Here is a 144,179-nt window from a genome sequence, read left to right as displayed (position 1 = left end):
ATTTCAGTATGATGAACAGCCAGCATCCTAAAATGATGGAAAACACTATTGCACACTTTTCTAGATAGACAAGCAAGAGAATGACCCTGCAAACCAGTATTCTCTCTCACTCTGCATGGATCCAGACTTTGAAGCACCTTAATCTTTTGTTTTACACTTTTTTTACTATATTCTCTTAGAAACTCTCGAAATCTGTCAATAGATTCCTGACGCACAGTGCAAATACTACTACAATTCCAAGTGTACACTGGGGCTTTAGGACGTCTCCCCATTGCCTCATCTGCCATCACTTGTACCTCATCTCTTGGAACCATTATCTCCTTCTCCATTATGCAACCATTTTTTACTTCGTATGAACGACCTCTGGTGTCAACTGCATGCATCAAACTATTACTTTGAAAATAGCTCTCTTCATTAAAAAAGGTTCACTACTTGAACTATGCATCCACTTTCCTAAAAACACTTTACAAAAGTTTGTTCTGTTCACTACTCTTTTGCTTTTGCTTTGTGATTTCAGTACATTAACCATTTTATCTAATGTACGCATCCTATTCAAAATTAATATGAATAGTTTCCTTTTTAATTCTAATGCTTTTGCTGCAATGGCTTCAATTTCTTTTTTTCTCTTGTAATATTTTGCCTTTTGCTTATATTTCTTTACATCCTTTATCAAATTGGACATAACTCTTCTCTGAAACATTTTTCTACGTATCTCTTTAAACGCTGTTTTTCTGTTTATGTTAAACTTTTCAATTGCAGAAGGTATATTTGCATTAACTAAATTCTCAATTTTTTGCTGTTCTCTATGTTTTGTTACATTTTTCCGAGGACAGACATTTTGTACATTTTTCTTTGTTTTGAATATTTTGTTAAGAAATTGTTTTTTCTGCTTACCAGAAGATTTTTTCTTTTTCCCAACATGAGCATCTTCTACTAACTTTGGTCCTCCAGTTGTCTTCAAATATAGTTTTTTTTTTAGCGTTTTTTGAGCTCGAGATTTTGTAGGCATCTTAAATTTTGTTCACTGTTCTTCAGCAATACCTGAAAAAAACTAGAAAAAAAATCCTTTATTGTATTTAAATATATTACTACATTTCACAATAGTCATAAAACAAAATTTCTTTGCCAATTTGAATGCACACAAACTGCTCTTTTTTTTGGGCAAGTGAAAATCTCTTTTACAAACTGTCACATTATGAAACCACTTTTCAGATTTTTTAAAAAGCCCATGTCCACAGTGCTACACTCCACCAAGGGCAACCAGCCTTAGTGAAGCTCAATGTATTTGCATTACAGACTGAAACCTGAAAACCCCACTGGCTTCTAAATACTGTGCATGACTATACACGGCAAGCACATGGGTGTGTGCTAAGCCTCTGCTTCTTCCCCCAAAAATTCGCTCCCCCTTTCCATCTAATGCAACTGTGAAATCACCAGAGCAAGACGCAATAAATCTCTGCCTATAATTCCTCTATGCACACAGAGTCATGTTTTCACATTAGTCCCAAAACGAAATTTCTTTGCCATTTTGAAAGCACACTTACTGCTCTTTTTTTTTCGGGCCGAGTGAAAATCACTTTTACAGACTGACACATTATGAAACCACTATTTTTGATTTATTTAATTGCACGTGTACAAACTGTTTTTTTTTCAGACCACCACCATGTGCATTCTCTGTGACTGCCTACACTCCACCAAGGGCAACCAGCCTTAGTGATGCTGAATGTATTTGCATTACAGACTTAAACCTGAAAACCCCACTGGCTTCTAAATACTGTGCATGACTATACATGGCAAGCACATGGGTGTGTGCTAAGCCTCTGCTTCTTCCCCAAAAAATTCGCTCCCCCTTTCCATCTAATGCAACTGTGAAATCACCAGAGCATGACGCAATAAATCTCTGCCTATAATTCCTCTATGCACACAGAGTCATGTTTTCACATTAGTCCTAAAACGAAATTTCTTTGCCAATTTGAAAGCACACTTACTGCTCTTTTTTTTTAGGGCCAAGTGAAAATCTCTTTTTACAATTTGAAATCACTTTTACAGACTGACACATTATGAAACCACTATTTTTGATTTATTTAATTGCACGTGTCCAAGCTGTTTTTTTTTCAGACCAACACCATGTGTATTCTCTGTGTCTGCCTACACTCCAGCAAGGGCAACCAGTCTTAGTGATGCTGAATGTATTTGCATTACAGACTTAAACCTGAAAACCCCACTGGCTTCTAAATACTGTGCATGACTATACATGGCAAGCACATGGGTGTGTGCTAAGCCTCTGCTTCTTCCCCAAAAAATTCGCTCCCCCTTTCCATCTAATGCAACTGTGAAATCACCAGAGCAAGATGCAATAAATCTCTGCCTATAATTCCTCTATGCACACAGAGTCATGTTTTCACATTAGTCCTAAAACGAAATTTCTTTGCCAATTTGAAAGCACACTTACAGCTCTTTTTTTTTAGGGCCAAGTGAAAATCTCTTTTTACAATTTGAAATCACTTTTACAGACTGACACATTATGAAACCACTATTTTTGATTTATTTAATTGCACGTGTACAAACTGTTTTTTTTTCAGACCACCACCATGTGCATTCTCTGTGACTGCCTACACTCCACCAAGGGCAACCAGCCTTAGTGATGCTGAATGTATTTGCATTACAGACTTAAACCTGAAAACCCCAGTGGCTTCTAAATACTGTGCATGACTATACATGGCAAGCACATGGGTGTGTGCTAAGCCTCTGCTTCTTCCCCCAAAAATTCGCTCCCCCTTTTTCCATCTAATGCAACTGTGAAATCACCAGAGCAAGACGCAATAAATCTCTGCCTATAATTCCTCTATGCACACAGAGTCATGTTTTCACATTAGACCTAAAACGAAATTTCTTTGCCAATTTGAAAGCACACTTACTGCTCTTTTTTTTTCGGGCCAAGTGAAAATCTCTTTTTACAATTTGAAATCACTTTTACAGACTGACACATTATGAAACCACTATTTTTGATTTATTTAATTGCACGTGTACAAACTGTTTTTTTTTCAGACCACCACCATGTGCATTCTCTGTGACTGCCTACACTCCACCAAGGGCAACCAGCCTTAGTGATGCTGAATGTATTTGCATTACAGACTTAAACCTGAAAACCCCAGTGGCTTCTAAATACTGTGCATGACTATACACGGCAAGCACATGGGTGTGTGCTAAGCCTCTGCTTCTTCCCCCAAAAATTCGCTCCCCCTTTCCATCTAATGCAACTGTGAAATCACCAGAGCAAGACGCAATAAATCTCTGCCTATAATTCCTCTATGCACACAGAGTCATGTTTTCACATTAGTCCTAAAACGAAATTTCTTTGCCAATTTGAAAGCACACTTACTGCTCTTTTTTTTTCGGGCCAAGTGAAAATCTCTTTTTACAATTTGAAATCACTTTTACAGACTGACACATTATGAAACCACTATTTTTGATTTATTTAATTGCACGTGTCCAAGCTGTTTTTTTTTCAGACCACCACCATGTGCATTCTCTGTGTCTGCCTACACTCCAGCAAGGGCAACCAGCCTTAGTGATGCTGAATGTATTTGCATTACAGACTTAAACCTGAAAACCCCACTGGCTTCTAAATACTGTGCATGACTATACATGGCAAGCACATGGGTGTGTGCTAAGCCTCTGCTTCTTCCCCAAAAAATTCGCTCCCCCTTTCCATCTAATGCAACTGTGAAATCACCAGAGCAAGACGCAATAAATCTCTGCCTATAATTCCTCTATGCACACAGAGTCATGTTTTCACATTAGTCCTAAAACGAAATTTCTTTGCCAATTTGAAAGCACACTTACTGCTCTTTTTTTTTAGGGCCAAGTGAAAATCTCTTTTTACAATTTGAAATCACTTTTACAGACTGACACATTATGAAACCACTATTTTTGATTTATTTAATTGCACGTGTACAAACTGTTTTTTTTTCAGACCACCACCATGTGCATTCTCTGTGACTGCCTACACTCCACCAAGGGCAACCAGCCTTAGTGATGCTGAATGTATTTGCATTACAGACTTAAACCTGAAAACCCCAGTGGCTTCTAAATACTGTGCATGACTATACATGGCAAGCACATGGGTGTGTGCTAAGCCTCTGCTTCTTCCCCCAAAAATTCGCTCCCCCTTTCCATCTAATGCAACTGTGAAATCACCAGAGCAAGACGCAATAAATCTCTGCCTATAATTCCTCTATGCACACAGAGTCATGTTTTCACATTAGACCCAAAACGAAATTTCTTTGCCAATTTGAAAGCACACTTACTGCTCTTTTTTTTCGGGCCAAGTGAAAATCTCTTTTTACAATTTGAAATCACTTTTACAGACTGACACATTATGAAACCACTATTTTTGATTTATTTAATTGCACGTGTCCAAGCTGTTTTTTTTTCAGACCACCACCATGTGCATTCTCTGTGACTGCCTACACTCCACCAAGGGCAACCAGCCTTAGTGATGCTGAATGTATTTGCATTACAGACTTAAACCTGAAAACCCCACTGGCTTCTAAATACTGTGCATGACTATACACGGCAAGCACATGGGTGTGTGATAAGCCTCTGCTTCTTCCCCAAAAAATTCGCTCCCCCTTTCCATCTAATGCAACTGTGAAATCACCAGAGCAAGACGCAATAAATCTCTGCCTATAATTCTTCTATGCACACAGAGTCATGTTTTCACATTAGTCCCAAAACGAAATTTCTTTGCCAATTTGAAAGCACACTTACTGCTCTTTTTTTTTCGGGCCAAGTGAAAATCTCTTTTTACAATTTGAAATCACTTTTACAGACTGACACATTATGAAACCACTATTTTTGATTTATTTAATTGCACGTGTCCAAGCTGTTTTTTTTTCAGACCACCACCATGTGCATTCTCTGTGACTGCCTACACTCCACCAAGGGCAACCAGCCTTAGTGATGCTGAATGTATTTGCATTACAGACTTAAAGCTGAAAACCCCACTGGCTTCTAAATACTGTGCATGACTATACATGGCAAGCACATGGGTGTGTGCTAAGCCTCTGCTTCTTCCCCAAAAAATTCGCTCCCCCTTTCCATCTAATGCAACTGTGAAATCACCAGAGCAAGACGCAATAAATCTCTGCCTATAATTCTTCTATGCACACAGAGTCATGTTTTCGCATTAGTCCCAAAACGAAATTTCTTTGCCAATTTGAAAGCACACTTACTGCTCTTTTTTTTTTCGGGGCAAGTGTAAATCACTTTTACACACTGTCACATTATGAAACCACCATGTGTAACTACAACAAAAACAATTCCCATTTCTATTATTCATTTCTTAAGTTACCACATACATCCCCTCTCAAACTCTAAACTCACCTTTAAAATTAGTTAGTTGTGAAAGAAATGTGACACTCAAACAGCAGATTATCAGAGCCAGGATCTCTGTTGTGTTCACCTCTCTCCTCTCAGCAGAACCAGATAATGGCAAACTTTCCCTCTATTTTTCCACACATATACATGTAAGTTTCAAATCTCAGTGCTTCCCCCTTTTTTTCAAATGTAATCACACATTTCTATTGGTTGAAAACCAACCCTTTTCCAAAAGTACCCTGCCCCCAGCTTGACTTCTGCCTAGTACCCTTCCCCCAACTTGACTTCTGCCTGCTACCATAGCAACAGCTCATGGAACACTGCTGTGTGCAGTTAGGTCAGAAGTTCGACACACAATGTTTCAATTCCACAGAGCAAGAGAGCTTGACTTTTCAAACCTTACAGCAAATCCATAGTACTGTTCTTTGGTTACACATTTTTTTGTACCAATACAAAACATGCTTCTATTAATTTTCACATACAGCCTAGTTTTTATTCTAGAATGGTATGAAACAGCCAATCAGTTCTTTTTGTTTTAAAAAAATATGTATGCCTCCATTTCCAAACTGTCTTTCTTTTCATATTGCCATTCTACTGAAAGACACCTCCTGAGTGCATCCAGTTCTCCTTTGAAGATGTTCACAGTGTGGATTGTAGGGCACAGCTATGTCTTCTGGAGTGAAAAGTTTGCAGAGAAAACAGATATGGTGAGAGACCTTGCTTTGCCAAATGTAGACATTAAATGGATTGGTCAGAGAGGGTTAAAGTGGCACCAATTGATGCCATTGGTGAAATCCTTCATTCAAATCCAACACCCTGACCTCATAATAGTGCACTGTGGTGGCAATGACCTAGGCACTTTGACTGGGGTAGGTCTGGAAATGCTTATGAAGGACACCTTTGCACAACTGTTTACACTTTTCCCTAAAACTGCCTTTGTGTTTTCCAACATATGCCAAAGGCAAAAATGGAACTGGTCCAATCATTTCTGTCCACAGATTGACAAAGCAAGAAAGCACGTCAACAAATCTGTTTCTGCTTTCCTCCGTGACTATGGTATGGGTGCCATTTACCACAACAACTTGCGTTATGACATGCAAGACATTTATAGAGGAGATGGTGTGCACTTCAATGATGAAGGGAACAGAGTCTTCCTCTTGAACCTTAGACTCTGCATCGGTACTTACTTGTAGGTACCACTAAAAAAATGACTTCATAAACACAACAGCTCTTTTTAGAGCTCCCTAATTTCTAAACTCTTAAATCTGCTTTTCATTTATCTATTTTTATTTTTTTACCGTACGCTTACCGTAAGCTTACCGTACGCGTACCCCGTGATTTTTTTTAAAATCAATAAATGTTTTTTTTGTACTTTTCTGTCCTTCTTTGACCCCCTTACAAATGTTAGGGGGTCTGTAACTCTCCTCATTGCCCCCTTTCCTTGTTTTCACTCTTTTTTTTCAGAGTGAAATACACAAAATGGCGGCCGCCGCTTCCTGGTTTCGGCCGATTCGAATGTTTACTAAGATCTAACAGCCAATCAGAATCGCGCTCGCGCACGCCGCCGTACGCTTACCGTAAGCGTACGGTAAGCGTACCGTAAGCGGGCTCAGATATATATATTGATTTAAAGGCTATTTTCTCAGAATCTACTGAACAGATTTACACCAAAACTACAAAAGGCACTTCCTTGACCTAGGGACTACCTCTCTGCCAAATTTTGAGTAATTCTGTTCAGCCGTTCGGGCTGTAGCTCGTTCTAAAGGTCCTATGGAAAAATGCATGGGAAAAACGCGTTTTGGGACCCCCCTTTTATCTCAGCCCCCGCTTGACGGATCCCCCCGAGACTTTCAGGGTAGGAGCGGAGCGTAGCGCCCCACCTATTTTGAGAAATTCACGAGGATTCGTCGACCGGCGCCAAAGTTATTCAAAATAGAATGTTGAGGTTTTCCTATGGAAACGTGGTCCTAACTATAACTACCTACTGGCGACCGCCAGTAGGTAATATATATATATATATATATATATATATATATATATATATATATATATATATATATATATATATATATATATATTACCTACTGGCGGTCGCCAGTAGGTAGTTATAGTTAGGACCCTGTTTCCATAGGAAAACCGCAACATTCTATTTTGAATAACTTTGGCGCCGGTTGACGAATCCTCGCGAATTTTTCAAAATAGGTGGGGCGCTACGCTCCGCTCCTACCCTAAAAGTCTCAGGGGGATTCGTCAAGCGACGGGCTGAGATAAAAGGGGGGTCCCAAAACGCATTTTTCCCATGCATTTTTCCATAGGACCTTTAGACACAGCTACAGCCCGAACGGCTGAACAGAGTTACTTGAAATTTGGCAGAGAGGTTGTCCTCAGGTCAAGGAAGTGCCTTTTGTAGGTCTGGTGTAAATCTGTTCAGTAGTTCCTGAGAAAATAGCTTTTAAATCAATATATATATCTGTGGCAGCTTACGGTGCGCTTACCGTGCGCTTACGGTAAGCTTACCGTACGCGTACGGTGACGTGCGCGAGCGCGATTATGATTGGCTGTTAGATCTTAGTAAACATTCGAATCGGTCGAAACCAGGAAGCGGCGGCCGCCATTTTGTGTGTTTAACACAGAAAAAAAAAGGGTGATAACTTGAAAAGGGGGCAAGGAGGAGAGTTACAGACCCCCTAACATTTGAAAGGGGGTCAAAGAAGGACAGAAAAGTACAAAAAAAACATTTATTAATTTTAAAAAAAAAATCGCGGGGTACGCGTACGGTAAGCTTACGGTAAGCTTACTGTACGCGTACGGTAGAAAAAATAAATAAAAAAAGAAATAAAATTCAGATTTAAGTGTTTAGATATTAGGGGGCTCTAAAAAGAGCCGTTGTGTTTATGAAGTGATTTTTTAGTGGTATCTACAAGTAAGTACCGATGCAGAGTCTAAGGTTCAAGAGGAAGACTCTGTTCCCTTCATCATTGAAGTGCACACCATCTCCTCTATAAATGTCTTGCATGTCGTAACGCAAGTTGTTGTGGTAAATGGAACCCATACCATAGTCACGGAGGAAAGCAGAAACAGATTTGTTGACGTGCTTTCTTGCTTTGTCAATCTGTGCACAGAAATGATTGGACCAGTTCCATTTTTGCCTTTGGCATATGTTAGAAAACACAAAGGCAGTTTTAGGGAAAAGTGAAAACAGTTGTGCAAAGGTCTCCTTCATAAGCATTTCCAGACCTACCCCAGTCAAAGTGCCTAGGTCATTGCCACCACAGTGCACTATTATGAGGTCAGGGTGTTGGATTTGCATGAAGGATTTCACCAATGGCATCAATTGGTGCCACTTTAACCCTCTCTGACCAATCCATTTAATGTCTACATTTGGTAAAGCAAGGTCTCTCACCATATCTGTTTTCTCTGCATACTTTTCACTCCAGAAGACATAGCTGTGCCCTACAATCCACACTGTGAACATCTTCAAAGGAGAACTGGATGCACTCAGGAGGTGTAATTCAGTAGAATGGTAAAAAGAAATGAAAGACAGTTTGGAAATGGAGGCATACATATTTAAAAAAAAAAAAAAAAATGATTGGCTGTTTCATACCATTCTAGAATAAAAACTAGGCTGTATGTGTAAATTTATAGAAGCATGTTTTGTATTGGCACAGAAAAATGTGTTACCAAAGAACAGTACAATGGATTTGCTGTTAGGTTTGAAAAGTCAAGCACTCCTGCTCTTTGGAAATGAAACATTGTTTGGTGAACTTCTGACCTGACTCTACACAGCAGTGTTTCAAGAGCTGTTGCTATGGTAGCAGGCAGAAGTCAAGTTGGGGGAAGGGTACTTTTGGAAAAGGGTTGGTTTTCAACCAATAGAAATGTGTGATCACATTTGAAAAAAAGGGGGAAGCACTGAGATTTGAAATTAACATGTATATGTGTGGAAAAAGAGAGGGAAAGTTTGCCATTATCTGGTTCTGCTTAGAGGAGAGAGGTGTACAGAAGAGAGATCCTGGCTCTGATAATCTGCTGTTTGAGTGCCACATTTCTTTCACAACTAACTAATTTTAAAGGTGAGTTTAGAGTTTGAGAGGGGATGTATATGGTAAATTAAGAAATGAATAATAGAATTGGAATTCCTTTTGTTGAAGTTGTGTTTATTATTTTCTGTTTTGGGAGAAATTTAAATGTGAGGAACATGTAAAATAATATGGACTATGTTTTCACGAAAATTTAAGGTGTACTGGTAAAAATAAGGAATACTTTAAGGGTTTGAGGTTGCACTCAGTAATGCAAATACATTCAGCATCACTGAGGCTGGTTGCCCTTGCTGGAGTGTAGTGAGTCACCCAGGTTACACATGTTGCTGGTCTCAGAAAGCTGTTTGGTATGGCTCTGGTGATTTTACATTTGCATTAGATGGAAAGGGGGAGGTTTTTTTATGCAGAAGCAGACTCTTAGCACACAGCCAGCTGGTTATACTGTGGAATCATGGATAGTATTCACAACCGAGTGGGGTTTGAGGTTTCAGTTAGTAATGCAAATACATTCAGCATTACTAAGGCTGGTTGCCCTTGCTGGAGTGTAGTCAGTCACCCAGGTTACACATGGTGCTGGTTTCAAAAAGCAGTTTGGACATGTGCTGTTTTCAGAATCTGAAAAGTGGATTCAAAATGTGTCAGTCTGTAAAAGTGTTTATCACTTGCCAAAAAAAAGAGTAGTAAGTGTGCTTTCAAATTGGCAAAGAAATTTTGTTTTGTGACTAATATGAAAACATGACTCTGTGTGCAAATAGGAATTACAGGCAGAGATTTATTGCGTATTGCTCTGGTGATTTTACATTTGCATTAGATGGAAAGGGGGAGCCATTTTTTTGTATGCAGAAGCAGACTCTTAGCACACAGCCAGCTGCTTATCCTGTGGAATCATGCATAGTATTCACAACCGAGTGGGGTTTGAGGTTTCAGTCAGTAATGCAAATACATTCAGCATCACTAAGGCTGGTTGCCCTTGCTGGAGTGTAGTCAGTCACCCAGGTTACACATGGTGCTGGTCTAAAAAAGCAGTTTGGACATGTGCTTTTATCAGAATCTGAAAAGTGGATTCATAATGTGTCAGTCTGTAAAAGTGTTTATCACTTGCCAAAAAAAAGAGTAGTAAGTCTGCTTTCAAATTGGCAAAGAAATTTCGTTTTGTGACTATTGTGAAAACATGACTCTGTGTGCAAATAGGAATTACAGGCAGAGATTTATTGCGTATTGCTCTGGTGATTTTACATTTGCATTAGATGTAAAGGGGGAGCTATTTTTTTATGCAGAATCAGACTCTTAGCACACACCCAGCTGCTTATCCTGTGGAATCATGCACAGTATTAACAACCGAGTTGGGTTTGAGGTTGCAGTCAGTAATGCAAATACATTCAGCATCACTAAGGCTGGTTGCCCTTGCTGGAGTGTAGTCAGTCACCCAGGTTACACATGGTGCTGGTCTGAAAAAAGCAGTTTGGACGTGTGCTTTTATCAGAATCTGAAAAGTGGATTCATAATGTGTCAGTCTGTAAAAGTGTTTATCACTTGCCAAAAAAAAGAGTAGTAAGTGTGCTTTCAAATTGGCAAAGAAATTTCGTTTTGTGACTAATGTGAAAACATGACTCTGTGTGTAAATAGGAATTACAGGCAGAGATTTATTGCGTATTGCTCTGGTGATTTTACATTTGTATTAGATGGAAAGGGGGAGCCATTTTTTTGTGCAGAAGCAGACTCTTAGCACACAGCCAGCTGGTTATCCTGTGGAATCATGGATAGTATTCACAACCGAGTGGGGTTTGAGGTTTCAGTCAGTAATGCAAATACATTCAGCATCACTAAGGCTGGTTGCCCTTGCTGGAGTGTAGTCAGTCACCCAGGTTACACATGGTGCTGGTCTGAAAAAGCAGTTTGGACATGTGCTTTTATCAGAATCTGAAAAGTGGATTCATAATGTGTCAGTCTGTAAAAGTGTTTATCACTTGCCAAAAAAAAGAGTAGTAAGTGTGTTTTCAAATTGGCAAAGAAATTTCGTTTTGTGACTATTGTGAAAACATGACTCTGTGTGTAAATAGGAATTACAGGCAGAGATTTATTGCGTATTGCTCTGGTGATTTTACATTTGTATTAGATGTAAAGGGGGAGCCATTTTTTTGTATGCAGAAGCAGACTCTTAGCACACAGCCAGCTGGTTATCCTGTGGAATCATGCACAGTATTCACAACCGAGTGGGGTTTGAGGTTTCAGTCAGTAATGCAAATACATTCAGCATCACTAAGGCTGGTTGCCCTTGCTGGAGTGTAGTCAGTCACCCAGGTTACACATGGTGCTGGTCTTAAAAAGCAGTTTGGGCATGTGCTTTTATCAGAATCTGAAAAGTGGATTCATAATGTGTCAGTCTGTAAAAGTGTTTATCACTTGCCAAAAAAAAAGAGTAGTAAGTGTGCTTTCAAATTGGCAAAGAAATTTCGTTTTGTGACTAATGTGAAAACATGACTCTGTGTGTAAATAGGAATTACAGGCAGAGATTTATTGCGTATTGCTCAGGTGATTTTACATTTGCATTAGATGGAAAGGGGGAGCCATTTTTTTGTGCAGAAGCAGACTCTTAGCACACACCCAGCTGCTTATCCTGTGGAATCATGCACAGTATTCACAACCGAGTGGGGTTTGAGGTTTCAGTCAGTAATGCAAATACATTCAGCATCACTAAGGCTGGTTGCCCTTGCTGGAGTGTAGTCAGTCACCCAGGTTACACATGGTGCTGGTCTGAAAAAGCAGTTTGGACATGTGCTTTTATCAGAATCTGAAAAGTGGATTCATAATGTGTCAGTCTGTAAAAGTGTTTATCACTTGCCAAAAAAAAGAGTAGTAAGTGTGCTTTCAAATTGGCAAAGAAATTTCGTTTTGTGACTAATGTGAAAACATGACTCTGTGTGCAAATAGGAATTACAGGCAGAGATTTATTGCGTATTGCTCTGGTGATTTTACATTTGCATTAGATGGAAAGGGGGAGCCATTTTTTTGTATGCAGAAGCAGACTCTTAGCACACACCCAGCTGCCTATCCTGTGGAATCATGCACAGTATTCACAACCAAGTGGGGTTTGAGGTTTCAGTCAGTAATGCAAATACATTCAGCATCACTAAGGCTGGTTGCCCTTGCTGGAGTGTAGTCAGTCACCCAGGTTACACATGGTGCTGGTCTAAAAAAGCAGTTTGGACATGTGCTTTTATCAGAATCTGAAAAGTGGATTCAAAATGTGTCAGTCTGTAAAAGTGTTTATCACTTGCCCAAAAAAAGAGTAGTAAGTGTGCTTTCAAATTGGCAAAGAAATTTAGTTTTGTGACTAATATGAAAACATGACTCTGTGTGCAAATAGGAATTACAGGCAGAGATTTATTGCGTATTGTTTTGGTGAATTTACATTTGCATTAGATGTAAAGGGGGAGCCATTTTTTTGTGCAGAAGCAGACTCTTAGCACACAGCCAGCTGCTTATCCTGTGGAATCATGCATAGTAATGACAACCGAGTGGGGTTTGAGATTTCAGTCAGTAATGCAAATACATTTAGCATCAGTAAGGCTGGTTGCCCTTGCTGGAGTGTAGTCAGTCACCCAGGTTACACATGTTGCTGGTCTCAAAAAGGTGTTTGGTATTGCTCTGGTGATTTTACATTTGCAATAGATGGAAAGGGGGTGTTATTTTTTTATGCAGAAGCAGACTCTTAGCACACAACCAGCTGCTTATCCTGTGGAATCAAGCACAGTATTCACAACCGAGTGGGGTTTGAAGTTTTAATCAGTAATGCAAATACATTCAGCATCACTAAGGCTGGTCCCCCTTGCTGGAGTGTAGTCAGTCACCCAGGTTACACATGTTGCTGGTCTGAAAAAGCTGTTTGGACATGTGCTGTTTTCAGAATCTGAAAAGTGGATTCAAAATGTGTCAGACTGTAAAAGTACTTATCACTTGCCAAAAAAGTAGTAGAAAGTATGCTTTGCAATTGGCAAAGACATTTCGTTTTCTGCCTAATTTCAAACCATGACTCTGTGTGCACACAGGAATTGTTTTTAGATATTTAATTTGTGATGGTGTTATTGTGATTTTCACTTGTAGGAAAGGGGTACATAGTATTTTAAGATTTGAAAAGATCATAAAAAATGTAGTAATATATTTAAATAAAATAAAGGAATTTTTTTTTAGTTTTTTTCAGGTATTGCTGAAGAGCAGTGAACAAAATTTAAGATGCCTACAAAATCCAGACTAAAGAAAGACCACAAAAAAAACCTATATTTGAAGACAACTGGAGGACCTAAGTTAGTTGGAGATGCTCATGTTGGGAAAAAGAACAAATCTTCTGGTAAGCAGACAAAAGATTTTTTACAGAACATCTTCAAAAAAAGGAAAAATGTACAAAATGTCTGTACTGGAAAGAATGTTTTCAATAGAAAAAAACAGGAAAAAATTGAGAATTTAGTTAATGCAAATATACCTTCTGCAACAACAAAGATTAACTTAAACAGAAAAACAGCGTTTAAAGAGATACGTAGAAAAATGTTTCAGAGAAGAGTTATGTCCAATTTGATAAAGGATGTGAAGAAATATAAGCAAAAGGCAAAATATTACAAGAGAAAAAAAGAAATTGAAGCCATTGCAGCAAAGGCATTAGAATTTAAAAGGAAACTATTCATTTTAATTTTGAATAGGATGCGTACATTAGATAAAATGGTTAATGTACTGAAATCACAAAGCAAAAGGAAAAGAGTAGTGAACAGAACAAACTTTTGTAAAGTGTTTTTAGGAAAATGGATGCATAGTTCAAGTTGTGAACCTTTTTTTAATGAAGAGAGTTATTTTCAAAGTAATAGTTTGCTGCATGCAGTTGACACCAGAGGTCGTGCTTATGAAGTGAAAAATGGTTGCATAATGGAGAAGGAGATAATGGTTCCAAGAGATGAGGTACAAGTGATGGCGGATGAGGCTATGGGGAGATGTCCTAAAGCCCCAGTGTACACTTGGAATTGTAGTAGTATTTGCACTGTGCGTCAGGAATCTATTGATACATTTCGTGAGTTTCTAAGAGAATATAGTAAAAAAAGTGTAAAACAGAAGATTAAGGTGCTTCAAAGTCTAGATCCATGCAGAGTGAGAGAGAATACTGGTTTGCAGGGTCATTCTCTGGCTTGTCTATCTAGAAAAGTGTGTAATAGTGTTTTCCATCATTTTAGGATGCTGGCTGTTCATCATACTGAAATGAGAAAGTTTGTGAGACGGTTGTATTTTGCTAAAAGTCCAGCAATAAAGTTAGATGAATTGAATAGGGCTCTGTTCCGTGGATCGGTATCAGATGTAGAGAAGGTTGTTGATGAAATTCAGTTTTGTTACTTTGGTCCTGAACAAAACAGTGCAGAAAAGGACACAGTAAATGAGGAAGAAGTGGAAGAGAATGTAGAACCCTCTGTAAGTAAGACATTTAATGATCACATAACAAAATTTGAAAAAATCTCTAATGAAAGCCCAAATATTACTTGTATTTGTTGCCGCAGAACTCATTATAGAAAACAAACTAGGAATGTTGATCTCTACAGAAAGAGTGAAAATGAAGATAATTATAAGTGGAAAGATTTTGCCACATATATATTTCTAGAAAATTGTTTTGAATTGGGTGAAGATCAGCGTATTTGTAAATACTGTTACAACAAGTTAGAGGAAAATAGAATGCCGACCAGAGCTGTACATAATAATTTAGAATTGGATGCTATTCCTGCTGAACTTTCTGAATTAAATACATATGAGTCTATACTTATTCAATGTGTTCATCCGTTCCAGACCATAGTGCGTATGGAGCCAAAAACTGGTAAATTACCTCCTTCAGATTTACTGAGAGGTTTAAAAGGAAGAGTGGTGTATTTGCCCTTGGTTTTGAAAAAAAATATGGAAACTATTGATACAGATACTTTGGAAACTGAACCATTAGTTATTCTGGTTAATGGTGTACCTACAAAGAATAAGAAGATTTGGCAGGAGCTGGTAGATGTACGGAAAGTACAAAGAGCAAATTTGTATTTGAAAAGGAATAACAAATGGTATGAATCAATTTATATAGAAGAAGAAGAAGAAGATTTACAAGAAGACACAGAAACATCAACTGGACAAATTGAAAAAGTGGACAAGTCAAAGGAAGAAGAAATTTATGAACATTTTAGCATACATCCTCTTCATTCAAAAGAAGTTATGGGAGACAATATTGATCTGTTTCAGATGAAGAAAGCAAAAGGAACTCCCGTGAGTGTATTGGAGGAGAGCTTGGAAGCTCGATGTTTTCCTCAGCTGTTTCCTAAAGGAAAAGGAGGACGATACGATGAACGTCCAGAACAGATTCCAGCTTCTGAGTATCGGACTACAAGACTATATGCTGAAGATCCCAGATTTCGACAAAGTATTCCTTATTTGTTCCATCTTTTATTTGAAAGCGACTTGTCTGCACTGTCTTATGCAGTAAATCACATTTTAAAAAGTGGAGTACATTTACAAAATGTGTCTGCTAAGGATTTTATGGAGAAAGTGCAGCACCGAGATGATCATTTGGAAACACAACTGATCAATCTGATGGCTTGTCAGCGTGGGACAAATGAATATTGGTACCGACGCCATGGTGAATTAAAATGCATGTTACGGAATTTAGGAACACCAACATGGTTCCTTACCCTAAGCTGTGCTGAGTACGCTTGGGATGATTTACTGGATTTTCTACGAGAGGCAAATTCAAACATTAAAAACATTGAATACAAGACAGCAGGAGAACTGTGCTCATTGGATCCGGTTAATGTTTGCAGATATTTCAATCATAGATTTGAGGCTATGATGTCATTCATCTGCATATTCATATGCTGTTGTGGATCAAGGATGCCCCAAAGTTTGGAACAGATGCTGATGAAGCAGTGTTATCTTACATTGAAGAATATGCAACATGTGCTATACCAAAAAGCACAGAAGAGAAAAAGTTAAAGGAGCAAGTTTTACGTTTCCAAAGTCATCGGTGTGGAAAATACTGTCGACGGAAATACAAGAGCAAAGAAAAATACTACACTAAATGTCGATTTGGATTTCCTAGACCTGTTCTTTCAAATGGAAGAGTAAACAGTGTTATGTCATCTGTGAGACATACTATCACAAGAAAATCACCTAAGAATACCTACAACCTAAAAAGAAAAGAAGAATCAAAAAATATAAATGACTAAAACCCAGTCATTTTATCCATGTGGAATGCTAACATGGATATACAGTATGTAGCTGACAATTCCATTGCTGTTGCTCGATATGTAACGTCTTACATTACTAAATCTGAAAAAACTGAATTGAAAGAAATGTGGGAAGAGATTTCTCACGAGAAGACTGTCAGTAAGAAGCTGTACAGTTTCAGTTTAAAGATGTTATCGCATCGAGAAATTGGATCCTACGAATGTTTAGATAGGTTATCTTCTGCAAGTCTCTACTCGAAATCAAGAAGAATAATTTGGGCAAGTTTAGGCCTTGCAGCAATGAGAAATCGGGTACTGAAATCTGTTGGAGAAATTGAATATTTGGCCGAGAATGACCCAGAAAGTACAGATATTTTGAAATCAAACATGTTGGACACATATTATCCAAAAAGAAGTCATCATCTGGAGAACATGTGTCTCTATGAAGTGCTGCAGAACTACATTTATTCACGGAAAGCCGCAGAAGACATCAACAATGGAAAATATAAAGTCATTGGTGAGGAAGGATGTTTGGTGAAGCAAACAAAAGGAAGTTTGATAAATCACAGGAAGCTGAGTTGCGACACTACTGACAAAAAGGAATTTTACTACTTGGCTCTTTTACAGCTGTTTAAACCATGGCGTACAGAGGATGAACTACTGGGAGAATTTCAAAGCTATGAAGATTCATTTAATGCTTGCAAAGACAGCATACAATGCAGTACATTCACAACTTATCTGCAAATGTTAAATGAAGAAATTGAACAGGAAACTACAATTGCAGCAGAAGTAGCTAGAGACAGTTCTCAAGACAGCCAAAGTTCAGGAACACTCAGTCAAGATCCCCTAGGACAACCAATCGTTGAAAATGAAGCATCAATAGCCATGAATGAAGTGGAAACGGCTATGAATCAAGCTCAAGAAGAATTTATAGACTTACAAAATTTGGAAAGACAACTGAATGAAGAGCAGCAACAAATTTATGAAGAGATCAGAAACAAAATTGATCACGGATTTCTACATGAAAAAAAAGAGTGCTCATGCACATCATTTCATCCAATCAGGATGTATGTAAGCGGACAAGCTGGAACTGGAAAAAGTTTCCTAATAAAAGTCATCAGAAGCTACCTACAGCAAAAAACGGATTCTACTTTGTCTTGTGTGGTTACTGCTCCAACTGGGTTAGCAGCCTCTAACATAAAAGGAATTACCTTACATCGCTTGCTAATGTTACCAGTGGAGCATGAGAACAAAATACAATACAACAAGCTAACTGGAGAAGCATGCTTGGAAGTTTCAAGAGTATTGAAGAAGATGCAAGTTCTCATTATTGATGAGGTGAGCATGGTATCAAACTTAATGCTTGCCTTTGTGCATTTAAGAATGCAGCAAATTCTAAGGACAGACTATGACGTGTTATTTGGTGGAAAACATGTCATAGTTTTTGGGGATCTTCTACAACTTACTCCAGTTAAAGGACAACCAGTTTTAATACTGTGACACATGAAGACACAAAGAAGTCATTGGGAAGCATCGGTAATGCAAATATTTGGTCCTTCTTTGAGTACAAGGAACTAACTACTAATATGAGGCAAGCAAACGATGAAGAATATGGAAGTATTCTGAAAGATATCAGAATTGGACTACTCACAGAAGTTGGAAAAAAAGCATTACAGAGTCGGCTGCTACATAATTTATTTCCAAAGGAAGAAATAGTTGCAGAGAAGATATACAAGAACATTGCAGAAAAGAAAAGTGTCATCTGCTTAATGCCAACTCTACGTGAATGCTCAATATTCAATGAGGAGCTTTTAAAATTGGAAAAGGAAGATATCAGGAAATTGGAAGCAGTGGACAAAATTGAGGATGGAAGAATTACTATCACATTAACAGGCACACTGAAAAATAAATTGGATTCACTAGAGAAGAACATTTCCAAAACAGCTGGATTAGAAAAAAATCTATATGTTTGCATGAACTGTAGAGTATTTTTAAGGAGAAATTTGGATGTTGAAAAAGGTTTAGTTAATGGAGCTATGGGAAGAGTTGTGGGTTTTATTAATTATCAGAAAAAAGATGGAATTGAATGTTTAAAAATAAAATTTGATCAGATAGAAGAAGTTAAAGACATTTTTCGTTGTTCAGTTCGTTTCATGCTTGTGAAAGACTTATATGAACGTAGGAAGCAGTTTCCGTTTTCGCTAGCATATGCTGTAACTATTCACAAGTCTCAAGGATTGACTGTAGATTGTGCTTTTGTGAACATTGGTTCAACTGTGTTCAAAGAAGGTATGGCTTATGTAGCTTTGTTACGAGTGAAAACATTATCTGGTTTATTCATGATAGACTTTGATGACTCAAAAGTTAGTGCTGATACAAATTGTGTAAAGGAGTATAATAGATTAAGAAGAACCTATGCTCCTCATCTAGGTCAGTATCCTGTGTTGGAGAAACGTGTAGTTTCTCGTAAAAGGAGAAATGAGAATATCTGTAATGAAGATGTAGAGAGGAGGAAAAAAAAGAGGAGTGATGTAATTGCAAGCAAAAAGAAAAAGGAAAATGAAGAACAGGGTGTAGGATGTCATTTTGAAAATAGCTCTGGTGTCAACTGCTACGCTAATGTAGTGCTGAATGTTGCATTTTATCTGGAAAGTGTGCAAGAGCAGATAATAGTAAATCAGGGAAAAAGATTCTGTTCTGAGTTGAGTCTCCTTTTTCAAAAGCTGAGTAATGATAAAACTCAAATAGAAAGTGCTACTGAAATTAGAAAACTTTTAGATGTATGTTCAGGACGAACACAGTTTTCTCAAAATGTACAGCAAGACGCACATGAATTCTTGATGTTTTTTCTTCAGGTACTGGAAGAAGAAGGGGTTCCTATTGAAAATTTGTTTGGTCTCTCTTATAAATGGGAACATAGTTGTGAAAACTGTTACAATATATGTGGCTCTAATTTTGATTCTGAAAGGTTTATTTATTTAACATTGCCAGAAAGTAAAACAGTCACTTTTGCTAAATTAGTTAAAGATGCTAATCATAGCATGGAATGCAGTGAGTGTAAATCTGAAATGTTTTCAACGTTAATTTTAAAGGAATACGGACAATATGTAATTTTAATGATGCAACGATGTAAAGCTGATGGTTCAAAATTAGATACTTTAATAAAGAAGTTTACAGGACAGCAATTATCAATTTCAGGAAAAACTTTTGTAACAGTTGCAATAATTTTCCATGAAGGACCTACTGTTACTTCTGGACATTACACAGTTTATCTTAAATGTGAAAAAGGCTGGACACTGTGTAATGATTCCCAATTGATTTTCAAGCAACGTTTGCCTTTTGATTTAGCAAATTCCTATCTAATCTTCCTGAAACCTAAATTTTAGAGAGACTTGGCAAGATGTGTACAAAACAATTTTACCATTTTATTGGATTACCATTGGAATTTTCAAAAAAAACGATTTTTCAAATTATCATTTGGCCTAATGGAAAGGTAACCAATTGTAATGTGGACTTTTTAAATTTTTAATGAAACTTTGGAAAACCAAAAATTTAGTCAAAATCGGTAACATCTGCACAATTTAAATTTTGGAATGTTATTGGATTGCCATTGGAAATTTATTCAAAAAAGATTTTTAAAATTACTATTTGGCCATGAGGAAAGGTAAACAATTGTATTGTGGACTTATTTAAATATTAATTGATCTTTCGGAAACCAAAATGTTACAGAGAATCGGTGAGATCTGTACAATTTAAACTTTTGAATTTTATTGGATTACCATTGGAAATTTAATCAAAAAAGAATTTTAAAATTACTATTTGGCCTAAAGGAAATGGAACCAGATGTATTGTGGAGTTATTTGAGATATATTTTTGTGATTATACTTCTGAAACAAAAATGTCAGACGGTATTTTAAAGAAATAAGTATTGATATTAGTTGATATTGTTTTAGAATATTATGCATTTCTATAATGTTATGTTTAAGTTAAAAGAGATTCTGGGCTTTTTTTATACAATCTTTGAGATTGTTATTTTTTTTTTGCCCGCTGTTAAATGATGAATGCAATTGCTTTCACAATTTATAGTGAAATGCAATATATTCTGAAAACAGCAAAGAAAAGGCAAAACTTTTTCTGGGAAAAACATGTAAATACGTGTACTGTGTAATATATTGATTTATTAAATATTAATACTTTTTTCTTTTTTTTCAGATTGTGAAAGAAAATTTTCAAAAAAAACCAACCATTTTTTCAAGTAATTTCAATTACATTTTAATTAAAAATTAAATTGTTGGGTGGGACAGGTAACTGAGAAATTAGAAGGTCTCTTTCTTCCACTTTATCTCAAAAAGATTTTTAGTATTTAGTTATTAATTCCTCAAGGATCTTGAGAGGTGGTAATTGATTTTTAGTGTTTTTTTAAAAAAAAAACCCAAAAAAATACGCTTACCGTACGCGTACGGTAAAAAAAAAAAAAAAAAGTTTTAAAGAAAAAATTAAAAAAAGTTGAGAGGTAAGGTTGGCTCTTAAAAGAGCCGTTGTGTTCATGCAGAGACAGAGGAAAGGAAGTATGGGAACATTAGCTGGTTGGACATTTGTGCTGATCTATTTTGTTGTTAATGAGGGAAACACTGGTCTCCCTATGAACAATTAGATCATTGTAAAATGAACACCGCATAGTAACCCTACCAAACCGAGGGTTCATTTCCAGAGGTTCAGAAAAAGGTGAATCTGCCCCCACAGATGAAGGGCTCTGCTGAGCTTCCGAAGAAGGACTCGGCTGAGCTGCTGTGGATGTGCTTGCTCGACTTACTGAAGGGTTGCCCCTAGTATGTCGTGCATGTGTCCTAGGATGCACATCCTCAAGGTGTCTCAACATAGTGTGATTCCCAAAGGAATACTTCTTGTTGGGATTACCTCGCGAAAGTACACGCTGGCACAGCTTGCAAGTCACCAAGGCAGCATTGACTTTTTTCTCACCCTCTGGAAAACTGAAATACTCCCATATGAAAGAGCTCTTCTGTTTCCTCTTTCTCTGCCTCAAGGTAGTGCTGCTAGCCTCACTCTCAGAAGAGTTCTGCTGTTCTGCCATCGTATCACAAAGACAACTCAGCTCCTTCTCCTAAGGGATCACAAGCAGAAATGAGGGGAATGGGTGTGGTGTAGGAGAGTTCTAGAACTGAAAGTAGTTTCAACCAATCAAAAGTTGTGTTTCATGATCACATGACCCACCGTGCGCATACGTTACGCTTACGTTACGCTTACAGTGCGCTTACGGTAAAAGTGCGCATGCGCGTAAAAAATACATGCGCTCGCGCGCATGCGCAAAACAGTCACTCTACAACACTTCCGCGTAACGTGCGCGTGTAGCGTACACGCCTACGCGCCCCACGCACAGTACGTGCGGCTACGCAAATTGCGTAACTATACGCAAACAGAGTAGATAAATTACGGACATTGCGTAAACCGTACGCTTACCGTACGCTTACCGTACGCGCAATAAAAAAAAATATATATATATTTTCTATGTTATACTAATATATCTTTTTTTTCACTAAAGGCAACTGTTGCCTGCGACTGTGTTCCCCTCAGGGGCTACAGTTTCTTCTTCGAGACGGTCCTACGGTATTTTGGTCAGATGGAATATCAAAGATATTGACGGAAACGCCTCACTCACTTAATAGTGACATGCTTCATCATAGGCGTTACCTCCACACCCAGATAAGATGGTACTATCTGGGCGGACTCAACCACTGATATACTGGGAGTTCTTATAAGTAGGTCACTGGTTAAGCAGGCGAACCAGATTTTTGATACATACACTAAAAATACCTACAAGTGTACCTCCTCTTGATTCTTTTTTCTGAGGCACTTGTGATATCGTTAAAAGCCTTGCGTTGGGGTTTTTTTGAACCTTAGTGTGTTCAAATTTACCCTCTACTAGATGCCAACATGTTTCGGCCCTCCCTAAATAGCCCAATCGGGTCTGGGGCCTTCGTCAGGGCGTGGTGTTTATAAAGCCTACTTATGAGTCCCTGTTGGGGCTTAACACATGTATTTCATGCACACCAAAAGTGAGGCCTAGTGCACTCACCTGTACTTCTTGTATTCAAACTCCAGTAGTATTTCTATAAGAAGTAAAAAGATTCTTTAATATACACTCTAATATCTAGTTATCTGCTACATATCTTTTGTGCATATAACGTGCTCATAATCGTTACAATGATATTGAGTGACTCAATGCCACCTGACTCAGTGCTCACTGTTAACTCGCATGTGAGACAATTTTTGTATTTTAATATATACACATGCCATCTCAATTGTGCTGGCCCACTCAAAAATGACTTCCACCACCTTCAGTGATATTTAAATCCATGTCTATAGTGTTTAAAAGGGGCTTCTTGGTTGTTTGGGAATCATGGTGATTGTACACTCTTTCAGTAAAAAATTGATGTACAATAAACTCAATTGGACTTCATATAGAACCAAATGCACCCATCATCTGAATGTTTTGTGCTCTTATCCAAAAACTATAGCGTCGATTTGTGTGCTCGTTTTACTTTTTCTGTGATTCAGCTTGTTCTTGAGTACACACTAGTTGGTAAATTGCTCACCTACTGGTGGATGCTAATAAGCATCATGCAGGAGACGTGTGTCAAAGGTGGCGTCCTGTAGTCACACACTACACGAAACAAAAGGTGTTTAGTTACTAACAGCGTTGTGTCTCATACACCCTGTTTGTATGTGTGTCAAAGAACTTGAATTTTATCTAATTTCGTTTAGTTGAAAACCCGATCCGATTCTGTTATGTTGCCACATACCCTTCTACAGTAAAAACCGGTGGGGTGAGAGGTTCATATTTGTTTTACCGACTATCTGCTCTTTTCTGCTCAATTATGTAATGTTTACAAACCCATTTTCACGTTTGAACGCAGGATGATTGTGTACTCTAAACATCCAATAATTCCGCCATTGATTCTATATATATTAAAGGGTTTTTTGGAAACTTCAATATTCTCCCATCTGTCACACCCCTGTATGTTGTTCGAGGCTGATGGGGCCACCCCGACGCTGTTGCTCCGGTGAAATAACCAACTCGTTATGAACCCAATTGTTTGTGCTCACATGGAAAGCCCATATTACAAACCCTTATTCAATCTTTGTGGGTCTGTTACTTCTGCAATTCTTGTACCTAACTTGGATCTACGTTAAAAACGCCAATCAAGCAAGCGGTTGTGACTTACTTCGTCAAGGTACCGCCACCGCCGATCCGCCTAGTACACACCTCGCCTGCCGTCGAATGATGAAGGCATTTACTCGGCTTGTTTAATACTGGGCTCCCGATTGGTTGTTCGGGCGCTCTCTCCCGTCGCGTCTTTTCTCTATCGTTTCTCGGAGGACTACGGGGCTGACGGGATGTATTGGCTTTGCATTTTGGGTGATCATGGGTATTGTAGTTTATTACAGTTTTTAGGCTCATTTTTTTAGAGGAATCCAACTTTATTACCAAACGGGGGCAAGCAGCGATTTGTGTTTTCCCCTCATATGTATTAACGCTCAATGTATTGTTTTATGCAAAACCGCTTCATTCTAACGCGGCATTCTCGGTTCGTTCTGATGTTTCTTGACGTGTTTTGACACGTATACACTGATTAATTAAATCAACCAGAATTTTTTAAGAGTGTTGCCAGAGAAAGCTAGAGACAGTGTGTTATCGAGTTTTATACTTGAAACCCCATTGGTCTGGACCATGTTGTATTCCATATTCAGCTGGTTGTGTTGTTATAGATTATACTCCATTCCGTTTGTCTCGCTCAAAGCTCCCCACGTTCGTTGCTCTCATGGTGTTCGGGAGCAGGCCCACAGTTTGTAATGCGTTGTTGTATTTGCAATTCTATGTTTGTGAATTTCCACTTGACCACAAGCGTCTGCCTTTGGATGATGATCATTTGAAGCTACGTCAAGGTAATCCAAGGTATCTCTTCGTTCAACCCTTGTGTTGTGCTAGAAAGGCGATAGATCCATCGCTGTTCCAATTTGAATAGTTGTTTCTCAGTACTATTATTTGGTAGTTTTTCGATCACTGTCCATGTGAAATCATTTTCACTGTGCTTATTGATTTGGAAATGACGCATCATTTTCGTGATCGTTTTTCCGCACCTGAATGTGCTCCGATGTTCATTAATTCGGACTTTGACCTTCCTGGTGGTCATTCCTACATACTTCTGATTACAGATGCAGGTCATCAAATACACCACATTCTTGCTGTTACAGTTGCTGAAGGTGCGTTGCTCCCAAGGGGTTTGTAAACCCACGTCGATCGTCTTACTGGTTTTTGTTAGCCGACACACATTACACGATCCACATGGGAAATGTCCTACCACCTCTGGTAGGTTCCATAGTGTATTTTGTTGTCCTCGCTTTGTTAGTTGCTTGGGGCGAGTATGGACGACAGAATCTTTTATCGATTTCCCCCTTCTAAAAGCAAACAACGGTTTTTCCAACTTTAGACCCCCTGAGTTCAAGGTTTTCCAATGCCGTAAGACAATTCTCTTTATTTTGTTTGATTCTGTTCCAAACGTGGTGACGCACACAATTCTTTTTTGTTCAGATCTTTCTGAAGGTTCCAAAAGTCCTTCTCGATTGTTGTTTTTTGCCCTTTTGTAGGCTTGTTTTATGAGTCTCGTAGGGTACGTTTTAGTCTTCAACTTCTCAGATAGTTGTTTTGCATGAATTTCATATCTGGCTTTGTCTGAGCAGTTTCTCCTTAGTCGCAAGAACAGCCCCACCGGCAGATTGTCTTTTAGGGTCTTGGGGTGGAAACTGTCATATCTTAGTAAATTATTTACATCCGTTGGTTTGTAAAAAACTTCAGTTTCCAAAACCCCTTCGCTTGCCCAGATTTTTAAGTCCAAGAATGTTATTGAGTCTTTTTTCAGGGTCATGGTAAATTTCAGATATTCATCCCTTGTGTTCAGCCATGTTAGGAAATTTTGTGCTTCATTTTCATCTCCTCTCCAAATTATAAAGATGTCATATATGAATCTTTTCCAAACATTCAGATTCATCTGATATGGATTCGTCTCGTTGAAAATGAACGTGGTCTCAAAATCATGGACATAAAGGCAGGCAATGCTGGGGGCACAGGTCATGCCCATGGAAGTTCCGTGGGTTTGTAGGAAATATTCACCCTCAAATTCAAAATAGTTTTTAGTTAGGGCTAGTCTTGCACAGTCCACCACGAACTGAATCGGTGTTATAGCAGACCAAGTTTCTTGTCTTAGTAATTTTTCAATCACTCTCAGGGAAGCCTCTTGTGGAATGCTGGTATACAGCGCTTCCACGTCTAGTGTGATTAAGAGGTCTGTTGCTGGTTCGAACCTTAGAGACTGAAGTTTTCGTAGGATGTCCTGAGTGTCTTTTAAATAGGATGGCATTTTTTGTACCAACGGTCTCAAAAAGTAATCTGTGAACTTGGAGAGTGGTTCTAGAATAGAACCAATGCCAGAGACGATTGGTCTTCCTGGTGGTGGATTTTTGTTTTTATGAACCTTTGGGAGGATATAAAAATAGGGAATCTTTGGATCAATTTCTTTTAAGAAGTTTTCCTCTGTTTTAGTGATCCATCCCTCCTCTCCTGCTTTTGTTACCATCTCGTGTATTTCTTTTTTCAGGTTTTCAGTAGGGTCTCTTTGTAACCTTAAGTAGTTACGAGGTTCGTTCAAGAGTTTCAGACATTCATCTCTATAAACTTCAATGGGTAGAATCACCGTTGCTCCACCTTTGTCCGCGGGTTTTATAATCACGTCCTGCATCTTATCAAATTCCGACAGGGTTTTCCGTTCCGTGGAAGAGAGGTTGTTAAACACTCTTGTCTCGTTATTTCTTAGCAGGTCGATTTCCCGTGTCACTGCTGTTTCGAATGCTAGTAAGGCGGGTGGCATCGTGTGATTTGGTGGAGTAAATCTCGATTTTTTCTTCAGACCCGTATTTTTCTCCTCTTCCTCTTTTTCAGTTCGTTCTTCCGTGTGTTCAAAGAAGACCGATAATCGTAGTCTTCGGAAAAATTCCGCCACTTCAATCCTAACATTAAAGATGTTTGATCCATTGGTTGGAACAAAGCCAAGTCCTTTGTTTAACACATCCTCTTGGGTTTTTGTGAGCACTCTGGTACTGAGATTTAATATTCCCGAGTGGTCTTGCTCGTGCTGGGTCTGGGTTCCTGTGATGTCGAGTCGTCCCTGTTTGTTTCCCATTGTACCCTTGGTCCTCTCCGGTTGTTGCCGCCTCGTCCGCGGCCTCTCCCTAAAAAAGGTTGTTGGTAGGGTTGCCAATTGTATCCAAATTGCGGAGGTTGAAAAGGTTGTTGCATGAATGCAAAAAAAGTAAAACGAGCACACAAATCGACGCTATAGTTTTTGGATAAGAGCACAAAACATTCAGATGATGGGTGCATTTGGTTCTATATGAAGTCCAATTGAGTTTATTGTACATCGATTTTTTACTGAAAGGGTGTACAATCACCATGATTCCCAAACAACCAAGAAGCCCCTTTTAAACACTATAGACATGGATTTAAATATCACTGAAGGTGGTGGAAGTCATTTTTGAGTGGGCCAGCACAATTGAGATGGCATGTGTATATATTAAAATACAAAAATTGTCTCACATGCGAGTTAACAGTGAGCACTGAGTCAGGTGGCATTGAGTCACTCAATATCATTGTAACGATTATGAGCACGTTATATGCACAAAAGATATGTAGCAGATAACTAGATATTAGAGTGTATATTAAAGAATCTTTTTACTTCTTATAGAAATACTACTGGAGTTCGAATACAAGAAGTACAGGTGAGTGCACTAGGCCTCACTTTTGGTGTGCATGAAATACATGTGTTAAGCCCCAACAGGGACTCATAAGTAGGCTTTATAAACACCACGCCCTGACGAAGGCCCCAGACCCGATTGGGCTATTTAGGGAGGGCCGAAACATGTTGGCATCTAGTAGAGGGTAAATTTGAACACACTAAGGTTCAAAAAAACCCCAACGCAAGGCTTTTAACGATATCACAAGTGCCTCAGAATAAAGAATCAAGAGGAGGTACACTTGTAGGTATTTTTAGTGTATGTATCAAAAATCTGGTTCACCTGCTTAACCAGTGACCTACTTATAAGAACTCCCAGTATATCAGTGGTTGAGTCCGCCCAGATAGTACCATCTTATCTGGGTGTGGAGGTAACGCCTATGATGAAGCATGTCACTATTATGTGAGTGAGGTGTTTCCGTCAATATCTTTGATATTCCATCTGACCAAAATACCGTAGGACCATCTCGAAGAAGAAACTGTAGCCCCTGAGGGGAACACAGTCGCAGGCAACAGTTGCCTTTAGTGAAAAAAAAGTTGATTTGGGAGAACGCAACTGTCCGATTCATTCTCTCACTCTCCTTACGTGAAAAAAAGGATACTAATATATCTTACCTGTTTGGTAAAAAAAAAAGAGAAAACTTGATATATTGCATATTTTTTTTAAAAAAAATATAGTGTTTTAAGAGAATAAAAAGATTTTAAAAAACTTGTTTTTTAAAAAAAAAAACACATTTAAGATAAGAATTTATAATAAAAAAATCATACAAAATCAATAAAAAAAAATATGGGAATCACATATGTTATAGGTAAGAATTAGCATTTAAAAAACCATACAAATTCACTGAAAAAACCATGGGTTTCACACACGTTATAGTTAGAAATTAGCATTTAAAAAACCTTGCAAATTCACTGAAAAAACCATAGGTTTCACACATGTTATATTTAGGAATTAGCATTTAAAAAACCTTGCAAATTCAGTGAAAAAACCATGGGTTTCACACACGTTATAGTTAGAAATTAGCATTTAAAAAACCTTGCAAATTCACTGAAAAAACCATAGGTTTCACACATGTTATAGTTAGGGATTAGCATTTAAAAACCTTGCAAATTCACTGAAAAAACCATAGGTTTCACACATGTTATAGTTAGGAATTAGCATTTAAAAAACCTTGCAAATTCAGTGAAAAAACCATAGGTTTCACACACGTTATAGTTAGCTGGACATTTCACTCGTAAAAAACCAATGAAATTTCCCCGTTATAGTTAGTTAAGCTAACTATAACTCGCGCGCCCGCAATGCACTGCTGATGACGTCACATATTACATCACTCATGACATGGTCAGTGACATCACTGATGACATCACTGATGACATCTCAAATGACATCACTGATGACATCACTGATGACTTCATCCATGTGATGGAGTGGCAGATCTCCTCTCACCCTAAACATCCACTCATTCACCAACAGTCCTGTACAGTCACTCATTCGTGTACTCACACATCATATGTACTCATACACCAATACATCCTGTTACACAATGCCACTCATCCACAGAGTTACTGACACATATAGTCACTCATGAAAAAAAGAAAGAAACATACATTTACTTGCATATACAGTTATACACACACCACCACACTTACTTCTACAGAAACTTACACATACTTAGTCTTTTAAACAATCACTTATAGAAACACATACTTATTCATACAGGAACTCTTTCAATCTCTCACTCTCACATATACTCACTTATATACACCAATAGTCACATATACTAGTTTAAAACATATGTAGTTACTCATAAAGACACTATTGAGACAGCCATTCACTCACTAACACACCCATACACACACTCTTCCACCCATACAGTCCTGCACATATGCTGTCTTCAACACATACAAACAGTGAGTCACTCATTCATGCACCTATGCACTACGTAATACCCCCCACCGAACCATATAGACACTGATACTCAAAAAAACCAACTAATAACCTATATAGACACTCATGTAGCTACTCACCAACCCATGCAGCCACTTATACACAAAGTGAGAGACTGATACAGATATTTACATATTTAAACATTACTCACTAAGCCATGTATTCACTATGATACACTTAATCAGTCAGTTACACAATCAATTTTTCAAAAACAAATCATCCATTTAGACACTTATATACCCATTTATTCTTCCATCGACCTTGAGATATACATATATAAAACATATTTAATTTTCAGAAAAACACACATTCACTGGATGATGTCATCAGTGATGTCATCAGTGATGTCATTTGAGATGTCATCAGTGATGTCATCAGTGATGTCACTGACCATGTCATGAGTGATGTAATATGTGACGTCATCAGCAGTGCATTGCGGGCGCGCGAGTTATAGTTAGCTTAACTAACTATAACAGGGAAATTTCATTGGTTTTTTATGAGTGAAATGTCCAGCTAACTATAACGTGTGTGAAACCTATGGTTTTTTCACTGAATATATATATATATATATGAATTTCTGGCATTTTTTATTGGTGTGCTCATGGCACGGACTCCATGTCCCAGCATGCATGAAGTGAACTTGTACTAAACAAACACGCCCACTGGGGGCCAGCACACCAATAAAAAATGCCAGGAATTCAATGCTGTGAGCCGTTGATGTGCCGTTTATGCAAGCCCAGGAAGAAGAGGAGAATTCCTCGAAACGCGTCGGCTTTGATAAAATTGAGTCGGAGCGAGATGACATGCTGCATTTGAATACCAAAGGGGAGAACACAGTCGATTGACCTCTTGAATGCTTCAGGGCATCTTTGTTTCAAAAATAATTCCACGGCAGCCCGGCTGTGAAGAGGAGCACCATCGCTAATGGCTGAGGCTGCGGCGCTACACTGTTTGGCACCACTGCAGCACTGTGTTCTATGCTAATTAAGCAAGTCTAAAGTTACCGACACCTACGAAGGTTTAAAATTGGATTTTAATGCAAGACTGCTCATCGAAATTACTTAAGAAAATATTTTTACTCACGGCACGGACTCCATGTCCCAGCATGCATGAAGTGAACTTGTACTAAACAAACACGCCCACTGGGGGCCAGCACGTCAATAAAAAATGCCAGAAATTCAATGCTGTGAGCCGTTGATGTGCCGTTTATGCAAGCCCAGGAAGAAGAGGAGAATTCCTCGAAACGCGTCGGCTTTGATAAAATTGAGTCGGAGCGAGATGACATGCTGCATTTGAATACCAAAGGGGAGAACACAGTCGAGTGACCTCTTGAATGCTTCAGGGCATCTTTGTTTCAAAAATAATTCCACGGCAGCCCGGCCGTGAAGAGGAGCACCATCGCTAATGGCTGAGGCTGCGGGGCTACACTGTTTGGCACCACTGCAGCACTGTGTTCTATGCTAATTAAGCAAGTCTAAAGTTACCGACACCTACGAAGGTTTAAAATTGGATTTTAATGCAAGACTGCTCATCGAACTTACTTAAGAAAATATTTTTACTCACGGCACGGACTCCATGTCCCAGCATGCATGAAGTGAACTTGTACTAAACAAACACGCCCACTGGGGGCCAGCACGCCAATAAAAAATGCCAGAAATTCAATGCTGTGAGCCGTTGATGTGCCGTTTATGCAAGCCCAGGAAGAAGAGGAGAATTCCTCGAAACGCGTCGGCTTTGATAAAATTGAGTCGGAGCGAGATGACATGCTGCATTTGAATACCAAAGGGGAGAACACAGTCGAGTGACCTCTTGAATGCTTCAGGGCATCTTTGTTTCGAAAATAATTCCACGGCAGCCCGGCCGTGAAGAGGAGCACCATCGCTAATGGCTGAGGCTTCGGTGCTACACTGTTTGGCACCACTGCAGCACTGTGTTCTATGCTAATTAAGCAAGTCTAAAGTTACCGACACCTACGAAGGTTTAAAATTGGATTTTAATGCAAGACTGCTCATGGAACTTACTTAAGAAAATATTTTTACTCACGGCACAGACTCCATGTCCCAGCTTGCATGAAGTGAACTTGTACTAAACAAACACGCCCACTGGGGGCCAGCACGCCAATAAAAAATGGCAGAAATTCAATGCTGTGAGCCGTTGATGTGCCGTTTATGCAAGCCCAGGAAGAAGAGGAGAATTCCTCGAAACGCGTCGGCTTTGATAAAATTGAGTCGGAGCGAGATGACATGCTGCATTTGAATACCAAAGGGGAGAACACAGTCGAGTGACCTCTTGAATGCTTCAGGGCATCTTTGTTTCAAAAATAATTCCACGGCAGCCCGGCCGTGAAGAGGAGCACCATCGCTAATGGCTGAGGCTGCGGTGCTACACTGTTTGGCACCACTGCAGCACTGTGTTCTATGCTAATTAAGCAAGTCTAAAGTTACCGACACCTACGAAGGTTTAAAATTGGATTTTAATGCAAGACTGCTCATCGAACTTACTTAAGAAAATATTTTTACTCACGGCACGGACTCCATGTCCCAGCATGCATGAAGTGAACTTGTACTAAACAAACACGCCCACTGGGGGCCAGCACGCCAATAAAAAATGCCAGAAATTCAATGCTGTGAGCCGTTGATGTGCCGTTTATGCAAGCCCAGGAAGAAGAGGAGAATTCCTCGAAACGCATCGGCTTTGATAAAAATGAGTCGGAGCGAGATGACATGCTGCATTTGAATACCAAAGGGGAGAACACAGTCGAGTGACCTCTTGAATGCTTCAGGGCATCTTTGTTTCAAAAATAATTCCACGGCAGCCCGGCCGTGAAGAGGAGCACCATCGCTAATGGCTGAGGCTGCGGCGCTACACTGTTTGGCACCACTGCAGCACTGTGTTCTATGCTAATTAAGCAAGTCTAAAGTTACCGACACCTACGAAGGTTTAAAATTGGATTTTAATGCAAGACTGCTCATCGAACTTACTTAAGAAAATATTTTTACTCACGGCACGGACTCCATGTCCCAGCATGCATGAAGTGAACTTGTACTAAACAAACACGCCCACTGGGGGCCAGCACGCCAATAAAAAATGCCAGAAATTGAATGCTGTGAGCCGTTGATGTGCCGTTTATGCAAGCCCAGGAAGAAGAGGAGAATTCCTCGAAACGCGTCGGCTTTGATAAAATTGAGTTGGAGCGAGATGACATGCTGCATTTGAATACCAAAGGGGAGAACACAGTCGAGTGACCTCTTGAATGCTTCAGGGCATCTTTGTTTCAAAAATAATTCCACGGCAGCCCGGCCGTGAAGAGGAGCACCATCGCTAATGGCTGAGGCTGCGGCGCTACACTGTTTGGCACCACTGCAGCACTGTGTTCTATGCTAATTAAGCAAGTCTAAAGTTACCGACACCTACGAAGGTTTAAAATTGGATTTTAAGGCAAGACTGCTCATCGAACTTACTTAAGAAAATATTTTTACTCACGGCACGGACTCCATGTCCCAGCATGCATGAAGTGAACTTGTACTAAACAAACACGCCCACTGGGGGCCAGCACGCCAATAAAAAAATGCCAGAAATTCAATGCTGTGAGCCGTTGATGTGCCGTTTATGCAAGCCCAGGAAGAAGAGGAGAATTCCTCGAAACGCGTCGGCTTTGATCAAATTGAGTCGGAGCGAGATGACATGCTGCATTTGAATACCAAAGGGGAGAACACAGTCGAGTGACCTCTTGAATGCTTCAGGGCATCTTCGTTTCAAAAATAATTCCACGGCAGCCCGGCCGTGAAGAGGAGCACCATCGCTAATGGCTGAGGCTGCGGCGCTACACTGTTTGGCACCACTGCAGCACTGTGTTCTATGCTAATTAAGCAAGTCTAAAGTTACCGACACCTACGAAGGTTTAAAATTGGATTTCAATGCAAGACTGCTCATCGAACTTACTTAAGAAAATATTTTTACTCACGGCACGGACTCCATGTCCCAGCATGCATGAAGTGAACTTGTACTAAACAAACACGCCCACTGGGGGCCAGCACGCCAATAAAAAATGCCAGAAATTCAATGCTGTGAGCCGTTGATGTGCCGTTTATGCAAGCCCAGGAAGAAGAGGAGAATTCCTCGAAACGCGTCGGCTTTGATAAAATTGAGTCGGAGCGAGATGACATGCTGCATTTGAATACCAAAGGGGAGAACACAGTCGAGTGACCTCTTGAATGCTTCAGGGCATCTTTGTTTCAAAAATAATTCCACGGCAGCCCGGCCGTGAAGAGGAGCACCATCGCTAATGGCTGAGGCTGCGGCGCTACACTGTTTGGCACCACTGCAGCACTGTGTTCTATGCTAATTAAGCAAGTCTAAAGTTACCGACACCTACGAAGGTTTAAAATTGGATTTTAATGCAAGACTGCTCATCGAACTTACTTAAGAAAATATTTTTACTCACGGCACGGACTCCATGTCCCAGCATGCATGAAGTGAACTTGTACTAAACAAACACGCCCACTGGGGGCCAGCACGCCAATAAAAAATGCCAGAAATTCAATGCTGTGAGCCGTTGATGTGCCGTTTATGCAAGCCCAGGAAGAAGAGGAGAATTCCTCGAAACGCGTCGGCTTTGATAAAATTGAGTCGGAGCGAGATGACATGCTGCATTTGAATACCAAAGGGGAGAACACAGTCAAGTGACCTCTTGAATGCTTCAGGGCATCTTTGTTTCAAAAATAATTCCACGGCAGCCCGGCTGTGAAGAGGAGCACCATCGCTAATGGCTGAGGCTGCGGCGCTACACTGTTTGGCACCACTGCAGCACTGTGTTCTATGCTAATTAAGCAAGTCTAAAGTTACCGACACCTACGAAGGTTTAAAATTGGATTTTAATGCAAGACTGCTCATCGAACTTACTTAAGAAAATATTTTTACTCACGGCACGGACTCCATGTCCCAGCATGCATGAAGTGAACTTGTACTAAACAAACACGCCCACTGGGGGCCAGCACGCCAATAAAAAATGCCAGAAATTCAATGCTGTGAGCCGTTGATGTGCCGTTTATGCAAGCCCAGGAAGAAGAGGAGAATTCCTCGAAACGCGTCGGCTTTGATAAAATTGAGTCGGAGCGAGATGACATGCTGCATTTGAATACCAAAGGGGAGAACACAGTCGAGTGACCTCTTGAATGCTTCAGGGCATCTTTGTTTCAAATATATATATATATATATACATATATATGTACATATATATACATTTATATATATATTATCTACTGGCGGTCGCCAGTAGATAGTTATAGTTAGGACCGTGTTTCCATAGGAAATCCGCAACATTCTATTTGGAACAACTTTGGCGCCGGTTGACAAATCCTCGCAAAATTTTCAAAATAGGTGGGGCGCTCCGCTCCTACCCTGAAAGTCTCGGGGTGATTTGTCAAGCGGGGGCTGAGAAAAAAGGGGGGTCCCAAAACGCGTTTTCCCCATGCAATTTTCCATAGGGACCTTTAGTCCAAGGTACAGCCCGAACGGCTGAACAGAATTACTTGAAATTTGGCAGAGAGGTAGTCCTCAGGTCAGGGATGTGCCTTTTGCAGGTCTGGTGTCAATCTGTTCAGTAGTTCCTGAGAAAATCAAAAGTAAAATCATATATATATGTGAGCGTAGCCTAACCACACATCTCATCCTGAGATCTGATTGGCTGTCAGCACTTCATCCAAGAAGTGTTGGCAGCCATCTTGGGACCAATATACATTATAGCACCTCATTAAAAAGCATTGCAGTTAATAGAAGGTTTTAAGACTTTAGTTACATTATAAATCATTTGTTGATGGTACCTTTTAATGAATATCACGCAAATCGTCATTGTGATAGGTACGTACGGTTTGTCCAGCATGTCCTAGGTGTGTCTATAAATATATATATTTTAAAAACAATAAAAAACAGTGGCCGGCCCTGGGGATTGGGGTCAAAAAAATATAATTAGGAGACAGGCCCTGGAGGATGGGGTCATCAGGGCCAATAAATTAGAATAAGAAGGGGAACCACACAGCCCCCCTTCTTAAAAAATTAAAATAAATAACAGACTGGCATCGTGCCGGAGGCCACGCCCCCTCCTTGCAGCACTCTGCAAACGCGCCCCCTGGCGAGTTGTAAGTTGGGGAATTAATTCTTCTTCAATACTGAGGGTCCCTGAGGGCCAACTAGCCCAAAAGGCATCTCCAGTATGCACCAGGGAGCTGCGCTGCAGAAAGGTGTTCTGATGCCAAGCCCCTTTTTACACCTCCTGCAACGCAGCTCTGTGGCGCTTACTGGAGGTACCTAGTGGTCTAGTTTGACCCTAGGGACCCTTAGGATTCAAGGGGACTTAATCTCTCAACTTAGAACAGCCACAGGGCGCGTTTACACAGTGGTGAAGGGAGGGGACGGGGCCTGAGGTGACGTGTGCAAACACGCACTATGGCACGTTTTAAATTGGGGATATAATTTTCCTTCAATACTGAGGGCCCCTGGGGGCTAACTAGCCCACCAAGTGCTTCCAGTAAGCGCCACTGAGCTGCATTGCAGAGAGGTGGTCCAGGCCGTGCCACTTTTTACACCTCTCTGCAACGCAGCTCTGTGGCACTTACTGGAGGTACCTAGTGGGCTAGTTGGACCCTAGGGACCCTCAGGATTCAAATGAACTTAATCTCCCAACTAAAAACGGACACAGGGCGTGTTTACACAGTGGTGAAGGGAGGGGACGGAGCCTGAGTTAACGTGTGCAAAAACGCCCTGTGGCCTGTTTTAAGAGGTAGTTTTAATCCCCCTGCCCTATTATATACTAGGGGCTTACAGAGGAGGTCATGCTAATCACAGGGGGACCCCAATGCATAATGTTCCCTAGTGTATGTAGGTGTTTTCACTGTATTCTAAGTGTCTTTTAACATAGCACTGGCTCTAGGACTGGTTAGTCAGACTCAGTTACCACCAGTATCCGTCTGAAAAAGTTGAGGGTACAGGATGATTTTGCAACAAGGCTTCTTTCTGCTCTTCTTTTTGTTCTTTCTGCACGTTATCCTTCTTCCTGCACTTTTCTTCATCTTTGAGGACTTCTGTTGCTTCTTTCTGCACTTCTTTTTTTTTCTTTCTGTGCATTTTTTCTTCTTTCTTCACATGTCCTATCTCTGTAGGCATAGTTAGAAATTAGCATTTAAAAAACCTTTGAAATTCACAGAAAAAAACATAGGTTTCAGGCACGTTATAGTTAGGAATTAGCATTTAAAAAACCTCAGAAATTCACTGAAAAAACCATAGGTTTCAGGGGTGTTATAGTTAGCTGGACTTTTCACTTGTACAAAACCATTGAAATTCCCCCGTTATAGTTAGTTCAGCTAACTATAACTCGCGCGCCCGCAATCCACTGCTGATGACGTCACATATAACATCACTCATGACATGGTCACTGACATACTCAAAAAACCAACTAATAACCTATATAGACACCCATGTAGCTACTCACCAACCCATGCAGCCACTTATACACAAAGTGAGAGACTGATACAGATATTTACATATTAAAACATTACTCACTAAGCCATGTATTCACTTTCATACACTTTATCAGTCAGTTACAAAATATATTTTTCTTAAAAAATCATCCATTTAGACACTTATATACCCATTTATTCTTCCATCGACCTTGAGATATACTTATATAAAACATATTTAATTTTCAAAAAAACACACATTCACTGGATGATGTCATCAGTGATGTCATCAGTGATGTCATTTGAGATGTCATCAGTGATGTCATGAGTGATGTCAGTGACCATGTCATGAGTGATGTTATATGTGACGTCATCAGCAGTGGATTGCGGGCGCGCGAGTTATAGTTAGCTGAACTAACTATAACGGGGGAATTTCAATGGTTTTTTACGAGTGAAATGTCCACCTAACTATAACGTCTGTGAAACCTATGGTTTTTTCACTGAATTTGCAAGGTTTTTTAAATGCTAATTCCTAACTATAACGTGTGTGAAACCCATGTTTTTTTCAGTGAATTTGTATGCTTTTTAAATGCTAATTCCTAACTATAATGTGCGTGAAACCCATGGTTTTTTCAGTGAATTTGTATGGTTTTTTAAATGCTAATTCTTATATTTAACGTGTTTTTTTTTTGCAAGGTTTTTTACATCTTTTTATTTTTACTTTATATTCTCTTTAAACACTATGGTAAAATTTTAAAAATTCTGCAATATATATTTTTTTCACCTTTTTTTTTAACCAATCAAGTAAGATTTATTAGTGTAACATAGTGATTCTTTCTTTCCTTTTTTTTTTTTTTTTTTTCCGCGTGCGCGTACGGTAAGCTTACCGTAAGCGCACGTTTTGCTTTATGTACGTAATATTTCTACGCTGTTTGCGTATGGTTACGCAATTTACGTAGACGTGCGTACTGTGTACGCGGCGCGTAAGCGCATACGTTAGACGCGCACGTTACGCGGAAGTGTTGGGGCGTGCCTGTTATGCATATGCGCGCGTGCGCGTGTCTTTTATACGCGCATGCGTACTTTTACCGTAAGCGTTCCGTAAGCGCTCCGTAAGCGTAACGTACGCGCACGGTGGGTCATGTGATCAAGAAACAACACTTTTGATTGGTTTAAACTACTTTCAGTTCTAGAACTCTCCTACACCACACCCATTCCCCTCATTTCTGCTTGTGATCCCTTAGGAGAAGGAGCTGAGTTGTCTTTGGGATAAGATTGCAGACCAGCACTCCTCTTCTGAGAGTGAGGCTAGCAGCACCACCATCAGGCAGAGAAGGAGGAAACAAAAGAGCTCTTTTATATGGGAGTATTTTACGTTTCCTGAGGGCCAGAAAAAAGTAAATGCTGCTTTAGTGACTTGCAAGCTTTGCCAGCATGTACTTTCTAGAGGTAATCCTAACAAGAAGTATTCCTTCGGGAATCACACTATGTTAAGACACCTTGAGGATGTACACCCTAGGACAAATGCTCGACATACTGGAGCAAACCCTTCAGTAAGTCGACCAAGCACATCCACAGCAGCTCAGCCGAGTCCATCTTCGGCAGCTCAGCTGAGCCCTTCATCTGTGGGGGGAGAATCACCTTTTTCTGGTCCTCTCGAAACTAACCATCGATTTGCGAGGGTTACAATGCGGTGCTCAAATTGCCATGGTCTAATTGTTCGTGGGGAGACCAGTGTTCCCCTAATTAACAACAGAATAGACCAGCACATTTGTCCTACCAGCTAATATTCCCATTCTTTCTTTCCTCTGTCCCTGTATGAACACAACGGATCTTTTAAGAGCCAACCTTACCTTTCAACTTTTTAAAAAAAATTTCTTAAAAACTTTTTTTTTTTTTTTTACCGTACGGTAAGCGTATATATATATTTTTTTTAAAAAAACACTAAAAAACAATTACCACATTACAAGGTCCTTGAGGGATTAATAACGAAAAAGTGAAAATCTGATTAAGGAGAAGTGGAAAAAAAGGACCTTAAAATTTCTGACTTACCTGACCCACCCAAAAAATTAAATATCAATTTAAATTTTATTTAAATTGCTAGAAAAATGGTTTTATTTTTCGAAAATTTTCTTTCTCAATCTGAAAAAAAAAGAAAAAAGTATTAATATTTAATAAAACATTTTATAATACAGTACACGTATTTACATATTTTCAAAAAACAATATTTTGCCATTTTTTTGCTGTTTTCAGAATATATTGCATTTCACTATTAATCGTGAAAGCAATTGCATTCATCACTTAACAGCGGGCAAAAAAAAAATAACAATCTCAAAGATTGTTTTAAAAAAGCCCAGAATCTCTTCTCACTTAAACATAACATTATAGAAATGCTAAATATTCAAAAAAAAATTCATCTAATAACAATAACTATTTCTAAAAAATACCGTCTGACAATTTTGTTACAGAAGCATAATCACAAAAATAATATATCTCAAATAACTCCACAAAACATCTGGTTACCTTTCCTTTAGGCCAAATGGTAATTTTTACATTCTTTTTTGATTAAATTTCCAATGGTAATCCAATAAAATTCCAAAATTTGATTTGTACAGATGTTACCAATTCTCTCTAAAATTTTGGTTTCCGAAAGATTAATTAGGATTTAAATTAGTCCACAATACAATTGGTTACCTTTCCTTTAGGCCAAATGGTAATTTTAAAAATCTTTTTATTAGAAAATTCCAATGGTAATCCAATCAAATGGTAAAATTGATTTGTACAGATGTTGCCAATTCTCTCTAAAATTTTGGTTTCAGGAAGATTAGATAGGAATTTGCTAAATCAAAAGGCAAACGTTGCTTAAAAACCAATTGACAATCATTACACATTGTCCAGCCTTTTTTACATTTTAGATAAACTGTGTAATGACCAGAAGTTACAGTAGGTCCATCACGGAAAATTATTGCAACTGTTACAAAAGTTTTTCCTGAAATTGATAATTGCTGTCCTGTAAACTTCTTTATTAAAGTATCCAATTTTGAACCATCAGCTCTACATCGTTGCATCATTAAAATTACATACTGTCCATATTCCTTTAAAATTAACGTTGAAAACATGTCAGATTTACACTCACCGCATTCCATGCTATGATTAGCATCTTTAACTAATTTAGCAAAAGTGACTGATTTATTCTCTGGCAATGTTAAATAAATAAACCTTTCAGAATCAACATTAGAGCCACATGTATTGAAACAGTTTTCACAACTATGTTCCCATTTATAAGAGAGACCAAACATATTTTGTATTTGTACCCCTTCTTCTTCCAGTACCTGAAGAAAATACATCAAGAATTCCTGTGCATCTTGCTGTACATTTTGAGAAAACTGTGTACATCCTGAACATACATCTAAAAGTTTTCTAATTTCAGTAGCACTTTCTATTTTAGTTTTATCAATACTCAGCTTTTCAAAAAGGAGACTCAGCACAGAACAGAATCTTTTTCCCTGATTTACTATTATCTGCTCTTGCAAACTTTCAAGATAAAATACAACATTCAGCACTACATTAGCGTAGCAGTTGACACCAGAGCTATTTTCAAAATGACAACCAACAACCTCCTCAACATTGTCCTTTTTCTTTTTGCTTGCAATTACATCACTCTTCTTTTGTTTTCTCTTCTCTACATCCTCATTACAGACATTCTCAATTCTCCTTTTCCGAGAAACAACACGTTTTTCCAACACAGGATACTGACCTAAATGAGGATCATAGGTTCTTCTTAATCTATTATACTCCTGTACACAATTTGCATCAGCACTAACTTTTGAGTCATCAAAGTCTATCATGAATAAACCAGATAATGTTTTCACTCGTGACAAAGCAACATAAGCCATACCTTCTTTGAACACAGTTGAATCAATGTTCACAAAAGCACAATCTACAGTTAATCTTTGAGACTTGTGAATAGTTACAGCATATGCTAGAGAAAACGGAAACTGCTTCCTACGTACATATAAGTCTTTCACAAGCAAAAAATGGACTGAACAACGACAAATGTGTTTAACCTCTTCAATCTGATCAAACTTTATTTTTAAAAATTCAATCCCATCTTTTTTCTGGTAGTTCACAAAACCCACAACTTTACCCATAGCTCCATTCACTAAGCCTTTTTCAACATCCAAATTTCTCCTTAAAAATACTCTACAGTTCATGCAAACATATAGATTTTTTTCTAATCCATCTGTTTTCGTAATTTTCTTCTCTAGAGAATCCAATTTTTTTCTCAGTTCGCCTGTTAATGTAATTGTAATTCTTTCATGCTGAATTTTGTCCACTGCTTCCAATTTCTTAATCTCTTCCTTTTCCAATTTCAACAGTTCCTCATTGAATACTGAGCACTCACGTAGTGTTGGCATTAAGCAGATTACAGAATTTTTTTCTGCAATGTTCTGGTATATTTTCTCTCTAACTATTTCTTCACTTGGGAATAAATTATGTAGCAACCGACTCTGTAATGCTTTCCTGCCAACTTCAGTGAGTAGTCCAATTCTGATATCTTTCAGAATACTTGCATAATCTTCATCGTTTGCTTGCCTCATATTAGTAGTAAGTTCCTTGTACTCAAAGAAGGACCAAATATTTGCATTACCAATGCTTCCCAATGACTTCTTCGTGTCCTCATGTGTCACAGTATTAAACACTGGTTGTCCTTTAACTGGAGTAAGCTGTAGAAGATCCCCCAAAACTATGACATGTTTTCCACCAGATAACACGTCATAGTCTCTCCTTAGAATTTGCTGCATTCTTAAATGCACAAAGACAAGCATTAAGTTTGATACCATGCTCACCTCATCAATAATGAGAACTTGCATCTTCTTCAACACTCTTGACACTTCAAAGCATGCTTCTCCTGTTAGCTTGTGGTATTCTATTTTGTTCTCATGCTCCACTGGTAACATTAGCAAACGATGTAAGGTAATTCCTTTAATGTTATATGCTGCTAACCCAGTTGGAGCAGTTACCACACAAGACAAAGTTGAATCCGTTTTTTGCTGTAGGTAGCTTCTGAGGACTTTTATTAAGAAACTTTTTCCAGTTCCAGCTTGTCCGCTCACATACATCCTGATTGGTTCAAATGATGTGCATGAGCACTCTTTTTTTTCATGTAGTAATCCGTGATCAATTTTGTTTCTGATCTCTTCATAAATTTGTTGCTGTTCTTCATTCAGTTGTTCTTCCAAATTTGGTAAGTCTATTAATTCTTCTTGAGCTTGATTCATAGCCGTTTCCACTTCAGTCATGGCTATTGCAGCTTCATTTTCTAAGATTTGCTGTCCAAGTGGATCTTGACTGAGTGTTCCTGAACTTTGGCTGTCTTGAGAACTGTCTCTGGCTACTTCAGCTGCAATTGTAGCTTCCTGTTCAATTCCTTTATTTAACATTTGGACATAATTTGTGAAAGTACTGCATTCAATCGTATCTTTACATGCATTAAATGAGTCCTCATAGCTCTGGAATTCTCCAAGTAGTTCATCCTCTGAACGCCATGGTTTGAACAGCTGTAAAAGTGCCAAGTAGTAAAATTCCTTTTTGTCAGTAGTGTCGCAAGTCAGCTTCCGGTGATTTATCAAACTTCCTTTTGTTTGCTTCACCAAACATCCTTCCTCACCACTGACTTTATATTTTCCATTGTTGATGTCTTCTGTGGCATTCCGTTTAAAAATGAAGTTCTGCAGCACTTCATAGAGACACATGTTTTCAAGGTGATGACTTCTTTTTGGGTAATATGTGTCCAACATCTTTGTTTTTAAAATGTCTGTACTTTCAGGTTCGAACTGTGCTAAATATTCAATTTCTCCAACAGATTTCAGTACCCGATTTCTCATTGCTGCAAGGCCTAAACTTGCCCAAATTATTCTTCTTGATTTCGAGTAGAGACTTGCAGAAGATAACCTATCTGAACATTCGTAGGATCCAATTTCTCGATGCGATAACATCTTTAAACTGAAACTGTATAGCTTCTTACTGACAGTCTTCTCGTGAGAAATCTCTTCCCACATTTCTTTCAATTCAGTCTTTTCTGATTTAGTAATATAAGACGTTACATATCGAGCAACAGCAATGGAATTGTCAGCTACATACTGTATATCCATGTTAGCATTCCACATGGATAAAATGACTGGGTTGTAGTCATTTATATATTTTGACTCTTCTTTTCTTCTTAGGTTGTAGGTATTCTTAGGCGATTTTCTTGTAATAGTATGTCTCACAGCTGACATAAAACTGTTTACTCTTCCTTTTGAAAGAACAGGTCTAGGAAATCCAAATCGACATTTAGTGTAGAATTTATCTTTGCTCTTGTATTTCCGTCGACAGTATTTTCCACACCGATGACTTTGGAAACGTAAAACTTGCTCCTCTAACTTTTTCTCTTCTGTGCTTTTTGGTATAGCACATGTTGCATATTCTTCAATGAAAGATAACACTGCTTCATCAGCATCTGTTCCAAATTTTGGGGCATCCTTGATCCACAACAGCATATGAATATGAGGAGCACCTCTTGCTTGGTACTCTTTTCTCCCAAAAAAATCCACAACTTCTCCAAGAGGTGGATTTTTTTTATTGCAGATGAAGCACATCATAGCCTCAAATCTATGATTGAAATATCTGCAAACATTAACTGGATCCAATGAGCACAGTTCTCCAGCTGTCTTGTATTCAATGTTTTTAATGTTTGAATTTGCCTCTCGTAGAAAATCCAGTAAATCATCCCAAGCGTACTCAGCACAGCTTAGGGTAAGGAACCATGTTGGAGTTCCTAAATTCCGTAACATGCATTTTAATTCACCATGGCGTCGGTACCAATATTCATTTGTCCCACGCTGACAAGCCATCAGATTGATCAGTTGTGTTTCCAAATGATCATCTCGGTGCTGCACTTTCTCCATAAAATCCTTAGCAGACACATTTTGTAAATGTACTCCACTTTTTAAAATGTGATTTACTGCATAAGATAATGCAGACAAGTCGCTTTCAAATAAAAGATGGAACAAATAAGGAATACTTTGACGAAATCTTGGATCTTCTGCATATAGTCTTGTAGTCCGATACTCAGAAGCTGGAATCTGTTCTGGACGTTCATCGTATCGTCCTCCTTTTCCTGTAGGAAACAGCTGGGGAAAACATCGAGCTTCCAAGCTCTCCTCCCATACACTCACGGGAGTTCCTTTTGCTTTCTTCATCTGAAACAGATCAATAGTGTCTCCCATAACTTCTTTTGAATGAAGAGGATGTATGCTAAAATGTTCATAAATGTCTTCTTCCTTTGACTTGTCCACTTTTTCAATTTGACCAGTTGGTGTTTCTGTGTCTTCTTGTAAATCTTCTTCTTCTTCTTCTTCTTCTATATAAATTGATTCATACCATTTTTTTTTTTCAAATACAAATTTGCTCTTTGTACTTTTCCTACATCCACCAGCTCTTGCCAAATCTTCTTATTCTTTGTAGGTACACCATTAACCAGAATTACTAATGGTTCAGTTTCCAAAGTATCTGCATCAATAGTTTCCATATTTTTTTTCAAATCCAAGGGCAAATACACCACTCTTCCTTTTAAACCTCTCAGTAAATCAGAAGGAGATAATTTACCAGTTTTGGGCTCCATACGTACTATGGTCTGGAACGGATGAACACATTGAATGAGTATAGACTCATATGTATTTAAATCAGAAAGTTCGGCAGGAATAGCATCCAATTCTAAATTATTATGTACAGCTCTGGTCGGCATTCTATTTTCTTCTAACTTGTTATAACAGTATTTACAAATACGCTGATCTTCACCCAATTCAAAACAATTTTCCAGAAATATATATGTTGCAAAATCCTTCCACTTATAATTATCTTCATTTTCACTTTTTTTATACAGATCAACATTCCTGGTTTGATTTTTATAATGAGTTCTGCGGCAACAAATACAAGTAACATTTGGTCTTTCATTAGAGATTATTGCAAATTTTGTGATTTGATCATCAAATTTCTTACTTACAGAGGGTTCTACATTCTCTTCCACATCTTCCTCGATAACTGTGTCATTACCTGCACTCTCTTGTTCTGGACCAAAGTAACTAAACTGAATTTCATCAGTAACCTTCTCTACATCTGATACCGATCCATGGAACAGAGCCCTATTCAATTCATCTAACTTTATTGCTGGACTTCTAGCAAAATACAATCGTCTCACAAACTTTCTCATTACAGTATGATGAACTGCCAGCATCCTAAAATGGTGAAAAACACTTTGACACACTTTCCTAGATAGACAAGCCAGAGAGTGTCCTTGCAAACCAGTATTCTCTCTCACTCTGCATGGATCTAGACTTTGAAGCACCTTCATCTTCTGTTTAACACTTTTTTTTACTATATTCTCTTAGAAACTCACGAAATTTATCAATAGATTCCTGACGCACAGTGCAAATACTACTACAATTCCAAGTATACACTGGGGCTTTAGGACGTCTCCCCATAACCTCATCCGCCATCACTTGTTCCTCATCTCTTGGAACCATTTTCTCCTTCTCCATTATACAACCATTTTTCACTTCATAAGCATGACCTCTGGTGTCAACTGCATGCAGCAAACTATTACTTTGAAGATAACTCTCTTCATTAAAAAAAGGTTCACTACTTGAACTATGCATCCATTCTCCTAAAAACACTTTACAAAAGTTTTTTCTTTTCACTTGTCTTCCTTTTGCTTTGTGATTTCAGTACATTGACCATTTTATCTAATGTACGCATCCTGTTCAAAATTAAAATGAATAGTTTCCTTTTTAATTCCAAAGCCTTTGCTACAATGGCTTCAATTTCTTTTTTTCTCTTATAAAATTTTGCTATTTTCTTATATTTCTTCACATCCTTTATCAAATTGGACATAACTCTTCTCTGAAACATTTTTCTACGAATCTCTTTAAACGCTGTTTTTCTTTTTAAGTTAATCTTTATTGTTTCTGAAGGTATATTTGCATTAACTAAATGCTCAATTTTCTCCTGTTGTTTTCTATTACATTATTATCACATTATTTCCAGTACAGACATTTTGTACATTTTTCCTTTTTTTGAAGATATTTTTAAAAAAATCTTTTGTCTGCTTACCAGAAGACTTTCTCTTTTTCCCAACATGTGCATCTCCAACTAACTTAGCTCCTCCAGTTGTCTTCAAATATACATTTTTTTCTGGTTTTTCCTTAGTCTGGATTTTGTAGGCATCTTAAATTTTGTTCACTGCTCTTCAGCAATACCTGAAAAAAACTAAAAAAAAATTCATTTATTTTATTTAAATATATTACTATAATTTTTATGATCTTTTCAAATCTTAAAATACTATGTACCCCTTTCCTACAAGTGAAAATCACAATAAAACCATCACAAATTAAATATCTAAAAACAATTCCTGTGTGCACACAGACTCATGGTTTGATATTAGGCAGAAAACGAAATTTCTTTGCCATTTTGAAAGCACACTTACTACTCTTTTTTTGGCAAGTGATAAGTACTTTTACAGTCTGACACATTTTCAATCCACTTTTCAGAATCTGAAAACAGCACATGTCCAAACAGCTTTTTGAGACCAGGAACATGTGTAACCTGGGTGAATGACTACACTCCAGCAAAGGCAACCAGCCTTAGTGTTGTTGAATGTATTTGCATTACTCACTGCAACCTCAAACACCACTCGGTTGTGAATACTATGCATGATTCTACAGGATAAGCAGCTGGGTGTGTGCTAAGAGTCTGCTTGTGCCGAAAAATAGCTGCCCCTTTCCTACTAATGCCAATCTAAAATTACCAGAGTAATACGCAATAAATCTCTGTCAACAATTCCTCTTTGCACACAGAGTCATGGTTTAATATTAGGCAGAAAACAAAATTTCTTTGCCATTTTGAAAGCACACTTACTACTCTTTTTTTGGCAAGTGATAAGTACTTTTACAGTCTGACACATTTTCAATCCACTTTTTAGAATCTGAAAACAGCACATGTCCAAACAGCTTTTTGAGAACAAGAACATGTGTAACCTGGGTGAATGACTACACTCCAGCAAAGGCAACCAGCCTTAGTGTTGTTGAATGTATTTGCATTAATCACTGCAACCTCAAACACCACTCGGTTGTGAATACTATGCATGATTCTACAGGATAAGCAGCTGGGTGTGTGCTAAGAGTCTGCTTGTGCCGAAAAATAGCTGCCCCTTTCCTACTAATGCCAATCTAAAATTACCAGAGTAATACGCAATAAATCTCTGTCAACAATTCCTCTTTGCACACAGAGTCATGGTTTGTTATTAGGCAGAAAACGAAATTTCTTTGCCATTTTGAAAGCACACTTACTACTCTTTTTTTGGCAAGTGATAAGTACTTTTACAGTCTGACTCATTTTCAATCCACTTTTCAGAATCTGAAAACAGCACATGTCCAAACAGCTTTTTGAGACCAGGAACATGTGTAACCTGGGTGAATGACTACACTCCAGCAAAGGCAACCAGCCTTAGTGTTGTTGAATGTATTTGCATTACTCACTGCAACCTCACACACCACTCGGTTGTGAATACTGTGCATGATTCTACAGGATAAGCAGCTGGGTGTGTGCTGAGAGTCTGCTTGTGCCGAAAAATAGCTGCCCCTTTCCTACTAATGCCAATCTAAAATTACCAGAGTAATACGCAATAAATCTCTGTCAACAATTCCTCTTAGCACACAGAGTCATGGTTTGATATTAGGCAGAAAACGAAATTTCTTTGCCATTTTGAAAGCACACTTACTACTCTTTTTTTGGCAAGTGATAAGTACTTTTACAGTCTGACACATTTTCAATCCACTTTTCAGAATCTGAAAACAGCACATGTCCAAACAGCTTTTTGAGACCAGGAACATGTGTAACCTGGGTGAATGACTACACTCCAGCAAAGGCAACCAGCCTTAGTGTTGTTGAATGTATTTGCATTACTCACTGCAACCTCAAACACCACTCGGTTGTGAATACTATGCATGATTCTACAGGATAAGCAGCTGGGTGTGTGCTAAGAGTCTGCTTGTGCCGAAAAATAGCTGCCCCTTTCCTACTAATGCCAATCTAAAATTACCAGAGTAATACGCAATAAATCTCTGTCAACAATTCCTCTTTGCACACAGTCATGGTTTAATATTAGGCAGAAAACGAAATTTCTTTGCCATTTTGAAAGCACACTTACTACTCTTTTTTTGGCAAGTGATAAGTACTTTTACAGTCTGACACATTTTCAATCCACTTTTCAGAATCTGAAAACAGCACATGTCCAAACAGCTTTTTGAGAACAAGAACATGTGTAACCTGGGTGAATGACTACACTCCAGCAAAGGCAACCAGCCTTAGTGTTGTTGAATGTATTTGCATTACTCACTGCAACCTCAAACACCACTCGGTTGTGAATACTATGCATGATTCTACAGGATAAGCAGCTGGGTGTGTGCTAAGAGTCTGCTTCTGCCGAAAAATAGCTGCCCCTTTCCTACTAATGCCAATCTAAAATTACCAGAGTAATACACAATAAATCTCTGTCAACAATTCCTCTTTGCACACAGAGTCATGGTTTGATATTAGGCAGAAAACGAAATTTCTTTGCCATTTTGAAAGCACACTTACTACTCTTTTTTTGGCAAGTGATAAGTACTTTTACAGTCTGACACATTTTCAATCCACTTTTCAGAATCTGAAAACAGCACATGTCCAAACAGCTTTTTGAGACCAGGAACATGTGTAACCTGGGTGAATGACTACACTCCAGCAAAGGCAACCAGCCTTAGTGTTGTTGAATGTATTTGCATTACTCACTGCAACCTCAAACACCACTCGGTTGTGAATACTATGCATGATTCTACAGGATAAGCAGCTGGGTGTGTGCTAAGAGTCTGCTTGTGCCGAAAAATAGCTGCCCCTTTCCTACTAATGCCAATCTAAAATTACCAGAGTAATACGCAATAAATCTCTGTCAACAATTCCTCTTTGCACACAGAGTCATGGTTTGATATTCGGCAGAAAACAAAATTTCTTTGCCATTTTGAAAGCACACTTACTACTCTTTTTTTGGCAAGTGATAAGTACTTTTACAGTCTGACACATTTTCAATCCACTTTTCAGAATCTGAAAACAGCACATGTCCAAACAGCGTTTTGAGACCAGGAACATGTGTAATCAGGGTGAATGACTACACTCCAGCAAAGGCAACCAGCCTTAGTGTTGTTGAATGTATTTGCATTACTCACTGCAACCTCAAACACCACTTGGTTGTGAATACTATGCATGATTCTACAGGATAAGCAGCTGGGTGTGTGCTAAGAGTCTGCTTCTGCCGAAAAATAGCTGCCCCTTTCCTACTAATGTCAATCTAAAATTACCAGAGTAATACGCAATAAATCTCTGTCAACAATTCCTCTTTGCACACAGAGTCATGGTTTGTTATTAGGCAGAAAACGAAATTTCTTTGCCATTTTGAAAGCACACTTACTACTCTTTTTTTGGCAAGTGATAAGTACTTTTACAGTCTGACACATTTTCAATCCACTTTTCAGAATCTGAAAACAGCACATGTCCAAACAGCTTTTTGAGACCAGGAACATGTGTAACCTGGGTGAATGACTACACTCCAGCAAAGGCAACCAGCCTTAGTGTTGTTGAATGTGTTTGCATTACTCACTGCAACCTCAAACACCACTCGGTTGTGAATACTATGCATGATTCTACAGGATAAGCAGCTGGGTGTGTGCTAAGAGTCTGCTTGTGCCGAAAAATAGCTGCCCCTTTCCTACTAATGCCAATCTAAAATTACCAGAGTAATACGCAATAAATCTCTGTCAACAATTCCTCTTTGCACACAGTCATGGTTTAATATTAGGCAGAAAACAAAATTTCTTTGCCATTTTGAAAGCACACTTACTACTCTTTTTTTGGCAAGTGATAAGTACTTTTACAGTCTGACACATTTTCAATCCACTTTTCAGAATCTGAAAACAGCACATGTCCAAACAGCTTTTTGAGAACAAGAACATGTGTAACCTGGGTGAATGACTACACTCCAGCAAAGGCAACCAGCCTTAGTGTTGTTGAATGTATTTGCATTACTCACTGCAACCTCAAACACCACTCGGTTGTGAATACTATGCATGATTCTACAGGATAAGCAGCTGGGTGTGTGCTAAGAGTCTGCTTCTGCCGAAAAATAGCTGGCCCTTTCCTACTAATGCCAATCTAAAATTACCAGAGTAATACGCAATAAATCTCTGTCAACAATTCCTCTTTGCACACAGAGTCATGGTTTGATATTAGGCAGAAAACGAAATTTCTTTGCCATTTTGAAAGCACACTTACTACTCTTTTTTTGGCAAGTGATAAGTACTTTTACAGTCTGACACATTTTCAATCCACTTTTCAGAATCTGAAAACAGCACATGTCCAAACAGCTTTTTGAGACCAGGAACATGTGTAACCTGGGTGAATGACTACACTCCAGCAAAGGCAACCAGCCTTAGTGTTGTTGAATGTATTTGCATTACTCACTGCAACCTCAAACACCACTTGGTTGTGAATACTATGCATGATTCTACAGGATAAGCAGCTGGGTGTGTGCTAAGAGTCTGCTTGTGCCGAAAAATAGCTGCCCCTTTCCTACTAATGCCAATCTAAAATTACCAGAGTAATACGCAATAAATCTCTGTCAACAATTCCTCTTTGCACACAGAGTCATGGTTTGATATTAGGCAGAAAACGAAATTTCTTTGCCATTTTGAAAGCACACTTCCTACTCTTTTTTTGGCAAGTGATAAGTACTTTTACAGTCTGACACATTTTCAATCCACTTTTCAGAATCTGAAAACAACACATGTCCAAACAGCTTTTTGAGACCAGGAACATGTGTAATCTGGGTGAATGACTACACTCCAGCAAAGGCAACCAGCCTTAGTGTTGTTGAATGTATTTGCATTACTCACTGCAACCTCAAACACCACTCGGTTGTGAATACTATGCATGATTCTACAGGATAAGCAGCTGGGTGTGTGCTAAGAGTCTGCTTGTGCCGAAAAATAGCTGCCCCTTTCCTACTAATGCCAATCTAAAATTACCAGAGTAATACGCAATAAATCTCTGTCAACAATTCCTCTTTGCACACAGAGTCATGGTTTGATATTAGGCAGAAAACGAAATTTCTTTGCCATTTTGAAAGCACACTTACTACTCTTTTTTTGGCAAGTGATAAGTACTTTTACAGTCTGACACATTTTCAATCCACTTTTCAGAATCTGAAAACAGCACATGTCCAAACAGCTTTTTGAGACCAGGAACATGTGTAACCTGGGTGAATGACTACACTCCAGCAAAGGCAACCAGCCTTAGTGTTGTTGAATGTATTTGCATTACTCACTGCAACCTCAAACACCACTCGGTTGTGAATACTATGCATGATTCTACAGGATAAGCAGCTGGGTGTGTGCTAAGAGTCTGCTTGTGCCGAAAAATAGCTGCCCCTTTCCTACTAATGCCAATCTAAAATTACCAGAGTAATACGCAATAAATCTCTGTCAACAATTCCTCTTTGCACACAGTCATGGTTTAATATTAGGCAGAAAACGACATTTCTTTGCCATTTTGAAAGCACACTTACTACTCTTTTTTTGGCAAGTGATAAGTACTTTTACAGTCTGACACATTTTCAATCCACTTTTCAGAATCTGAAAACAGCACATGTCCAAACAGCTTTTTGAGAACAAGAACATGTGTAACCTGGGTGAATGACTACACTCCAGCAAAGGCAACCAGCCTTAGTGTTGTTGAATGTATTTGCATTACTCACTGCAACCTCAAACACCACTCGGTTGTGAATACTATGCATGATTCTACAGGATAAGCAGCTGGGTGTGTGCTAAGAGCCTGCTTATGCCGAAAAATAGCTGCCCCTTTCCTACTAATGCCAATCTAAAATTACCAGAGTAATACGCAATAAATCTCTGTCAACAATTCCTCTTTGCACACAGAGACATGGTTTGATATTAGGCAGAAAACGAAATTTCTTTGCCATTTTGAAAGCACACTTACTACTCTTTTTTTGGCAAGTGATAAGTACTTTTACAGTCTGACACATTTTCAATCCACTTTTCAGAATCTGAAAACAGCACATGTCCAAACAGCTTTTTGAGACCAGGAACATGTGTAACCTGGGTGAATGACTACACTCCATCAAAGGCAACCAGCCTTAGTGTTGTTGAATGTATTTGCATTACTCACTGCAACCTCAAACACCACTTGGTTGTGAATACTATGCATGATTCTACAGGATAAGCAGCTGGGTGTGTGCTAAGAGTCTGCTTGTGCTGAAAAATAGCTGCCCCTTTCCTACTAATGCCAATCTAAAATTACCAGAGTAATACGCAATAAATCTCTGTCAACAATTCCTCTTTGCACACAGAGTCATGGTTTGATATTAGGCAGAAAACGAAATTTCTTTGCCATTTTGAAAGCACACTTACTACTCTTTTTTTGGCAAGTGATAAGTACTTTTACAGTCTGACACATTTTCAATCCACTTTTCAGAATCTGAAAACAGCACATGTCCAAACAGCTTTTTGAGACCAGGAACATGTGTAATCTGGGTAAGTGACTACACTCCAGCAAAGGCAACCAGCCTTAGTGTTGTTGAATGTATTTGCATTCCTCACTGCAACCTCAAACACCACTTGGTTGTGAATACTATGCATGATTCTACAGGATAAGCAGCTGGGTGTGTGCTAAGAGTCTGCTTCTGCCAAAAAATAGCTGCCCCTTTCCTACTAATGTCAATCTAAAATTACCAGAGTAATACGCAATAAATCTCTGTCAACAATTCCTCTTTGCACACAGAGTCATGGTTTGTTATTAGGCAGAAAACGAATTTTCTTTGCCATTTTGAAAGCACACTTACTACTCTTTTTTTGGCAAGTGATAAGTACTTTTACAGTCTGACACTTTTTCAATCCACTTTTCAGAATCTGAAAACAGCACATGTCCAAACAGCTTTTTGAGACCAGGAACATGTGTAACCTGGGTGAATGACTACACTCCAGCAAAGGCAACCAGCATTAGTGTTTTTGAATGTATTTGCATTACTCACTGCAACCTCAAACACCACTTGGTTGTGAATACTATGCATGATTCTACAGGATAAGCAGCTGGGTGTGTGCTAAGAGTCTGCTTCTGCCGAAAAATAGCTGCCCCTTTCCTACTAATGCCAATCTAAAATTACCAGTGTAATACGCAATAAATCTCTGTCAACAATTCCTCTTTGCACACAGAGTCATGGTTTAATATTAGGCAGAAAACGAAATTTCTTTGCCATTTTGAAAGCACACTTACTACTCTTTTTTTGGCAAGTGATAAGTACTTTTACAGTCTGACACATTTTCAATCCACTTTTCAGAATCTGAAAACAGCACATGTCCAAACAGCTTTTTGAGACCAGGAACAAGTGTAACCTGGGTGAATGACTACACTCCAGCAAAGGCAACCAGCCTTAGTGTTGTTGAATGTATTTGCATTCCTCACTGCAACCTCAAACACCACTCGGTTGTGAATACTATGCATGATTCTACAGGATAAGCAGCTGGGTGTGTGCTAAGAGTCTGCTTCTGCCAAAAAATAGCTGCCCCTTTCCTACTAATGTCAATCTAAAATTACCAGAGTAATACGCAATAAATCTCTGTCAACAATTCCTCTTTGCACACAGAGTCATGGTTTGTTATTAGGCAGAAAACGAATTTTCTTTGCCATATTGAAAGCACACTTACTACTCTTTTTTTGGCAAGTGATAAGTACTTTTACAGTCTGACACTTTTTCAATCCACTTTTCAGAATCTGAAAACAGCACATGTCCAAACAGCTTTTTGAGACCAGGAACATGTGTAACCTGGGTGAATGACTACACTCCAGCAAAGGCAACCAGCATTAGTGTTTTTGAATGTATTTGCATTACTCACTGCAACCTCAAACACCACTTGGTTGTGAATACTATGCATGATTCTACAGGATAAGCAGCTGGGTGTGTGCTAAGAGTCTGCTTCTGCCGAAAAATAGCTGCCCCTTTCCTACTAATGCCAATCTAAAATTACCAGTGTAATACGCAATAAATCTCTGTCAACAATTCCTCTTTGCACACAGAGTCATGGTTTAATATTAGGCAGAAAACGAAATTTCTTTGCCATTTTGAAAGCACACTTACTACTCTTTTTTTGGCAAGTGATAAGTACTTTTACAGTCTGACACATTTTCAATCCACTTTTCAGAATCTGAAAACAGCACATGTCCAAACAGCTTTTTGAGACCAGGAACAAGTGTAACCTGGGTGAATGACTACACTCCAGCAAAGGCAACCAGCCTTAGTGTTGTTGAATGTATTTGCATTACTCACTGCAACCTCAAACACCACTCGGTTGTGAATACTATGCATGATTCTACAGGATAAGCAGCTGGGTGTGTGCTAAGAGTCTGCTTGTGCCGAAAAATAGCTGCCCCTTTCCTACTAATGGCAATCTAAAATTACCAGAGTAATACACAATAAATCTCTGTCAACAATTCCTCTTTGCACACAGAGTCATGGTTTAATATTAGGCAGAAAACGAAATTTCTTTGCCATTTTGAAAGCACACTTACTACTCTTTTTTTGGCAAGTGATAAGTACTTTTACAGTCTGACACATTTTCAATCCACTTTTCAGAATCTGAAAACAGCACATGTCCAAACAGCTTTTTGAGAACAAGAACATGTGTAACCTGGGTGAATGACTACACTCCAGCAAAGGCAACCAGCCTTAGTGTTGTTGAATGTATTTGCATTACTCACTGCAACCTCAAACACCACTCGGTTGTGAATACTATGCATGATTCTACAGGATAAGAAGCTGGGTGTGTGCTAAGAGTCTGCTTCTGCCGAACAATAGCTGTCCCTTTCCTACTAATGCCAATCTAAAATTACCAGAGTAATACGCAATAAATCTCTGTCAACAATTCCTCTTTGCACACAGAGTCATGGTTTGATATTAGGCAGAAAACGAAATTTCTTTGCCATTTTGAAAGCACACTTACTACTCTTTTTTTGGCAAGTGATAAGTACTTTTACAGTCTGACACATTTTCAATCCACTTTTCAGAATCTGAAAACAGCACATGTCCAAACAGCTTTTTGAGACCAGGAACAAGTGTAACCTGGGTGAATGACTACACTCCAGCAAAGGCAACCAGCCTTAGTGTTGTTGAATGTATTTGCATTACTCACTGCAACCTCAAACACCACTTGGTTGTGAATACTATGCATGATTCTACAGGATAAGCAGCTGGGTGTGTGCTAAGAGTCTGCTTGTGCCGAAAAATAGCTGCCCCTTTCCTACTAATGCCAATCTAAAATTACCAGAGTAATACGCAATAAATCTCTGTCAACAATTCCTCTTTGCACACAGAGTCATGGTTTGATATTAGGCAGAAAACGAAATTTCTTTGCCATTTTGAAAGCACACTTACTACTCTTTTTTTGGCAAGTGATAAGTACTTTTACAGTCTGACACATTTTCAATCCACTTTTCAGAATCTGAAAACAGCACATGTCCAAACAGCTTTTTGAGACCAGGAACATGTGTAACCTGGGTGAATGACTACACTCCAGCAAAGGCAACCAGCCTTAGTGTTGTTGAATGTATTTGCATTACTCACTGCAACCTCAAACACCACTTGGTTGTGAATACTATGCATGATTCTACAGGATAAGCAGCTGGGTGTGTGCTAAGAGTCTGCTTCTGCCGAAAAATAGCTGCCCCTTTCCTACTAATGCCAATCTAAAATTACCAGAGTAATACGCAATAAATCTCTGTCAACAATTCCTCTTTGCACACAGTCATGGTTTAATATTAGGCAGAAAACGAAATTTCTTTGCCATTTTGAAAGCACACTTACTACTCTTTTTTTGGCAAGTGATAAGTACTTTTACAGTGTGACACATTTTCAAACCACTTTTCAGAATCTGAAAACAGCACATGTCCAAACAGCTTTTTGAGAACAAGAACATGTGTAACCTGGGTGAATGACTACACTCCAGCAAAGGCAACCAGCCTTAGTGTTGTTGAATGTATTTGCATTACTCACTGCAACCTCAAACACCACTCGGTTGTGAATACTATGCATGATTCTACAGGATAAGCAGCTGGGTGTGTGCTAAGAGTCTGCTTATGCCGAAAAATAGCTGCCCCTTTCCTACTAATGCCAATCTAAAATTACCAGAGTAATACGCAATAAATCTCTGTCAACAATTCCTCTTTGCACACAGAGACATGGTTTGATATTAGGCAGAAAACGAAATTTCTTTGCCATTTTGAAAGCACACTTACTACTCTTTTTTTGGCAAGTGATAAGTACTTTTACAGTCTGACACATTTTCAATCCACTTTTCAGAATCTGAAAACAGCACATGTCCAAACAGCTTTTTGAGACCAGGAACATGTGTAACCTGGGTGAATGACTACACTCCAGCAAAGGCAACCAGCCTTAGTGTTGTTGAATGTATTTGCATTACTCACTGCAACCTCAAACACCACTTGGTTGTGAATACTATGCATGATTCTACAGGATAAGCAGCTGGGTGTGTGCTAAGAGTCTGCTTGTGCTGAAAAATAGCTGCCCCTTTCCTACTAATGCCAATCTAAAATTACCAGAGTAATACGCAATAAATCTCTGTCAACAATTCCTCTTTGCACACAGAGTCATGGTTTGATATTAGGCAGAAAACGAAATTTCTTTGCTATTTTGAAAGCACACTTACTACTCTTTTTTTGGCAAGTGATAAGTACTTTTACAGTCTGACACATTTTCAATCCACTTTTCAGAATCTGAAAACAGCACATGTCCAAACAGCTTTTTGAGACCAGGAACATGTGTAATCTGGGTAAGTGACTACACTCCAGCAAAGGCAACCAGCCTTAGTGTTGTTGAATGTATTTGCATTCCTCACTGCAACCTCAAACACCACTTGGTTGTGAATACTATGCATGATTCTACAGGATAAGCAGCTGGGTGTGTGCTAAGAGTCTGCTTCTGCCAAAAAATAGCTGCCCCTTTCCTACTAATGTCAATCTAAAATTACCAGAGTAATACGCAATAAATCTCTGTCAACAATTCCTCTTTGCACACAGAGTCATGGTTTGTTATTAGGCAGAAAACGAAATTTCTTTGCCATTTTGAAAGCACACTTACTACTCTTTTTTTGGCAAGTGATAAGTACTTTTACAGTCTGACACATTTTCAATCCACTTTTCAGAATCTGAAAACAGCACATGTCCAAACAGCTTTTTGAGACCAGGAACATGTGTAACCTGGGTGAATGACTACACTCCAGCAAAGGCAACCAGCATTAGTGTTGTTGAATGTATTTGCATTACTCACTGCAACCTCAAACACCACTTGGTTGTGAATACTATGCATGATTCTACAGGTAAAGCAGCTGGGTGTGTGCTAAGAGTCTGCTTCTGCCGAAAAATAGCTGCCCCTTTCCTACTAATGCCAATCTAAAATTACCAGTGTAATACGCAATAAATCTCTGTCAACAATTCCTCTTTGCACACAGAGTCATGGTTTAATATTAGGCAGAAAACGAAATTTCTTTGCCATTTTGAAAGCACACTTACTACTCTTTTTTTGGCAAGTGATAAGTACTTTTACAGTCTGACACATTTTCAATCCACTTTTCAGAATCTGAAAACAGCACATGTCCAAACAGCTTTTTGAGACCAGGAACAAGTGTAACCTGGGTGAATGACTACACTCCAGCAAAGGCAACCAGCCTTAGTGTTGTTGAATGTATTTGCATTACTCACTGCAACCTCAAACACCACTCGGTTGTGAATACTATGCATGATTCTACAGGATAAGCAGCTGGGTGTGTGCTAAGAGTCTGCTTGTGCCGAAAAATAGCTGCCCCTTTCCTACTAATGGCAATCTAAAATTACCAGAGTAATACACAATAAATCTCTGTCAACAATTCCTCTTTGCACACAGAGTCATGGTTTAATATTAGGCAGAAAACGAAATTTCTTTGCCATTTTGAAAGCACACTTACTACTCTTTTTTTGGCAAGTGATAAGTACTTTTACAGTCTGACACATTTTCAATCCACTTTTCAGAATCTGAAAACAGCACATGTCCAAACAGCTTTTTGAGAACAAGAACATGTGTAACCTGGGTGAATGACTACACTCCAGCAAAGGCAACCAGCCTTAGTGTTGTTGAATGTATTTGCATTACTCACTGCAACCTCAAACACCACTCGGTTGTGAATACTATGCATGATTCTACAGGATAAGCAGCTGGGTGTGTGCTAAGAGTCTGCTTCTGCCGAAAAATAGCTGCCCCTTTCCTACTAATGCCAATCTAAAATTACCAGAGTAATACGCAATAAATCTCTGTCAACAATTCCTATTTGCACACAGAGTCATGTTTTGATATTAGGCAGAAAACGAAATTTCTTTGCCATTTTGAAAGCACACTTACTACTCTTTTTTTGGCAAGTGATAAGTACTTTTACAGTCTGACACATTTTCAATCCAATTTTCAGAATCTGAAAACAGCACATGTCCAAACAGCTTTTTGAGACCAGGAACAAGTGTAACCTGGGTGAATGACTACACTCCAGCAAAGGCAACCAGCCTTAGTGTTGTTGAATGTATTTGCATTACTCACTGCAACCTCAAACACCACTTGGTTGTGAATACTATGCATGATTCTACAGGATAAGCAGCTGGGTGTGTGCTAAGAGTCTGCTTGTGCCGAAAAATAGCTGCCCCTTTCCTACTAATGCCAATCTAAAATTACCAGAGTAATACGCAATAAATCTCTGTCAACAATTCCTCTTTGCACACAGAGTCATGGTTTGATATTAGGCAGAAAACGAAATTTCTTTGCCATTTTGAAAGCACACCTACTACTCTTTTTTTGGCAAGTGATAAGTACTTTTACAGTCTGACACATTTTCAATCCACTTTTCAGAATCTGAAAACAGCACATGTCCAAACAGCTTTTTGAGACCAGGAACATGTGTAACCTGGGTGAATGACTACACTCCAGCAAAGGCAACCAGCCTTAGTGTTGTTGAATGTATTTGCATTACTCACTGCAACCTCAAACACCACTTGGTTGTGAATACTATGCATGATTCTACAGGATAAGCAGCTGGGTGTGTGCTAAGAGTCTGCTTCTGCCGAAAAATAGCTGCCCCTTTCCTACTAATGCCCATCTAAAATTACCAGAGTAATACGCAATAAATCTCTGTCAACAATTCCTCTTTGCACACAGAGTCATGGTTTAATATTAGGCAGAAAACGAAATTTCTTTGCCATTTTGAAAGCACACTTACTACTCTTTTTTTGGCAAGTGATAAGTACTTTTACAGTCTGACACATTTTCAATCCACTTTTTAGAATCTGAAAACAGCACATGTCCAAACAGCTTTTTGAGAACAAGAACATGTGTAACCTGGGTGAATGACTACACTCCAGCAAAGGCAACCAGCCTTAGTGTTGTTGAATGTATTTGCATTACTCACTGCAACCTCAAACACCACTCGGTTGTGAATACTATGCATGATTCTACAGGATAAGCAGCTGGGTGTGTGCTAAGAGTCTGCTTCTGCCGAAAAATAGCTGCCCCTTTCCTACTAATGCCAATCTAAAATTACCAGAGTAATACGCAATAAATCTCTGTCAACAATTCCTCTTTGCACACAGAGTCATGGTTTGATATTAGGCAGAAAACGAAATTTCTTTGCCATTTTGAAAGCACACTTACTACTCTTTTTTTGGCAAGTGATAAGTACTTTTACAGTCTGACACATTTTCAATCCACTTTTCAGAATCTGAAATCAGCACATGTCCAAACAGCTTTTTGAGACCAGGAACATGTGTAACCTGGGTGAATGACTACACTCCAGCAAAGGCAACCAGCCTTAGTGTTGTTGAATGTATTTGCATTACTCACTGCAACCTCAAACACCACTTGGTTGTGAATACTATGCATGATTCTACAGGATAAGCAGCTGGGTGTGTGCTAAGAGTCTGCTTCTGCCGAAAAATAGCTGCCCCTTTCCTACTAATGCCCATCTAAAATGACCAGAGTAATACGCAATAAATCTCTGTCAACAATTCCTCTTTGCACACAGAGTCATGGTTTAATATTAGGCAGAAAACGAAATTTCTTTGCCATTTTCAAAGCACACTTACTACTCTTTTTTTGGCAAGTGATAAGTACTTTTACAGTCTGACACATTTTCAATCCACTTTTTAGAATCTGAAAACAGCACATGTCCAAACAGCTTTTTGAGAACAAGAACATGTGTAACCTGGGTGAATGACTACACTCCAGCAAAGGCAACCAGCCTTAGTGTTGTTGAATGTATTTGCATTACTCACTGCAACCTCAAACACCACTCGGTTGTGAATACTATGCATGATTCTACAGGATAAGCAGCTGGGTGTGTGCTAAGAGTCTGCTTGTGCCGAAAAATAGCTGCCCCTTTCCTACTAATGCCAATCTAAAATTACCAGAGTAATACGCAATAAATCTCTGTCAACAATTCCTCTTTGCACACAGAGTCATGGTTTGTTATTAGGCAGAAAACGAAATTTCTTTGCCATTTTGAAAGCACACTTACTACTCTTTTTTTGGCAAGTGATAAGTACTTTTACAGTCTGACACATTTTCAATCCACTTTTCAGAATCTGAAAACAGCACATGTCCAAACAGCTTTTTGAGACCAGGAACATGTGTAATCTGGGTGAATGACTACACTCCAGCAAAGGCAACCAGCCTTAGTGTTGTTGAATGTATTTGCATTACTCACTGCAACCTCAAACACCACTTGGTTGTGAATACTATGCATGATTCTACAGGATAAGCAGCTGGGTGTGTGCTAAGAGTCTGCTTCTGCCGAAAAATAGCTGCCCCTTTCCTACTAATGTCAATCTAAAATTACCAGAGTAATACGCAATAAATCTCTGTCAACAATTCCTCTTTGCACACAGAGTCATGGTTTGTTATTAGGCAGAAAACGAAATTTCTTTGCCATTTTGAAAGCACACTTACTACTCTTTTTTTGGCAAGTGATAAGTACTTTTACAGTCTGACACATTTTCAATCCACTTTTCAGATTCTTAAAACAGCACATGTCCAAACAGCTTTTTGAGACCAGGAACATGTGTAACCTGGGTGAATGACTCGACTCCAGCAAAGGCAACCAGCCTTAGTGTTGTTGAATGTATTTGCATTACTCACTGCAACCTCAAACACCACTTGGTTGTGAATACTATGCATGATTCTACAGGATAAGCAGCTAGGTGTGTGCTAAGAGTCTGCTTGTGCCGAAAAATAGCTGCCCCTTTCCTACTAATGCCAATCTAAAATTACCAGAGTAATACGCAATAAATCTCTGTCAACAATTCCTCTTTGCACACAGAGTCATGGTTTAATATTAGGCAGAAAACGAAATTTCTTTGCCATTTTGAAAGCACACTTACTACTCTTTTTTTGGCAAGTGATAAGTACTTTTACAGTCTGACACATTTTCAATCCACTTTTCAGAATCTGAAAACAGCACATGTCCAAACAGCTTTTTGAGACCAGGAACAAGTGTAACCTGGGTGAATGACTACACTCCAGCAAAGGCAACCAGCCTTAGTGTTGTTGAATGTATTTGCATTACTCACTGCAACCTCAAACACCACTCGGTTGTGAATACTATGCATGATTCTACAGGATAAGCAGCTGGGTGTGTGCTAAGAGTCTGCTTGTGCCGAAAAATAGCTGCCCCTTTCCTACTAATGGCAATCTAAAATTACCAGAGTAATACACAATAAATCTCTGTCAACAATTCCTCTTTGCACACAGAGTCATGGTTTAATATTAGGCAGAAAACGAAATTTCTTTGCCATTTTGAAAGCACACTTACTACTCTTTTTTTGGCAAGTGATAAGTACTTTTACAGTCTGACACATTTTCAATCCACTTTTCAGAATCTGAAAACAGCACATGTCCAAACAGCTTTTTGAGACCAGGAACATGTGTAATCTGGGTGAATGACTACACTCCAGCAAAGGCAACCAGCCTTAGTGTTGTTGAATGTATTTGCATTACTCACTGCAACCTCAAACACCACTCGGTTGTGAATACTATGCATGATTCTACAGGATAAGCAGCTGGGTGTGTGCTAAGAGTCTGCTTGTGCCGAAAAATAGCTGCCCCTTTCCTACTAATGGCAATCTAAAATTACCAGAGTAATACACAATAAATCTCTGTCAACAATTCCTCTTTGCACACAGAGTCATGGTTTAATATTAGGCAGAAAACGAAATTTCTTTGCCATTTTGAAAGCACACTTACTACTCTTTTTTTGGCAAGTGATAAGTACTTTTACAGTCTGACACATTTTCAATCCACTTTTCAGAATCTGAAAACAGCACATGTCCAAACAGCTTTTTGAGACCAGGAACATGTGTAATCTGGGTGAATGACTACACTCCAGCAAAGGCAACCAGCCTTAGTGTTGTTGAATGTATTTGCATTACTCACTGCAACCTCAAACACCACTTGGTTGTGAATACTATGCATGATTCTACAGGATAAGCAGCTAGGTGCGTGCTAAGAGTCTGCTTGTGCCGAAAAATAGCTGCCCCTTTCCTACTAATGCCAATCTAAAATTACCAGAGTAATAAGCAATAAATCTCTGTCAACAATTCCTCTTTGCACACAGTCATGGTTTAATATTAGGCAGAAAACTAAATTTCTTTGCCATTTTGAAAGCACACTTACTACTCTTTTTTTGGCAAGTGATAAGTACTTTTACAGTCTGACACATTTTCAATCCACTTTTCAGAATCTGAAAACAGCACATGTCCAAACAGCTTTTTGAGAACAAGAACATGTGTAACCTGGGTGAATGACTACACTCCAGCAAAGGCAACCAGCCTTAGTGTGGTTGAATGTATTTGCATTACTCACTGCAACCTCAAACACCACTCGGTTGTGAATACTATGCATGATTCTACAGGATAAGCAGCTGGGTGTGTGCTAAGAGTCTGCTTCTGCCGAAAAATAGTTGCCCCTTTCCTACTAATGCCAATCTAAAATTACCAGAGTAATACGCAATAAATCTCTGTCAACAATTCCTCTTTGCACACAGAGTCATGGTTTGATATTAGGCAGAAAACGAAATTTCTTTGCCATTTTGAAAGCACACTTACTACTCTTTTTTTGGCAAGTGATAAGTACTTTTACAGTCTGACACATTTTCAATCCACTTTTCAGAATCTGAAAACAGCACATGTCCAAACAGCTTTTTGAGACCAGGAACATGTGTAACCTGGGTGAATGACTACACTCCAGCAAAGGCAACCAGCCTTAGTGTTGTTGAATGTATTTGCATTACTCACTGCAACCTCAAACACCACTTGGTTGTGAATACTATGCATGATTCTACAGGATAAGCAGCTGGGTGTGTGCTAAGAGTCTGCTTGTGCCGAAAAATAGCTGCCCCTTTCCTACTAATGCCAATCTAAAATTACCAGAGTTATACGCAATAAATCTCTGTCAACAATTCCTCTTTGCACACAGAGTCATGGTTTGATATTAGGCAGAAAACGAAATTTCTTTGCCATTTTGAAAGCACACTTACTACTCTTTTTTTGGCAAGTGATAAGTACTTTTACAGTCTGACACATTTTCAATCCACTTTTCAGAATCTGAAAACAGCACATGTCCAAACAGCTTTTTGAGACCAGGAACATGTGTAATCTGGGTAAGTGACTACACTCCAGCAAAGGCAACCAGCCTTAGTGTTGTTGAATGTATTTGCATTCCTCACTGCAACCTCAAACACCACTTGGTTGTGAATACTATGCATGATTCTACAGGATAAGCAGCTGGGTGTGTGCTAAGAGTCTGCTTCTGCCAAAAAATAGCTGCCCCTTTCCTACTAATGTCAATCTAAAATTACCAGAGTAATACGCAATAAATCTCTGTCAACAATTCCTCTTTGCACACAGAGTCATGGTTTGTTATTAGGCAGAAAACGAAATTTCTTTGCCATTTTGAAAGCACACTTACTACTCTTTTTTTGGCAAGTGATAAGTACTTTTACAGTCTGACACATTTTCAATCCACTTTTCAGAATCTGAAAACAGCACATGTCCAAACAGCTTTTTGAGACCAGGAACATGTGTAACCTGGGTGAATGACTACACTCCAGCAAAGGCAACCAGCATTAGTGTTGTTGAATGTATTTGCATTACTCACTGCAACCTCAAACACCACTTGGTTGTGAATACTATGCATGATTCTACAGGATAAGCAGCTGGGTGTGTGCTAAGAGTCTGCTTCTGCCGAAAAATAGCTGCCCCTTTCCTACTAATGCCAATCTAAAATTACCAGAGTAATACGCAATAAATCTCTGTCAACAATTCCTCTTTGCACACAGAGACATGGTTTGATATTAGGCAGAAAACGAAATTTCTTTGCCATTTTGAAAGCACACTTACTACTCTTTTTTTGGCAAGTGATAAGTACTTTTACAGTCTGACACATTTTCAATCCACTTTTCAGAATCTGAAAACAGCACATGTCCAAACAGCTTTTTGAGACCAGGAACATGTGTAACCTGGGTGAATGACTACACTCCAGCAAAGGCAACCAGCCTTAGTGTTGTTGAATGTATTTGCATTACTCACTGCAACCTCAAACACCACTTGGTTGTGAATACTATGCATGATTCTACAGGATAAGCAGCTGGGTGTGTGCTAAGAGTCTGCTTGTGCTGAAAAATAGCTGCCCCTTTCCTACTAATGCCAATCTAAAATTACCAGAGTAATACGCAATAAATCTCTGTCAACAATTCCTCTTTGCACACAGAGTCATGGTTTGATATTAGGCAGAAAACGAAATTTCTTTGCCATTTTGAAAGCACACTTACTACTCTTTTTTTGGCAAGTGATAAGTACTTTTACAGTCTGACACATTTTCAATCCACTTTTCAGAATCTGAAAACAGCACATGTCCAAACAGCTTTTTGAGACCAGGAACATGTGTAATCTGGGTAAGTGACTACACTCCAGCAAAGGCAACCAGCCTTAGTGTTGTTGAATGTATTTGCATTCCTCACTGCAACCTCAAACACCACTTGGTTGTGAATACTATGCATGATTCTACAGGATAAGCAGCTGGGTGTGTGCTAAGAGTCTGCTTCTGCCAAAAATAGCTGCCCCTTTCCTACTAATGTCAATCTAAAATTACCAGAGTAATACGCAATAAATCTCTGTCAACAATTCCTCTTTGCACACAGAGTCATGGTTTGTTATTAGGCAGAAAACGAAATTTCTTTGCCATTTTGAAAGCACACTTACTACTCTTTTTTTGGCAAGTGATAAGTACTTTTACAGTCTGACACATTTTCAATCCACTTTTCAGAATCTGAAAACAGCACATGTCCAAACAGCTTTTTGAGACCAGGAACATGTGTAACCTGGGTGAATGACTACACTCCAGCAAAGGCAACCAGCATTCGTGTTGTTGAATGTATTTGCATTACTCACTGCAACCTCAAACACCACTTGGTTGTGAATACTATGCATGATTCTACAGGTAAAGCAGCTGGGTGTGTGCTAAGAGTCTGCTTCTGCCGAAAAATAGCTGCCCCTTTCCTACTAATGCCAATCTAAAATTACCAGTGTAATACGCAATAAATCTCTGTCAACAATTCCTCTTTGCACACAGAGTCATGGTTTAATATTAGGCAGAAAACGAAATTTCTTTGCCATTTTGAAAGCACACTTACTACTCTTTTTTTGGCAAGTGATAAGTACTTTTACAGTCTGACACATTTTCAATCCACTTTTCAGAATCTGAAAACAGCACATGTCCAAACAGCTTTTTGAGACCAGGAACAAGTGTAACCTGGGTGAATGACTACACTCCAGCAAAGGCAACCAGCCTTAGTGTTGTTGAATGTATTTGCATTACTCACTGCAACCTCAAACACCACTCGGTTGTGAATACTATGCATGATTCTACAGGATAAGCAGCTGGGTGTGTGCTAAGAGTCTGCTTGTGCCGAAAAATAGCTGCCCCTTTCCTACTAATGGCAATCTAAAATTACCAGAGTAATACACAATAAATCTCTGTCAACAATTCCTCTTTGCACACAGAGTCATGGTTTAATATTAGGCAGAAAACGAAATTTCTTTGCCATTTTGAAAGCACACTTACTACTCTTTTTTTGGCAAGTGATAAGTACTTTTACAGTCTGACACATTTTCAATCCACTTTTCAGAATCTGAAAACAGCACATGTCCAAACAGCTTTTTGAGAACAAGAACATGTGTAACCTGGGTGAATGACTACACTCCAGCAAAGGCAACCAGCCTTAGTGTTGTTGAATGTATTTGCATTACTCACTGCAACCTCAAACACCACTCGGTTGTGAATACTATGCATGATTCTACAGGATAAGCAGCTGGGTGTGTGCTAAGAGTCTGCTTCTGCCGAAAAATAGCTGCCCCTTTCCTACTAATGCCAATCTAAAATTACCAGAGTAATACGCAATAAATCTCTGTCAACAATTCCTATTTGCACACAGAGTCATGTTTTGATATTAGGCAGAAAACGAAATTTCTTTGCCATTTTGAAAGCACACTTACTACTCTTTTTTTGGCAAGTGATAAGTACTTTTACAGTCTGACACATTTTCAATCCAATTTTCAGAATCTGAAAACAGCACATGTCCAAACAGCTTTTTGAGACCAGGAACAAGTGTAACCTGGGTGAATGACTACACTCCAGCAAAGGCAACCAGCCTTAGTGTTGTTGAATGTATTTGCATTACTCACTGCAACCTCAAACACCACTTGGTTGTGAATACTATGCATGATTCTACAGGATAAGCAGCTGGGTGTGTGCTAAGAGTCTGCTTGTGCCGAAAAATAGCTGCCCCTTTCCTACTAATGCCAATCTAAAATTACCAGAGTAATACGCAATAAATCTCTGTCAACAATTCCTCTTTGCACACAGAGTCATGGTTTGATATTAGGCAGAAAACGAAATTTCTTTGCCATTTTGAAAGCACACTTACTACTCTTTTTTTGGCAAGTGATAAGTACTTTTACAGTCTGACACATTTTCAATCCACTTTTCAGAATCTGAAAACAGCACATGTCCAAACAGCTTTTTGAGACCAGGAACATGTGTAACCTGGGTGAATGACTACACTCCAGCAAAGGCAACAAGCCTTAGTGTTGTTGAATGTATTTGCATTACTCACTGCAACCTCAAACACCACTTGGTTGTGAATACTATGCATGATTCTACAGGATAAGCAGCTGGGTGTGTGCTAAGAGTCTGCTTCTGCCGAAAAATAGCTGCCCCTTTCCTACTAATGCCCATCTAAAATTACCAGAGTAATACGCAATAAATCTCTGTCAACAATTCCTCTTTGCACACAGAGTCATGGTTTAATATTAGGCAGAAAACGAAATTTCTTTGCCATTTTGAAAGCACACTTACTACTCTTTTTTTGGCAAGTGATAAGTACTTTTACAGTCTGACACATTTTCAATCCACTTTTTAGAATCTGAAAACAGCACATGTCCAAACAGCTTTTTGAGAACAAGAACATGTGTAACCTGGGTGAATGACTACACTCCAGCAAAGGCAACCAGCCTTAGTGTTGTTGAATGTATTTGCATTACTCACTGCAACCTCAAACACCACTCGGTTGTGAATACTATGCATGATTCTACAGGATAAGCAGCTGGGTGTGTGCTAAGAGTCTGCTTCTGCCGAAAAATAGGTGCCCCTTTCCTACTAATGCCAATCTAAAATTACCAGAGTAATACGCAATAAATCTCTGTCAACAATTCCTCTTTGCACACAGAGTCATGGTTTGATATTAGGCAGAAAACGAAATTTCTTTGCCATTTTGAAAGCACACTTACTACTCTTTTTTTGGCAAGTGATAAGTACTTTTACAGTCTGACACATTTTCAATCCACTTTTCAGAATCTGAAATCAGCACATGTCCAAACAGCTTTTTGAGACCAGGAACATGTGTAACCTGGGTGAATGACTACACTCCAGCAAAGGCAACCAGCCTTAGTGTTGTTGAATGTATTTGCATTACTCACTGCAACCTCAAACACCACTTGGTTGTGAATACTATGCATGATTCTACAGGATAAGCAGCTGGGTGTGTGCTAAGAGTCTGCTTCTGCCGAAAAATAGCTGCCCCTTTCCTACTAATGCCCATCTAAAATTACCAGAGTAATACGCAATAAATCTCTGTCAACAATTCCTCTTTGCACACAGAGTCATGGTTTAATATTAGGCAGAAAACGAAATTTCTTTGCCATTTTGAAAGCACACTTACTACTCTTTTTTTGGCAAGTGATAAGTACTTTTACAGTCTGACACATTTTCAATCCACTTTTTAGAATCTGAAAACAGCACATGTCCAAACAGCTTTTTGAGAACAAGAACATGTGTAACCTGGGTGAATGACTACACTCCAGCAAAGGCAACCAGCCTTAGTGTTGTTGAATGTATTTGCATTACTCACTGCAACCTCAAACACCACTCGGTTGTGAATACTATGCATGATTCTACAGGATAAGCAGCTGGGTGTGTGCTAAGAGTCTGCTTGTGCCGAAAAATAGCTGCCCCTTTCCTACTAATGCCAATCTAAAATTACCAGAGTAATACGCAATAAATCTCTGTCAACAATTCCTCTTTGCACACAGAGTCATGGTTTGTTATTAGGCAGAAAACGAAATTTCTTTGCCATTTTGAAAGCACACTTACTACTCTTTTTTTGGCAAGTGATAAGTACTTTTACAGTCTGACACATTTTCAATCCACTTTTCAGAATCTGAAAACAGCACATGTCCAAACAGCTTTTTGAGACCAGGAACATGTGTAATCTGGGTGAATGACTACACTCCAGCAAAGGCAACCAGCCTTAGTGTTGTTGAATGTATTTGCATTACTCACTGCAACCTCAAACACCACTTGGTTGTGAATACTATGCATGATTCTACAGGATAAGCAGCTGGGTGTGTGCTAAGAGTCTGCTTCTGCCGAAAAATAGCTGCCCCTTTCCTACTAATGTCAATCTAAAATTACCAGAGTAATACGCAATAAATCTCTGTCAACAATTCCTCTTTGCACACAGAGTCATGGTTTGTTATTAGGCAGAAAACGAAATTTCTTTGCCATTTTGAAAGCACACTTACTACTCTTTTTTTGGCAAGTGATAAGTACTTTTACAGTCTGACACATTTTCAATCCACTTTTCAGATTCTTAAAACAGCACATGTCCAAACAGCTTTTTGAGACCAGGAACATGTGTAACCTGGGTGAATGACTCGACTCCAGCAAAGGCAACCAGCCTTAGTGTTGTTGAATGTATTTGCATTACTCACTGCAACCTCAAACACCACTTGGTTGTGAATACTATGCATGATTCTACAGGATAAGCAGCTAGGTGTGTGCTAAGAGTCTGCTTGTGCCGAAAAATAGCTGCCCCTTTCCTACTAATGCCAATCTAAAATTACCAGAGTAATACGCAATAAATCTCTGTCAACAATTCCTCTTTGCACACAGAGTCATGGTTTAATATTAGGCAGAAAACGAAATTTCTTTGCCATTTTGAAAGCACACTTACTACTCTTTTTTTGGCAAGTGATAAGTACTTTTACAGTCTGACACATTTTCAATCCACTTTTCAGAATCTGAAAACAGCACATGTCCAAACAGCTTTTTGAGACCAGGAACAAGTGTAACCTGGGTGAATGACTACACTCCAGCAAAGGCAACCAGCCTTAGTGTTGTTGAATGTATTTGCATTACTCACTGCAACCTCAAACACCACTCGGTTGTGAATACTATGCATGATTCTACAGGATAAGCAGCTGGGTGTGTGCTAAGAGTCTGCTTGTGCCGAAAAATAGCTGCCCCTTTCCTACTAATGGCAATCTAAAATTACCAGAGTAATACACAATAAATCTCTGTCAACAATTCCTCTTTGCACACAGAGTCATGGTTTAATATTAGGCAGAAAACGAAATTTCTTTGCCATTTTGAAAGCACACTTACTACTCTTTTTTTGGCAAGTGATAAGTACTTTTACAGTCTGACACATTTTCAATCCACTTTTCAGAATCTGAAAACAGCACATGTCCAAACAGCTTTTTGAGACCAGGAACATGTGTAATCTGGGTGAATGACTACACTCCAGCAAAGGCAACCAGCCTTAGTGTTGTTGAATGTATTTGCATTACTCACTGCAACCTCAAACACCACTCGGTTGTGAATACTATGCATGATTCTACAGGATAAGCAGCTGGGTGTGTGCTAAGAGTCTGCTTGTGCCGAAAAATAGCTGCCCCTTTCCTACTAATGGCAATCTAAAATTACCAGAGTAATACACAATAAATCTCTGTCAACAATTCCTCTTTGCACACAGAGTCATGGTTTAATATTAGGCAGAAAACGAAATTTCTTTGCTATTTTGAAAGCACACTTACTACTCTTTTTTTGGCAAGTGATAAGTACTTTTACAGTCTGACACATTTTCAATCCACTTTTCAGAATCTGAAAACAGCACATGTCCAAACAGCTTTTTGAGACCAGGAACATGTGTAATCTGGGTGAATGACTACACTCCAGCAAAGGCAACCAGCCTTAGTGTTGTTGAATGTATTTGCATTACTCACTGCAACCTCAAACACCACTTGGTTGTGAATACTATGCATGATTCTACAGGATAAGCAGCTAGGTGCGTGCTAAGAGTCTGCTTGTGCCGAAAAATAGCTGCCCCTTTCCTACTAATGCCAATCTAAAATTACCAGAGTAATAAGCAATAAATCTCTGTCAACAATTCCTCTTTGCACACAGTCATGGTTTAATATTAGGCAGAAAACTAAATTTCTTTGCCATTTTGAAAGCACACTTACTACTCTTTTTTTGGCAAGTGATAAGTACTTTTACAGTCGGACACATTTTCAATCCACTTTTCAGAATCTGAAAACAGCACATGTCCAAACAGCTTTTTGAGAACAAGAACATGTGTAACCTGGGTGAATGACTACACTCCAGCAAAGGCAACCAGCCTTAGTGTGGTTGAATGTATTTGCATTACTCACTGCAACCTCAAACACCACTCGGTTGTGAATACTATGCATGATTCTACAGGATAAGCAGCTGGGTGTGTGCTAAGAGTCTGCTTCTGCCGAAAAATAGTTGCCCCTTTCCTACTAATGCCAATCTAAAATTACCAGAGTAATACGCAATAAATCTCTGTCAACAATTCCTCTTTGCACACAGAGTCATGGTTTGATATTAGGCAGAAAACGAAATTTCTTTGCCATTTTGAAAGCACACTTACTACTCTTTTTTTGGCAAGTGATAAGTACTTTTACAGTCTGACACATTTTCAATCCACTTTTCAGAATCTGAAAACAGCACATGTCCAAACAGCTTTTTGAGACCAGGAACATGTGTAACCTGGGTGAATGACTACACTCCAGCAAAGGCAACCAGCCTTAGTGTTGTTGAATGTATTTGCATTACTCACTGCAACCTCAAACACCACTTGGTTGTGAATACTATGCATGATTCTACAGGATAAGCAGCTGGGTGTGTGCTAAGAGTCTGCTTGTGCCGAAAAATAGCTGCCCCTTTCCTACTAATGCCAATCTAAAATTACCAGAGTTATACGCAATAAATCTCTGTCAACAATTCCTCTTTGCACACAGAGTCATGGTTTGATATTAGGCAGAAAACGAAATTTCTTTGCCATTTTGAAAGCACACTTACTACTCTTTTTTTGGCAAGTGATAAGTACTTTTACAGTCTGACACATTTTCAATCCACTTTTCAGAATCTGAAAACAGCACATGTCCAAACAGCTTTTTGAGACCAGGAACATGTGTAATCTGGGTAAGTGACTACACTCCAGCAAAGGCAACCAGCCTTAGTGTTGTTGAATGTATTTGCATTCCTCACTGCAACCTCAAACACCACTTGGTTGTGAATACTATGCATGATTCTACAGGATAAGCAGCTGGGTGTGTGCTAAGAGTCTGCTTCTGCCAAAAAATAGCTGCCCCTTTCCTACTAATGTCAATCTAAAATTACCAGAGTAATACGCAATAAATCTCTGTCAACAATTCCTCTTTGCACACAGAGTCATGGTTTGTTATTAGGCAGAAAACGAAATTTCTTTGCCATTTTGAAAGCACACTTACTACTCTTTTTTTGGCAAGTGATAAGTACTTTTACAGTCTGACACATTTTCAATCCACTTTTCAGAATTTGAAAACAGCACATGTCCAAACAGCTTTTTGAGACCAGGAACATGTGTAACCTGGGTGAATGACTACACTCCAGCAAAGGCAACCAGCATTAGTGTTGTTGAATGTATTTGCATTACTCACTGCAACCTCAAACACCACTTGGTTGTGAATACTATGCATGATTCTACAGGATAAGCAGCTGGGTGTGTGCTAAGAGTCTGCTTCTGCCGAAAAATAGCTGCCCCTTTCCTACTAATGCCAATCTAAAATTACCAGAGTAATACGCAATAAATCTCTGTCAACAATTCCTCTTTGCACACAGAGTCATGGTTTAATATTAGGCAGAAAACGAAATTTCTTTGCCATTTTGAAAGCACACTTACTACTCTTTTTTTGGCAAGTGATAAGTACTTTTACAGTCTGACACATTTTCAATCCACTTTTCAGAATCTGAAAACAGCACATGTCCAAACAGCTTTTTGAGACCAGGAACAAGTGTAACCTGGGTGAATGACTACACTCCAGCAAAGGCAACCAGCCTTAGTGTTGTTGAATGTATTTGCATTACTCACTGCAACCTCAAACACCACTCGGTTGTGAATACTATGCATGATTCTACAGGATAAGCAGCTGGGTGTGTGCTAAGAGTCTGCTTGTGCCGAAAAATAGCTGCCCCTTTCCTACTAATGCCAATCTAAAATTACCAGAGTAATACGCAATAAATCTCTGTCAACAATTCCTCTTTGCACACAGAGTCATGGTTTGATATTAGGCAGAAAACGAAATTTCTTTGCCATTTTGAAAGCACACTTACTACTCTTTTTTTGGCAAGTGATAAGTACTTTTACAGTCTGACACATTTTCAATCCACTTTTCAGAATCTGAAAACAGCACATGTCCAAACAGCTTTTTGAGACCAGGAACATGTGTAATCTGGGTAAGTGACTACACTCCAGCAAAGGCAACCAGCCTTAGTGTTGTTGAATGTATTTGCATTACTCACTGCAACCTCAAACACCACTTGGTTGTGAATACTATGCATGATTCTACAGGATAAGCAGCTGGGTGTGTGCTAAGAGTCTGCTTCTGCCGAAAAATAGCTGCCCCTTTCCTACTAATGCCCATCTAAAATTACCAGAGTAATACGCAATAAATCTCTGTCAACAATTCCTCTTTGCACACAGAGTCATGGTTTAATATTAGGCAGAAAACGAAATTTCTTTGCCATTTTGAAAGCACACTTACTACTCTTTTTTTGGCAAGTGATAAGTACTTTTACAGTCTGACACATTTTCAATCCACTTTTTAGAATCTGAAAACAGCACATGTCCAAACAGCTTTTTGAGAACAAGAACATGTGTAACCTGGGTGAATGACTACACTCCAGCAAAGGCAACCAGCCTTAGTGTTGTTGAATGTATTTGCATTACTCACTGCAACCTCAAACACCACTTGGTTGTGAATACTATGCATGATTCTACAGGATAAGCAGCTGGGTGTGTGCTAAGAGTCTGCTTGTGCCGAAAAATAGCTGCCCCTTTCCTACTAATGCCAATCTAAAATTACCAGAGTAATACGCAATAAATCTCTGTCAACAATTCCTCTTTGCACACAGAGTCATGGTTTGATATTAGGCAGAAAACGAAATTTCTTTGCCATTTTGAAAGCACACTTACTACTCTTTTTTTGGCAAGTGATAAGTACTTTTACAGTCTGACACATTTTCAATCCACTTTTCAGAATCTGAAAACAGCACATGTCCAAACAGCTTTTTGAGACCAGGAACATGTGTAACCTGGGTGAATGACTACACTCCAGCAAAGGCAACCAGCCTTAGTGTTGTTGAATGTATTTGCATTACTCACTGCAACCTCAAACACCACTTGGTTGTGAATACTATGCATGATTCTACAGGATAAGCAGCTGGGTGTGTGCTAAGAGTCTGCTTCTGCCGAAAAATAGCTGCCCCTTTCCTACTAATGCCCATCTAAAATTACCAGAGTAATACGCAATAAATCTCTGTCAACAATTCCTCTTTGCACACAGAGTCATGGTTTAATATTAGGCAGAAAACGAAATTTCTTTGCCATTTTGAAAGCACACTTACTACTCTTTTTTTGGCAAGTGATAAGTACTTTTACAGTCTGACACATTTTCAATCCACTTTTCAGAATCTGAAAACAGCACATGTCCAAACAGCTTTTTGAGAACAAGAACATGTGTAACCTGGGTGAATGACTACACTCCAGCAAAGGCAACCAGCCTTAGTGTTGTTGAATGTATTTGCATTACTCACTGCAACCTCAAACACCACTCGGTTGTGAATACTATGCATGATTCTGCAGGATAAGCAGCTGGGTGTGTGCTAAGAGTCTGCTTCTGCCGAAAAATAGCTGCCCCTTTCCTACTAATGCCAATCTAAAATTACGAGAGTAATACGCAATAAATCTCTGTCAACAATTCCTCTTTGCACACAGAGTCATGGTTTGATATTAGGCAGAAAACGAAATTTCTTTGCCATTTTGAAAGCACACTTACTACTCTTTTTTTGGCAAGTGATAAGTACTTTTACAGTCTGACACATTTTCAATCCACTTTTCAGAATCTGAAAACATCACATGTCCAAACAGCTTTTTGAGACCAGGAACATGTGTAATCTGGGTAAGTGACTACACTCCAGCAAAGGCAACCAGCCTTAGTGTTGTTGAATGTATGTGCATTACTCACTGCAACCTCAAACACCACTTGGTTGTGAATACTATGCATGATTCTACAGGATAAGCAGCTGGGTGTGTGCTAAGAGTCTGCTTCTGCCGAAAAATAGCTGCCCCTTTCCTACTAATGCCCATCTAAAATTACCAGAGTAATACGCAATAAATCTCTGTCAACAATTCCTCTTTGCACACAGAGTCATGGTTTAATATTAGGCAGAAAACGAAATTTCTTTGCCATTTTGAAAGCACACTTACTACTCTTTTTTTGGCAAGTGATAAGTACTTTTACAGTCTGACACATTTTCAATCCACTTTTTAGAATCTGAAAACAGCACATGTCCAAACAGCTTTTTGAGAACAAGAACATGTGTAACCTGGGTGAATGACTACACTCCAGCAAAGGCAACCAGCCTTAGTGTTGTTGAATGTATTTGTATTACTCACTGCAACCTCAAACACCACTTGGTTGTGAATACTATGCATGATTCTACAGGATAAGCAGCTGGGTGTGTGCTAAGAGTCTGCTTGTGCCGAAAAATAGCTGCCCCTTTCCTACTAATGCCAATCTAAAATTACCAGAGTAATACGCAATAAATCTCTGTCAACAATTCCTCTTTGCACACAGAGTCATGGTTTGATATTAGGCAGAAAACGAAATTTCTTTGCCATTTTGAAAGCACACTTACTACTCTTTTTTTGGCAAGTGATAAGTACTTTTACAGTCTGACACATTTTCAATCCACTTTTCAGAATCTGAAAACAGCACATGTCCAAACAGCTTTTTGAGACCAGGAACATGTGTAACCTGGGTGAATGACTACACTCCAGCAAAGGCAACCAGCCTTAGTGTTGTTGAATGTATTTGCATTACTCACTGCAACCTCAAACACCACTTGGTTGTGAATACTATGCATGATTCTACAGGATAAGCAGCTGGGTGTGTGCTAAGAGTCTGCTTCTGCCGAAAAATAGCTGCCCCTTTCCTACTAATGCCCATCTAAAATTACCAGAGTAATACGCAATAAATCTCTGTCAACAATTCCTCTTTGCACACAGAGTCATGGTTTAATATTAGGCAGAAAACGAAATTTCTTTGCCATTTTGAAAGCACACTTACTACTCTTTTTTTGGCAAGTGATAAGTACTTTTACAGTCTGACACATTTTCAATCCACTTTTTAGAATCTGAAAACAGCACATGTCCAAACAGCTTTTTGAGAACAAGAACATGTGTAACCTGGGTGAATGACTACACTCCAGCAAAGGCAACCAGCCTTAGTGTTGTTGAATGTATTTGCATTACTCACTGCAACCTCAAAAACCACTCGGTTGTGAATACTATGCATGATTCTACAGGATAAGCAGCTGGGTGTGTGCTAAGAGTCTGCTTCTGCCGAAAAATAGCTGCCCCTTTCCTACTAATGCCAATCTAAAATTACCAGAGTAATACGCAATAAATCTCTGTCAACAATTTCTCTTTGCACACAGAGTCATGGTTTGATATTAGGCAGAAAACGAAATTTCTTTGCCATTTTGAAAGCACACTTACTACTCTTTTTTTGGCAAGTGATAAGTACTTTTACAGTCTGACACATTTTCAATCCACTTTTCAGAATCTGAAAACAGCACATGTCCAAACAGCTTTTTGAGACCAGGAACAAGTGTAACCTGGGTGAATGACTACACTCCAGCAAAGGCAACCAGCCTTAGTGTTGTTGAATGTATTTGCATTACTCACTGCAACCTCAAACACCACTCGGTTGTGAATACTATGCATGATTCTACAGGATAAGCAGCTGGGTGTGTGCTAAGAGTCTGCTTCTGCCGAAAAATAGCTGCCCCTTTCCTACTAATGCCAATCTAAAATTACCAGAGTAATACGCAATAAATCTCTGTCAACAATTCCTCTTTGCACACAGAGTCATGGTTTGATATTAGGCAGAAAACGAAATTTCTTTGCCATTTTGAAAGCACACTTACTACTCTTTTTTTGGCAAGTGATAAGTACTTTTACAGTCTGACACATTTTCAATCCACTTTTCAGAATCTGAAATCAGCACATGTCCAAACAGCTTTTTGAGACCAGGAACATGTGTAACCTGGGTGAATGACTACACTCCAGCAAAGGCAACCAGCCTTAGTGTTGTTGAATGTATTTGCATTACTCACTGCAACCTCAAACACCACTTGGTTGTGAATACTATGCATGATTCTACAGGATAAGCAGCTGGGTGTGTGCTAAGAGTCTGCTTCTGCCGAAAAATAGCTGCCCCTTTCCTACTAATGCCCATCTAAAATTACCAGAGTAATACGCAATAAATCTCTGTCAACAATTCCTCTTTGCACACAGAGTCATGGTTTAATATTAGGCAGAAAACGAAATTTCTTTGCCATTTTGAAAGCACACTTACTACTCTTTTTTTGGCAAGTGATAAGTACTTTTACAGTCTGACACATTTTCAATCCACTTTTTAGAATCTGAAAACAGCACATGTCCAAACAGCTTTTTGAGAACAAGAACATGTGTAACCTGGGTGAATGACTACACTCCAGCAAAGGCAACCAGCCTTAGTGTTGTTGAATGTATTTGCATTACTCACTGTAACCTCAAACACCACTCGGTTGTGAATACTATGCATGATTCTACAGGATAAGCAGCTGGGTGTGTGCTAAGAGTCTGCTTGTGCCGAAAAATAGCTGCCCCTTTCCTACTAATGCCAATCTAAAATTACCAGAGTAATACGCAATAAATCTCTGTCAACAATTCCTCTTTGCACACAGAGTCATGGTTTGTTATTAGGCAGAAAACGAAATTTCTTTGCCATTTTGAAAGCACACTTACTACTCTTTTTTTGGCAAGTGATAAGTACTTTTACAGTCTGACACTTTTTCAATCCACTTTTCAGAATCTGAAAACAGCACATGTCCAAACAGCTTTTTGAGACCAGGAACATGTGTAATCTGGGTGAATGACTACACTCCAGCAAAGGCAACCAGCCTTAGTGTTGTTGAATGTAATTGCATTACTCACTGCAACCTCAAACACCACTTGGTTGTGAATACTATGCATGATTCTACAGGATAAGCAGCTGGGTGTGTGCTAAGAGTCTGCTTCTGCCGAAAAATAGCTGCCCCTTTCCTACTAATGTCAATCTAAAATTATCAGAGTAATACGCAATAAATCTCTGTCAACAATTCCTCTTTGCACACAGAGTCATGGTTTGTTATTAGGCAGAAAACGAAATTTCTTTGCCATTTTGAAAGCACACTTACTACTCTTTTTTTGGCAAGTGATAAGTACTTTTACAGTCTGACACATTTTCAATCCACTTTTCAGAATCTGAAAACAGCACATGTCCAAACAGCTTTTTGAGACCAGGAACATGTGTAACCTGGGTGAATGACTACACTCCAGCAAAGGCAACCAGCCTTAGTGTTGTTGAATGTATTTGCATTACTCACTGCAACCTCAAACACCACTTGGTTGTGAATACTATGCATGATTCTACAGGATAAGCAGCTAGGTGTGTGCTAAGAGTCTGCTTGTGCCGAAAAATAGCTGCCCCTTTCCTACTAATGCCAATCTAAAATTACCAGAGTAATACGCAATAAATCTCTGTCAACAATTCCTCTTTGCACACAGTCATGGTTTAATATTAGGCAGAAAACAAAATTTCTTTGCCATTTTGAACGCACACTTACTACTCTTTTTTTGGCAAGTGATAAGTACTTTTACAGTCTGACACATTTTCAATCCACTTTTCAGAATCTGAAAACAGCACATGTCCAAACAGCTTTTTGAGAACAAGAACATGTGTAACCTGGGTGAATGACTACACTCCAGCAAAGGCAACCAGCCTTAGTGTTGTTGAATGTATTTGCATTACTCACTGCAACCTCAAACACCACTCGGTTGTGAATACTATGCATGATTCTACAGGATAAGCAGCTGGGTGTGTGCTAAGAGTCTGCTTCTGCCGAAAAATAGTTGCCCCTTTCCTACTAATGCCAATCTAAAATTACCAGAGTAATACGCAATAAATCTCTGTCAACAATTCCTCTTTGCACACAGAGTCATGGTTTGATATTAGGCAGAAAACGAAATTTCTTTGCCATTTTGAAAGCACACTTACTACTCTTTTTTTGGCAAGTGATAAGTACTTTTACAGTCTGACACATTTTTCAATCCACTTTTCAGAATCTGAAAACAGCACATGTCCAAACAGCTTTTTGAGACCAGGAACATGTGTAATCTGGGTGAATGACTACACTCCAGCAAAGGCAACCAGCCTTAGTGTTGTTGAATGTAATTGCATTACTCACTGCAACCTCAAACACCACTTGGTTGTGAATACTATGCATGATTCTACAGGATAAGCAGCTGGGTGTGTGCTAAGAGTCTGCTTCTGCCGAAAAATAGCTGCCCCTTTCCTACTAATATCAATCTAAAATTATCAGAGTAATACGCAATAAATCTCTGTCAACAATTCCTCTTTGCACACAGAGTCATGGTTTGTTATTAGGCAGAAAACGAAATTTCTTTGCCATTTTGAAAGCACACTTACTACTCTTTTTTTGGCAAGTGATAAGTACTTTTACAGTCTGACACATTTTCAATCCACTTTTCAGAATCTGAAAACAGCACATGTCCAAACAGCTTTTTGAGACCAGGAACATGTGTAACCTGGGTGAATGACTACACTCCAGCAAAGGCAACCAGCCTTAGTGTTGTTGAATGTATTTGCATTACTCACTGCAACCTCAAACACCACTTGGTTGTGAATACTATGCATGATTCTACAGGATAAGCAGCTAGGTGTGTGCTAAGAGTCTGCTTGTGCCGAAAAATAGCTGCCCCTTTCCTACTAATGCCAATCTAAAATTACCAGAGTAATACGCAATAAATCTCTGTCAACAATTCCTCTTTGCACACAGTCATGGTTTAATATTAGGCAGAAAACAAAATTTCTTTGCCATTTTGAACGCACACTTACTACTCTTTTTTTGGCAAGTGATAAGTACTTTTACAGTCTGACACATTTTCAATCCACTTTTCAGAATCTGAAAACAGCACATGTCCAAACAGCTTTTTGAGAACAAGAACATGTGTAACCTGGGTGAATGACTACACTCCAGCAAAGGCAACCAGCCTTAGTGTTGTTGAATGTATTTGCATTACTCACTGCAACCTCAAACACCACTCGGTTGTGAATACTATGCATGATTCTACAGGATAAGCAGCTGGGTGTGTGCTAAGAGTCTGCTTCTGCCGAAAAATAGTTGCCCCTTTCCTACTAATGCCAATCTAAAATTACCAGAGTAATACGCAATAAATCTCTCAACAATTCCTCTTTGCACACAGAGTCATGGTTTGATATTAGGCAGAAAACGAAATTTCTTTGCCATTTTGAAAGCACACTTACTACTCTTTTTTTGGCAAGTGATAAGTACTTTTACAGTCTGACACATTTTTAATCCACTTTTCAGAATCTGAAAACAGCACATGTCCAAACAGCTTTTTGAGACCAGGAACATGTGTAACCTGTGTGAATGACTACACTCCAGCAAAGGCAACCAGCCTTAGTGTTGTTGAATGTATTTGCATTACTCACTGCAACCTCAAACACCACTTGGTTGTGAATACTATGCATGATTCTACAGGATAAGCAGCTGGGTGTGTGCTAAGAGTCTGCTTGTGCCGAAAAATAGCTGCCCCTTTCCTACTAATGCCAATCTAAAATTACCAGAGTAATACGCAATAAATCTCTGTCAACAATTCCTCTTTGCACACAGGGTCATGGTTTGATATTAGGCAGAAAACGAAATTTCTTTGCCATTTGAAAGCACACTTACTACTCTTTTTTTGGCAAGTGATAAGTACTTTTACAGTCTGACACATTTTCAATCCACTTTTCAGAATCTGAAAACAGCACATGTCCAAACAGCTTTTTGAGACCAGGAACAAGCGTAACCTGGGTGAATGACTACACTCCAGCAAAGGCAACCAGCCTTAGTGTTGTTGAATGTATTTGCATTACTCACTGCAACCTCAAACACCACTTGGTTGTGAATACTATGCATGATTCTACAGGATAAGCAGCTGGGTGTGTGCTAAGAGTCTGCTTGTGCCGAAAAATAGCTGCCCCTTTCCTACTAATGCCAATCTAAAATTACCAGAGTAATACGCAATAAATCTCTGTCAACAATTCCTCTTTGCACACAGAGTCATGGTTTGATATTAGGCAGAAAACGAAATTTCTTTGCCATTTTGAAAGCACACTTACTACTCATTTTTTGGCAAGTGATAAGTACTTTTACAGTCTGACACATTTTCAATCCACTTTTCAGAATCTGAAAACAGCACATGTCCAAACAGCTTTTTGAGACCAGGAACATGTGTAATCTGGGTGAATGACTACACTCCAGCAAAAGCAACCAGCCTTAGTGTTGTTGAATGTATTTGCATTACTCACTGCAACCTCAAACACCACTTGGTTGTGAATACTATGCATGATTCTACAGGATAAGCAGCTGGGTGTGTGCTAAGAGTCTGCTTCTGCCGAAAAATAGCTGCCCCTTTCCTACTAATGTCAATCTAAAATTACCAGAGTAATACGCAATAAATCTCTGTCAACAATTCCTCTTTGCACACAGAGTCATGGTTTGTTATTAGGCAGAAAACGAAATTTCTTTGCCATTTTGAAAGCACACTTACTACTCTTTTTTTGGCAAGTGATAAGTACTTTTACAGTCTGACACATTTTCAATCCACTTTTCAGAATCTGAAAACAGCACATGTCCAAACAGCTTTTTGAGACCAGGAACAAGCGTAACCTGGGTGAATGACTACACTCCAGCAAAGGCAACCAGCCTTAGTGTTGTTGAATGTATTTGCATTACTCACTGCAACCTCAAACACCACTTGGTTGTGAATACTATGCATGATTCTACAGGATAAGCAGCTGGGTGTGTGCTAAGAGTCTGCTTGTGCCGAAAAATAGCTGCCCCTTTCCTACTAATGCCAATCTAAAATTACCAGAGTAATACGCAATAAATCTCTGTCAACAATTCCTCTTTGCACACAGAGTCATGGTTTGATATTAGGCAGAAAACGAAATTTCTTTGCCATTTTGAAAGCACACTTACTACTCATTTTTTGGCAAGTGATAAGTACTTTTACAGTCTGACACATTTTCAATCCACTTTTCAGAATCTGAAAACAGCACATGTCCAAACAGCTTTTTGAGACCAGGAACATGTGTAATCTGGGTGAATGACTACACTCCAGCAAAAGCAACCAGCCTTAGTGTTGTTGAATGTATTTGCATTACTCACTGCAACCTCAAACACCACTTGGTTGTGAATACTATGCATGATTCTACAGGATAAGCAGCTGGGTGTGTGCTAAGAGTCTGCTTCTGCCGAAAAATAGCTGCCCCTTTCCTACTAATGTCAATCTAAAATTACCAGAGTAATACGCAATAAATCTCTGTCAACAATTCCTCTTTGCACACAGAGTCATGGTTTGTTATTAGGCAGAAAACGAAATTTCTTTGCCATTTTGAAAGCACACTTACTACTCTTTTTTTGGCAAGTGATAAGTACTTTTACAGTCTGACACATTTTCAATCCACTTTTCAGAATCTGAAAACAGCACATGTCCAAACAGCTTTTTGAGACCAGGAACATGTGTAACCTGGGTGAATGACTACACTCCAGCAAAGGCAACCAGCATTAGTGTTGTTGAATGTATTTGCATTACTCACTGCAACCTCAAACACCACTTGGTTGTGAATACTATGCATGATTCTACAGGATAAGCAGCTGGGTGTGTGCTAAGAGTCTGCTTCTGCCGAAAAATAGCTGCCCCTTTCCTACTAATGCCAATCTAAAATTACCAGAGTAATACGCAATAAATCTCTGTCAACAATTCCTCTTTGCACACAGAGTCATGGTTTAATATTAGGCAGAAAACGAAATTTCTTTGCCATTTTGAAAGCACACTTACTACTCTTTTTTTGGCAAGTGATAAGTACTTTTACAGTCTGACACATTTTCAATCCACTTTTCAGAATCTGAAAACAGCACATGTCCAAACAGCTTTTTGAGACCAGGAACAAGTGTAACCTGGGTGAATGACTACACTCCAGCAAAGGCAACCAGCCTTAGTGTTGTTGAATGTATTTGCATTACTCACTGCAACCTCAAACACCACTCGGTTGTGAATACTATGCATGATTCTACAGGATAAGCAGCTGGGTGTGTGCTAAGAGTCTGCTTGTGCCGAAAAATAGCTGCCCCTTTCCTACTAATGGCAATCTAAAATTACCAGAGTAATACACAATAAATCTCTGTCAACAATTCCTCTTTGCACACAGAGTCATGGTTTAATATTAGGCAGAAAACGAAATTTCTTTGCCATTTTGAAAGCACACTTACTACTCTTTTTTTGGCAAGTGATAAGTACTTTTACAGTCTGACACATTTTCAATCCACTTTTCAGAATCTGAAAACAGCACATGTCCAAACAGCTTTTTGAGAACAAGAACATGTGTAACCTGGGTGAATGACTACACTCCAGCAAAGGCAACCAGCCTTAGTGTTGTTGAATGTATTTGCATTACTCACTGCAACCTCAAACACCACTCGGTTGTGAATACTATGCATGATTCTACAGGATAAGCAGCTGGGTGTGTGCTAAGAGTCTGCTTCTGCCGAAAAATAGCTGCCCCTTTCCTACTAATGCCAATCTAAAATTACCAGAGTAATACGCAATAAATCTCTGTCAACAATTCCTCTTTGCACACAGAGTCATGGTTTGATATTAGGCAGAAAACGAAATTTCTTTGCCATTTTGAAAGCACACTTACTACTCTTTTTTTGGCAAGTGATAAGTACTTTTACAGTCTGACACATTTTCAATCCACTTTTCAGAATCTGAAAACAGCACATGTCCAAACAGCTTTTTGAGACCAGGAACATGTGTAATCTGGGTAAGTGACTACACTCCAGCAAAGGCAACCAGCCTTAGTGTTGTTGAATGTATTTGCATTACTCACTGCAACCTCAAACACCACTTGGTTGTGAATACTATGCATGATTCTACAGGATAAGCAGCTGGGTGTGTGCTAAGAGTCTGCTTCTGCCGAAAAATAGCTGCCCCTTTCCTACTAATGCCCATCTAAAATTACCAGAGTAATACGCAATAAATCTCTGTCAACAATTCCTCTTTGCACACAGAGTCATGGTTTAATATTAGGCAGAAAACGAAATTTCTTTGCCATTTTGAAAGCACACTTACTACTCTTTTTTTGGCAAGTGATAAGTACTTTTACAGTCTGACACATTTTCAATCCACTTTTTAGAATCTGAAAACAGCACATGTCCAAACAGCTTTTTGAGAACAAGAACATGTGTAACCTGGGTGAATGACTACACTCCAGCAAAGGCAACCAGCCTTAGTGTTGTTGAATGTATTTGCATTACTCACTGCAACCTCAAACACCACTTGGTTGTGAATACTATGCATGATTCTACAGGATAAGCAGCTGGGTGTGTGCTAAGAGTCTGCTTGTGCCGAAAAATAGCTGCCCCTTTCCTACTAATGCCAATCTAAAATTACCAGAGTAATACGCAATAAATCTCTGTCAACAATTCCTCTTTGCACACAGAGTCATGGTTTGATATTAGGCAGAAAACGAAATTTCTTTGCCATTTTGAAAGCACACTTACTACTCTTTTTTTGGCAAGTGATAAGTACTTTTACAGTCTGACACATTTTCAATCCACTTTTCAGAATCTGAAAACAGCACATGTCCAAACAGCTTTTTGAGACCAGGAACATGTGTAACCTGGGTGAATGACTACACTCCAGCAAAGGCAACCAGCCTTAGTGTTGTTGAATGTATTTGCATTACTCACTGCAACCTCAAACACCACTTGGTTGTGAATACTATGCATGATTCTACAGGATAAGCAGCTGGGTGTGTGCTAAGAGTCTGCTTCTGCCGAAAAATAGCTGCCCCTTTCCTACTAATGCCCATCTAAAATTACCAGAGTAATACGCAATAAATCTCTGTCAACAATTCCTCTTTGCACACAGAGTCATGGTTTAATATTAGGCAGAAAACGAAATTTCTTTGCCATTTTGAAAGCACACTTACTACTCTTTTTTTGGCAAGTGATAAGTACTTTTACAGTCTGACACATTTTCAATCCACTTTTCAGAATCTGAAAACAGCACATGTCCAAACAGCTTTTTGAGAACAAGAACATGTGTAACCTGGGTGAATGACTACACTCCAGCAAAGGCAACCAGCCTTAGTGTTGTTGAATGTATTTGCATTACTCACTGCAACCTCAAACACCACTCGGTTGTGAATACTATGCATGATTCTACAGGATAAGCAGCTGGGTGTGTGCTAAGAGTCTGCTTCTGCCGAAAAATAGCTGCCCCTTTCCTACTAATGCCAATCTAAAATTACGAGAGTAATACGCAATAAATCTCTGTCAACAATTCCTCTTTGCACACAGAGTCATGGTTTGATATTAGGCAGAAAACGAAATTTCTTTGCCATTTTGAAAGCACACTTACTACTCTTTTTTTGGCAAGTGATAAGTACTTTTACAGTCTGACACATTTTCAATCCACTTTTCAGAATCTGAAAACATCACATGTCCAAACAGCTTTTTGAGACCAGGAACATGTGTAATCTGGGTAAGTGACTACACTCCAGCAAAGGCAACCAGCCTTAGTGTTGTTGAATGTATGTGCATTACTCACTGCAACCTCAAACACCACTTGGTTGTGAATACTATGCATGATTCTACAGGATAAGCAGCTGGGTGTGTGCTAAGAGTCTGCTTCTGCCGAAAAATAGCTGCCCCTTTCCTACTAATGCCCATCTAAAATTACCAGAGTAATACGCAATAAATCTCTGTCAACAATTCCTCTTTGCACACAGAGTCATGGTTTAATATTAGGCAGAAAACGAAATTTCTTTGCCATTTTGAAAGCACACTTACTACTCTTTTTTTGGCAAGTGATAAGTACTTTTACAGTCTGACACATTTTCAATCCACTTTTTAGAATCTGAAAACAGCACATGTCCAAACAGCTTTTTGAGAACAAGAACATGTGTAACCTGGGTGAATGACTACACTCCAGCAAAGGCAACCAGCCTTAGTGTTGTTGAATGTATTTGTATTACTCACTGCAACCTCAAACACCACTTGGTTGTGAATACTATGCATGATTCTACAGGATAAGCAGCTGGGTGTGTGCTAAGAGTCTGCTTGTGCCGAAAAATAGCTGCCCCTTTCCTACTAATGCCAATCTAAAATTACCAGAGTAATACGCAATAAATCTCTGTCAACAATTCCTCTTTGCACACAGAGTCATGGTTTGATATTAGGCAGAAAACGAAATTTCTTTGCCATTTTGAAAGCACACTTACTACTCTTTTTTTGGCAAGTGATAAGTACTTTTACAGTCTGACACATTTTCAATCCACTTTTCAGAATCTGAAAACAGCACATGTCCAAACAGCTTTTTGAGACCAGGAACATGTGTAACCTGGGTGAATGACTACACTCCAGCAAAGGCAACCAGCCTTAGTGTTGTTGAATGTATTTGCATTACTCACTGCAACCTCAAACACCACTTGGTTGTGAATACTATGCATGATTCTACAGGATAAGCAGCTGGGTGTGTGCTAAGAGTCTGCTTCTGCCGAAAAATAGCTGCCCCTTTCCTACTAATGCCCATCTAAAATTACCAGAGTAATACGCAATAAATCTCTGTCAACAATTCCTCTTTGCACACAGAGTCATGGTTTAATATTAGGCAGAAAACGAAATTTCTTTGCCATTTTGAAAGCACACTTACTACTCTTTTTTTGGCAAGTGATAAGTACTTTTACAGTCTGACACATTTTCAATCCACTTTTTAGAATCTGAAAACAGCACATGTCCAAACAGCTTTTTGAGAACAAGAACATGTGTAACCTGGGTGAATGACTACACTCCAGCAAAGGCAACCAGCCTTAGTGTTGTTGAATGTATTTGCATTACTCACTGCAACCTCAAAAACCACTCGGTTGTGAATACTATGCATGATTCTACAGGATAAGCAGCTGGGTGTGTGCTAAGAGTCTGCTTCTGCCGAAAAATAGCTGCCCCTTTCCTACTAATGCCAATCTAAAATTACCAGAGTAATACGCAATAAATCTCTGTCAACAATTTCTCTTTGCACACAGAGTCATGGTTTGATATTAGGCAGAAAACGACATTTCTTTGCCATTTTGAAAGCACACTTACTACTCTTTTTTTGGCAAGTGATAAGTACTTTTACAGTCTGACACATTTTCAATCCACTTTTCAGAATCTGAAAACAGCACATGTCCAAACAGCTTTTTGAGACCAGGAACAAGTGTAACCTGGGTGAATGACTACACTCCAGCAAAGGCAACCAGCCTTAGTGTTGTTGAATGTATTTGCATTACTCACTGCAACCTCAAACACCACTCGGTTGTGAATACTATGCATGATTCTACAGGATAAGCAGCTGGGTGTGTGCTAAGAGTCTGCTTCTGCCGAAAAATAGCTGCCCCTTTCCTACTAATGCCAATCTAAAATTACCAGAGTAATACGCAATAAATCTCTGTCAACAATTCCTCTTTGCACACAGAGTCATGGTTTGATATTAGGCAGAAAACGAAATTTCTTTGCCATTTTGAAAGCACACTTACTACTCTTTTTTTGGCAAGTGATAAGTACTTTTACAGTCTGACACATTTTCAATCCACTTTTCAGAATCTGAAATCAGCACATGTCCAAACAGCTTTTTGAGACCAGGAACATGTGTAACCTGGGTGAATGACTACACTCCAGCAAAGGCAACCAGCCTTAGTGTTGTTGAATGTATTTGCATTACTCACTGCAACCTCAAACACCACTTGGTTGTGAATACTATGCATGATTCTACAGGATAAGCAGCTGGGTGTGTGCTAAGAGTCTGCTTCTGCCGAAAAATAGCTGCCCCTTTCCTACTAATGCCCATCTAAAATTACCAGAGTAATACGCAATAAATCTCTGTCAACAATTCCTCTTTGCACACAGAGTCATGGTTTAATATTAGGCAGAAAACGAAATTTCTTTGCCATTTTGAAAGCACACTTACTACTCTTTTTTTGGCAAGTGATAAGTACTTTTACAGTCTGACACATTTTCAATCCACTTTTTAGAATCTGAAAACAGCACATGTCCAAACAGCTTTTTGAGAACAAGAACATGTGTAACCTGGGTGAATGACTACACTCCAGCAAAGGCAACCAGCCTTAGTGTTGTTGAATGTATTTGCATTACTCACTGTAACCTCAAACACCACTCGGTTGTGAACACTATGCATGATTCTACAGGATAAGCAGCTGGGTGTGTGCTAAGAGTCTGCTTGTGCCGAAAAATAGCTGCCCCTTTCCTACTAATGCCAATCTAAAATTACCAGAGTAATACGCAATAAATCTCTGTCAACAATTCCTCTTTGCACACAGAGTCATGGTTTGTTATTAGGCAGAAAACGAAATTTCTTTGCCATTTTGAAAGCACACTTACTACTCTTTTTTTGGCAAGTGATAAGTACTTTTACAGTCTGACACTTTTTCAATCCACTTTTCAGAATCTGAAAACAGCACATGTCCAAACAGCTTTTTGAGACCAGGAACATGTGTAATCTGGGTGAATGACTACACTCCAGCAAAGGCAACCAGCCTTAGTGTTGTTGAATGTAATTGCATTACTCACTGCAACCTCAAACACCACTTGGTTGTGAATACTATGCATGATTCTACAGGATAAGCAGCTGGGTGTGTGCTAAGAGTCTGCTTCTGCCGAAAAATAGCTGCCCCTTTCCTACTAATGTCAATCTAAAATTATCAGAGTAATACGCAATAAATCTCTGTCAACAATTCCTCTTTGCACACAGAGTCATGGTTTGTTATTAGGCAGAAAACGAAATTTCTTTGCCATTTTGAAAGCACACTTACTACTCTTTTTTTGGCAAGTGATAAGTACTTTTACAGTCTGACACATTTTCAATCCACTTTTCAGAATCTGAAAACAGCACATGTCCAAACAGCTTTTTGAGACCAGGAACATGTGTAACCTGGGTGAATGACTACACTCCAGCAAAGGCAACCAGCCTTAGTGTTGTTGAATGTATTTGCATTACTCACTGCAACCTCAAACACCACTTGGTTGTGAATACTATGCATGATTCTACAGGATAAGCAGCTAGGTGTGTGCTAAGAGTCTGCTTGTGCCGAAAAATAGCTGCCCCTTTCCTACTAATGCCAATCTAAAATTACCAGAGTAATACGCAATAAATCTCTGTCAACAATTCCTCTTTGCACACAGTCATGGTTTAATATTAGGCAGAAAACAAAATTTCTTTGCCATTTTGAACGCACACTTACTACTCTTTTTTTGGCAAGTGATAAGTACTTTTACAGTCTGACACATTTTCAATCCACTTTTCAGAATCTGAAAACAGCACATGTCCAAACAGCTTTTTGAGAACAAGAACATGTGTAACCTGGGTGAATGACTACACTCCAGCAAAGGCAACCAGCCTTAGTGTTGTTGAATGTATTTGCATTACTCACTGCAACCTCAAACACCACTCGGTTGTGAATACTATGCATGATTCTACAGGATAAGCAGCTGGGTGTGTGCTAAGAGTCTGCTTCTGCCGAAAAATAGTTGCCCCTTTCCTACTAATGCCAATCTAAAATTACCAGAGTAATACGCAATAAATCTCTGTCAACAATTCCTCTTTGCACACAGAGTCATGGTTTGATATTAGGCAGAAAACGAAATTTCTTTGCCATTTTGAAAGCACACTTACTACTCTTTTTTTGGCAAGTGATAAGTACTTTTACAGTCTGACACATTTTTAATCCACTTTTCAGAATCTGAAAACAGCACATGTCCAAACAGCTTTTTGAGACCAGGAACATGTGTAACCTGTGTGAATGACTACACTCCAGCAAAGGCAACCAGCCTTAGTGTTGTTGAATGTATTTGCATTACTCACTGCAACCTCAAACACCACTTGGTTGTGAATACTATGCATGATTCTACAGGATAAGCAGCTGGGTGTGTGCTAAGAGTCTGCTTGTGCCGAAAAATAGCTGCCCCTTTCCTACTAATGCCAATCTAAAATTACCAGAGTAATACGCAATAAATCTCTGTCAACAATTCCTCTTTGCACACAGGGTCATGGTTTGATATTAGGCAGAAAACGAAATTTCTTTGCCATTTGAAAGCACACTTACTACTCTTTTTTTGGCAAGTGATAAGTACTTTTACAGTCTGACACATTTTCAATCCACTTTTCAGAATCTGAAAACAGCACATGTCCAAACAGCTTTTTGAGACCAGGAACAAGCGTAACCTGGGTGAATGACTACACTCCAGCAAAGGCAACCAGCCTTAGTGTTGTTGAATGTATTTGCATTACTCACTGCAACCTCAAACACCACTTGGTTGTGAATACTATGCATGATTCTACAGGATAAGCAGCTGGGTGTGTGCTAAGAGTCTGCTTGTGCCGAAAAATAGCTGCCCCTTTCCTACTAATGCCAATCTAAAATTACCAGAGTAATACGCAATAAATCTCTGTCAACAATTCCTCTTTGCACACAGAGTCATGGTTTGATATTAGGCAGAAAACGAAATTTCTTTGCCATTTTGAAAGCACACTTACTACTCATTTTTTGGCAAGTGATAAGTACTTTTACAGTCTGACACATTTTCAATCCACTTTTCAGAATCTGAAAACAGCACATGTCCAAACAGCTTTTTGAGACCAGGAACATGTGTAATCTGGGTGAATGACTACACTCCAGCAAAAGCAACCAGCCTTAGTGTTGTTGAATGTATTTGCATTACTCACTGCAACCTCAAACACCACTTGGTTGTGAATACTATGCATGATTCTACAGGATAAGCAGCTGGGTGTGTGCTAAGAGTCTGCTTCTGCCGAAAAATAGCTGCCCCTTTCCTACTAATGTCAATCTAAAATTACCAGAGTAATACGCAATAAATCTCTGTCAACAATTCCTCTTTGCACACAGAGTCATGGTTTGTTATTAGGCAGAAAACGAAATTTCTTTGCCATTTTGAAAGCACACTTACTACTCTTTTTTTGGCAAGTGATAAGTACTTTTACAGTCTGACACATTTTCAATCCACTTTTCAGAATCTGAAAACAGCACATGTCCAAACAGCTTTTTGAGACCAGGAACATGTGTAACCTGGGTGAATGACTACACTCCAGCAAAGGCAACCAGCCTTAGTGTTGTTGAATGTATTTGCATTACTCACTGCAACCTCAAACACCACTTGGTTGTGAATACTATGCATGATTCTACAGGATAAGCAGCTAGGTGTGTGCTAAGAGTCTGCTTGTGCCGAAAAATAGCTGCCCCTTTCCTACTAATGCCAATCTAAAATTACCAGAGTAATACGCAATAAATCTCTGTCAACAATTCCTCTTTGCACACACTCATGGTTTAATATTAGGCAGAAAACAAAATTTCTTTGCCATTTTGAAAGCACACTTACTACTCTTTTTTTGGCAAGTGATTAGTACTTTTACAGTCTGACACATTTCCAATCCACTTTTCAGAATCTGAAAACAGCACATGTCCAAACAGCTTTTTGAGAACAAGAACATGTGTAACCTGGGTGAATGACTACACTCCAGCAAAGGCAACCAGCCTTAGTGTTGTTGAATGTATTTGCATTACTCACTGCAACCTCAAACACCACTCGGTTGTGAATACTATGCATGATTCTACAGGATAAGCAGCTGGGTGTGTGCTAAGAGTCTGCTTCTGCCGAAAAATAGTTGCCCCTTTCCTACTAATGCCAATCTAAAAGTCCCAGAGTAATACGCAATAAATCTCTGTCAACAATTCCTCTTTGCACACAGAGTCATGGTTTGATATTAGGCAGAAAACGAAATTTCTTTGCATTTTGAAAGCACACTTACTACTCTTTTTTTGGCAAGTGATAAGTACTTTTACAGTCTGACACATTTTCAATCCACTTTTCAGAATCTGAAAACAGCACATGTCCAAACAGCTTTTTGAGACCAGGAACATGTGTAACCTGGGTGAATGACTACACTCCAGCAAAGGCAACCAGCCTTAGTGTTGTTGAATGTATTTGCATTACTCACTGCAACCTCAAACACCACTCGGTTGTGAATACTATGCATGATTCTACAGGATAAGCAGCTGGGTGTGTGCTAAGAGTCTGCTTGTGCCGAAAAATAGCTGCCCCTTTCCTACTAATGCCAATCTAAAATTACCAGAGTAATACGCAATAAATCTCTGTCAACAATTCCTCTTTGCACACAGAGTCATGGTTTAATATTAGGCAGAAAACGAAATTTCTTTGCCATTTTGAAAGCACACTTACTACTCTTTTTTTGGCAAGTGATAAGTACTTTTACAGTCTGACACATTTTCAATCCACTTTTTAGAATCTGAAAACAGCACATGTCCAAACAGCTTTTTGAGAACAAGAACATGTGTAACCTGGGTGAATGACTACACTCCAGCAAAGGCAACCAGCCTTAGTGTTGTTGAATGTATTTGCATTACTCACTGCAACCTCAAAAACCACTCGGTTGTGAATACTATGCATGATTCTACAGGATAAGCAGCTGGGTGTGTGCTAAGAGTCTGCTTCTGCCGAAAAATAGCTGCCCCTTTCCTACTAATGCCAATCTAAAATTACCAGAGTAATACGCAATAAATCTCTGTCAACAATTTCTCTTTGCACACAGAGTCATGGTTTGATATTAGGCAGAAAACGAAATTTCTTTGCCATTTTGAAAGCACACTTACTACTCTTTTTTTGGCAAGTGATAAGTACTTTTACAGTCTGACACATTTTCAATCCACTTTTCAGAATCTGAAAACAGCACATGTCCAAACAGCTTTTTGAGACCAGGAACAAGTGTAACCTGGGTGAATGACTACACTCCAGCAAAGGCAACCAGCCTTAGTGTTGTTGAATATATTTGCATTACTCACTGCAACCTCAAACACCACTCGGTTGTGAATACTATGCATGATTCTACAGGATAAGCAGCTGGGTGTGTGCTAAGAGTCTGCTTCTGCCGAAAAATAGCTGCCCCTTTCCTACTAATGCCAATCTAAAATTACCAGAGTAATACGCAATAAATCTCTGTCAACAATTCCTCTTTGCACACAGAGTCATGGTTTGATATTAGGCAGAAAACGAAATTTCTTTGCCATTTTGAAAGCACACTTACTACTCTTTTTTTGGCAAGTGATAAGTACTTTTACAGTCTGACACATTTTCAATCCACTTTTCAGAATCTGAAATCAGCACATGTCCAAACAGCTTTTTGAGACCAGGAACATGTGTAACCTGGGTGAATGACTACACTCCAGCAAAGGCAACCAGCCTTAGTGTTGTTGAATGTATTTGCATTACTCACTGCAACCTCAAACACCACTTGGTTGTGAATACTATGCATGATTCTACAGGATAAGCAGCTGGGTGTGTGCTAAGAGTCTGCTTCTGCCGAAAAATAGCTGCCCCTTTCCTACTAATGCCCATCTAAAATTACCAGAGTAATACGCAATAAATCTCTGTCAACAATTCCTCTTTGCACACAGAGTCATGGTTTAATATTAGGCAGAAAACGAAATTTCTTTGCCATTTTGAAAGCACACTTACTACTCTTTTTTTGGCAAGTGATAAGTACTTTTACAGTCTGACACATTTTCAATCCACTTTTTAGAATCTGAAAACAGCACATGTCCAAACAGCTTTTTGAGAACAAGAACATGTGTAACCTGGGTGAATGACTACACTCCAGCAAAGGCAACCAGCCTTAGTGTTGTTGAATGTATTTGCATTACTCACTGTAACCTCAAACACCACTCGGTTGTGAACACTATGCATGATTCTACAGGATAAGCAGCTGGGTGTGTGCTAAGAGTCTGCTTGTGCCGAAAAATAGCTGCCCCTTTCCTACTAATGCCAATCTAAAATTACCAGAGTAATACGCAATAAATCTCTGTCAACAATTCCTCTTTGCACACAGAGTCATGGTTTGTTATTAGGCAGAAAACGAAATTTCTTTGCCATTTTGAAAGCACACTTACTACTCTTTTTTTGGCAAGTGATACGTACTTTTACAGTCTGACACTTTTTCAATCCACTTTTCAGAATCTGAAAACAGCACATGTCCAAACAGCTTTTTGAGACCAGGAACATGTGTAATCTGGGTGAATGACTACACTCCAGCAAAGGCAACCAGCCTTAGTGTTGTTGAATGTAATTGCATTACTCACTGCAACCTCAAACACCACTTGGTTGTGAATACTATGCATGATTCTACAGGATAAGCAGCTGGGTGTGTGCTAAGAGTCTGCTTCTGCCGAAAAATAGCTGCCCCTTTCCTACTAATGTCAATCTAAAATTATCAGAGTAATACGCAATAAATCTCTGTCAACAATTCCTCTTTGCACACAGAGTCATGGTTTGTTATTAGGCAGAAAACGAAATTTCTTTGCCATTTTGAAAGCACACTTACTACTCTTTTTTTGGCAAGTGATAAGTACTTTTACAGTCTGACACATTTTCAATCCACTTTTCAGAATCTGAAAACAGCACATGTCCAAACAGCTTTTTGAGACCAGGAACATGTGTAACCTGGGTGAATGACTACACTCCAGCAAAGGCAACCAGCCTTAGTGTTGTTGAATGTATTTGCATTACTCACTGCAACCTCAAACACCACTTGGTTGTGAATACTATGCATGATTCTACAGGATAAGCAGCTAGGTGTGTGCTAAGAGTCTGCTTGTGCCGAAAAATAGCTGCCCCTTTCCTACTAATGCCAATCTAAAATTACCAGAGTAATACGCAATAAATCTCTGTCAACAATTCCTCTTTGCACACAGTCATGGTTTAATATTAGGCAGAAAACAAAATTTCTTTGCCATTTTGAACGCACACTTACTACTCTTTTTTTGGCAAGTGATAAGTACTTTTACAGTCTGACACATTTTCAATCCACTTTTCAGAATCTGAAAACAGCACATGTCCAAACAGCTTTTTGAGACCAGGAACATGTGTAATCTGGGTGAATGACTACACTCCAGCAAAGGCAACCAGCCTTAGTGTTGTTGAATGTAATTGCATTACTCACTGCAACCTCAAACACCACTTGGTTGTGAATACTATGCATGATTCTACAGGATAAGCAGCTGGGTGTGTGCTAAGAGTCTGCTTCTGCCGAAAAATAGCTGCCCCTTTCCTACTAATGTCAATCTAAAATTATCAGAGTAATACGCAATAAATCTCTGTCAACAATTCCTCTTTGCACACAGAGTCATGGTTTGTTATTAGGCAGAAAACGAAATTTCTTTGCCATTTTGAAAGCACACTTACTACTCTTTTTTTGGCAAGTGATAAGTACTTTTACAGTCTGACACATTTTCAATCCACTTTTCAGAATCTGAAAACAGCACATGTCCAAACAGCTTTTTGAGACCAGGAACATGTGTAACCTGGGTGAATGACTACACTCCAGCAAAGGCAACCAGCCTTAGTGTTGTTGAATGTATTTGCATTACTCACTGCAACCTCAAACACCACTTGGTTGTGAATACTATGCATGATTCTACAGGATAAGCAGCTAGGTGTGTGCTAAGAGTCTGCTTGTGCCGAAAAATAGCTGCCCCTTTCCTACTAATGCCAATCTAAAATTACCAGAGTAATACGCAATAAATCTCTGTCAACAATTCCTCTTTGCACACAGTCATGGTTTAATATTAGGCAGAAAACAAAATTTCTTTGCCATTTTGAACGCACACTTACTACTCTTTTTTTGGCAAGTGATAAGTACTTTTACAGTCTGACACATTTTCAATCCACTTTTCAGAATCTGAAAACAGCACATGTCCAAACAGCTTTTTGAGAACAAGAACATGTGTAACCTGGGTGAATGACTACACTCCAGCAAAGGCAACCAGCCTTAGTGTTGTTGAATGTATTTGCATTACTCACTGCAACCTCAAACACCACTCGGTTGTGAATACTATGCATGATTCTACAGGATAAGCAGCTGGGTGTGTGCTAAGAGTCTGCTTCTGCCGAAAAATAGTTGCCCCTTTCCTACTAATGCCAATCTAAAATTACCAGAGTAATACGCAATAAATCTCTGTCAACAATTCCTCTTTGCACACAGAGTCATGGTTTGATATTAGGCAGAAAACGAAATTTCTTTGCCATTTTGAAAGCACACTTACTACTCTTTTTTTGGCAAGTGATAAGTACTTTTACAGTCTGACACATTTTTAATCCACTTTTCAGAATCTGAAAACAGCACATGTCCAAACAGCTTTTTGAGACCAGGAACATGTGTAACCTGTGTGAATGACTACACTCCAGCAAAGGCAACCAGCCTTAGTGTTGTTGAATGTATTTGCATTACTCACTGCAACCTCAAACACCACTTGGTTGTGAATACTATGCATGATTCTACAGGATAAGCAGCTGGGTGTGTGCTAAGAGTCTGCTTGTGCCGAAAAATAGCTGCCCCTTTCCTACTAATGCCAATCTAAAATTACCAGAGTAATACGCAATAAATCTCTGTCAACAATTCCTCTTTGCACACAGGGTCATGGTTTGATATTAGGCAGAAAACGAAATTTCTTTGCCATTTGAAAGCACACTTACTACTCTTTTTTTGGCAAGTGATAAGTACTTTTACAGTCTGACACATTTTCAATCCACTTTTCAGAATCTGAAAACAGCACATGTCCAAACAGCTTTTTGAGACCAGGAACAAGCGTAACCTGGGTGAATGACTACACTCCAGCAAAGGCAACCAGCCTTAGTGTTGTTGAATGTATTTGCATTACTCACTGCAACCTCAAACACCACTTGGTTGTGAATACTATGCATGATTCTACAGGATAAGCAGCTGGGTGTGTGCTAAGAGTCTGCTTGTGCCGAAAAATAGCTGCCCCTTTCCTACTAATGCCAATCTAAAATTACCAGAGTAATACGCAATAAATCTCTGTCAACAATTCCTCTTTGCACACAGAGTCATGGTTTGATATTAGGCAGAAAACGAAATTTCTTTGCCATTTTGAAAGCACACTTACTACTCATTTTTTGGCAAGTGATAAGTACTTTTACAGTCTGACACATTTTCAATCCACTTTTCAGAATCTGAAAACAGCACATGTCCAAACAGCTTTTTGAGACCAGGAACATGTGTAATCTGGGTGAATGACTACACTCCAGCAAAAGCAACCAGCCTTAGTGTTGTTGAATGTATTTGCATTACTCACTGCAACCTCAAACACCACTTGGTTGTGAATACTATGCATGATTCTACAGGATAAGCAGCTGGGTGTGTGCTAAGAGTCTGCTTCTGCCGAAAAATAGCTGCCCCTTTCCTACTAATGTCAATCTAAAATTACCAGAGTAATACGCAATAAATCTCTGTCAACAATTCCTCTTTGCACACAGAGTCATGGTTTGTTATTAGGCAGAAAACGAAATTTCTTTGCCATTTTGAAAGCACACTTACTACTCTTTTTTTGGCAAGTGATAAGTACTTTTACAGTCTGACACATTTTCAATCCACTTTTCAGAATCTGAAAACAGCACATGTCCAAACAGCTTTTTGAGACCAGGAACATGTGTAACCTGGGTGAATGACTACACTCCAGCAAAGGCAACCAGCCTTAGTGTTGTTGAATGTATTTGCATTACTCACTGCAACCTCAAACACCACTTGGTTGTGAATACTATGCATGATTCTACAGGATAAGCAGCTAGGTGTGTGCTAAGAGTCTGCTTGTGCCGAAAAATAGCTGCCCCTTTCCTACTAATGCCAATCTAAAATTACCAGAGTAATACGCAATAAATCTCTGTCAACAATTCCTCTTTGCACACACTCATGGTTTAATATTAGGCAGAAAACAAAATTTCTTTGCCATTTTGAAAGCACACTTACTACTCTTTTTTTGGCAAGTGATTAGTACTTTTACAGTCTGACACATTTCCAATCCACTTTTCAGAATCTGAAAACAGCACATGTCCAAACAGCTTTTTGAGAACAAGAACATGTGTAACCTGGGTGAATGACTACACTCCAGCAAAGGCAACCAGCCTTAGTGTTGTTGAATGTATTTGCATTACTCACTGCAACCTCAAACACCACTCGGTTGTGAATACTATGCATGATTCTACAGGATAAGCAGCTGGGTGTGTGCTAAGAGTCTGCTTCTGCCGAAAAATAGTTGCCCCTTTCCTACTAATGCCAATCTAAAAGTCCCAGAGTAATACGCAATAAATCTCTGTCAACAATTCCTCTTTGCACACAGAGTCATGGTTTGATATTAGGCAGAAAACGAAATTTCTTTGCATTTTGAAAGCACACTTACTACTCTTTTTTTGGCAAGTGATAAGTACTTTTACAGTCTGACACATTTTCAATCCACTTTTCAGAATCTGAAAACAGCACATGTCCAAACAGCTTTTTGAGACCAGGAACATGTGTAACCTGGGTGAATGACTACACTCCAGCAAAGGCAACCAGCCTTAGTGTTGTTGAATGTATTTGCATTACTCACTGCAACCTCAAACACCACTCGGTTGTGAATACTATGCATGATTCTACAGGATAAGCAGCTGGGTGTGTGCTAAGAGTCTGCTTGTGCCGAAAAATAGCTGCCCCTTTCCTACTAATGCCAATCTAAAATTACCAGAGTAATACGCAATAAATCTCTGTCAACAATTCCTCTTTGCACACAGGGTCATGGTTTGATATTAGGCAGAAAACGAAATTTCTTTGCCATTTGAAAGCACACTTACTACTCTTTTTTTGGCAAGTGATAAGTACTTTTACAGTCTGACACATTTTCAATCCACTTTTCAGAATCTGAAAACAGCACATGTCCAAACAGCTTTTTGAGACCAGGAACATGTGTAATCTGGGTGAATGACTACACTCCAGCAAAGGCAACCAGCCTTAGTGTTGTTGAATGTATTTGCATTACTCACTGCAACCTCAAACACCACTTGGTTGTGAATACTATGCATGATTCTACAAGATAAGCAGCTGGGTGTGTGCTAAGAGTCTGCTTCTGTCGAAAAATAGCTGCCCCTTTCCTACTAATGTCAATCTAAAATTACCAGAGTAATACACAATAAATCTCTGTCAACAATTCCTCTTTGCACACAGAGTCATGGTTTGTTATTAGGCAGAAAACTAAATTTCTTTGCCATTTTGAAAGCACACTTACTACTCTTTTTTTGGCAAGTGATAAGTACTTTTACAGTCTGACACATTTTCAATCCACTTTTCAGAATCTGAAAACAGCACATGTCCAAACTGCTTTTTCAGACCAGCACCATGTGTAACCTGGGTGACTGACTACACTCCAGCAAAGGCAACCAGCCTTAGTGATGCTGAATGTATTTGCATTACTCACTGCAACCTCAAACACCACTTGGTTGTGAATACTATGCATGATTCTACAGGATAAGCAGCTGGGTGTGTGCTAAGAGTCTGCTTCTGCCGAAAAATAGCTGCCCCTTTCCTACTAATGTCAATCTAAAATTACCAGAGTAATACGCAATACATCTCTGTCAACAATTCCTCTTTGCACACAGAGTCATGGTTTGTTATTAGGCAGAAAACAAAATTTCTTTGCCATTTTGAAAGCACACTTACTACTCTTTTTTTGACAAGTGATAAGTACTTTTACAGTCTGACACATTTTCAATCCACTTTTCAGAATCTGAAAACAGCACATGTCCAAACAGCTTTTTGAGACCAGGAACATGTGTAACCTGGGTGAATGACTACACTCCAGCAAAGGCAACCAGCCTTAGTGTTGTTGAATGTATTTGCATTACTCACTGCAACCTCAAACACCACTTGGTTGTGAATACTATGCATGATTCTACAGGATAAGCAGCTAGGTGTGTGCTAAGAGTCTGCTTGTGCCGAAAAATAGCTGCCCCTTTCCTACTAATGCCAATCTAAAATTACCAGAGTAATACGCAATAAATCTCTGTCAACAATTCCTCTTTGCACACAGTCATGGTTTAATATTAGGCAGAAAACGAAATTTCTTTGCCATTTTGAAAGCACACTTACTACTCTTTTTTTGGCAAGTGATAAGTACTTTTACAGTCTGACACATTTTCAATCCACTTTTCAGAATCTGAAAACAGCACATGTCCAAACAGCTTTTTGAGAACAAGAACATGTGTAACCTGGGTGAATGACTACACTCCAGCAAAGGCAACCAGCCTTAGTGTTGTTGAATGTATTTGCATTACTCACTGCAACCTCAAACACCACTCGGTTGTGAATACTATGCATGATTCTACAGGATAAGCAGCTGGGTGTGTGCTAAGAGTCTGCTTCTGCCGAAAAATAGCTGCCCCTTTCCTACTAATGCCAATCTAAAATTACCAGAGTAATACGCAATAAATCTCTGTCAACAATTCCTCTTTGCACACAGAGTCATGGTTTGATATTAGGCAGAAAACGAAATTTCTTTGCCATTTTGAAAGCACACTTACTACTCTTTTTTTGGCAAGTGATAAGTACTTTTACAGTCTGACACATTTTCAATCCACTTTTCAGAATCTGAAAACAGCACATGTCCAAACAGCTTTTTGAGACCAGGAACATGTGTAACCTGGGTGAATGACTACACTCCAGCAAAGGCAACCAGCCTTAGTGTTGTTGAATGTATTTGCATTACTCACTGCAACCTCAAACACCACTTGGTTGTGAATACTATGCATGATTCTACAGGATAAGCAGCTGGGTGTGTGCTAAGGGTCTGCTTGTGCCGAAAAATAGCTGCCCTTTTCCTACTAATGCCAATCTAAAATTACCAGAGTAATACGCAATAAATCTCTGTCAACAATTCCTCTTTGCACATAGAGTCATGGTTTGATATTAGGCAGAAAACGAAATTTTTTGCCATTTTGAAAGCACACTTACTACTCTTTTTTTGGCAAGTGATAAGTACTTTTACAGTCTGACACATTTTCAATCCACTTTTCAGAATCTGAAAACAGCACATGTCCAAACAGCTTTTTGAGACCAGGAACATGTGTAATCTGGGTGAATGACTACACTCCAGCAAAGGCAACCAGCCTTAGTGTTGTTGAATGTATTTGCATTACTCACTGCAACCTCAAACACCACTTGGTTGTGAATACTATGCATGATTCTACAGGATAAGCAGCTGGGTGTGTGCTAAGAGTCTGCTTCTGCCGAAAAATAGCTGCCCCTTTCCTACTAATGTCAATCTAAAATTACCAGAGTAATACGCAATAAATCTCTGTCAACAATTCCTCTTTGCACACAGAGTCATAGTTTGTTATTAGGCAGAAAACTAAATTTCTTTGCCATTTTGAAAGCACACTTACTACTCTTTTTTTGGCAAGTGATAAGTACTTTTACAGTCTGACACATTTTCAATCCACTTTTCAGAATCTGAAAACAGCACATGTCCAAACAGCTTTTTGAGACCAGGAACATGTGTAACCTGGGTGAATGACTACACTCCAGCAAAGGCAACCGGCATTAGTGTTGTTGAATGTATTTGCATTACTCACTGCAACCTCAAACACCACTTGGTTGTGAATACTATGCATGATTCTACAGGATAAGCAGCTGGGTGTGTGCTAAGAGTCTGCTTCTGCCGAAAAATAGCTGCCCCTTTCCTACTAATGCCAATCTAAAATTACCAGAGTAATACGCAATAAATCTCTGTCAACAATTCCTCTATGCACACAGAGTCATGGTTTAATATTACGCAGAAAACGAAATTTCTTTGCCATTTTGAAAGCACACTTACTACTCTTTTTTTGGCAAGTGATAAGTACTTTTACAGACTGACACATTATGAATCCACTTTTCAGATTCTTAAAAAAGCACATGTCCAAACAGCTTTTTGAGACCAGGAACATGTGTAACCTTTGTGAATGACTACACTCCAGCAAAGGCAACCGGCATTAGTGTTGTTGAATGTATTTGCATTACTCACTGCAACCTCAAACACCACTTGGTTGTGAATACTATGCATGATTCTACAGGATAAGCAGCTGGGTGTGTGCTAAGAGTCTGCTTCTGCCGAAAAATAGCTGCCCCTTTCCTTCTAATGCCAATCTAAAATTACCAGAGTAATACGCAATAAATCTCTGCCTATAATTCCTCTTTGCACACAGAGTCATGTTTTCACATTAGTCACAAAACGAAATTTCTTTGCCAATTTGAAAGCACACTTACTGCTCTTTTTTTTTGGCAAGTGATAATCACTTTTACAGACTGACACATTATGAATCCACTTTTCAGATTTTTTAAAAAGCCCATGTCCAGACTGCTTTTTCAGACCACCACCATGTGTATCCTGGTTGACTGCCTACACTCCAGCAAGGGCAACCAGCCTTAGTGATGCTGAATGTATTTGCATTACAGACTGAAACCTCAAACCCCACTCGCTTGTAAATACTGTGCATGATTCTACATGGAAAGCAGCTGGGTGTGTGCTAAGAGTCTGCTTCTGCACCAAAAAATGGCTCCCCCTTTTTCCTACTAATGCAACTGTGAAATCACCAGAGCAAAACGCAATAAATCTCTGCCTGTAATTCCTGTTTGCACACAGAGTCATGTTTTCACATTAGTCACAAAACGAAATTTCTTTGCCAATTTGAAAGCACACTTACTGCTCTTTTTTTTTGGCAAGTGATAATCACTTTTACAGACTGACACATTATGAATCCACTTTTCAGATTTTTTAAAAAGCCCATGTCCAGACTGCTTTTTCAGCCCACCACCATGTGTATCCTGGGTGACTGCCTACACTCCAGCAAGGGCAACCAGCCTTAGTGATGCTGAATGTATTTGCATTACAGACTGAAACCTCAAACCCCACTCGCTTGTAAATACTGTGCATGATTCTACATGGAAAGCAGCTGGGTGTGTGCTAAGAGTCTGCTTCTGCACCAAAAAATCGCTCCCCCTTTTTCCTACTAATGCAACTGTGAAATCACCAGAGCAAAACGCAATAAATCTCTGACTGTAATTCCTATTTGCACACAGAGTCATGTTTTCACATTAGTCACAAAACGAAATTTCTTTGCCAATTTGAAAGCACACTTACTGCTCTTTTTTTTTGGCAAGTGATAATCACTTTTACAGACTGACACATTATGAATCCACTTTTCAGATTTTTTAAAAAGCCCATGTCCAGACTGCTTTTTCAGACCACCACCATGTGTATCCTGGTTGACTGCCTACACTCCAGCAAGGGCAACCAGCCTTAGTGATGCTGAATGTATTTGCATTACAGACTGAAACCTCAAACCCCACTCGCTTGTAAATACTGTGCATGATTCTACATGGAAAGCAGCTGGGTGTGTGCTAAGAGTCTGCTTCTGCACCAAAAAATCGCTCCCCCTTTTTCCTACTAATGCAACTGTGAAATCACCAGAGCAAAACGCAATAAATCTCTGCCTGTAATTCCTATTTGCACACAGAGTCATGTTTTCACATTAGTCACAAAACGAAATTTCTTTGCCAATTTGAAAGCACACTTACTGCTCTTTTTTTTTGGCAAGTGATAATCACTTTTACAGACTGACACATTATGAATCCACTTTTCAGATTTTAAAAAGCCCATGTCCAGACTGCTTTTTCAGACCACCACCATGTGTATCCTGGGTGACTGCCTACACTCCAGCAAGGGCAACCAGCCTTAGTGATGCTGAATGTATTTGCATTACAGACTGAAACCTCAAACCCCACTCGCTTGTAAATACTGTGCATGATTCTACATGGAAAGCAGCTGGGTGTGTGCTAAGAGTCTGCTTCTGCACCAAAAAATCGCTCCCCCTTTTTCCTACTAATGCAACTGTGAAATCACCAGAGCAAAATGCAATAAATCTCTGCCTGTAATTCCTATTTGCACACAGAGTCATGTTTTCACATTAGTCACAAAACGAAATTTCTTTGCCAATTTGAAAGCACACTTACTGCTCTTTTTTTTTGGCAAGTGATAATCACTTTTACAGACTGACACATTATGAATCCACTTTTCAGATTTTTTAAAAAGCCCATGTCCAGACTGCTTTTTCAGACCACCACCATGTGTATCCTGGTTGACTGCCTACACTCCAGCAAGGGCAACCAGCCTTAGTGATGCTGAATGTATTTGCATTACAGACTGAAACCTCAAACCCCACTCGCTTGTAAATACTGTGCATGATTCTACATGGAAAGCAGCTGGGTGTGTGCTAAGAGTCTACTTCTGCACCAAAAAATCGCTCCCCCTTTTTCCTACTAATGCAACTGTGAAATCACCAGAGCAAAACGCAATAAATCTCTGCCTGTAATTCCTATTTGCACACAGAGTCATGTTTTCACATTAGTCACAAAACGAAATTTCTTTGCCAATTTGAAAGCACACTTACTGCTCTTTTTTTTTGGCAAGTGATAATCACTTTTACAGACTGACACATTATGAATCCACTTTTCAGATTTTTTAAAAAGCCCATGTCCAGACTGCTTTTTCAGACCACCACCATGTGTATCCTGGGTGACTGCCTACACTCCAGCAAGGGCAACCAGCCTTAGTGATGCTGAATGTATTTGCATTACAGACTGAAACCTCAAACCCCACTCGCTTGTAAATACTGTGCATGATTCTACATGGAAAGCAGCTGGGTGTGTGCTAAGAGTCTGCTTCTGCACCAAAAAATCGCTCCCCCTTTTTCCTACTAATGCAACTGTGAAATCACCAGAGCAAAACGCAATAAATCTCTGCCTGTAATTCCTATGTGCACACAGAGTCATGTTTTCACATTAGTCACAAAACGAAATTTCTTTGCCAATTTGAAAGCACACTTACTGCTCTTTTTTTTGGGCAAGTGATAATCACTTTTACAGACTGACACATTATGAATCCACTTTTCAGATTTTTTAAAAAGCCCATGTCCAGACTGCTTTTTCAGACCACCACCATGTGTATCCTGGGTGACTGCCTACACTCCAGCAAGGGCAACCAGCCTTAGTGATGCTGAATGTATTTGCATTACAGACTGAAACCTCAAACCCCACTCGCCTGTAAATACTGTGCATGATTCTACATGGAAAGCAGCTGGGTGTGTGCTAAGAGTCTGCTTCTGCACCAAAAAATCGCTCCCCCTTTTTCCTACTAATGCAACTGTGAAATCACCAGAGTTGTACACAATAAATCTCTGCCTATATTTCCCAACATGTGTAACCTGGGTGACTGCCTACATTCCAGCAAGGGCAACCAGCCTTAGTGATGCTGAATGTATTTGCATTACTGAGTCCAACCTCAAACCCTTAAACTATTCTTTTTTTATACCAATACACCTTAATTTATCGTGAAAACATAGTCCATATTATTTTACATGTTCCTCACATTTAAATTTCTCCCAAAACAGAAAATAATAAACACAACTTCAACAAAAAGAATTACATTTCTATTATTCATTTCTTAATTTACCATATACATCTCCTCTCAAACTCTAAACTCACCTTTAAAATTAGTTAGTTGTGAAAGAAATGTGGCACTCAAACAGCAGATTATCAGAGCCAGGATCTCTGTTCTCTACACCTCTCTCCTCTCAGCAGAACCAGATAATGGCAAAGTTTCCCTCTATTTTTCCACACATATACATGTAAGTTTCAAATCTCAGTGCTTCCCCCTTTTTTTCAAATGTAATCACACATTTCTATTGGTTGAAAACCAACCCTTTTCCAAAAGTACCCTTCTCCCAACTTGACTTCTGCCTAGTACCCTTCCCCCAACTTGACTTCTGCCTGCTACCATAGCAACAGCTCATGGAACACTGCTGTGTGGAGTTAGGTCAGAAGTTCACCAAACAATGTTTCAATTCCACAGAGCAAGAGTGCTTGACTTTTCAAACCTAACAGCAAATCCATAGTACTGTTCTTTGGTAACACATTTTTCTGTACCAATACAAAACATGCTTCTATTAATTTACACATACAGCCTAGTTTTTATTCTAGAATGGTATGAAACAGCCACTCAGTTCTTTTTTTTAAAAAAAAAATATGTATGCCTCCATTTCCAAACTGTCTTTCTTTTCATATTGCCATTCTACTGAAAGACACCTCCTGAGTGCATCCAGTTCTCCTTTGAAGATGTTCACAGTGTGGATTGTAGGACACAGCTATGTCTTCTGGAGTGAAAAGTTTGCAGAGAAAACAGGTATTGTGAGAGACCTTGCTTTGCCAAATGTAGACATTAAATGGATTGGTCAGAGAGGGTTAAAGTGGCACCAATTGATGCCATTGGTGAAATCCTTCATGCAAATCCAACACCCTGACCTTATAATAGTTCACTGTGGTGGCAATGACCTAGGCACTTTGACTGGGGTAGGTCTGGAAATGCTTATGAAGGACACCTTTGCACAACTGTTTTCACTTTTCCCTAAAACTGCCTTTGTGTTTTCCAACATATGCCAAAGGCAAAAATGGAACTGGTCCAATCATTTCTGTCCGCAGATTGACAAAGCAAGAAAGCACGTCAACAAATCTGTTTCTGCTTTCCTCCGTGACTATGGTATGGGTTCCATTTACCACAACAACTTGCGTTACGACATGCAAGACATTTATAGAGGAGATGGTGTGCACTTCAATGATGAAGGGAACAGAGTCTTCCTCTTGAACCTTAGACTCTGCATCGGTACTTACTCGTAGGTACCACTAAAAAATAACTTCATAAACACAACGGCTCTTTTTAGAGCCCCCTAATATCTAAACTCTTAAATCTGCATTTCATTTCTTTTATTTATTTTTTTTGTTACCGTACGCTTACCGTACGCGTACCCCGTGATTTTTTTTAAAATCAATAAAAGTTTTCTTTGTACTTTTCTGTCCTTCTTTGACCCCCTCACAAATGTTAGGGGGTCTGTAACTCTCCTCCTTGCCCCCTTTTCTTGTTATCACTCTTTTTTTTCTGAGTGAAAGACACAAAATGGCGGCCGCCGCTTCCTGGTTTCGGCCGATTCGAATGTTTACTAAGATCTAAGAGCCAATCAGAATCGCGCTCGCGCACGCCACCGTACGCGTACGGTAAGCGCACCGTAAGCATACCGTAAGCTGGCTCAGATATATATATTGATTTAAAGACTATTTTCTCAGAATCTACTGAACAGATTTACACCAAACCTACAAAAGGCACTTCCTTGACCTGAGGACTACCTCTCTGCCAAATTTCTAGTAATTCTGTTCAGCCGTTCGGGCTGTAGCCCTGTCTAAAGGTCCTATGGAAAAATGCATGGGAAAAACGCGTTTTGGGACCCCCCTTTTATCTCAGCCCCCGCTTGACGAATCCCCCCGAGACTTTCAGGGTAGGAGCGGAGCATAGCGCCCCACCTATTTTGAGAAATTCGCGAGGATTCATCAATCGGCGCCAAAGTTATTCAAAATAGAATGTTGCGGATTTCCTATGGAAACGTGGTCCTAACTATAACTACCTACTGGCGACCGCCAGTAGGTAATATATATATATATATATATATATATATATATATATATATATATATTTATTTTTTCACTGAAAAAACCATAGGTTTCAGGCACGTCATAGTTAGAAATTAGCATTTAAAAAACCTTAGAAATTCACAAAAAAAACCATAGGTTTTAGGGAAAGTTATAGTTAGTTGGACATTTCACTCGTATAAAACCATAGAAATTCCCCTGTTATAGTTAGTTCAGCTAACTATAACTCGCGCCCCCGCAATGCACTGCTGATGACGTCACATATTACATCACTCATGACATGGTCAGTGACATCACTGATGACATCATTCGTGACACATGCGCATTACAGTACGCAATGTTTGCACGGTGGCGGGCCCCGCGTGACGTCATATGTGGGACACGCTGGGTGCGCGGATCCCGCGATTTATTTTTATATATTAAAATGATATATGAGTCTTTAATGTACATATAAGGGCAAGAGATTATCTAAGGTATTCATAAAAATTATATATTTGTACTTTTAATAAACTTATATTATTTTTAAATATATTTTTGCGGAGTCGCGTTGGGTGCGTGCTTCCTAAGCGCAGGGTGCGCGACTCCCATGTGACCTTAAATAAAAGGATTTGATTGGTTTATAACATTTCCCACTGTAACTATTGAAGGACCCCACCCATTTTAATCATTCTTCTTGGACCATCTTCAGAGAAGCATCTCTTCTCCAACTAGAACCTTTTTGTTTTTTTTGGTATTTCTTTCACAACTCTCTTCCAAAATGGCATCTGGAGAGCAGCAGGTAGTCATAATTCCTGAAGAAGATGTGTTGGAGGAAGACCCACGCAAGAAGAGACCAGAGTCTGTTGTCTGGAAACTCTTCAGTTTTCCAGAAGGAGAGAAAAAAGTAAATGCCAGGAAGGTGACATGCTTGCTGTGTGGGAGGGTCCTGTCACGAGGCAGTGACAAAAAATACTTGTGTGGTACAGCAAGTATGTACAAACATTTGCGTACCATACACCCACGGAATCTTGCTCGGGAGGAAATGAGGCGAGCTGCAGAAAATCCACCAACAGCAGTTGCTAGTACCTCCGGAACATCTCAGCCAACACCTTCAATGGACATTCGGGCAGAGTTCGCATTTTTAGAAGAGCACTGTGTGAAGTGCAAAAAAATTATCTGCGAGCAGTCAGTGGATGCAGTTTGTGCTGCACAACGCAACCACCACTGTTAATCTTTTTTGTTTTTTGTTTTTTTGGGAATGAAAACTAATTTCAAAAATCATTACTTTGTTTATTTTTTTGTTCTTTTTTTGAAAAAAACATCCAAAAAATACAAAATTGTTCAAAAATACAAACAAAAACTACACATAAAGAAGAAAAAAAAGTTCTTGTCAGAACTACATTATATAGTTAAAAAAAAGAACTATAATTGCATGGTAATGTGTGAAAGTTTAGTTGAATATATGTGTAGTGCATGATTGACTGAAAGAATGCATTAGTAGTGTATGGTGAATGTATAGGGGCAGATGTATGAGGAAGTGCTGCAGTGTAGCACTGCAAGCCTTTTGCTGTACTACGCTGCAGCACTTCTGAAGCACAGAGATGCAACATTTACATGAATATGTCGCAACTCTATGATTCACTCTGCACTGGTGCACAAACTGTAGCCATGTGCTGCCACAGGCACCCTTGCACCATGGTGCAAGGATGCCTGCATCATAGGAAGATTGTTTTTGTGCAGGAAGGGACACGTTCCTGTACAAAAATAATCAGTAAAGACATTTTCCCCCTTCAATGTGTGGTGTAGAATGCAGCACGCATTGAAAGAGGAAAAAATGAGGAAAAATTAAAACATTTATCCTCGTCGTGTCTTGCTGCACCACCTCTAGAGTGCTGCAGTATACACAAACATGACTAGATTTATGATTTCTTGTAAATCTAGAGATATATCTTGTTCCATGGGTGTTGTGTGAGAACATACACATCAACAGCCATGGAACGCCCCTTCAACAGAAAGTGTTGCGTATGACGGGGCTGTATTTACAAGGTGAGGAAAAGCCATGCAGGGTGGCTTTTCCTCTCCTTGTAAACTTGGAGCTGCCCCCAGCACCACCACTACGTCACAAAGAGTGATGTACTAGTGGCGCAGAGGGCTTGTAAATCTGCTCCATAAGAACTTACGGATTGGCAGAGTAATACGATAAGTACGTAGTGCTGGATGGATGATTGAGAAAGTGCATAGCAGTAACAGGAGAATTGCTAAACTGCATGGGTAGTACCTTAGTATTTACAGGAGTGTTCTAATAGTATGTATGTGGTTAGAGGTGTGCATGAATAGTACAGTGAATGCTGTAGGTGTACTTGTGTTAGTGGCTAGGCCACTCTATATGTATATTTTTAGTCAGGATAATTACAAGAGTGGAGAGAGAATGACAGTGTGATTGGAGCAGTGCATGAGTACTACCTAGATTATTACAAGAGTGAATCTGAATCAGTAGTCTACAGGGGGTTAGGGGCCTGCATGGATTGTGCACATTTGACTGTAGCACGGTGTCTCTTCATGCCTGAGTCATTGTCCAAGTGCATGGGCAGTGACTGGGAAGATAGAGTGCTGGAATTTGAGAGCAGAGTGAGTTTATAAGTGCGTGTTTTTCAGCACAGAGATTAGATGAGGGCATGGTTCTATGAGGATGATTGCATCAGTGAAGAGAGAGTGAGAGTGTGATTGGAGCACTGCATGAGTACTACCTAAATTATTACAAAAGTGAATCAGTAGTCAACAAGGGTTTAGGGGCCTGCATAGATTGTGCAGATTTGACTGTAGCATGGTGTCTCTTCATGCCTGAATCATTGCACAAGTGCATAGTCAGTGATTGAGTAGGTAGAGTGCTGGTAGTTGACAGCTGGGTGAGTTTATAAGTGCATGTGTTTTGATACAATGATTACATAAGGACATAGTTCTAGTGAATGATTAGAGTATTGGAAGGAGATCATCTGAGAAAATGCATAACTGCTTGGGTACTGACAGAGGTCTTGAATTAGCACATGCTAGTAGTAAATAACTTAAAAACTGGATTACCAGTAACATAGTGATTGGTGGACTGTATGGTTAGTACCTGAGGTATTTTAGACATTACTAAGCAGTGAGTAGGTGTTTAAAGGTGTGTATGAATAGTGCCTGGGGGAATGTAGTAGTGGATGGATAGTGTTTGGATTACTTAAACTTACCTTTACAGTAGTAGATGTTGTAAAACATTTTTGCAGTTTGTAATATTTTAAAGTTTAAAAACTATTTAACTTTAGAATTTGGATCTGTAAAAGAGAAGAAAAAATAGTTATAATATATAATATTATCATTTTATAAATACAACATAATTTAAGCATAATATAAAATATTTTATTTGCCTTTTTTGTCATTCTCAGAATATATTGAATTTCACTATAAATAGTGATTTCAATGTTACTCATCACATAACAGCGGGCAAAAAAACCAACGAAGAAGATAGTTTGAAAAAAAAACAAATCTGTGTCAAAAATATTTTCAACATAGTGAACTGTGTCTGAACATTGTATAAAAATAACATCCTCAATAACATAGCATATAATACAAATCACAAATATATATAAAATGCTTCTTTATAAGAGAATGTTGTTACTACAAGACAATAATTCTTCATATTTTACATATACTCTAAATGATATTCTTTAAAATATGTGCTGTCAGAATATCCCAGAAAAAGTGCTTAATTCACATTAATATCTTTCCTCTAGGCCAAATGATATTCCTGAAATCCTTTACACTGAAATTGTCCAAAGCAATTGTATTAATAGAGTTTAACATATACCCAATAGGTCAAATTATGTTATTAGAACTTTGACTTTAAAAATATTAGGTATGAATTTGGTAATTCGTTTGGCAAACGATATCTAAAAACTAAATGAGCATCATTACAATATGTCCATCCTTTATTGCATTTTAAATAGACAGTGTAATGTCCAGATGTTGTAGAAGGTCCATCGTGGAAAATAATTGCTACTGCTACAAAAGTTCTTCCTGATATTGAAAGTTGACTTGCTAAAAAATTTTTAATTAAAGTTTCCAATTTTCGGCCATCAGCTGTACAACGTTGTATCATTAAAATTATATATTGTCCACATTTTTGTATAAATAGTGTTGATAACATTTCTGATTTGCATTGGCTACACTCCATGTTTTGATTTGCTGCTTTAACTAATTTGTTGAAAGACACTGTTTTACAGTCTGGTATTGTTAAATATATAAATCTCTCAGTGTCTATGTTAGTGGTAGAAGTAAACGTACAATTTTCACACTCATGTTCCCATTTATAACAAAGTCCAAATAGATTTTCAATTTGTATTCCTTCTTCTTCTAATACTGCAAGCATACACATTAGAAATTCCTGAGCATCCTGTTGCACATTCTGTTTAAATTGTGTGGAACCAGAACATATATCCAAAAGCTTCCTAATATCAGAAACAGTTTGGATTTTACTTTTATCAGTTATCAATTTTTCAAAAATAGAATACAACAAGGAACAAAAACTTTTTTCTCGATTTTTCTATAATTTGCTGTCGCAGATTTTCGAGAAAAAATACAACATTTACCACTACTTTAGCATAGCAGTTGATACCTGAACTATTTTCTAACTGATATCCGACAATCTCTTCAATAGTGTCCTTTGTCTTTTTGCTTGGATTTTCAACATTATCCTGTTTTTAGGTCTCGTGTGACGTAAGAAGCACATGCGCTGCTCTCGTATTACGAGGCTTCTTGGAATTAATACGATTACAGAAGCCTCGTCCTAGCTCTGCCTTCAGCTTTAATTTGTGCACGTCGTTTGACGTCACAAATTATGCTAAAGGCAGTGCCATAATTGCACTGAAGGCATGGCAATCATTGCTTGTTGCCACTCTGTCTCCTTTTAGCCACGCCCAGCGGGATTGGATCTCTTACCCGCGGCGTGACACAGTAGGGATATTAGCAGCTTGCCGCACTTTTTTGGTGATACGTTTGCACACTCTCGCTGGCGCTATGCTATTTCCTTTGTGTGTGTGTGTTTTTTTAAGCACTTTACATAAGTTGTTACCGTAATTCCAGTAACTCTGCTAACGAAGGAAACTTTCTAATTTGAAGTTTGGTAACTTTTAATACCTTCAAATGCTTGAGCGCTGAGGTAGCAAGACTTTGTATGCACATTTTTTTTGTAAGAACTGGCATTGCCAACGTGGAAAAATAACGGTGACTGCAACTACCATAATGCACTTCAAAGATACTAGAAGCAACACCAAGCACTGACACAGGAAATAAGTTCACATTTCCTCTGGGGCCCTTAGTTATTCATTGCTGTGAGGCTCATGCTCTGGGTGTGATTAACCAGCTCTTAGTGCTGCTGACACCAGTGAGGAGGACTCTGGAGAGAGGACTCTCAGTTCGTACAAAGAGCGCCTCGTCGAGCGAACGCTCGCCAAGCGCTGTGAGTCTGGAGATAAATAGAAAATAATCTGTTTCAAGTCACCCTAGACTTGGGAGAGGTCCAGGGCCGCTTGTGGAACCCCCTCTGTGAATAATATCTGCATCCTCTGCGACCCTAGTCCTCTCAGAATAAAGAGAGGTCATGAAGTGATTCACGCCGCCCTCTTTCCCATTTCTAAGCGCTCTAATCAACGGGTGTCGCTAGTTTACCTAATCTTATTGTCCTCATATCCTCTGTCTAGAGCCCTCCTCACCCTGCAGTTCAGGTGGCCACATTCCTCCCTTTCTGAGAGTGCTCGCTGTGCTGTCCGAGACCGCAGAGATTCTTCCATACATGGCCTGGTCCTCCCCACTTCTGTGCCCCGGGACTTCCATCATCTCTGAAAGGATGCTTTTGCAGTAGTGTCGACAACTCCGAAACAGGAAGTGCTGTTTGTTTTTGTTCCTGCTGCTTTTTCACAGGGAGGGAGGCGGTGTTTCCCGTTTAATTTGTATGCGGCCCCCTTTAAACTAACTAGTCATGTCTGATTTTTTATTTTTTTATTTGTCGGATTGCAGCCTTGTTTCTATTTTTCCTGCAACTCATCTGTATTATTTCTGACTTTTTCCAGTCTCGTCTCTCAGCTCTGTCACAGCACCTCGCCTACAGCCATGGCTTTAAGTGGGATGAAAAAAATGGAGGGTCTCTCAAAGGGGTGTGGCCAATGTAATTAAGGACGTGGCTTAAAACACGTAAACTAACAAGCATTGGCATAACCAATAGGTTTCGCATTTGCGAGAGTTTGAGCTGTTGGCATTGTAAATGACAATGCCTTTTATTTACGTGTTGGTTTTTAAAACATAAATAAAAGGCATTGTCGTTTAGAATGCCAATAGCTTAAGCTCTCGCAAATGCGAGACCTATTACTTTGCAAATGCTTGTTTTTTCTTCTCTTTAACTTCACTACAGATATTCTCATACCTTCTTTTTCGACCTACTACACACTTTTCATATACTGGCTATTCACCTAAATTGGGAGCATACAGTCTCCTTAACCGATTATATTCTCTTACACAATTTACATCTGCACTAATCTTTCTCTCATCAAAATCAATCAAATACAATCCAGATAAAGTTCTGACTCGGGACAAAGCAACATATGCCATACCCTCTTTAAATACGGTACTTCCAATATTTACCAAAGCACTGTCTACACTTAAACCTTGAGATTTTTGAATAGTCACCGCATATGCCAAAGAAAGAGGAAACTGTTTTCTACTAACATACAAATCTTTAACAAGCAAAAAACGAGCAGAACAACGAGCAATTTGTTTTACTTCTTCAATCTGATCAAATTTGATTTTCAAATATTCAATTCCATCTTTTTTTGATAAATAACATAAACAACAACTTTTCCAATTGCTCCATTTACTAAACGTTTTTCTACATCCAAATTACGCCATAAAATAACCCAACATTTTACACATACATATAAATTCTTTTCTAAACCAGCAGTTTTAGATATAGATTTTTCCAAAGAATCCAATTTTGTTTTCAGTTTTTCTGTCAAAATAATAGTAATTCCTTCATGCTCTATTTTATCAATGGCTTCCATTTTTATTATTTGTTCATTTTCCAGCTGTAAAAGTTCTTCATTAAATGTACAACACTCTCGCAGTGTTGGCATGAGGCAGATTATAGATTTATTTTCTGCCATTTTTTTGTATATTTTTGCAGGATCTATATTTTCATTTGGAAACAAGTTGGTAAGTATACGACTTTGCAAAGCTTCTTTGCCATGTTCTGTCAATACTCCAATTCTTATATTTTGAAGAATGGTTCCATAAACTTCATCATTTGCTTGTCGCATATTTTTAATGAGTTCATTGTACTCAAAATATGACCAAATGTTAACGTTTCCAACACTTCTCAAAGACTTTCTGGTATCTTCGTGCACAAGTGTTTTAAATACTGGTTGCCCTTTTACAGTTGTTCACCAAAATCTATCACATGTTTTCCTCCAAATAAGACATCGTATTCTGATTTTAAAATTTGCTGCATTCTTAAATGCACAAAGGCAAGCATTAAGTTTGAGACAATGCTCACCTCGTCAATAATCAGAAGTTTCATTTTCTTTAGCACTCTTGAAACTTCATAACAAGCTTCTCCAGATAGCTTGTGATATTCCAATTTATTTTCATGTTCCACAGGTAGCATTAGTAAACGATGTAATGTAATTCATTTAATGTTGTGTGCTGCCAATCCAGTTGGAGCAGTTACAACACAATACAAATGTAAGTCAGTTATTTTCCGTAGATAAGTGGTAAAAACTTTAATCAAGAAACTTTTTCCTGTACCAGCTTGAACACTGATATACATTCGGATAGGTTGAAATGATGTGCATGTGCATTCTTTCTTTTCATGAAGAAAACCATGGTCGATCTGCTGTCTTAACTTGCTGATATATTTCTTTCTGTTCAATATTTAGTTGTTCTTCCAAGTTTTGTAATTCCATAATGTCTTCTTGAGGTTGATGCATTGCTGTTTCCTCTTCATTCATGGCGATTGCTGCTTCATTTTCAAGAATTGGTTGTCCTAGTGGATCTTGACTCAGAGGTCCAGAACTTTGACTGTATTGAGAACTGTCTCTAGCAGCCTCATCTGCAATAGTAGCTTCTTGATCAATTTCTTCATTTAAAATTTTCAGATAATTTGCAAAAACTGGGCATTCAATGCTATCTTTACATGCATTGAAAGAATCTTCATAGCACTGAAAATCTCCAAGTAATTCTAATTCCGTACGCCAAGGCTTGAACAGTTGTAAAAGTGCTAAATAGTAAAATTCTTTTATCAGCAGTATCACAACTCAGTTTCCTGTGAATAATTAGATTTCCTTTAGTATGTTTCACCAAACATCCTTCTGAACCAATCACTGCATATTTTCCTTCATTTATGTTTTCTGTAGTATTTTTCTTAAAACTGTAAAATTGCAGCACTTCATAGAGACATATGTTCTCAAGATGACAACTTCTATTTGGATAGTATGTATCCAACATGTTTGTTTTGACAAGATCTGTACCGGTTCATTTGCTGCTAAATATTCGATTTCTTGTACAGGTTTAAGTACTAGATTTCGCGTTGCAGCAAGACCTAGACTTCCCCAAATAATCCCTCTTGACTGTGAATATAAACTTGCAGACGACAACTGATCCGAGCATTCGTACGATCCAATCTCCAATTTCTCGATGGGATAACATCTTCAAACTAAAACTGTACAATTTCTTACTAAGACTCTTCTCGTGGGAAATTTCTTCCCACATTTCTTTCAACTGCGTCTTTTCTGATTTTGTTATGTATGATGTTACATACCAAGCAACGGCAATGGAATTGTCCGCAACATACTGGATATCCATATTAGCATTCCACATTGAGAGAATGACTGGATTATAATCATTGATATACTTTGATTCTTCACTTCTTCTCAAATTGTACACATTTTTGGGAGATTTTCTAGTGATGGTATGTCTCACTGCTGACATGAAACTGTTTACTCTTCCTTTGGATATTACTGGACGTGGAAATTCAAAACGACATTTGGTATAAAACTTTTCCTTCAACTTGTATTTCCGTTGACAGTATTTGCCACATCGATGACTTTGGAATCGTAACACTTGTTGCCTTAAGGTGTTTTCTTCTGTTCTTTTTGGTATAGCACATGTGACATAATCTTCAATAAAAGATAAAACAGTGTCATCCGAATCAGTTCCAAATTTATGTGCATCCTTGATCCATAAAAGCATATGTATATGAGGAGCTCCTCTAGCTTGATACTCCTTTCTCCAAAAGAAATCAATAACTTCTCCAAGAGGAGGATTCTTTTTATTGCAGATAAAAGACATCATAGCTTCAAACCTCTGGTTGAAATATCTGCATACATTTACAGGATCCAAGAGCACAATGCTCCAGGTGTCTTGTGTTCAATATTTGTAATATTTGAATTTGGCTCTCGAAGAAATTCAAGTAAATCATCCCAAGCGTATTCAGCACAGCTTAGGGCAGAGGTCTTCAAACTTTTGGATGCCGAGACCCCCCTGTCAACATTTTGAGGCGTAAGGACCCCCTCCTGACAAAAATTTGTAAACCTGTAGGCAGGGCTACTGGAATTATGAGGCAGGTGAGGACCAAATTATGCAACAGACTTGACTAAATTGTGTGGGAAGAAAATGTAAATGAGGTTATGTGATGGCGCATATTTTGGGATAGCATTGCTTCATTATTTTGACATTTTTTACACACAGTAACACTGAGGAAAGATTTCACTCAATCAGTACCCGTTTATAACCAAAATACAGCAATTATCATCAGAAAGATTTCTAGTCAACCTTTGTGAAGGGTCTTCCACTCTGCAGGAATATGTGCTGCCACATTAAAAGCTCACCTGGCCCTGGCCGGGAGAAGCAGGGGTCCCTTAAAACCCTGGCGGTTTTGTGCAGAGTTAAGCAGTTTACCCATGCAGCTTTCCTCTCACCCCCTCCCTTCCACCCCCCTCTCCTCTCCTAACCTCGGATCCCTCTCTCACTTTGCAGGCCATTTTCTTTCACCCCTTTTTACAACTTATGAACTCTCCCCATTCAACCTCTCACTTCACCTTTAATCACCTCTTGCCATTCTGTCTTTTCACTGCCCTCATCTCTAACAGTCTCTCGCATTTATCTCATGGCCTCTCTGGCCCTGTCACCTCCCGTGCCCCTCAGCACTTCTCATTCACCTTGTCTCTCCATTCAAATTTTTGTCTATTTGTATCTTACACCTCTCCAGTCCCCCCCATTCATCTTTCACATCTCCCCTTTGTTCTAACAGAAGCCCTCCCCTTTGGCTCACACTCACTTCTTGTGTGTCCATACTTCTCTTCGGCAATTCACATTTCTCCTCATCCCTGACCTCTTCAATCAAATTCTCTCACTCCCTTGCTGTCCTCTCTCATCCTCTCAGCTCTCCTCACCAAGCATACGGGTCGGACCCGTATGCTCCTCTCGGCATGTGCCACTTTGCTTATTGTTCCCTAATTCAAGAAGGCATGAGTTGTCTGTCTCGCTGTTTTGATGCAGGCCGCGCAGTTATGGAACGTGCACCCTCCTTTGGTTCGCTCCACCAAGAATCTATTATCCTTTAGGAAGATATAAAAATCTTTCTCTATGCTCTGTAGGTTACCCCATTTGGCTGGTTCTCCTTCTGTGTGTTTCTCATTTGCCTTCAGGCAGCAGATGGTTATTAGCCCCAGGACATCTTTTGCCAACAGTAGCGCACTACAAATGTAAATAATAATAATGGTCAGAAACGGGGGAGTCACTAGACCAGAACTTCGGAGGGGGGCTAACACTCCTAGCCAGGGCTAATCCTAACACTGGTTGCACCCGGTGCAACAGTCTTTTATGGCCCACCCCCGTTTCCTCCTTCTCCATGAATTCCTTCACTGCCACTCACCAACAATGCACCTCATCTCTCTATAGCACCTTTCTGAAAAACATTTCATTTTTTTATAGCGCTACTCATAGTTTACTCACACTCATTTCTGTGATCTGCATAGGACATATTATTTTTAGCAGGCACAGTAACCCTCTGCACTGTGTGGGTGTCAAGAGTGCCCATGTGTGTGCACGGTGAGCGATGCAACAGTGTGAGAGAAGGGCAAGAGGAGTGACTGCAGGGTGAGTAATGCAAGTTCAGAATGGGATGAATGAATGTATGATTACTGATGGGCTTGTTTGAGTGAGTTGCATATTGAGCAGTGAGGGGAACATGTGAGTGAAGTGTAACATGAGTGCAGGATGAGTAGTGTACTCGTGTGACTACTGGGTGAGGTATAGGGTGAAGAGCGCAAGTGCATTGGGAGTACAGAGTGATCACGGGTGAATGGTGTGAGTGCATGGTGATCGCTGTGAGTGCAGGGTGGGTGAGCGTGAAAGTGAAGGGAGAGAATGAGGAATGAGTTGTCTGAATGCAGACCCATGAATTAACTCAGCATGTTATTGACGGCGGTATAGAGTTTAAGATCTAAGTTAAACTATTGTGGCATTATTCGGGGATCGAGGGTGAAGGAAATAAATAATGTGATGATCCTGCAACAAACTTACAGTCCTATGGTTAGGGTTGCCAGCAGATTATTTTGATGGCCCAGTCAGTACAAAAATAAGCAGTCACCTAAAGCTGTATTTTCAGCACTTATCTGTGCATACTTCGAACAGCAAATATAAATAGAAAGCACTTTTAATTGTGTTCTAGGGCTGCCTCAATGATACTGATAATTAAAGAGAACAAAGACAGAAAAGTCACATAACGAATGCATACATACTTTTTAGTCTATTCAGTGTTAAGAGGAGATCTTTGAATGCTCTTTAAACAAAACACGGCAGGCATTTTTCTTTTGGCAACCCTACTTTATATTCCTTTTCATTAAATGCATTCTCACACTACAGCAGTAAATGTAAAATACAAATGTAAGGAATAGGCCAAGTGGAGACCCAGGGGGTACTGGAACCAGGAAAAAAACTAAGCCTCTGTAACCAGTTTACAAAGGCATGTAAAAATGCAAATGGTCTTTAAAGACCTGTGAAAAACTTGGGCATGCCGGAGATAAGACTCCAGACACTGCCCAGCTGAGCCCCCAGCAGCTCGAGTTGAGACACACGACGGGGGAAGAGGGGGGCTGAAGCCCCTGGGCCGGGGCAGAAGTGGAACTGGGAAGGCGCGACTCCCATTGCATCGCCCAGCGCCCCCCCTGGGGGTCACGCCCCACAGTTTGAAGACCCCTGGCTTAGGGTAACAAACCACGTAGGAGTTCCTAAGTTCCTTAGCATGCATTTAAGTTCTCCATGATGACGATACCAATACTTATTAGTACAGTGCTGACATGCCATCAAATTATTCAGTTGAGATTCTAAATGATCGTCTCTCTGTCTGATGTACTTTATCCATGAATTCCTTTGCAGAAACATTTTTAAGATGTACTCCTGTTTTTAAGATGTGGTTGACTGCATATGAAAGTCCAGACAAGTCACTCTCAAACAAAAGATGAAATATATATAGGATACATTGTCGAAATCTTGGATCTTCTGCATACAATTTTGTTGTCCAATATACTGATGCAGGAATCTGTACTGATCGTTCATCCTAGCATCCACCTTTTCCAGCTGGTGAAAACAACTAGCTTCCAAACGTTTTTCCTATACACTCATGGGAGTCCCCTTCGCTTCCATCATTTGTAATAATTCAATACTATTCCCCATCACTTCTTTTGAATGAAGTGGATGTACACAATAATGTTCATACATTTCTTCACTTTTGGACATGTCAACGTTTTCAATTTGGCCACTTGACGTTTCACTATCATCTCCTAAAACTATTTCTTCTTCTTCTACATAAACATTCTTGTAGTAATCATTGTTTTTTATAAGATATAATGTTGCCTTTTGCACTTTGCTAACATCAACTAATTCCTGCTAAATTGTCTTACTCTTAGTAGGAACACCATTAACTAGAATAACTAGTGGTTCACTTTCTACATTTTCTACACCAATAGTTTCAATATTTTTCTTGAAATCTAGAGGTAAATAAAAAACTCTACCTTTTAATCCTCGCTGTAAATCTGTAGGAGGCAATTTACCTGTTTTAGGCTCCATGCGAACAATAGCCTGAAATGGGTGCACACATTGAATCAGAATAGACTCATACGTGTTTAAATCTATCAGTTCTGGAGGAATAGTTACTAACTCTAGATTATTATGGACAGCTCTAGCAGGCATTTTATTATTGTCTAATTTGTTATAACAATATTTATAAATACGCTGATCACTACCCAAATGAAAGCAATCCTCTACCAACAAATAAGTTAAAAATTCCTTCTATTTATCATTATTTTCTCTTTCACTCTTTAAATACAGGTCAACAGTCCTCGTCTGATTTCTATAGTGAGTTTGTCGGCAACAAATACAAGTGTAATTTGGCCTCTCACACGAAATTACCTTAAACTTTGTAATTTGTTCTTCAAACTTCTCTGTACTACTATTTTCCACATTTTCTTCAACATCAACTTCTATCAATGTCTCACTTTGCCCACTCTCTTCTTCAGAACCAAAGTAACGAAACTCTATTACATCACAAACGTTTGTAACAACTGATACTGTTCCATGCAAAAGAGCACTGTTTAAGTCATTTAAAATTAGTGCTGGACTTTTAGAATAATACAATCTTCTCACAAACTTCCGCATTTGAGAATGATGTACTGCTAACATTCTAAAATGATGAAAACACTTTGAAAGACATGCCAGAGAATGACCTTGCAAACCAGTATTTTTTCTTACTCTGCAAGGATCTAGTCTTTTGTTTAACACTTTTTTTTACTATAGTCTCGTAGGAAATTGCGTAAAATTTCAATAGATTTCTGTCGTATACTACAAATACTACTACAATCCCAAGTATACACAGGAGCTTTTGGACGTCTCCCTAGAACTTCATCAGCTACCACTTCTTCTACATCTCTGGGAACCATCTTCTCTTTCTTAATTGGACAACCATTTTTAACTTCATAAGCTGGACCACTGGTATCAAATGCAAGCAAGAATGAATTGGTTTGAAAATAACTCTTTTCATTAAGGCTCTGAACTTGAACTGTGTTTCCATTCACCCCAAAAAATATCACAAAAGTTACTTCTGTTAATAACTTTCTTCTTCTTACTTTTGGCTTTCGTAAAATGTATTGGCTTATCAAGTGATCGAATTCTGTTTAAAATTAAGATGAATAATTTCCTTTTTAATACCAAAGCCTTTTCAACAATAGTTTCAATCTGTTTCTTCTTTTTATAAAATACTGATCTTCTTTTATATTTCTTCACATCTTTCAACTAATTAAAAACAACTCTATTGTAAAACATTCTCTTTCTAATTTCTGCAAACTGATTCTTTCTTCTTTTACCATACATTGATTCTTCAGAATGCATTTTTCTATTAACTTCTCCTTTTTTCTTTTTATTCTTCTTTGTTGTTAGGGCATTCTTTATACGTTCCACATTGTACACACTGTTTTTAGCCTTTGAAAGTTTTTTACCAAATTCTTTTGTTCTCTTACCAGAAGACTTTTTCTTTTTTCCCACATGTTGTAGTTCATCTAATTTTTGCTGTTCTGTTTTCTTCAAATAATACTCCTTTTTTTGTTGTTTCTTCTTTTGTGTTATTCTAGTCATGGTCATTTTTTTCAAATGATGATGAACAATATCTGTAAAATAAAAAATGTATATATGACATTATTAAAATAAATTTATAAAATATACTATTGTATTACTAGATAAACACGTATATAACGTTGTACATGGATACTACTTCGGTAATTGCAGAAGTGAATCAGTACTCTGAATGGGGTTAGGGGACTGGATAGATTGTGAACACTCGACTGTAGCACTGCATGAGTCATTCTACAAGTGCATATGGAGTGACTGGGTAGATAGAGTGCTGGTAGGGGGCACCCCGGGACACTGTAGGAGCCGGCCCTGGGGCGTGGCGGTCCCCAGGGCCATCACAGGCTCCAGGAGGGGGGCCGTGCAGCCCCCCTCCCAACAATTCCAAAGGAGGTGGTGGTCCCCGGGTGCAGCCCACTCACACATTTTTTTTTTATTTAAAAAATATAGCCCGGGGAGGTGGCAGTCCCCGGGGCTGCAGGTGCCTCCGTGGCCCCTGCTTTACATTCAACAAATGCCCCAGGGACCTGGCCCACCTGGGGGGTTAAAAATAACGAAGCGAGAAAACACTCGCCTCGATTTATTTATTTTTGTTCTCCCGGATCCGCGCACCCAGTGCGCATTCCTCTGTTTTAAAAAAAAAAAATGCTTTTTGGGCCCTGAAGGTCCTTGTGGGACACCCTGAGCAGGCCTAGGGGGTCAGGGTGTTTCTACCCTGCCCCCTTTTCTTCTTTGTTGCCTTTGTTTCCCTGTTTTCTTCTGACTCGGTTCTACCGAGTCACAATATGGCTGCCAACACTTCCTGGTTTGGAATATTGACAGCCAATTAGAATAAAGCTAGTGGTCGGGAAGGGGTGCGAATCCACCGCGTGGATCCGTGGATCCTCCGCGCCTCTAAATATCGAAACTTTGAATTTTGATTTTCTCAGCAACTACTGAACGGATTTACACCATTTAAAAAAAAGGTCTCTTTCTGAACCAAGGGCTACCTTTTTGTCAAATGTAGTGTAATTCCGTTCAGCAGTTTGGACTGTAGTTGTGTCTAAAGTTTCCTATGGGAAATAACATGGAGAAAACGCGTTTTGGGACCCCCCTTTTTTCTCAGCCCCTGCTTGGCGAACCACTCGGAAACTTTCAGGATAGGAGCTGGCCGGAGCGAGACCAACGTTTTGAAGATTTGTCAATCGGCGCCAAAGTTATTGGGAAAAGATAAAACGCTTTTTGAATAGAAACAAGGTCCTAACTATAACTACCTACTGGCGACCGCCAGTAGGTAATATATATTGGCTCGCCAGTCCAACCTGAGGCAATAGAAGGAGGAGTCGCATTATTTTAATTTTGAAGCGCCTTCTTAAAAAGTGCAGGCTTTTTATAAAACTGCTGTATATTTATTTTTTGCAAAATCCTAGAGGGTCTGGGCAGAAGTTATAGTCATGGCCACTGGAATTATGCAACAGGGCGAAGGACCAGACTTTCTGGCCGAGTTTACCAATTTTCCGGACAAGAAATGATAAATTGTGAGGTATAATATGCCACCTTTTTGTGACCGTATTATCGCATTATTGTCTCATTTCTACACGTTAGCACATCTGGGCAAAGGTTTCACCTCATTAGTATCAGCAAACACCTAAATTCAGCAATCACAAACTGAAAGATGACCGGTCACTGCCAAGCTGTGTTTAGTCTCTTTCGATCCATTCAAGCTAGAAATAATTTTTTACTACAATCTGCAATTTATAAAGATGATGATGGACTATGTGTCAAATGCGGAAAACGATTTTTATGCAGTAAATGCTTGGGTGCAATACATGTTAACATCTGATGATAGAAGACAAAAGAGGTACGGTGTTCCTGGGTGGCAAGTTGGCCACCTGATGAGTACTCAGAGTGGTGGGGAGGTGGGAAATACCTCCTTTCGGAACTAGGACCCTCACACACCCAGCAAGCTAGGTGTCATGCTTCATCATATGGGTCTGCTCCTCGTCGAGCCGGCGCTGCAATGCTCGACGGGCACCCATAAAGGGGCTCTTTATCGGAGATCTTTTGTTCCTTGCCGTATAGGTGCCGTGGGTGTGAGGGGCCCGGTAAGATGTAGATGTGGTGTGTGGGTTAAAACAGGTAAGGGAATCCTCTATAATTATTTTTATTCTGGAGAGGTCACAACCTGATTAAAAAGTAAAAAGAAGGAGGGCGACTATTTTGTTTTAATCTGACAAAAATTACGCTCTACCCCTTAGTGGTCAACATGTTTCTCGCCTATAAAATGTCTCTAATAGATCAGTTGGCGATTCTTCAGGACCTAGTGACTAAATGAAAACTATCTACAGTGTGTGGTGTGGTTCTACATACCACTTCTTCTCTCGGTAGGATGTTCCCCCGGAGAAAAGCAGCCAACCTCTTAAGGATTCAAGTGCGGCTTCATCAGACCGCAGCACTCTCCATCAAGATGAATGTCATGGAGACGGCTGTCCTCCCCCCCCCCCCCCGCCGCCCCACTCTGGCATTGCCTTGGCCCTCTTTGGAAGCAATGTCTGTGCTCCAAAAGCTCCAGCTGGAGTTTCTGACGCCTTCTCTCGGTGCTTCTCATCTAACAGTGTCAACAGACTGGACAAATTGCTGAATATGTTATCATCTATCCAGCGTTTGCTTCCTTTTCTTTTTACATAAAAAAGGTATCAATGTTTTGAAAGTAATCCTGCAGTTTGCAGAGGTAAAATTTTATTTGATGACTGAAATTCTAAGCTGATGGTATCTTTGCAGAACAGTTGCTTCCATTTAACAAGGCCCTTATGGATCTGATTTTGGCAGCATGTATGTTTTTTAAAATCCATAACTTGAGCGGTGTGGTTTATCAGTAAGCTGAATGTGGATGTGTTGAACATAAGAATACATAATTATTGTTCTCTGTCCTGAAGTTAGTGAGGTTGGTTCTCAAATGAATGATTCATAAGGAATCACTGTTTTGTGTTCATTTGTTTTTTAGGTCTCGCCTAGGCAGTGCGCATGCGCTGCTCTAGGAGGGCCTTTAGCCATCGGTCTTCACTTTTTTTCAAGCACTGCCGACTTTGGAGATGGGGAACCATGTTCGAGTCTTGGTGTGGGCTAAATTTCCTGTGATTTGGGGCAAATCACTTAATCTCCTAGTGCCTAGCACAAAATGAATGTGTCCTTGTGTAACGTAACTGGTGCTCACGTAAAGCGCTCCAATATCTTCGGGTCAAGTTCGCGCTATATAAAAATGAAAAAAATTAATTGCCACTGAATTCACCGACTGCTAAAGTTGATCAGCTGACCTGGCCTAAGCTTTGAATTCATTACAACCGGATCACTGAGATTGCCAGCAGCGAGTGTTTAAATCACTAACCCATTGTGTCAGGCGAAGGGCTGCACATGTTTATAGAGTAGTATAAAACTTGACTGAACAGGTACATAGCAGCATAAAATGGTTTATTTGCATACTTTTCTACTTTGTTTATGTTATTCAAAGCATGCATGAAATGTATACACGTAACTGGATATAGGTGAATCTGCACAACTGCCTTGCACTGACTGCCCTTTCCCATAGGCTGCTTAGCGTCCGAAGTTCGAAAAGGAGAAAACTATTTTTTTTTAAGTTTTAAGAACCATATTGTTTTTTTAGCATAAATAGTTGTCCACACATGTCTTTCCATCCTAAGCCACCAAATACAGATGCATTTTAGTGAGTGTACAAAATGTGTGTGAATACATTTGCACCTATATGGGGGCATATATACTAATTGAAGAAATGCTCCATGTTTACAAAGATTTGCAGCATTTCTACTCTCTCCTTGCACTAGCGCACTGTGTGCAGCCTAGTGCCAGCACAGACACCTTTGTGGCATAGTACAAGGGTGCCTGGGATAGAGGGAAGATTGTTTTACTGCAGGAAGAGACACCTTCCTCTACAAAAGCAATCCTTTAAAGGCATTATCCTCTTTCAATGTGTGATGCAAAATGCATCACACAATAGTAAGAGGAAGTAACAGGAAGAAATATACTTCTCTTCATTACACCTCATTGGGGAAGGTGTAGCATTTTGACACATTTCCAGGTTTACTAGCTTTAGTAAATCTGGGAATGTGCCAAAATCCATGGGTGGATGTATGAGAATGCCCATGGTATGCCTCCCAGCTTAAAATGTAACATAATGCAGGGAAAGCCACTGCAGTGCATAACACTGTTTTACAAAGCCACGCAAGGCGGCACAAATCACCCTTTGTATGGCTTTTCAAATATTAATGAAGCCTTCACGTTGTCCTAATCTGGGCTGGAAGTTGGCAGGGGCATCGACAACACCCTTCCGAGGTCGCTGCTTTTTCAGACTCATGGTGGGGCTTCTTTAGCTTAGGCGCCGTTGTGCCGCCCTGCCAGTCGCTGCTTATAAGACAGTGAAATACGTAGTGCCTAACCCGGCATTTGCTTGTCTTTTGTTTTTCCCTTTTCGTCTACATCTAAAGTGATTTCATAAGGGTGCTTAATTTGTAAGAAAAAAAAAGAATAAATAAAAATGTGCTGCATGGCAAAATACTTATAAGGTCCCAAAGGCGAGACCTATTGCTTGCTATTACCTAGGTTCCTAGGGCCTTTAGCTGCCTCTTATCCAATGCATACAGAGCTCTATTCATGGCAACACACGAAATCTTAGTCCACTCAATAATCCAAGGTATCTTTCCTTAGTGGTAGTGCACACACAATAGGGAGATCAAACTACATTTTTAATATTCTGTTTTATTTTAATATTTTATATTCCTTTTATAAATGTATAGAGTCATTTTTGGCACCGTCATTCCATAACTTCAATGTGTTTTCAGCTGTATGCTCTTCTTTAGGAGAATATTTTTGTAAATAATCTAGAAATGAATTATTAAACCTCATTAATCCTCCTTATCCTCTGAATCAAAGCAAACTAAAAGATCATTAACTGGTTTAGTGTCCACACCAGTTCCTGCAACAAATATGTTTTTTTTTCCTTTTTTGTGAAGTGATGATCGGCGCCCAAGGCACACAGACGTCATTTCACAGAAAGTAAAAGTAAAATGAGCTGATTGGACTATTTGGTTCCACTTGCATCAATGCTGGGGGCATAGCTCAGCAAAGATTCTCCCTTTTCCTATGGTACAATTTCCAGTGGATGCCTACTTGGACATCACTGCAGGATGCCGATTCCCAGGCAAGGATTCACTCACTAGACCACAGGAACTATTTTTTGAGGAGGCAGGTGGCACCCTTGCAATGGTCAGATTCTCTCCCTCCCCCCCTTTCCTCAGGCACAAAGTCTTTCCATTATCATTGTGAGAAGTTGGCCTGATATGTAGTGCTCACTATTCTAGTGATCACTGTGTATCATTCCAAACGACCCTTATTGATGATTGGTTGTAAGTCAACCTTGTAGACCAGCTATCCTAGTAGCATGGACAAGAGCAGTCTTCAGGCTAAACTCTAGAGGGCGTGTTAAGCCAGCTGTTTACCATCACATATACCCCTTGAACACCAAGTGAAAGGACACCACACGAGTTGTTATGAAAATAAAGGATATTTATTTATAACAAGACTACCCTGGCTCTTTATGAGTCAGGGAGCTAAGCACAATACAAAACTCTTGAGAAAAATACTTCTAGTTGCACAATTTACCCAAATGCCCGAAGGGCACGAAACCATTTACACTGCAAGTGGAATGGGAGATGTTAGAGAGTCTAAAGTTACTGATTCCGGAGGAATCCGATCAGTTGGACTAAACGGAAAAGGAGTTGGACACTTGTAGAGTGAACCTACGATGGAGCACCGAAATGCTTGAGTTACCTAGCCCAGAGGCGGCGGCTGCGTGGGGTTCAGCAAGATGTCGGGAGTCCTCGTTGTAGTCTCGGGAGCCTGAAAGAAGAAGTTGCTGGCAGGCGACCAGTGTCGATGTTCAGAGAGATCCAAGCCTGGATCGGTGATGAAGGAAACCTGAAAGCAGAGGAGACTCAGTTCTCAACCGCTAGCCAGTCATTGGGTGGGCACCAGGATGGTACCGGATGAAGTCACCTCGACCAGGTGAGTGGGTGACGTCGGACTCGGCTGTTCCTCGGACCAGGAGGCGCAGCGGCGACCAGGATGGAGGGCGAGCTGTCCCACGAAGGTGTCTGCTGTCGATGATGCTGGGCCCAGGAGTGGGGCAGCAGGTTTTAGCAGAGGCAAGCCCACGCGGTGGAGTCAAGATGGCGTCTGGAGTGGACCAGGAGGGTCCGGGGTACTCCTCTGTTGAAGGGGAGCAAGGGCCAGTCTGGAGCAACCAGACCAGCGATGAAAAACTGTCGTGGTGCGTCGTGAAGAGGGCCACTAGCCGACGGCGAGTGGCCGGACAACACGGTGAGCAGCAAGGAGCAGAAGGGCCCCCACGCAGTTTTCGTGGATGCGGGGGAGGCAGACTTCAGTGCTGGAGCTGCTCAGGGTTAGGGCTTCTCAAACCCTAGGTGCACTCACTCGAGGGTCCCTCGGTGGTCGTGCTAGATAAGCGTCGTGCAGGTTCTGAAGATGGCCGGTCCCACAGGTCTCGTCACACCCATGAATCTCAGCTGGGCTGACGATGTAGGTAGAGGTCAGAGATGGCGGGGAATCCGGGTCTCGTCGAGCTGGGCAGTCTTGATCCGTAGGAGAGACGTACAGCAAACCGCAAGCGCTTAGGTGGTGCCTGCGGGTGCAGGGTGGCTACTCCTTAGCCACAAGGGAGAGTCTTCAGAAAAAGTCAAGAGTTCCTTTCGTGGAAAGTAGTTCAAGATTCAGAATTATCCAATTTGGGAAGGGGACTCGCTCCTACCTTTATTCTAGGAAAAGGGGCTGGCCCGTGACTAGGTCCTGCCTATGGGTGGGACCAGGAGGGGGGTGGTTACACCCCTATCCTTTGTCCGGCTTCGCCCCAGCTCAGGGGCTGGGGTGCCCCCAAAACTGGTTTGAGCCGGGCTATGCACAGTGAGCACCGGGGTGCCACTTGCAATCACCTTCCTTTCAGCCCTGCCTACCTGGGATACACAAACCCTGTCTGGGATGGTGCTAACACCGCCCTCGACAGGAAACCCTTTGTCCAAGCTCCCCTCGCTGGAAGGTCTCCCAGCAGCAGGAGGTCAGACTTGTGTCTGGTGGCAGCATCCATTTTGTGATGCTGAGGCTTGAGTCAACTTTAACCGGGGTTCAAGGTTACTTCCATGTCGTGTCCCTCTAGAAGGGTGGAATGCTAACCCCGTCGCCAGAATTGGCAAGGGGTTCGTATTCCAATTCATATGACACCTTACTCGACATGTTTGGGTGATGCGATGCCAAAGTTAGCAAATAACCGCGAGGGTTCTAATGCACTTTAAGGTAGATGGCACGCGTCACCATGGAACAGCTATTAGGACTTGGTTCCGCAAGCCGTCGACGGGCTCAGCTCGCGCCAGAGCACCATCTCACAGGATTCCCAGCACTCTGCCTTCAGGATTGATAAGGCCTGCCATAGGAGTGACTGATAGGAATCCATGTGTCCATTTTAGGGTTAGGTATAGGAATACTACACCTACAGCAACGGGTGATTACACCACCTTGCCCCAGCTGTTGTGCAGCCAGTTGTGTCAGATTTGGGTGGCCATCCAGGGGTGGCATAATACATGCTGCAGCCCCTGGTAGGCCCTGGGTACACCGATGCCCTGGATACCTGTGGTATGCTGATACAGGGACTGATAAGGCGGCCCAGTTCCAATTAGTGGATGCACCTAATGTACATGTGTGTTAATCTCGAGAGAGAACAGCTAGGCTGTGGGTCTGATTGGCAGGCCCACAGCCAGGGAAAGTCGTAAACCAATGAAGCAAAAGCAAAAAAATCGGGGTGATCATAGGATTGCAGACCCTACTCTCCTACATGACCCCCCCCAAACTTTGGGACAATAAGCTAACCTTGACCAGGTGAGTCTTCTTGCTCTAAGTGGAAATACCTGGAGAGCCCATCTGCATTGCCATGATCAGTGCCAGGTCTTTGCTCCACTGTGAAGTCCATACCCTGTAGGGAAATGGACCACCTAAGTAGTTTGGGGTTTTCACCCTTCATTTGATTTAGCCACAAGAGGGGCTTATGGTCGGTCTGAATCTTGAAGTGAGTGCCAAACAAGTATGGCCTCAACTTCTTCAGGGCCCAAACCACAGCAAAGGCCTCCCTCTCAATAGCTGACCAATTCTTCTCTCTGGGGGTCAGCCTCCTGCTAATAAAAGCTATGGGCTGGTCATGACCATCAAAATTCAGCTGAGATAGAACAGCTCCCACACCCAACTCCGAAGCGTCTGTTTGGACAATGAATGTTTTGGAGTAGTCTGGACTCTTTAGGATAGGTGCTGTGCACATGGCCTGCTTTAGGTCATCGAATGCCTTTTGACAGCTTGCTGTCCACTGAACTTTTTTTGGCATCTTTTTACTTGTCAGATTGTTTAGCGGGGTCACCATGGATCCATAATTACTGACAAATTTCCGGTAATAACCAGTCAGGCCCAAGAAAGCTCGAACCTGAGTCTGGGTGGTTGGAGGAGCCCAGTCCTGGATGGCCTGTATCTTGCTCTCCAATGGCTGAACCTGGCCTCCACCTACAAGGTGGCCCAGGTATACAACCTGTGTCTACCCTATCTGGCACTTAGTGGCCTTGATAGTGAGGCCTGCCTTTTGCAGAGCCTCTAACACTTTCCTCAGGTGGACCAGGTGATCCTCCCAGGTGGAGCTAAAGACAGCGATATCGTCCAAATATGCCGCACAGAAGTCGTCCAACCCAGTGAGAACTTGATTCACCAGCCTTTGGAAGGTGGCAGGTGCCTTTTTCAAACCAAAGGGCATTACCACGAACTGATAATGCCCACCCGGGGTAGAAAATGCGGTTTTGGGCTTGGCCTCCTCAGCTAACCTGATTTGCCAATACCCAGCTGTCAGGTCAAATGTACTTAAGTAGTTGGCCGAAGCCAACCGGTCTATAAGTTCATCTGCTCTTGGTATTGGGTGGGCGTCAGTCTTAGTGACTGCATTGAGGCCTCTGTAGTCTACGCAAAACCTCATTTCTTTCTTACCGCCCTGGGTGTGAGGTTTTGGCACGAGAACTACTGGACTAGCCCAGGGGCTGTCCGAGGGCTCAATGACTCCCAGCTCCAACATTTTCTGCACCTCTGTCTTGATGCAGTCTCTGACATGATCAGGCTGTCGATAGATTTTACTCTTTACGGGCAGACTGTCCCCAGTGTCGACCTCATGGGTACACCAATTGGTCTGACTGGGTGTCAGAGAGAACATATGTCGGAAGGATTGAAGAACCTGTTTACAATCCTTTTGTTGATGTCCAGAGAGGCTGCCACAAAAGACAACACCATCTACTGACCCATCGTCAGGGTTCTGAGAGAGCAGGTCCGGGAGAGGGTCACTCTCCTCCTCCTGTCCCTCATCTGTGGCCATGAGCAAGCCCATGCCCTCCCTGTCGACATATGCCTTGAGCCTGTTTACATGGAGCACCCTGTGGGGGCTCCGGGGAGTTCCCAGGTCTACCAAGTAGGTGACCTCTCCCTTTTGCTCAATGATCGTGTGGGGCCCAGACCATTTGTCTTTGAGTGCTGCTGGGGCCACTGGCTCCAGCACCCACACCTTCTGTCCAGGCTGATACACAGTCAGGACAGCCTTTTGGTCGTGCCAAGCTTTTTGTAATTCTTGGCTCGCCTCAAGGTTTTTAGATGCCTTTTCCATGTACTCAGCCATCCGCGAGCGGAGACCGAGCACATAGTCCACAATGTTTGATGCCGGCTTTCTGAGAGGTCTCTCCCATCCTTCCTTTACCAAACAAAGGGGTCCCCTTACAGGATGTCCGAACAGAAGTTCAAAAGGGCTGTAGCCAACCCCCTTCTGCGGGACCTCTCTGTAGGCGAACAAGAGGCAGGGTATCAGGACATCCCATCTCCACCTAAGCTTTTCAGGTAGTCCATGAATCATCCCTTTCAGGGTCCTGTTGAATCTCTCAACAAGCCCATTGCATTGTGGGTGATAGGGTGTGGTGAACTTGTAGTTGACACCACACTCCTTCCACATGGCAGTCAGATATCCCGACATGAAGTTTGCACCTCTGTCAGAGACAACCTCCTTAGGGAAGCCCACTCTGGAGAACACTCCAACTAGGGCTCGTGCCACAACAGGTGCTGTAGTGGTCCTAAGGGGAATAGCTTTAGGATACCTGGTGGCGTGGTCCACCACCACCAGTATAAACTTGTGCCCTGATGCTGTCTGGGGTTCCATTGGTCCGACAATGTCGATCCCCACTCGTTCAAAAGGTACCCCCACCACCGGCAGTGGTATGAGGGGGGCCTTTGTCGTGCCACCTGACTTACCACTGGCTTGGCAAGTGACACAGGAGCGACAAAACTCCTTCGTATCTTCGGACATGTGGGGCCAGTGAAAGTGTGGAACAATTCTGTCCCAAGTCTTATTCTGGCCTAAGTGACCTGCAAGGGGAATCTCGTGGGCCAAGGTAAGAAGGAAACCTCTCAGAGACAAGGGGACGACCAGCCTCCTGGTCGCGCCAGGCTTGGGGTCTCTTGCCTCGGAGTACAGGAGTCCATCGTCCCAGTACACTTTGTGGGTACCTGTGGCGTTCCCTGCAGCCTCAGCAGCAGCCTGCTGTCTGAGGGGTTCAAGTGAGGGGCAGTCTAACTGTGCCTTCCCCAGGTCTTCCCTAGAGGGTCCCCCTGAGCCCAGAAACTCAACCTGACCAGGTTCAAGCTCTTTTGGCTCAGTTTCCCTCAGTTCTTTAAGGTCAGCCTCCTCAGAGACTTGATCCACGACCTGGGGCAAGGGGGAAGGCGAGGGCTTACCCTTACTGCTCCTTTTCTTGGATGGTGTCTGGTCCGTTCTTCCAGGATCCAGCACCTGTTCAGTGGGGCATCTTTTGGCCTGTGACCTGGTCACAGCAAGGACATGTGCTGGCAAGCCTAACATTTCCATGTGAGTCCTCTGCTCCACTTCTGACCATTGTGACGTTTCCAAATCATTGCCCAACAGACATTCTACGGGGAGGTCTGAACTAACCACAACTTTCTTTGGGCCACTTACCCCTCCCCAGGAGAAATCAACAACTGCCATACTGTGATTGGTAGTGACATTGCTGGCATTGGTCACTAGGTAATCGGTACCTAGCATGATCTGTCCAGAGTCCACAAAGTTAGGTGTCACCATTGTGACACTGGCACAAGTGTCCCTGTAGGCCTGAGCCACTTTTCCATTGATCAAAGGCGTCTGCCTGTATTTGCCCAAAGTATTGGGACTGGCATCAGGGGACATATCCATATCCCCTGTACAGACAAGGACGGCCTGAGTGAGCGTGCCAACTAAGTCGTCACACCCCTCAGTTCCCAAGGTTAACCCAACTAATGCCTTGGGAGGCGCACTACCACTGCTGACTGTACTAGGGGGTGCAGGTGCCTTAGGGGCTGCAGTGGCAGGAGTTTGCCCTCCTTTCTTGGTGCACTCACTAAACCAGTGAGTCTTACTTTTACAGTATTGGCACCACCTTTTTGACTGGCCTTCCTGAGTCTTCTTCTTCTGTGAAGCCTGACCCCCACCCTCTTTGGTTTGTTGGGGACCTGTCGAAGACTTCTGGTCATTTTGTTCGTTCTTGTTACTACCCTTTTGGTCTGCTTTCTTCTGACCACCCTGGTTCTGAGTCTGGTTCTGCTTGACCCTTGTTCTGAACCATCTGTCTGCCTTCTTTCCCAATTCTTGGGGAGAGGTCAGCTCCGAGTCGACAAGGTGCTGATGCAACAATTGGTTCTGACAGTTGTTTAAAATCTGTTCTCTCATGATAAGATTGTACAATCCTGTGTAATCAGTAACCTTGCTACCCAGCAACCAGCCTTCCAAAGCCTTAGTGGCACAATCGACAAAGTCAGTCCAAACCTGAGACTGAATTTTCTGGGTGTCTCTGAACAGCAACCTGTACTGCTCCGTGGTTAAGCCGAACCCATCAATCAGTGTATTTTTCAGGACTTGGTAGTTGTTAGCATCCTCAGCTCTCGTAGTGAGGAGCTTGTCTCGTCCTTTACCTTCAAAGGAGAGCCACAGTATAGCTGCCCACTGTCTTGGGGGGACGCACTGGACAGTGCAGGCCCTCTCCAAAGCAGTTATCCACTTGTGGATGTCGTCCCCTTGTTTAAAGGGGGCACTATTTTACTCAGGTGTCTAGTGTCTATACCCCTGTCTTTCTCTAATGAGAATGCTGCCACCAGTGGGGTCTAACCCACTCAATTTCTGCTCTCGGGCCAAGGCAAGTCTTTCTTTGGCGAGGGCAAGTTCTTCCCGCTCGATCCTCAGATTGACTTCCCTCATCTTCGCTTCGTGCTCCCTTCTCTGAGGGGACGTCATTCCTCTCTGAGAAGATGCCTGAGAGACATGTGTTCGAACAGATCTGTTAGAGCCTCTCGAGAGAGACTTAGCTCGTCCGTTCCCAAGGTTAAGCCTGCTTGAGCGTGGGCCCGGGGCTCCCCCAGTTCCATTCTCATGCCTGCTTAAGTTGGTCCTCGTGAGCCTGCCGACTACTACTGGACCTTTGTCTGCCTCGTCTCCTGATAATTCCTCCTCCTCTTCCTCCTCTGTATGGAGGCCGAGGTCTGGGTAACCAAGGGTTCCCTCTAAGGGGGGCATGTTCCCATCTGGGTTAGAGGGGCCTACGTTAAGAGCCCTTCTAGCATCATAAGTCTCTAAGAGACCTATCAGGAATGGGACGGTAGGGTTAGAACCCTGTTTTAACTTCCTGGAGGCACACAGTTGTCTCATCTCCGTGAAGCTAAGAGCTGCATATCGTGACATGACCTGTGGAGGGTCAATGACCACTAAGGGAGTCTCTGCAGACTCTCCGCGGACCGACATGCTTTCTAGTGAGGTGTAAGTGATGCACCTACCTACACTATGTGTTTCCCTACTGATCCCTTGCTAAGAGTTATAGTCAGGGTGTGCCAGTCCCTGTTTTACTATAACAGCTGGTTCAGTAGAACTCCGAGTATTTTAAGTTAAGTTATATGTACCTGGGTACTTATGTGATCTTTCAACTTGATATTCTTAGGATACGTGTGTGGTAAAACAACAGCAAGCTCAAATCCCAACCGCTGCTCACCAATGTGAGAAGTTGGCCTGATATGTAGTGCTCACTATTATAGTGATCACTGTGTATCATTCCAAACGACCCTTATTGATGATTGGTTGTAAGTCAACCTTGTAGACCAGCTATCCTAGTAGCGTGGACAAGAGCAGTCTTCAGGCTAAACTCTAGAGGGCGTGTTAAGCCAGCTGTTTACCATCACATATACCCCTTGAACACCAAGTGAAAGGACACCACACGAGTTGTTATGAAAATAAAGGATATTTATTTATAACAAGACTACCCTGGCTCTTTATGAGTCAGGGAGCTAAGCACAATACAAAACTCTTGAGAAAAATACTTCTAGTTGCACAATTTACCCAAATGCCTGAAGGCCACGAAACCATTTACACTGCAAGTGGAATGGGAGATGTTAGAGAGTCTAAAGTTACTGATTCCGGAGGAATCCGATCAGTTGGACTAAACGGAAAAGGAGTTGGACACTTGTAGAGTGAACCTACGATGGAGCACCGAAATGCTCGAGTTACCTAGCCCAGAGGCGGCGGCTGCGTGGGGTTCAGCAAGATGTCGGGAGTCCTCGTTGTAGTCTCGGGAGCCTGAAAGAAGAAGTTGCTGGCAGGCGACCAGTGTCGATGTTCAGAGAGATCCAAGCCTGGATCGGTGATGAAGGAAACCTGAAAGCAGAGGGGACTCAGTTCTCAACCGCTAGCCAGTGATTGGGTGGGCACCAGGATGGTACCGGATGAAGTCACCTCGACCAGGTGAGTGGGTGACGTCGGACTCGGCTGTTCCTCGGACCAGGAGGTGCGGCGGCGACCAGGATGGAGGGCGAGCTGTCCCACGAAGGTGTCTGCTGTCGATGATGCTGGGCCCAGGAGTGGGGCAGCAGGTTTTAGCAGAGGCAAGCCCACGCGGCGGAGTCAAGATGGCGTCTGGAGTGGACCAGGAGGGTCCGGGTTACTCCTCTGTTGAAGGGGAGCAAGGGCCAGTCTGGAGCAACCAGACCAGCGATGAAAAACTGTCGTGGTGCGTCGTGAAGAGGGCTACTAGCCGACGGCGAGTGGCCGGACAACGTGGTGAGCAGCAAGGAGCAGAAGGGCCCCCACGCAGTTTTCGTGGATGCGGGGGAGTCAGACTTCGGTGCTGGAGCTGCTCAGGGTTAGGGCTTCTCAAACCCTAGGTGCACTCACTCGAGGGTCCCTCGGTGGTCGTGCTAGATAAGCGTCGTGCAGGTTCTGAAGATGGCCGGTCCCGCAGGTCTCGTCACACCCACGAATCTCAGCTGGGCTGACGATGTAGGTAGAGGTCAGAGATGGCGGGGAATCCGGGTCTCGTCGAGCTGGGCAGTCTTGATCCGTAGGAGAGACGTACAGCAAACCGCAAGCGCTTAGGTGGTGCCTGCGGGTGCAGGGTGGCTACTCCTTAGCCACAAGGGAGAGTCTTCAGAAAAAGTCAAGAGTTCCTTTCGTGGAAAGTAGTTCAAGATTCAGAATTATCCAATTTGGGAAGGGGACTCGCTCCTACCTTTATTCTAGGAAAAGGGGCTGGCCCGTGACTAGGTCCTGCCTATGGGTGGGACCAGGAGGGGGGTGGTTACACCCCTATCCTTTGTCCGGCTTCGCCCCAGCTCAGGGGCTGGGGTGCCCCCAAAACTGGTTTGAGCCGGGCTATGCACAGTGAGCACCGGGGTGCCACTTGCAATCACCTTCCTTTCAGCCCTGCCTACCTGGGATACACAAACCCTGTCTGGGATGGTGCTAACACCGCCCTCGACAGGAAACCCTTTGTCCAAGCTCCCCTCGCTGGAAGGTCTCCCAGCAGCAGGAGGTCAGACTTGTGTCTGGTGGCAGCATCCATTTTGTGATGCTGAGGCTTGAGTCAACTTTAACCGGGGTTCAAGGTTACTTCCATGTCGTGTCCCTCTAGAAGGGTGGAATGCTAACCCCGTCGCCAGAATTGGCAAGGGGTTCGTATTCCAATTCATATGACACCTTACTCGACATGTTTGGGTGATGCGATGCCAAAGTTAGCAAATAACCGCGAGGGTTCTAATGCACTTTAAGGTAGATGGCACGCGTCACCATGGAACAGCTATTAGGACTTGGTTCCGCAAGCCGTCGACGGGCTCAGCTCGCGCCAGAGCACCATCTCACAGGATTCCCAGCACTCTGCCTTCAGGATTGATAAGGCCTGCCATAGGAGTGACTGATAGGAATCCATGTGTCCATTTTAGGGTTAGGTATAGGAATACTACACCTACAGCAACGGGTGATTACACCACCTTGCCCCAGCTGTTGTGCAGCCAGTTGTGTCAGATTTGGGTGGCCATCCAGGGGTGGCATAATACATGCTGCAGCCCCTGGTAGGCCCTGGGTACACCGATGCCCTGGATACCTGTGGTATGCTGATACAGGGACTGATAAGGCGGCCCAGTTCCAATTAGTGGATGCACCTAATGTACATGTGTGTTAATCTCGAGAGAGAACAGCTAGGCTGTGGGTCTGATTGGCAGGCCCACAGCCAGGGAAAGTCGTAAACCAATGAAGCAAAAGCAAAAAAATCGGGGTGATCATAGGATTGCAGACCCTACTCTCCTACATGACCCCCCCCAAACTTTGGGACAATAAGCTAACCTTGACCAGGTGAGTCTTCTTGCTCTAAGTGGAAATACCTGGAGAGCCCATCTGCATTGCCATGATCAGTGCCAGGTCTTTGCTCCACTGTGAAGTCCATACCCTGTAGGGAAATGGACCACCTAAGTAGTTTGGGGTTTTCACCCTTCATTTGATTTAGCCACAAGAGGGGCTTATGGTCGGTCTGAATCTTGAAGTGAGTGCCAAACAAGTATGGCCTCAACTTCTTCAGGGCCCAAACCACAGCAAAGGCCTCCCTCTCAATAGCTGACCAATTCTTCTCTCTGGGGGTCAGCCTCCTGCTAATAAAAGCTATGGGCTGGTCATGACCATCAAAATTCAGCTGAGATAGAACAGCTCCCACACCCAACTCCGAAGCGTCTGTTTGGACAATGAATGTTTTGGAGTAGTCTGGACTCTTTAGGATAGGTGCTGTGCACATGGCCTGCTTTAGGTCATCGAATGCCTTTTGACAGCTTGCTGTCCACTGAACTTTTTTTGGCATCTTTTTACTTGTCAGATTGTTTAGCGGGGTCACCATGGATCCATAATTACTGACAAATTTCCGGTAATAACCAGTCAGGCCCAAGAAAGCTCGAACCTGAGTCTGGGTGGTTGGAGGAGCCCAGTCCTGGATGGCCTGTATCTTGCTCTCCAATGGCTGAACCTGGCCTCCACCTACAAGGTGGCCCAGGTATACAACCTGTGTCTACCCTATCTGGCACTTAGTGGCCTTGATAGTGAGGCCTGCCTTTTGCAGAGCCTCTAACACTTTCCTCAGGTGGACCAGGTGATCCTCCCAGGTGGAGCTAAAGACAGCGATATCGTCCAAATATGCCGCACAGAAGTCGTCCAACCCAGTGAGAACTTGATTCACCAGCCTTTGGAAGGTGGCAGGTGCCTTTTTCAAACCAAAGGGCATTACCACGAACTGATAATGCCCACCCGGGGTAGAAAATGCGGTTTTGGGCTTGGCCTCCTCAGCTAACCTGATTTGCCAATACCCAGCTGTCAGGTCAAATGTACTTAAGTAGTTGGCCGAAGCCAACCGGTCTATAAGTTCATCTGCTCTTGGTATTGGGTGGGCGTCAGTCTTAGTGACTGCATTGAGGCCTCTGTAGTCTACGCAAAACCTCATTTCTTTCTTACCGCCCTGGGTGTGAGGTTTTGGCACGAGAACTACTGGACTAGCCCAGGGGCTGTCCGAGGGCTCAATGACTCCCAGCTCCAACATTTTCTGCACCTCTGTCTTGATGCAGTCTCTGACATGATCAGGCTGTCGATAGATTTTACTCTTTACGGGCAGACTGTCCCCAGTGTCGACCTCATGGGTACACCAATTGGTCTGACTGGGTGTCAGAGAGAACATATGTCGGAAGGATTGAAGAACCTGTTTACAATCCTTTTGTTGATGTCCAGAGAGGCTGCCACAAAAGACAACACCATCTACTGACCCATCGTCAGGGTTCTGAGAGAGCAGGTCCGGGAGAGGGTCACTCTCCTCCTCCTGTCCCTCATCTGTGGCCATGAGCAAGCCCATGCCCTCCCTGTCGACATATGCCTTGAGCCTGTTTACATGGAGCACCCTGTGGGGGCTCCGGGGAGTTCCCAGGTCTACCAAGTAGGTGACCTCTCCCTTTTGCTCAATGATCGTGTGGGGCCCAGACCATTTGTCTTTGAGTGCTGCTGGGGCCACTGGCTCCAGCACCCACACCTTCTGTCCAGGCTGATACACAGTCAGGACAGCCTTTTGGTCGTGCCAAGCTTTTTGTAATTCTTGGCTCGCCTCAAGGTTTTTAGATGCCTTTTCCATGTACTCAGCCATCCGCGAGCGGAGACCGAGCACATAGTCCACAATGTTTGATGCCGGCTTTCTGAGAGGTCTCTCCCATCCTTCCTTTACCAAACAAAGGGGTCCCCTTACAGGATGTCCGAACAGAAGTTCAAAAGGGCTGTAGCCAACCCCCTTCTGCGGGACCTCTCTGTAGGCGAACAAGAGGCAGGGTATCAGGACATCCCATCTCCACCTAAGCTTTTCAGGTAGTCCATGAATCATCCCTTTCAGGGTCCTGTTGAATCTCTCAACAAGCCCATTGCATTGTGGGTGATAGGGTGTGGTGAACTTGTAGTTGACACCACACTCCTTCCACATGGCAGTCAGATATCCCGACATGAAGTTTGCACCTCTGTCAGAGACAACCTCCTTAGGGAAGCCCACTCTGGAGAACACTCCAACTAGGGCTCGTGCCACAACAGGTGCTGTAGTGGTCCTAAGGGGAATAGCTTTAGGATACCTGGTGGCGTGGTCCACCACCACCAGTATAAACTTGTGCCCTGATGCTGTCTGGGGTTCCATTGGTCCGACAATGTCGATCCCCACTCGTTCAAAAGGTACCCCCACCACCGGCAGTGGTATGAGGGGGGCCTTTGTCGTGCCACCTGACTTACCACTGGCTTGGCAAGTGACACAGGAGCGACAAAACTCCTTCGTATCTTCGGACATGTGGGGCCAGTGAAAGTGTGGAACAATTCTGTCCCAAGTCTTATTCTGGCCTAAGTGACCTGCAAGGGGAATCTCGTGGGCCAAGGTAAGAAGGAAACCTCTCAGAGACAAGGGGACGACCAGCCTCCTGGTCGCGCCAGGCTTGGGGTCTCTTGCCTCGGAGTACAGGAGTCCATCGTCCCAGTACACTTTGTGGGTACCTGTGGCGTTCCCTGCAGCCTCAGCAGCAGCCTGCTGTCTGAGGGGTTCAAGTGAGGGGCAGTCTAACTGTGCCTTCCCCAGGTCTTCCCTAGAGGGTCCCCCTGAGCCCAGAAACTCAACCTGACCAGGTTCAAGCTCTTTTGGCTCAGTTTCCCTCAGTTCTTTAAGGTCAGCCTCCTCAGAGACTTGATCCACGACCTGGGGCAAGGGGGAAGGCGAGGGCTTACCCTTACTGCTCCTTTTCTTGGATGGTGTCTGGTCCGTTCTTCCAGGATCCAGCACCTGTTCAGTGGGGCATCTTTTGGCCTGTGACCTGGTCACAGCAAGGACATGTGCTGGCAAGCCTAACATTTCCATGTGAGTCCTCTGCTCCACTTCTGACCATTGTGACGTTTCCAAATCATTGCCCAACAGACATTCTACGGGGAGGTCTGAACTAACCACAACTTTCTTTGGGCCACTTACCCCTCCCCAGGAGAAATCAACAACTGCCATACTGTGATTGGTAGTGACATTGCTGGCATTGGTCACTAGGTAATCGGTACCTAGCATGATCTGTCCAGAGTCCACAAAGTTAGGTGTCACCATTGTGACACTGGCACAAGTGTCCCTGTAGGCCTGAGCCACTTTTCCATTGATCAAAGGCGTCTGCCTGTATTTGCCCAAAGTATTGGGACTGGCATCAGGGGACATATCCATATCCCCTGTACAGACAAGGACGGCCTGAGTGAGCGTGCCAACTAAGTCGTCACACCCCTCAGTTCCCAAGGTTAACCCAACTAATGCCTTGGGAGGCGCACTACCACTGCTGACTGTACTAGGGGGTGCAGGTGCCTTAGGGGCTGCAGTGGCAGGAGTTTGCCCTCCTTTCTTGGTGCACTCACTAAACCAGTGAGTCTTACTTTTACAGTATTGGCACCACCTTTTTGACTGGCCTTCCTGAGTCTTCTTCTTCTGTGAAGCCTGACCCCCACCCTCTTTGGTTTGTTGGGGACCTGTCGAAGACTTCTGGTCATTTTGTTCGTTCTTGTTACTACCCTTTTGGTCTGCTTTCTTCTGACCACCCTGGTTCTGAGTCTGGTTCTGCTTGACCCTTGTTCTGAACCATCTGTCTGCCTTCTTTCCCAATTCTTGGGGAGAGGTCAGCTCCGAGTCGACAAGGTGCTGATGCAACAATTGGTTCTGACAGTTGTTTAAAATCTGTTCTCTCATGATAAGATTGTACAATCCTGTGTAATCAGTAACCTTGCTACCCAGCAACCAGCCTTCCAAAGCCTTAGTGGCACAATCGACAAAGTCAGTCCAAACCTGAGACTGAATTTTCTGGGTGTCTCTGAACAGCAACCTGTACTGCTCCGTGGTTAAGCCGAACCCATCAATCAGTGTATTTTTCAGGACTTGGTAGTTGTTAGCATCCTCAGCTCTCGTAGTGAGGAGCTTGTCTCGTCCTTTACCTTCAAAGGAGAGCCACAGTATAGCTGCCCACTGTCTTGGGGGGACGCACTGGACAGTGCAGGCCCTCTCCAAAGCAGTTATCCACTTGTGGATGTCGTCCCCTTGTTTAAAGGGGGCACTATTTTACTCAGGTGTCTAGTGTCTATACCCCTGTCTTTCTCTAATGAGAATGCTGCCACCAGTGGGGTCTAACCCACTCAATTTCTGCTCTCGGGCCAAGGCAAGTCTTTCTTTGGCGAGGGCAAGTTCTTCCCGCTCGATCCTCAGATTGACTTCCCTCATCTTCGCTTCGTGCTCCCTTCTCTGAGGGGACGTCATTCCTCTCTGAGAAGATGCCTGAGAGACATGTGTTCGAACAGATCTGTTAGAGCCTCTCGAGAGAGACTTAGCTCGTCCGTTCCCAAGGTTAAGCCTGCTTGAGCGTGGGCCCGGGGCTCCCCCAGTTCCATTCTCATGCCTGCTTAAGTTGGTCCTCGTGAGCCTGCCGACTACTACTGGACCTTTGTCTGCCTCGTCTCCTGATAATTCCTCCTCCTCTTCCTCCTCTGTATGGAGGCCGAGGTCTGGGTAACCAAGGGTTCCCTCTAAGGGGGGCATGTTCCCATCTGGGTTAGAGGGGCCTACGTTAAGAGCCCTTCTAGCATCATAAGTCTCTAAGAGACCTATCAGGAATGGGACGGTAGGGTTAGAACCCTGTTTTAACTTCCTGGAGGCACACAGTTGTCTCATCTCCGTGAAGCTAAGAGCTGCATATCGTGACATGACCTGTGGAGGGTCAATGACCACTAAGGGAGTCTCTGCAGACTCTCCGCGGACCGACATGCTTTCTAGTGAGGTGTAAGTGATGCACCTACCTACACTATGTGTTTCCCTACTGATCCCTTGCTAAGAGTTATAGTCAGGGTGTGCCAGTCCCTGTTTTACTATAACAGCTGGTTCAGTAGAACTCCGAGTATTTTAAGTTAAGTTATATGTACCTGGGTACTTATGTGATCTTTCAACTTGATATTCTTAGGATACGTGTGTGGTAAAACAACAGCAAGCTCAAATCCCAACCGCTGCTCACCAATGTGAGAAGTTGGCCTGATATGTAGTGCTCACTATTATAGTGATCACTGTGTATCATTCCAAACGACCCTTATTGATGATTGGTTGTAAGTCAACCTTGTAGACCAGCTATCCTAGTAGCGTGGACAAGAGCAGTCTTCAGGCTAAACTCTAGAGGGCGTGTTAAGCCAGCTGTTTACCATCACATATACCCCTTGAACACCAAGTGAAAGGACACCACACGAGTTGTTATGAAAATAAAGGATATTTATTTATAACAAGACTACCCTGGCTCTTTATGAGTCAGGGAGCTAAGCACAATACAAAACTCTTGAGAAAAATACTTCTAGTTGCACAATTTACCCAAATGCCTGAAGGCCACGAAACCATTTACACTGCAAGTGGAATGGGAGATGTTAGAGAGTCTAAAGTTACTGATTCCGGAGGAATCCGATCAGTTGGACTAAACGGAAAAGGAGTTGGACACTTGTAGAGTGAACCTACGATGGAGCACCGAAATGCTCGAGTTACCTAGCCCAGAGGCGGCGGCTGCGTGGGGTTCAGCAAGATGTCGGGAGTCCTCGTTGTAGTCTCGGGAGCCTGAAAGAAGAAGTTGCTGGCAGGCGACCAGTGTCGATGTTCAGAGAGATCCAAGCCTGGATCGGTGATGAAGGAAACCTGAAAGCAGAGGGGACTCAGTTCTCAACCGCTAGCCAGTGATTGGGTGGGCACCAGGATGGTACCGGATGAAGTCACCTCGACCAGGTGAGTGGGTGACGTCGGACTCGGCTGTTCCTCGGACCAGGAGGTGCGGCGG

This window comes from Triturus cristatus, chromosome 1_1 (genome assembly GCF_964204655.1).
Source record: "Triturus cristatus chromosome 1_1, aTriCri1.1, whole genome shotgun sequence".
Classification (NCBI taxonomy): domain Eukaryota; kingdom Metazoa; phylum Chordata; class Amphibia; order Caudata; family Salamandridae; genus Triturus; species Triturus cristatus.
This window is presented reverse-complemented; position numbering follows the sequence as displayed.